Source organism: Xiphophorus couchianus, chromosome 21 (genome assembly GCF_001444195.1).
Source record: "Xiphophorus couchianus chromosome 21, X_couchianus-1.0, whole genome shotgun sequence".
NCBI lineage: Eukaryota > Metazoa > Chordata > Actinopteri > Cyprinodontiformes > Poeciliidae > Xiphophorus > Xiphophorus couchianus.
The window spans coordinates 5,117,149-5,236,472 of record NC_040248.1 but is presented as its reverse complement, the minus strand read 5'-3'; the positions used below and the strand labels follow the sequence as shown (position 1 = coordinate 5,236,472).

Here is a 119,324-nt window from a genome sequence, read left to right as displayed (position 1 = left end):
ATCTTTATTTGTCCGTCATTTCCATCGACAGAAGGAACTGACGTTCAGTCAGACGAAATCTTCAGCAAATCCTGACGAAGGTTGCTGAAGGATTTGTCCTTGAAGTGTTTCGTCCGAACAAAGATGACCTTCGCCACCGATGTGGAAACATTTCTAATAAAATTAAAGTTTAACAAGGCATTTCAAAGAGGTTTTAATAATGGGAAACAGTGCAATGAATTAATACACACAACAATCGAACATTTTGACTTGTGAGAAATAAAAATGGTGGATTTGCAAAATTGGTCAGCTGGATGTCAGCAAATACTGCGACACAACAGTTTAAAAGAACATAACAGGGAATAGCCCTGCGACAGACTGGCGACCTGTCCAGGGTGTACCCCGCCTCTCGCCCGGAACGTAGCTGGAGATGGGCACCAGCAACCCTCCCGACCCCATTAGGGACAAGGGTGACCAGAAAATGGATGGATGGATGGATAACAGGGAATAGAGAAAAGTGAACAGATTGAGAAACATAACCCAAAAAATATAAACGTATCTATAATGACTAAATTCAACTTTAATGCACTGCTGCTGACTCCAAACGCAACAAAATATATTTAAAGCTGCAGTAACATTTATATAAAATATGTTTTTTACATATTTGCTAAAACTGTAACCATGTTGTGACAGATAACCTGTGAAAAGATCGATCGCCTCCACCTCTTCTCTCAGCTATCATTACTATTTCCAACCAAAAATAATCAGAGCCGCAGCAAGGAGGCGGGTCTTAGCGCTGTCCATCATCTTTATGTACTTGCTGCTAAACGTGGAGAAACAATCCAGCATTACAGGAAAACAGTTGATCCACTGCCATATGTTGCCACACTGGAGCCATAATCCTCTGTTTGGAAAGAAAATTACTCGACAACAACTCTGAGTGTCAAACTGCGGACAGAACACAATAAAAATAATAATAAAAAAAACATTAACAAGTGCCTCGTTTGGATCGACTCCTTTCTTCCCATTGGATGATGGTTGTTTAAGCACAGACAACTTCCGGTAAGCTTCATAGCGCATTAAAATACGTTAGCGATTGGTTAAAATTTAAAACTTGAACAGAGCCCACGCGTTCAAAAAACAATCGCTTCCCTTCCCTTCATCCGTCCAGAACGTCCAGATGAAGGGAAGCGTAGAACAAGGAGCTGGTTTTTACCTCACTAGCAACACATTAGCATTGCAACCAATCCTCCTGTTGATCTCTCACTCCATTTTCCCTCAACTGTGAACAAGACCCAGAGACACATAAAATCCTCCATTTGGGGCAGGACTAGAGATAAACCGATTACAGTTTTCTGGCCGATTGGCGATTACCATCTTTAAAAAGCCTGACCTGCCAATTCTGATTTTGGTTGACACCAATTTTTTTTTTGTCTGAAATGTCACTAAATATAGCAAGAAAGTCGCTGAGTTGGTAACAGTGGGGTGACGATTGTTTATTGAAAACGTGCAGAAGAGGCCAGTGGCTGATTTTTAGACCATTGCTGAGGTAGGTCTGTGATTGGCTTCACAGATAAGCACTGGCCAATCACAGACCTCCCAACATTAAGGAAATTGGTGCACCAATTGGCTCTGACCCAGAGAAGCACGCTACCTTTTTTCTGATTCAGCGCCATAGTTTAGGATTTTTAGGTGCCGATTTTCATTCTGCAGAAAACATGCTAAAGCTAACTCCATTCACTCAGCTGTTTCAAGAGGAGTTAAAAATTTTAAAATTGAGACATAGGTAAAGAAATTCAATTTCACCTCAGTTGTAGCCACAGTTATCATCTGTGACTCATTTCTGTTTAAACTCTTTTTTGCATTGAGTTGTCATCGATTGACTCAAGTTTTTGCTTTGTAACCTAATTTAATTATCATTCAATTAAAAGGTCAGTGTGCCAGAAAGGATTTATATAGCAACTAAACCTTTGATTTAAAATAAACCCCCTTCTTTTATTCCCCATGGCAAGAAAAGAAACAACTGACTGACGCCCTGCAGGGAGTTTTAAAACATGTCATGTTTGTTGAAATCATCCAGTAAATGGCGGTAAGCTCTTCCCTCAAAGCTCGGATGCTTTTGCCTCGAAAGCCCTTTTTTTAAGCCCGACTCACTTCAAACTACAGGAGACATTTTTCTCTACAATCAGATGGAAATGCTTTTAGTCTTCCATTTTCCCGTCTCTCAGCCCACCAGACCTACACCGGAGTACGAGCACATAACCTTCAATCAAAGGTTTTCTGAATAATTCTGAACAAGCAAGAGTTGGACAGACGCTGTGGATTTTTACGCTCTTTCTTTGTCTCTTTTGTCCTCCGCCAGGAGGCTCGTTTGGCTGCGAACGGCTGGGATGGATAAGCATCAGTATCCATTTATCCACATCATTACACGCATGAACCAACGGGGCAGCTGACTGCAACAGTTTGGTCTCCAATCTTCAGCTTAAGACACTTTGGCTCCTGGGAAGAGGAGCCATGTGATTACCGAGTCAGACAGAGATGGAGTGCAGCTTGGCAGGGGAAATTATCTGGAGAGTTTCCTGTACTGAAAATGTATCCTTGAAAGGATTTAACAACACAAATAGTTCATGGTTTAGATCCATATTGCAGCTATAGCCTGTTGTGAATGCTCAGTCTAGTTAGCATTGCCTCCGATAACTGCAGATAAAAGATTTTTCTGGAACAACTTGTTCCTCCGCCATTAGCACATTTAGCAGCGAGTACATGAGTATGACTTACAGCACTAAGACCCACCTCCTGGCTCTGATTGGTTGATCTGTCATGACATGGTGACAGTTTTAACATGTTTAAAAAAACATTCTGTATAAAAATGACATACTGTAACTTTAATGACATAATGTGTCATTTGTGATGTAATTGCACAATATTTACATAGAAGCACATCACTTATTTTTCATTAACCTTTATTTAAACCCTTCTCACCTTCATGTCCAATTGAAAACTCCTGACGCCATAAACTGCAAAAACTTTTCATCACTGACTCCATTTAAGAATTAGACTTTGCTTTGTGCTTTGTTTTGATTATTGATTCTATGTTGCTTTGTGTTTCTGTGTTTGTAATGATGTAAAGCACTTTGAAATGTCTTGCTGCTGAAATGTGCTATACAAATAAAATTTGATTGATTGATTGATTAGACAAAGTCTCAACAAAATAAAATTTAACTATAACAAAACCCCCAAAACTAATACAACCCTGATCTGAACAATAATGTATGGTGAAAACGCAAGATTAAAAAAATATGTATAGATTAAAATAATGTCTGAACATTTTTAACAGTTTTCCATCTTGTCTGGGTTGTTTATGTTTATTATTGACACTCCACAACAGGAAGAATCTGATAAGCGCCATGCAGCAGGTGAATAAATCCAGAAAGCTCTCAAAAAATCTGTCTCCTCCACCTGAAGGAAGGAACACAACCAGGCGAGGAACATTAACGCGATGCCAATCAATAACAGCAGGCGCCCCGAGCCATTCCTCCACATGTCTCTGCAATCTGAGGTTATTGAAGCTCAGAGGACGTCAACAGACAAACTTTCATAAGTGTAAGGTTGCAAGATTGACCTCAAAGACAAGTGATCAATCTCTCATCCATAACAAAGAATAATAATTACTTTAAGACCTGGTGTGAGGCTGCAAACTAACGAGAAGAGGTGGAGTTTTAAAAAGAATAAGAATGACAAATCCTGGTTTCATAGCTGGAAATGAGCTCAAAATGTCAACAGTTCTGGACTCCATTTTGTGGTGTCATGTCATGATGTATGTGTTGTATTAAACCTCTAGACACATATTGTGTAAAAGAATTGCACACATACTTTGTTTTATTTGACCGACAGCAGGAACAAAGAGGTTTTCACTTCTCATGTAATCATTCTTCAAGGGGATGTATTATTCAAAATTCACATTTTGCATGTTTTGTATTTCCATTTGGGTTTCTGCTGCCTCTGAAAACACCACAAATGCTTAAAAACTCCCAGTAGGATTTTGGTAATAAGTTCATGTTTTTTGGTGTTTGGAAAACGACCTGTCTCAAAAACTTCCAGAATATTATATTTATATATAATAACTACTTTATTATTTATTTGTTTATCTTTTATTTGTGTATTAGGTTTCTTAATCTGGGACCTGAGTTCAAACAAGCAAAGGTGGTACGACAATAAAAAAATCCTTGAATTCTTAAATGTTAGAAATCTGCTCCGTTACCTAGCAACCCCAACAAGTTCCACCATGTTACTTAGCAACCCCCGCTGAGTTTCAGCATATTTGGTAAGCTGGTTTTACCACTTTGCACACCATACAATGGCTGTTGGAAAAAATGACAGGTTATTGTTAACGGGAACCTATTTTGCACATTTTCGTACTTCCATTTGGGTTTCAACTGTCTTTAAAAACAGCCCAATTACTTAAGAAAAATCTAATAAATAAAACTAATTTTTAAAAAAACACCAGGCTATTTTAAGGCAATAAGTGAAGGTTTTTCAGGTTTTCTGTTCCAGAACCTCCAGATTGTTCGACAAACTCTGCACCATTACCTCGTAACCAAGCTGAACTCCAGCAGGTTTGATCAGCTGATTTTATCTCAATGTACAATGGCTGCTGTTAAAGACAAGTGTTTTGTTGTTGGCTTACCATCCAGAAACCACTTGCTGCATTCTTGTTGGTTGTGCAGGAGGCGCTACTTATGTTTTTCAAAAATGTAAGATTGCATAGTTGCGCATCTGTTTGCAGCGATTTTCACATGCGAGTGAAACTAGAACAGCTCATTGTGAAAGTACCAAGTTAAAATCTCTTTATCTAAGAATAATTTTGTGCAAAAAATGTAACGAATATGTTTTGTTTAGGCCATTGGCATATCCTAACCCGTTTAAGAAGACATCATAGGTCACCCTTAATAATAAAAATAATTTAAAATGTAATGTATTTAACTATTTAAAACTATATTTTGTGTATTTTTAAAAATAAAAACAGGACAATTGGTGGGACTTGAAACCATTAAAGGACCATTAAAGCTCACTTGCTGAGCAGATTGGATCATTTTAGCAGCTGTAGTGAACAGTGTTGTGAACGAACGAGTCATCTTCGTGGACTTTCTCCTGGTTTCCGGCGCTTGGCCCACTTCGGTCAATCCCATTAGTAACACAGTGTTAAATGTTTCACCTCTGTCTTTTAAATTTGTCTCATGAATGTCTGCTACTCTCTTGTACCAAACATATTTTTCTGTGTACCATGGACAGACACAGCACTCTGAAATCTCACTTAATCTGATCTGATTAGAGTGACTGAAACGAAGAAGCAATTAGATAATTACATAAGTACACAAAAAAGAAAGAAAGAAAGACAGAGAGACACAACGAGGAAGCAGAAGGGGCGAGAAATAAAGAGAGTGAAAACGACTCATCCTTGAAGTAAAAATCGATTGTGAGGAAAATGTGTGTTTCCCTGCAGAGAAGTGAAAGGACAGCAGGACAGAAAGGCTGGTACAGGGACTCTGAATAAAATAAAAACAACAGCTAAAAGCAATAATATGGTCACTAATATAAACTAGTTACAGCCAGACTCCAACCAGAATTTATTAAGATTAATGAAAATAAAACATGTTGCATCTGTGAAGAAAAAAAAGTGTCTCTTGTTTACATTTACACGATTGATATCTTATATTTGCCCAACAGTCGCAGAACCCACTAACCATTATTTGTAGAACTACTGTAAAAATATAAATTGTTTTTCCATTTAGTTAGAATTATTAAATGTTTTTGTTAAGAGTAAAGATTTTGCCTGTAATGTCTCTTTCCCTTCTAATAAAAATATTAAATAAAAAAAACAGAATTATTAAACGTTATATTAAATATACATATATTTATCGTGTTAACGTTGTGCTCTTGGGGATCCCTAGTGGTGTGGAGGCCCTAAGCAGTCGGTTAACTGCTTATATTCCTTGGGCCGGCTCTGCTTTTGTTTGTCTTTTAATCATGAAGAGAAGACCAATACTAAATAAAAAATTGCCACTGCCAAATGCGGTGGAAATTTCAATATTTAGTATTTCAATATTCACCCTTCATTCAACCCTAGGGAGGATTTTGTCCCAAAGCTGGACATCCAGACAATTGTCTTTCTCTGGCCCACGGTCCACAAAGGGTTGTGTTCCAGTACCATGACTTTAACAGAATCCCGACTATGTAACAAAATGTTTAATAGATAAAATGTGTGGTTTCCTCACAGAGTATTTGCCATGTCAGCTACAAGTCTGACTTTGGAGATTCAACACCTTATTAAACAGACACAATTTTGTGTTTGCAGACCACTGCTAAGCAGGACATGATAGACGATTTGTGTTAAATAATTCAGAAATCATTTCTGGAGCCTAAAAAAATGCCTGTGATCAACGTTTTTTCTTTTTTGCATTGTTGTGAAAGCGAAGAAATTCACACTTTATTCAAAGTCACATTGACCAACACTCTGGCTTTCCTTCAGCATGCTAGCTGTGGTGCAGTCTGCTGCTAAATAGTGCAATTATTCATGTTTCTAACTGAACTTATCAGAGTGTGTGCACTTTGTGCCTCTCGCTCATTAGTGCCCCCGGTCAGGCATGGCTGCCAGAGTGTGTTTGGTCAGTGCTGGCAGGGGCACAAACAAAATGGTGGAAATGTTTGCCCTCAGATTTTTCTGGCTCTACGTTCAAAAACCAGAAGCGAATTACCCTTACAATCAATGAAGGGGATGACACGGCTTTAGGTTCAGATCTGCCTCAGCGAAGCCTTTGGGTACATTTGGGTCCAACTCCAACTGGATCGGACACAAAGGCAGAAAACAGATGGGAGACGGAGCGAAGAGTTTCACTCCGGCTTTCACATGAGAGCAAATTATGTTTGTAAAACTCTTGAAAGAAAATATAAGTAACAGAAACTCTGTCCAAGGTAGAATGTATTAATTAGTTTCTTGTTTTTTAATGAAAGCAACTTCTGATGTCGGCGGTGGGACTGTTGGACGAGTCTGCAGGATAAAATGTTAATTTATCTGAAACAAACCCAGCTTTGGAAAGGATTCATTTGATTATCCTGCAGTGTCCTGAGATAGAAGAAAAAACAAAGCAATCTGACAAAGCGTAAATTGAGGTGAAAGTTAGCATCACATTGAACTCAACTAAAAAACAACTCAGAGATAGGACTGGAAATGGATCCCGGCAATAAAGCTTGTTGTGAAATAAAAAACAAACAAACAAGTGGCGACTTTTTTGCACTGGGTCTAATTATACCCTCATGAATTTGTGTTAAGTACTGTAAAAAGTATTTTATTTTGTCTGTATTTGCTTGTTAAATGTTTAAATGTAACATAGCCCATATAAAATGCATGTTTTAAACAACAATTTTCTCCGCCAACGTTGTCCAACCTGGTCTTACATAAAAAAAGTTTGCTATTGATTTAATTTGGCAATTGGTTTTTTTATAACATGGAGGAATTTTGACCAACTCTTCTTGGCAGAATTGTTTTAATTCAGCCATATTAAAGTTTTTCTAAGGATGAACGGCCTGATTAAGGTGATGTGCAGCATCTCAAGCAAATTTAAGTCTACATATTGACTTAAATTTGCAGGAATTACAGAAGATCAAACTAATTTGGATTGGAAAAAAGGAATTAAATAAAATAATCTTTATTTTTACTGTCCAAAACACCTCAGCAGCTCCAATTAACTAGTGCAGTTTATTTATCATTGAAGCTCCTGAGAGCCATTGAGTCGTTGACTGAGTTCGTCATCACCTGTCTTTGTCTTTGTGAAGCTTTCACAGAAAACAGTCTGAATCTCTCATTCTTACATTTAACCTTTCTTATAGATGCTAAAACATTTGAAAGACAAATTTGTTCTTAACAGGGTTGTTGTAAACTATCGAATAAAAAAATAAAATAGGTACATTCTGACATTAAAGCTGCAGTATGTAATGGTTGCTTTTACATATTTGTTGAAACTGTCACTTATTTTGATAGTAAGACAAATAATCTGTGAAAAAATGAAGTTCCTCCGCCTTCTTCTAGTGCTAAATAGAAGCAACCAATCAGAGCAAGGAGGTGGGTCTTAGCGTTGTCAATCATGCCAGTGTCAGCAAAAGTTGTTGATTTCAATGCTTCACGCCAGTTAGTTTAACGATGCATATTGGTTCCCTGAAAGACAATGAAAACCTGTCAAAATCTATATTGTGCTAATAGTAAGTCACGACGCTAAATAATAAAAAAATCTAACGAAGCTTCATGCAGTTTTAATACAACACTAGTTCTTCATTTAAAGCGAAGTGGAAGGACTCTAAAAGTCACTTTTGGCATGTTTGTGACTGAAGGAAAAAGTTTGTGCGTGTGTGAGAGGGTGACAAAGTGCTTACCGATGTAACCGAGAAATCCAGACAGCATCCAGGGATCACAGCAAGCCTCCAGGCCTCAGAGTTCTGCAGCTGCAACCAATCTGAGCAGCAGGTGTGATTGACTGAATGGGACACTGTGTGTGTGTGTGGTGAGGGAAAAAGGAGGCTGAATCCCACCGGAGCAGAGACAAGACTTCCATTAGAAACCCGAGTCCCGTTTAGCAGCTGACCTGAGGTCCAAAGTCCAGAAAATGTTTGAAAAGAAACAGCGAAGGATTGACCAACATGAACTCCTCCAATCGCTCTGTAAGATTTCTGCTACAATAAAAAAGTAGTTAAAAGCAACTAAATCTGATTGTTTTGATTAAATAACTCAACAGTAAAAAGAAGAGCTTCAGAAAAAATAACGATGACCAAAAATGTTTTAAAGGTCCTGATAATATGTGGAGGAAGTTTGTGTCAGATCTGTTCTAATCCTAATTTTACAAAAAGAACATCACACCTACAGTCAAACACGACAGTGGAAGTGTGATGATATGGAGCTGTTTGATGCTAGCTAGCTTCTTTTTCGCTAGCTAGCATTAGTTAGCTAGTTTTGTTCCTACCTCCGTTCCCACTGCAAGAACCAAAATCAATAGTTCCGGTTAAAATAGCTGCCAATATACCTTTGCTAGCTAGCGTAAGTACATTAGCTAGCATATACCTAGCATCCTTTGCTATGCTAATTAGCAAAAGTATATTAGCTAATTAGCGATATTAATATCACAAAATAAAGACCACATAAAATATATGAGATTAAATAATCCTATCGCCACAAACGTTAAGATGTGTGATTAAACAATTTAAGGTCAACTTGCCTTTTTAAAAATAAATTTAAGACATTTTAAGACGCGCGGACACCCTGATTTTTTACATCATGGAAATCAGGAATCCATTCCAAATATTTCACTTAATTTTATTAAATCTGCATGTAAAACACAAAAACCCTGTGTTTTTAATGAGATGTTTAATTTAATAATAATAATAAAAAAGAAAACATACATTACAAGCTTTGTTTTCATTTGCCGTTTCCAAACTTCTTTCAATCTGCCTTTTACAAACCATTTAGCACAAGAGCTTTCTCCGAAGCTGCTTCTGAGACATTAATATAAAACAAATAAAATAAGGTTTCATAAAATCCAGTGTTTCTGCAACAACAAACAGTTTGGCATTGATATGATTTGCTGTACAGCTCCGGTTAGCTTCACATTAAATATCCACCTCTGATATCAGCAGCAGCAGTTTAATACATAGTTCCCATACGCTTACTAGGCAGGCGCAATGCACAGAGGATCAATGGCGTCGAGACCAACAAAGAGAAAATATGTGGACACTCTTAACCAATGTGAAATAAATATAAACAAATCGCTGCTGTCGGGATCGACGCGTATAAAACGGAGAAGGAAAATATGCCAGAGGATGTGGACAAGCTGATCTCATATTATTACTGTGTGAACGTGAAGAGTGCATACAAAATGGAAGATGTTATCCATGGACGCATAAAGTCAACATTTGACCGGATTTGTAAAGGATGTACGAACTCTTCAGGTGAATAATACGGAAGACGCTTAGGGCCACCGAAAACAGAAAAAAAATTCTGACTTTAACGTCAGAATTCTTAGATTAAAGTCAGAATTCTTAGATTAAAGTCAGAATTCTGACTTTAAAGTTAGAATTCTTAGATTAAAGTCAGAATTCTGACTTTAAAGTTAGAATTCTTAGATTAAAGTCAGAATTCTTAGATTAAAGTCAGAATTCTGACTTTAAAGTTAGAATTCTTAGATTAAAGTCAGAATTCTGACTTTAAAGTTAGAATTCTTAGATTAAAGTCAGAATTCTGACTTTAAAGTTAGAATTCTTAGATTAAAGTCAGAATTCTTAGATTAAAGTCAGAATTCTGACTTTAAAGTTAGAATTCTTAGATTAAAGTCAGAATTCTGACTTTAAAGTTAGAATTCTTAGATTAAAGTCAGAATTCTTAGATTAAAGTCAGAATTCTGACTTTAAAGTTAGAATTCTTAGATTAAAGTTAGAATTCTTAGATTAAAGTCAGAATTCTTAGATTAAAGTCAGAATTCTGACTTTAAAGTTAGAATTCTTAGATTAAAGTCAGAATTCTGACTTTAAAGTTAGAATTCTTAGATTAAAGTCAGAATTCTTAGATTAAAGTTAGAATTCTTAGATTAAAGTCAGAATTCTGACTTTAAAGTTAGAATTCTTAGATTAAAGTCAGAATTCTGACTTTAAAGTTAGAATTCTTAGATTAAAGTCAGAATTCTGACTTTAAAGTTAGAATTCTTAGATTAAAGTCAGAATTCTTAGATTAAAGTTAGAATTCTTAGATTAAAGTCAGAATTCTGACTTTAAAGTTAGAATTCTTAGATTAAAGTCAGAATTCTGACTTTAAAGTTAGAATTCTTAGATTAAAGTCAGAATTCTTAGATTAAAGTCAGAATTCTTAGATTAAAGTCAGAATTCTGACTTTAAAGTTAGAATTCTTAGATTAAAGTCAGAATTCTGACTTTAAAGTTAGAATTCTTAGATTAAAGTCAGAATTCTGACTTTAAAGTTAGAATTCTTAGATTAAAGTCAGAATTCTTAGATTAAAGTCAGAATTCTGACTTTAAAGTTAGAATTCTTAGATTAAAGTCAGAATTCTGACTTTAAAGTTAGAATTCTTAGATTAAAGTCAGAATTCTTAGATTAAAGTCAGAATTCTGACTTTAAAGTTAGAATTCTTAGATTAAAGTTAGAATTCTTAGATTAAAGTCAGAATTCTTAGATTAAAGTCAGAATTCTGACTTTAAAGTTAGAATTCTTAGATTAAAGTCAGAATTCTGACTTTAAAGTTAGAATTCTTAGATTAAAGTCAGAATTCTTAGATTAAAGTTAGAATTCTTAGATTAAAGTCAGAATTCTGACTTTAAAGTTAGAATTCTTAGATTAAAGTCAGAATTCTGACTTTAAAGTTAGAATTCTTAGATTAAAGTCAGAATTCTGACTTTAAAGTTAGAATTCTTAGATTAAAGTCAGAATTCTTAGATTAAAGTTAGAATTCTTAGATTAAAGTCAGAATTCTGACTTTAAAGTTAGAATTCTTAGATTAAAGTCAGAATTCTTAGATTAAAGTTAGAATTCTTAGATTAAAGTCAGAATTCTGACTTTAAAGTTAGAATTCTGAGATTAAAGTCAGAATTCTTAGATTAAAGTTAGAATTCTTAGATTAAAGTCAGAATTCTGACTTTAAAGTTAGAATTCTGAGATTAAAGTCAGAATTCTTAGATTAAAGTCAGAATTCTGACTTTAAAGTTAGAATTCTGAGATTAAAGTCAGAATTCTTTTTTTTTTTTTTTTCGGTGGCCCTAATCCTCTTCTGTAGAATAATAAGGTTCTGGTGACCAGCAGAGTAAGTACATAAAGTAACAAACACGCACTCTAAAAGTCCGTCTTAGCCAGCAGATAAAAGCTACATTAGCTAAGCTAATTTTACTATTTCGGCAATAAATATCAGTTATTTTATCTTGGAATCACACGGAGGTGAGCAGAGTACTGTAAGATGTAACGTTGTTTATAAGTTAGACAGGAACGAAGCCAGAGCTAGTTTTAAGCTTGTGGTTTGCTTGTTGTTGTCATGGCAACTCCATAGCAACTGCCTGACAAAATGGCTGTCTGTTACAAAATCACATGGGACCTATGTATTAATTACATAGAAAGCTCTTCAGCTCATGTCTTCGTTACAGTAGCGTCATAACAATAAATAATACCCTGTATTCATCTGTCTGAGAAGAAGATAAACAAAACGGCAACAATCAGGCACCTTTCTCCCACTAATGGACCCAACAAAGACCTTCTTTATGAGCCACTAATCAATAGGTGGCTTTTATGTGTCATCAGAGCACAAAAGCAGTCGTGTTCCTGTAAAAACATCTGACATACAGAATAAAAGTTAAACAGAAACTCCACAGGAAACAAACGTTGAATGTAGAATACCAGATATGCAATAAGTTACATCAGTCTGACCAGCAGCTCACATGAAACCAGGTTATTTACAACATTATCTGTACATTTAAGCATAAATACATCGCCTCAGGATTTACATGGCATCACTAAAGAGGAGGAGGCATTCTGCTGCAGCCACCGACAAACTCTGCAAACTAAAACTAAGAACCCAGCAAGCTGTTCGGTCAGCTGAGAATGAGCATGCATGTAGAGCCTTACAGTGCATCACAAAGGGTCGGTGAGCATCAGCCTTCAAGGCTGGACAGAGTTTCTCACTTATTACCTTGTTTAAAGGTGGAAAGTATTCACACCTCTTTGTATTTTCTACTGTTTTAGTTGCAGATCTATTATAAAAAGCCATTAAAGCTGCAATATGTAACTTTTTGTTTTTTTTAAAAACTTTATATATTTGTTAAAACTGTCAGTATGCTATGATAGTTTGGCATGACAAATAATTTATGAAAAATTGAACTACTCTGCCTTCTCCTTAGAAAGGCAGTGCTAACTAGACACAACCAATCAGAGAAAGGAGGCGGGTCTTAGCGCTGCCAATCACCCTCAGGCTAGTTAGCATAGTCACTGATAGCAGATAAACAGTTTTTCTGTAACTGTAAGTTGTTTCTTCGCCATTAGCACATTTAGTAGTTGATTGACAGCGGTAAATCCCTCCTCCTGGCTCTGATTGGTTGTTATGTTGACAACCAGTTTTAACAAATATGTAAAAGACATATTTTATTAAAGTTACATACTACAGCTTTTATGACAAAGTAAAGTCATTGTCACATTTGTGCAAAACAAACACATTTAAGTAAGAAAAATATCATCATTACTGTAAAGGATTTGCTTAAAACGTGACATTTTCTTGGTCAATATACTACATCATGAGTTCACATATTGTTTCCTGATGCAGTGTCCAAGAGAGCGCTGAAAATAAGGATTTGTTAAATATGATCATCATAATTTCACATTTTACCAATATTATCACCATCTTGTTATTTTGTCCAATCAGGCTGCAGTAATTTAAACATAATAGCTACTAAAGCATCCAAACTGGTTGCTGTGACACTGAACATTGAGCTGTAGTGAATCTGATTTCCATTGATCCTCCTTCAGATGCTTCTGCAACTTGATTGGAGTCCATCTGCAGACTGAACTTAATTTAGGACTTCTCTAAATAAAGTATCCTGGATTGTGTCAAAGCACAACTTTAAGGTAAGAGAGACAGGTCTGCACTTGAGACTAAAGGCAAGACAATGAACAGAAGGTCAAAACCGAAGGTAACAAAGAAGTGGCTTCTGTGAACAAACCTGGGCTTAAATCCAGCTGGAAAAATGAACAAAATATTACAATCTATAGCAGATGGTAGAAAAAACCCCCAAAATGGGTGTGAATACTTTCTGCTGGTGCTGTAAACCTAATCAATAAGATCCAGTGAAACCATTAGCCTTCAGAAGATAGCCAGCAGCCCACCTAGATGGACTTTGTGGTAAAATGTGGGAACTTCTAAAGGCCGTGATCTTCTGGAGCGGCAAGTCGTCCGGGCGCCTCGGTGTCACCGGATCAGGAGCCGTCAGCGTCTGATTGGCCCTCAGGTCAACTTCCTGTTCACACACAAAGCGCTTTGTTTAGTCCCGATCGCTTCTGAACTCACAGGTTATCAATATGTTGATTTCAGTCGTATTAGGCAGAGATGGGTAGAGAATACAACAATTATACTCAAGTAAGAGTAGTATTACTTCAACATATTTCTACTCAAGTAAAGCACCAAGCAGCTACCAAGAAATTACTCAAGTAAGAGAAAAAAAAGTATTTAGTAAAATGTTTACTCAAGTACTGAACAAATGATCAATCATTTAATGTTTAAAAATAACATAATCAGATGGACCAAAATATATCGTTAAGTGGAAATTTTGATATTCTAAACACCAAAATGACAATAACTCATATAAGTAAGAGAAAAATAACCAAATCAGCCAAAAATAAAATGTTTCCAAATCAGTTTCTTTCAAAATAAAACTATGAAACTTTAACAAAAACTGCAGGTGTGTGTCTGGTGAAGTTTTGTTTAAAACATGTTTGTTTTTCATTCAGTCGGTAGAAAATCCAGAATTTTATTCGAGAAGGAGTAAAAATACAACGTAGTAAAAATAAACTTAAAATAAATACAATAAAAAGCTACTTAAGGAAGTAAATGTAACTACCAGTAGTTACACTGTCATTTTTATCCATAAAATACCAACATTTCCACTTACCTTTATATTTTGTTTTATCTGATTATGTAATTTTTAAATATTAAAGAGTAATTTCTTAGACTTTTTACTTTCACTTGAGTAAAAATATGTTGAAGTTGTGCTATTCTAACTTGGCTACAATTTTTGGGAACTCTGCCCTTCTCTTCAGTGACAAAATCTTCTAAGTGAACAGAACCCAGTGATGATGATGGAAGGAAATGTATTTATTGGTTCTCTCCTCATCTTTTCTTGAATCACCTGTTGCAGTGCGGTCCGTATGCGTCCAGCATGACGGTGCTGGCCTGCTCCAGGTCCCACTGGTGGCACTGCAGCAGCTCCTCACACTCGGTTCTCGACCTCAAACCCAAACGAAACAGCTGCTCCACCTGCAGCGCAGAGGGTGGAGGAATTTAACACGAGTAGGAACAGTTAATCTGAAATGAACAAGTAGGAACAGTTCCTCTGAAATGAACAAGTAGGAACAGTTCATCTGAATTTAACAAGTGGGAACAGTTCCTCTCAATTTAACACGTAGGAACAGTTCCTCTCAATTTAACAAGTGGGAACAGTTAATCTGAATTTAACAAGTGGGAACAGTTAATCTGAAATTAACAAGTAGGAACAGTTCCTCTCAATTTAACAAGTAGGAACAGTTCCTCTCAATTTAACAAGTAGGAACAGTTCCTCTCAATTTAACAAGTGGGAACAGTTCCTCTCAATTTAACAAGTGGGAACAGTTCCTCTCAATTTAACATGTAGGAACAAGTCATCTGAAATTAACAAGTAGGAACAGTTCCTCTCAATTTAACAAGTGGGAACAGTTAATCTGAATCTAACAAGTGGGAACAGTTAATCTGAATTTAACAAGTGGGAACAGTTAATCTGAATCTAACAAGTAGGAACAGTTCATCTGAATTTAACAAGTGGGAACAGTTAATCTGAAATTAACAAGTAGGAACAGTTCCTCTCAATTTAACAAGTGGGAACAGTTCCTCTCAATTTAACAAGTGGGAACAGTTCCTCTCAATTTAACATGTAGGAACAATTCATCTGAAATTAACAAGTAGGAACAGTTCCTCTCAATTTAACAAGTGGGAACAGTTAATCTGAATCTAACAAGTAGGAACAGTTCATCTGAATTTAACAAGTGGGAACAGTTAATCTGAATCTAACAAGTGGGAACAGTTAATCTGAATCTAACAAGTGGGAACAGTTAATCTGAATTTAACAAGTAGGAACAGTTAATCTGAATTTAACAAGTAGGAACAGTTAATCTGAATTTAACAAGTAGGAACAGTTAATCTGAATCTAACAAGTGGGAACAGTTAATCTGAATTTAACAAGTGGGAACAGTTAATCTGAAATTAACAAGTAGGAACAGTTCCTCTCAATTTAACAAGTGGGAACAGTTCCTCTCAATTTAACAAGTGGGAACAGTTAATCTGAATTTAACAAGTGGGAACAGTTAATCTGAATTTAACAAGTAGGAACAGTTAATCTGAATTTAACAAGTGGGAACAGTTAATCTGAATCTAGCAAGTGGGAACAGTTAATCTGAATCTAGCAAGTGGGAACAGTTAATCTGAATTTAACAAGTAGGAACAGTTAATCTGAATTTAACAAGTAGGAACAGTTAATCTGAATTTAACAAGTGGGAACAGTTAATCTGAAATTAACAAGTAGGAACAGTTCCTCTCAATTTAACAAGTGGGAACAGTTAATCTGAATTTAACAAGTGGGAACAGTTAATCTGAATTTAACAAGTGGGAACAGTTAATCTGAATCTAACAAGTGGGAACAGTTAATCTGAATTTAACAAGTGGGAACAGTTAATCTGAAATTAACAAGTGGGAACAGTTAATCTGAATTTAACAAGTAGGAACAGTTAATCTGAATTTAACAAGTGGGAACAGTTAATCTGAAATTAACAAGTAGGAACAGTTCCTCTCAATTTAACAAGTGGGAACAGTTAATCTGAATTTAACAAGTGGGAACAGTTAATCTGAATTTAACAAGCGGGAACAGTTAATCTGAATCTAACAAGTGGGAACAGTTAATCTGAATTTAACAAGTGGGAACAGTTAATCTGAATTTAACAAGTGGGAACAGTTAATCTGAAATTAACAAGTGGGAACAGTTAATCTGAATTTAACAAGTGGGAACAGTTAATCTGAATCTAACAAGTGGGAACAGTTAATCTGAATTTAACAAGTGGGAACAGTTCCTCTCAATTTAACAAGTGGGAACAGTTAATCTGAATTTAACAAGTGGGAACAGTTAATCTGAATTTAACAAGTAGGAACAGTTCATCTGAATTTAACAAGTGGGAACAGTTAATCTGAATTTAACAAGTGGGAACAGTTAATCTGAAATTAACAAGTAGGAACAGTTCATCTGAATTTAACAAGTGGGAACAGTTAATCTGAATCTAACAAGTGGGAACAGTTAATCTGAATCTAACAAGTGGGAACAGTTCCTCTCAATTTAACATGTAGGAACAGTTCATCTGAAATTAACAAGTAGGAACAGTTCCTCTGAATTTAACAAGTGGGAACAGTTCCTCTCAATTTAACAAGTGGGAACAGTTAATCTGAATCTAACAAGTGGGAACAGTTCCTCTCAATTTAACAAGTGGGAACAGTTAATCTGAATCTAACAAGTGGGAACATATCCTCTCAATTTAACATGTAGGAACAGTTAATCTGAATCTAACAAGTGGGAACATTTCCTCTCAATTTAACATGTAGGAACAGTTAATCTGAATCTAACAAGTGGGAACAGTTCCTCTCAATTTAACATGTAGGAACAGTTAATCTGAATCTAACAAGTGGGAACAGTTCCTCTCAATTTAACATGTAGGAACAGTTAATCTGAATCTAACAAGTGGGAACAGTTCCCTCCTAGCTTTGATTACCTAGCAACAACCTGCTGAGCAACTGGTGCAGCAGCAGCTGTGTATAGTTCTTCTTCATAACTGATTTAAAATTTAAAAAACACGATTGAGTGAAAACTGTGAATAAAACGTGAAAGGTCAGACCACCAGTTTGGTAGTATAAGATATTTAAAGCAAAACACTAATTGAGGATTATCAATATTGACTGATATGAATGAAATGCTTATGTCATGATGAGTTTTTCAAGTATTTCATTGAGAGAGGAAGATCTCCAACTTGTTTTGGTTTCATGTTTTAAAATGAGCTGCTGGAACAGTTCGGAGGAACATCAGCAGCATTTCTGATTTATGAGCCACTTAAAGGGAACTAGTTTGGGATGACACCTAACGTGGCAGACAGTCCCCAAGGAGCTGCAGGAAGGAGGAGCGGAGAGGTGTCAACGCTAACCGAGCCTCAATATTCAGGCAGACGCTGTGTGAAGTTTAACAGAATAATAACAACTAGACTTTGTTGTTAATCTTCTTTATCAGTGCAGTATGCTAACATTTATACCTTTATAGTGTGCAGATGTTTGTGTTTTATAACATAAAAACTCTTTCAGCTGAGAAACAAAAATATTTGGGAGTTAAAAATATGAACAATAAAGAGCTTTAACCTAATATTTCAGCACTCTTTAATAGCAGTCTATCTGGCTGCATCTTGTCATGGCAATATTTGCCACTCCAGTTGAAATAATAAAAAAAAATATTCATTTTTTATTATTTCAGTCTTTCCAGGATTTCACAATAGTTTTTGTAATTTTTTCCCATCAAAATCACAAATTTTGATGGGAAAAAATGTCACCTTTAGTTACTGACCATATCGATCACGGACTGTAACTTGGCATCAAGTAAAGATGAGGCAGCAGTGTGGAGGAAGTAAGAAATATTGCCACCTGCAGGTGGGAGTTAGTGTCAGTCCAGTGTTTTTCCACCAACAAAAATTAGCAATAAACACAAAATAATGCATTTCTATGAAAAAGAAATGCAGGAATTGGTTGGTTTTGCATTAATTCCCGCAAACTGCGAAAAACTGGAGGGACAGTTTCTTTGGGAGAAAAGACTTTTGTTCCCTTTTTATGCAAAACAAAAACAGAAAGCAGATGAATAAATGTACCTTTAAGAAATTAACAGCCTGAGGAACGCTCCAGTTGTGGCTCTGCAGAGCAGCTTTACATTCCTCCGTCGTAACGCCATGAACGGCTCCTTGGACCTGCAAACAGCATCAGTGACAGGAAGTGACACAGAAGTTGCGAAACACTGCAAAAACACAAAATCTTACCAAGATTAATTCTGATTTCTAGTGCAAATATTTTAGTAGACTTGAAATAAGATAAAACTAACTTACAAATAACTTTTCAAGATATAAGAGCTTGTTTTAAATAAATAATTCCTTAATATAGATGAAAAAGTTACACTGATAATCTCTATCAAATGTCTTGTTATAAGTGAAAGAATCTTCCACTGGAACTTAAACTTTTTCATGAATTATTTACTTACTTATTTACAAGCTAATATTTCTTGCTAAAAAGTTACTTCTAAGTTAGTCTTCTCTTATTTCAAGTGAACTAAAATATTTTTACTAAAAACTAAATGAAAAATACTTCAAGTACTAGTTCCATTGCCAAATAAGTTACTTATAACATAGAAAAAAGTGTTTTGTTATAGTTGAAATAATCTGCCAGTGAAACTAGTATTTTTTCATCAATATGAAGGATTTATTAACTTAAAATAAGCTCATATATCATGTTGAAAAGACACTTAGGTCAGTTTTGTCTTAATTCAAGTATTCCAAGATATTTGCACCAGAAACTGAACCGAAAATACTTTGTGTTTTTGCAGTGAACATGAACACTTTTCCCTTTTATAGGCCAGGTGCCAAAAAGTATTTAGAATAAATAGATTTGCTATATAAATATTCAACAAACATTGCTAATACAAAGAAGGGAAAACATCAGTAATCATTTCAGTGTTATTGATAATTATTAATTGGTACAATGAATTAAGCTGCAACCTATTTTAAATGAGCCCACAGCACTTTGAGGTTTCCCTCCAATCACGGGAAGTGATGATTAATGATTTTCTGCTTTAAGGCTAAAATGTTCTGCAGAAATCAGGTCACATCTGCTGCTTTGTGAACATAGAGTTTTGATAATTAAAACTCGGTTGACAAATGTTTGTAACTTTAATAAACGAGGTCATGCTGTAAAATTACTGATTTCAGATTTCCTCGCCTGCAGCAAACGTTGGCATTTGTGGGATCGTCACACATTTCAAGAGAGAGGAGAATGTGAGCTCACCTGTGTGATGCTCTGCTCCTGTTGCATGCTGGGAGCTGCGGTCCCGCCGTTGTTGTTGTTGTAGGAGGAGTTTGGTTTCGCTTCGCCCGGTTGCTGCTGCATCATGGGTTTGACTGCCGCCATGTTGGCCGCGCCGTATCTGGTCAGAAAAAACAAAAACCAGGAGCTCAGAATAATAATGAGTCAGATGACAACTGGACGGAGGGATGGATGGATGGATGGATGGATGGATGGATGGATGGATGGATGGATGGATGGATGGATGGATGGATGGATAGATGGATGGATGGATGAAATGAACTCTGATCAGGTGAGTTTGAACGAACCGCTCCAGGAAGGCTGGTCTCTCCGGCAGCGGGTTGGGGGCGGAGCTCTGAGGGCTGTCCATCATGGTGGACAGGCCCCGCCCCTCTCTGAAGGCGAGCGGCTCCAGCAACGCGGTGGAGGAGTAAGATGAGGCCGCCGGCCTGGAGGTGGAGGAGGAGCTGGAGGACAGCAGGGGGCCGAGGAGCCCCACCGCCCGCCGCGGTGACACCAAGAGCGGCGGCGGTGGCAGCACCACGAGCGTGGAGGACAGAGCCGGCGCCAGCGGGAGCGGGGAGGAGGAGCGGGAGCCCGGCTGGGAGAAAGCGTGGTCTCTGGGTGGGATCTGAGGCGGAGCGTTGTCCTCGTCTCCCAGGGAGATGGAGCTGGAGCGCGCCCCCTGCTGGGCGCCGCGGGTGGCGTAGCTCTGTTTGGAGGGGCGTAAGGGGGGCACGGGGTTTCGGGGGGGCAGCACGGGCAGGTCCTCGAAGCAGGAAGTGATGGAGGTGGAAGAGGAGGAGGGGGAGGGCGGAGGAAGGTAGATTTGTCTGTGGGCGCCGAACGGAGCCAGAGGCATCGGGGTGGGGGAGGAGGGGAGTGAACGACCGGTTGCCATGGGAACCTGGAGCTTGACCATCACCTGTAAGTAGACAAAAGCAAGAAGAAGGGGCAGTGTAGAAAAATAATCATGCAGATGGAAATTATCAATCTTATTTAAATTTATCATGCAATTAACTGATCTTCTGGTTTAGCCGTGTGTTCAATAATCTACTGTTGATCAAGGAGTTTCCAGTGGTTGCAGATCTACCTCTCTCTGCAGCTCCTGGAAGAGGTCGGCAGACTGCGACTCGCTCCTTCCCGCCATACTGGACACAGGGGGGCCCAGGGTTTCTTCAGGCGGCCCCTTGTTGATGGAGCGCACCTCCTGATCCTCTGATTGGTCGTCAAAGTCTGCAGTGACCTCGTCATAGGCTGGCTGGGGCAGAGGCCAGTCCAGGATGGACGGCGTGTCCTGAGGGGGGAAACGGGATAATTAAAACAGTCAAGAGTCAGAGAAAGAGAAAATGACACAAATCAACATGTGATGACCTCATCTGAAACAGTCTTAGTTTACAATAAGATGCTAACTTCTGATATGCAAAGAAAAGGCATTGGTAAAAACACAAAGGGAGCCAAATACCAGCAACAGAAAGGTTGCTAGAGACAGCAAAGCTGGGCAAACACACCTGTGCCTGCATTGATTAAAACAGGATTTCTGCAGGTTTCGCCAACACAAATGTGAGACGTCTTCCGACCTTTTTAAGACTGTTATGAAAGGAAATTAAGACCTGTATCGCCAGAAGAATGTACAAATTTCATCCAGCCAGCTGGCGAACAATTTGCACTTATCACAGGACAGAGAAGCTAACTTTTGTGTCCAATATTACTAGATAACTAAATACATTTTGGTGTCTATCATCGGTAACTGCAAATTAACGACAGTTGGCTGGAAGAAGATTGTACATTTCTTGCTAGCTTTTTGTGTCTATCATTGGTTAGCTAGCTAGCTAGCTAGCAAGGGCATGTTAGCAGTGAGTTAGCATTCAGGCTATTGCAGGTGAATCATTTATTATTTAAGTACAATTGTTTAATTTAATTGTTTATATGAAATTATAAACAATGAAATTGTTTATATATAATTATAATTTCATTGTAAACAATGCAGATGAATAGTCATGTATTCCTCTGCTTGATGTGTGATGGATGTGGATTGTTTGTTCAGACTTTTATTATTGCTACAGTCACTGGGCAAGAGTAGGGTGAAATATCAAATACCAGCTCCAAGATTTTCTTTTTTTTTAATTTAAGAAAAAAATGCATTTTTGGTTTGATTTTTTTCCATTCTGATTCTGATCTCCAACTTTAAGCTTGCTTCACATTTTCACCATGTTCTTTAGTCCAGATCTCTAACAGCAGACTGAAGCTCCAGGCTTGAATTTCTGTCGATATCTGAAGCATGAGGGGTACGCAGTCGATCGATGAGCACCAATCATCATTACGCTGCACCCGCCTCAGTGCATCCAAGAGGAAAAGTTATGAATCACGTCTCCAAGCTAAAGGTCATCCCACCTGTTTGGAGAACAGTGAAACTGATGATGATCACTGCTTGTTTGAGCCTTCAGCTGTGATTTTATTAGTGTTCTTGGTTGTGGAAGGTCTCTAATGCGTCTTTAGGCCCACTGTGGGTAACTGGTGTTACCTTGCTTTCACAGTGGGAATGAGTTAAGTTGAAAGGTCAGAGGCTAAAGCCTTCAGATTAGATAGGAGCCTCTCCACTAATTGCTAGCTTGGCTCCACTGGGGGATTTAGGTTTGCCGCTAATGGATAAACAAATCATCTTAACTTCCAACCTCAGCTCAATGAGGCGTAGAACATTGCTTTTCACAAATTCAGTTCCATGACCCACAGTGCGGACAATGAGCTTTGGGAGTTAATTAAAACCTGACATTTGACCACAGCGAGTTGTAGAGCAAAGGCAACGTAGCTGATATGGCAGACAGAGCTAATGCTCATGTTAACTATTGCAAAAACAAAAAGCAGATGCTCCCGGGGCGTGCCGTGGTAGCGTAGCGGTTAGCGCGACCCGTATTTGGAGGCCTTGAGTCCTCGACGCGGCCGTCGCGGGTTCGACTCCCGGACCCGACGATACTTGCCGCATGTCTTCCTCCTTCCCCATTTCCTGTCAGTCTACTGTAATATAAGGGACAAAAGACCCCCTGGAGGGGTAAAAAAAAAAAAAAAAAGCAGACGCTCCCGAGTCATTTTTACAACTTCATGTCAAGCTTCATGTATTTTCTCAGGCTGGATGAAAGTCTCAAGTCTCTAAAAGCAATAAACATTTTCCCATCAAATCCATGACCTCTACTTTATCTCTAACCCTCTATCGCTTATGTTTGTTCTCAGTCTTTATATATATATATGAATATACAGTATATATATAGCATTATAAAGAAAACGAATCTTCAGAAGCTGAAATTCCTAGACGCAATGATACCTGACATACTATTGGTTGGAATTTACAAAGCAGCCAATCAGACGCCATTCATTCTACTTGGCGCTGATTGGCTGAACCCCAAAGAATGGAAATAAAGAACACTGTGGCTGTTAGCTTCTGCTGCTATTAACCGCATCAAATCGGGGTTTTCACGGCGTGTATTAACGTACATTAAGCTGTATTTGGTGTTTGAAACTATTAATATAAGCGGCTACAAGCGTTTTTTCACAGGGAGTCTCACGTGTTTGTGGATTTTAGAAATTCAAACCACTGTTTTGTCATCATCTTACAGAAGATATCAGTACTGCTAAAAAAATAAAATAAAATAAATCTTCCAAAGCTGTGTATCCTCTTCAAATCATTCAGCTAAAATGCATCCCTCTTTGTGGATGTCTAATCATCTGTTGTGATGCAGAAGTATCTTCAGGCCTGAAACTAAATGGATGTATCCAAACAGAAAACACAAACTTTGTCTGAAAGGATGGTAACTGAAAGATCGAGCAAACAAAGCCAGATTTTCCGTGACTTGGCACAGTCTGTATGCGGCTCCTCTGAGAATTTATGTTTTACAGCCTTCTGCACAACAAGAATGCAAACAAATAAAAACATCTGAACTTGCTTCGTGAAGATTTGGCAGAACAAAAGCACAGAAAATAGAAAAATTAAGAGAGGTAGCTGTAATTACAAGTTTGTGTTGTCATGGTTTGGAGGCCACCATGGCTTTACTTGATGCTCGTTCAACTAAAGAACGAGTAGTATGCTTGTGGTCGTTCATACTACTAATGAAACAGCAATGAGACTTTTGTGTGAAGGGGTTACGTCCCCAAAGCGAATCGCATGTGAATTGTTGGAAATAATAATACATGGACCAGTTTATGGATTGATTTTAAAGAGCCAGTATTATGTATTTCCAGACAGATAGTGCCATTTTAGATAAGATAAGATAAGATTTATTTGTCATTGTCATCAACAGATTACAACGAGATTGAGATTTGCTTGACTCGAGTTAAGATGCAGGTTATGTGTATATACATAATATACAACGATAAAGAAATGAATAGTACAAAATGAGAAATAAATAGACATCAGAAGATGGTTGCAGTGCCTGGAGGTGTCGCAACAGAATTTACATTTATAACAAAGTGGTGTCAAGAGCAGAAGTTCTTATGCCTTTGAATTTAGTGTCATGATTACCATCGGGTAAAAACTGTTTACAGTACCATAAAGTAACTGTTAACTTAAGCAGTTAAAAAAATGCTGTATACATATCAAATATGACTTAATAAATTTTACTTTGTAATTTAACACTTTAAATTTGGCCCCTCTGTGTCTTTCCTGCTCTTTCTGAAACTCTTCCTTCAGGAAGTCATCACAACATGGCTCCTCTATTAAGCCTTTAACAAAGTTTTTACCAGGTCATCTCAAAGTTTTAGTTTGAGATGACCTGGTAAACATGATGAGATGATGAAAGGTCATCATCTCTGATGACTTATGGAAACCTTTTATTAATATCCTTAAAATGATAGTGGCACAAACAAAAAATCTTGCTGCACAAACGTAGCACAAATGTTTGACACCAATTTTGTTCGATTTGAAGAAGGTAGGGCGACAAACTTCACTCAGGCATATGGAAATAGTAGATCGGATTTTTGTTTGGGTGAAAATATTGTAATTGGATGTTCAGACTGTGGTGAAAAAGTCACACAAGAAGATTGCTTGTTCAATCTGACCCAATCAGAATCTACCTTCAAAGTGTCTTCATCCGGTTGGTGCGTCTCTGTGAGCGGCGAGGGCGTAGTCGAGCTGAAGCTGTCGTCCGTGAAGTCGATGAGCGACACCTCGCTTTTGGCCGATCGCACGCCGCCGCTGCTGCCCTCCCAAGGCCGCAGCTTCAGACCGAGAGACGCGCCCAGCTTCTTCAGCCCAGACGATGTGCTGAAGTCGTCCTCTTCATCGTAGTCGTCCATCACGGAGTCGTACAGCGGCTCTGGGAGCACACGGAAACACCACGGTCAAGCTGGAAATGTGGGATCTTGGGTTGCAAAAGAGGAAAACTTACTTTTGAGCAGAACTGCCGGCTTTGGTGGACGAGGAGGAGGCTTCTCTGTTAAATACAGTTTGCGAGACTTTACCAGAAGTTTTAGATCTAACATCATCACAGTCAAATCAAATAAAAACAAGTTACTCTTTGCACGGTTGGGTAGTTTGGTTGGTCTTGCAGTTCCAGAATCAAATCCCAAGATATCTGGAGGGTCCATCGGGTTCCCCAAATACAAACTGAGGAAGAACAAATTTAGTCCAGATTATAAAAGCTGCAGGACAAAATTAAATCAAATGTCTAAGTATATATGATACACAATCTTCTGCTGTGAGACCCAATCTAGACTTAAATGCCTTAACATCAACTTCTGAAACAGCAGTGGGCTCTGCTGCCCTCCAGTGAAGAGCTGTGGTAACTGCACTATAAAAACAGTTCTGATCAGAAGTTTCTATAAGCTCATCACAGCTGTGAATCTCACTTTAATGTAGTCCAAAAGTCTGAATTTATTGTATATTTCCTCCATTTTTCCTTTATTTCCTTAATTTTGACCCTCTGGAGGAAGGGTCAAAATTATACATACAACTACATACATTAATTCAGCTACATCATCTCCACTTTTTCTGTTGTGTTTCAACGTATAACAATCCCCAAAACACTTCAAAACTTGTTTTGGAGTTGATAAAGAAGGTTAACATCCAACTTTTTGAAGTGCACCTGTTGAAATTTGCAAACCATGTTTTACTGTAGAGCTACTTAACCTATTGGATCTCAACTCTCCTCGAAAAACCAGATGGTTTGGTAAGATATTCAAGAATAGGGTTTATGCAGGTTTCACCAACTCAAATTAAGACTTTTTAAGACCAGTATGAATAAAATTTAAGAGCTGCTACATGACAAAGATATACAAAAAAAAATGCAGGGACCAAAACTGTGAAATTCTGGGGTCTTTTTGTGGGTCTTGGCAGCAGCTTTGGCATATGGCTCATTAGCTAGCTAGCTAGAAAAATGTTTCATTTAAACTCCTAAATGCTACACTTACATTGAAAATAATCAGTTAATAATCAGTCAGTTTAGCTGGTGTTCACCTGTCAATGCGGTCTGCGTGTCCCCAGCTCCTGTGAGGGTCCGTGTCTCCGTGTCCGGTGTGGATGAAGGAGTGTTTCAGCGGCCGGCTGATGTCCTGGGCGGACAAGCCGGCCACGGAGGTCACGACATGCCGAGGAAACTGACCGACACGCAGTGTCCGCCGGTTCTGCCCGCGCCACCAGTAATGCTCCGCCCTGAAGACACGGCGACAAGGAAGGTGAAAAACTAATTTCTGCTTTTATTTCCTTTGAAAACTTTTGACCCATCAGAAGAGTTGAAGGCCAGTATGAGTTTGGTTTCTTCTTTTCAGATCAATGTAATTAAAACAGCACATAAAACAGGGTTTTCCTAAAATGTAAGACTTTTTAAGACCATTTAAAAAGTCTTTAAGACTGCATTACATCAGAAATGTACAAAAGAAACAGTGTTAATCCCCAAAATGCCAGTCTTTTTGCACAGAATCAATGCAGCATTGTAACAAAGACTTTTTAAGAACATCATCCAGCCAACTGGTGATAAATTTGCATTTAAACAATGATAGACACAAAAAAGCAAGGTTGCTAGCTAACTAGCTCACCTTTTAGCTTGATAGCTTATTCCCCACTGCAGGAACCAGAACCAATGGTTCCTGCTAATATAGCTATCAATATAATTTGGCTAGTTAGCAGGGGAAAATTGGCTGCTAGCCAGCAGTAGCCTGAACTGCCTCAAATCACAGAGCACAATGAAGAAGCAACTCAAGCGCCCTGTGAGAAAAAAAGACTATATAAAATACACAAGATTAAACAGTAATGCCACTACAACATTTAAGACTTACAATTAAGATATTTAAGCAAAAGCTATCTTTTTAAAAAAAAATAATAATAATGTAAGACTTTTTAATACCTTGATGTTAAGATACACAAATTTAAGACGTTTTAAGGATGTAAAAGTTTCAGCCATCTCAAACTACTTCTGCTGGTGAGCCACACTGACCTTCCCTCAATGATCGTAATGACGTCATTCATTTGAATTTGGAGTTTTTCTTCTTCCTCGAAGTCCTGGAGGGCCCTCATGTCTGTAGGCAACGTCTGATCAAACACAAACACAGAAGTAGAGGCACTTTTAGACGCAGCCTTAACAGATCCTCTTGTGAAAAATATCACACTTACAGTGTTTCAACATCAAATGCATTGTGTTACTGCTGTAACACTCTTCAGAATGGAAGTTAATACTGAAAGAAGAAGCATGTTAGCTGTTTTTATCATCACTGAAGTGATCAAAGTGAATCAAAATGTAGACATTTTTCCTTTCAATAATTTTGACAGTTTCACACAACTGCTACTTAATTTTGAATTATCTTTTTTTTATTGAAAAATCTAATTTTTTTTAACAAAAACCTTCTCACTTCACAAAGAAGAAAACAATCTATGTTCGTGTCATCTTTGGTTCAGAATGGGCTAAAATTGGTACCAACAAGTCAGATGATCTAAAATCATCCATAAAAATGTCTGATTGGTGCACCTCTGCTTTTAAACCCATTATTCTATGTATACATGAGATAAACGAGGTGAAGCTGAGTGACCTCGAACAGAAAGTCTCTGAGAGCGATGAAGGTGGGTCGGTCGTCAGGTTTGGGGCTCCAGCACTGCAGCATGACGTTGTAGATGTCTTGAGGACAGTCGTCAGGTTTACACAGCCTCTCAGCCTCAACATCAACCTTGTGGAGGATCTGCAGATGGGAATTAATTTCTCAGAAACACCAAAACAAATCCATTAATTTTCCTCTTAAAGGGGACCTTTTATGCATTGTGGAACAGGTTATGGTAAGCCTAAACAAAACATGTTCATTATGTTTTATGCACAAAATCATTCCTAGATAACAGTCTGTTCAGTCCTGCCTTTCAGATTGAGCAGTTTTAGGGCCTCTGTCACTTCAAATCCAAATAATCTGCTGAACAACCCCCAACTAAATGTTTATACAGTCACATGAAAATGGCTGCAAATAATTAGGTAATGGCACAGTTCCCATTGAATGTGACTTAATTCAGAAGGTTTTGAAATGGCTAATTTTCCAGACACCAAAATACATGAACTTATTGCCAAAAGACGGCTGGCAGGTTTACCTAATCTGTTTTTAGAAGCAGTTGAGACCCAAGTACAAAATGTCTCCTTTAAGGTTTTATTGTGTAGAGTGAATAGACGTACCTGGCTCCCATTGAGCCCGAGCCACGGCTCCTGTCCATGGCTGAACATCTCCCACAGGGTGACTCCAAACATCCAGGTATCAGACGCGTGAGAGAAAGTGCGACACTTCAGAGACTCTGGAGCACACCTGGACAGAAACAGAAACAAAGATGTAGAGCTGGCACATCTTTGTGCCAGCTCTACATCTTTGTAGAATCTCAATAAAGAAAATGAGGAGTGGCCTGCTTTTCTCACCAAGGAAAAGGGATTTTGTGGCCTTCCTCCATGATGTATTGATCAGTGTGAGTAGGTAGCGCTCTCATCAGGCCAAAGTCTCCAATCTTCACCGTTTCGTTGGTGGACAGCAGGACGTTGCGGGCGGCCAGGTCTCTGTGGAGGAATCGCCTCTGCTCCAGGTAAGCCATTCCACTTGCCACCTGTACAAATACACACAATGACAGACATTGAAGGTCTTATATAAAAAGAGTCTGTACCTTTAAAAAACAGAAACTGACCTGTACGGCGTAGTTACACAGAATCAAGATGAGGATGTGACCCTGACGCTTTCTGAGGCGATCCAGCAGGGATCCCAGAGGCGCCAACTCAGTCACCTAGAGCCAACGAAACATGATCAGGACGAAGTCAAAGTATTCATACATTCTTATCACGGTGCAAATCAGCGCCTAAATCCATTTTAGAATCAATTGAACATTGATGTTTGCAGACACTCTAGTCAGTCCAACTCAACTTGAGCATAGGTTGGACTGGTGCAAAGCTGGTAGAGGCATACAATAAATCGAATACCTGCACTGGTGAGAACAGGGAATGGTGGTTCTAAAAAGTATCGACTCAGAAGGGCTGAAAACTACAGTGGCCCAGAGGGGCCATCAAAATGCAATAGCCACATCAAAAGGTATGGAAAATATCTTAGATCAACTTCTGTTTTGGGGTAAAATAGCTTTTGTTTTTGCATTGTGATTTTTTTGTTGAGTTTTAGGTCTCATTGTGTCGTGGTTTTGGCAGTTGCTTCATAGCTTTTGTTGCGTCGTAACATTTATTGTTGTGTTGTGGCTTTCATTGTTGTGTTGCAGTTTGTGTTGTTGAGCTTTGGTTCTTGTTGTGCTGTGGCTTTTGTTTTTGTGTTGTGGTTTTTGTTGTTGAGTTTTGGGTCTCATTATTTTGTGGAGAACCATAGAATACAAAAATAAATTATCCAAGTTTTTGTTAAAAGAAGAGAAAGAGTGCCATTTTCTTTCCAATAATACTTTGTGTTGGTCTATTACAGAAAATACCAATGAAATACATTAAATTAAATCTGGAAAGGCTATTAGGTAATGGAAACTTTTTCAAGGCGCCACATTTATGAACACATAATAAAGTGCTATGAATGAAATTAGATAACGACCCATGAGCTCCTGTTGGACAGCCTGAGGTAATCCTGAGAATAGCTATTCCAAACAGTTTTTGAATAAGACTCCTAATGTGAGCTGAAAAAGAGAAAAAACGCTCAGGAATTACCATCTTCATGGGCTGCGTTAGGACGACTCCATAGAGACTGATGAGGTTCTGGTGGCTCAGTGAGTGCATGGCGTTCACCTCTCTGATGAAGTCATCCAAACCGTCTGAGTCCAGCACGCCGGCCTTCAGACACTTCACTGCCACGGACAGCTGAGGAAACCAAAAGCTGCAGTCATTTTCTAAAACTGTGTAAATACCCTGGAGAGAAACGTTTGTCTCACCACTCTGCCGTTTGGTGCGGTCCACTCTCCTCGCCGCACGACTCCAAATGTGCCGTCTCCGAGTCGCTCAAACAGTTGCATCTCCGACTCTTTGATGAGGCAGGTGAGCAAGTCTCCAGGCTCGCTGCTGGCTGCAGGTGGGACCGACAATGCACCCTGCTGGGGGTCGGCGTCTGACCGCTTCACTGGAAACACCTGTAGATAATCGATCAATAACAACCATTTACGGCTTACTGGTTATTAACTATGACAAACAGAAGGCAAACTGATCAATCACTTACCATGTCTGGGTAATCAACAACTTCAATAAGTGACGGCAACTGAATATTAACTGTTAATATATAATAGAAACAGACTTAACTACCACTTAGTAATAACTAACAAATAGCTATCACCTCTTAATATTAACTGAGTAATAAATATCACTAAGTAATGCTAACTTACTATTAACTATTATACAGTAATAGTTACTGACTACTTGTCTCTAAGTAATAACTAAAATAGCTGTTACCTATTAATATTAACTGACTATGAACTATCACTTAGTTATGGTAACTGACTGATAAGTAATGGTAACTCACTATTAACTCCTATTAACTAATGGTAATTTACTATTAATAATCATTAAGTGATGGTAACTCACTATTGACTATCACTTAGTAATGGTAACTGATTAACGCAGTAATAGTAACTGACTAATAACTATTATTAATTAATGGTAAAGGACAAATAACTATCATTTAATGTTGTTATTTATGTATGTATGTATGTATGTATGTATGTATGTATGTATGTATGTATGTATGTATGTATGTATGTATGTATGTATGTATGTATGTACATTTCATTGAGTTACCCTGATGAGACGTTTTGCTTGATTGTCACATTCATATTTTAGACTCCTTGTTTTATAAATTTACTGTCATAAATCTGGAGAAAACTGCTCAAGATTATACACAATGCATCAAAAACTTTTAACCAGCACTTAATATAGCTAATTTTAAATGTTTATTAGGATATATATGCTTTCCCCCCAAGCATTAGTGTATTGCTAGGTCTTCTCATTAGTCAGAGTTGTATTTAATGCACCTTGCTCATCCAGGACTTGCGTTTATAAAGGGCTTTTCTTCTCTTGACCGCCTCCCAAAGCCGCCTCTGACCTGATCCAACAAAACAAAGCAAATAATAACAACAAACACCATCGACTGTATTTACAACTGAGGATTATTTGATGACCATTCAGGACGTCACACACGTAAAGGCATAAAAAAATCCAATCAGTGGCTCTCACCGGGCCGCCCCATGCCGATCTTCTCCAGATCTTCATTCTTGACGTAGTCGAAGTGGGAAAGTCGCGTGACGTTGAGTTCATCCCGGATCCGCAGGAAGTACTGCTGCAGCTGCACGTCAGTCAGCAGCTCCAGCAGCCACTCTGTGCCCTCTTCACTCTGCATCTGCACACACACATTTTATCTGTTTAACACACTGGCTGTACTGGATGCCATTTAGCCGTAACCTACATGTCTGAACAGATCTGTCATCAGGTTTAATGTTAAATACACTCTGTGTATTTATAATAGCTTGCTTGGGAAATGTTTTAATTTAGTTTACAATTACTGCATTGATTTCCAGAATATATTCCTATTAATTATTAAATACGAAGGAAAAACATCTGAAATGGAATCCAACTTTGAACAACTCACCCTGATAAAAGAGCTTCTAAAAAATTACAATATCATCAAAAACTTTATTTATTTTAATAGTTTAGCTTAAAAATGTATTCATTACATACAAAGTACTTACATTTTAAGAGTTTAATTTATGATGTTGATGATTAGGAATGAGTCTCGTTGATTGGACAATTACTAGTAAAGAACTTAATATCTGAGGAAGCCTCAGATATTAAACCGAATTGACTTAAAATGTTGCTTTTCTTTAAACACAAACATAAATTACAAATTTATTTGATAAATTTGCACGAATAAAGCTCATTTAAATCCACCAGTAGCTTCATAAGCTTGGTCAAACATATACAAATATAAACTGCTACAAACCTTTTTTCAAATGGTTCAGAAAGTTCAATTAGGAATCCCAAATACAGTTAGGGCCAGAAATATTTGGACAGTGACACAAGTTTTGTTATTTTAGCTGTTTACAAAAACATGTTCGGAAATACAATTATATATATAATATGGGCTGAAAGTGCACACTCCCAGCTGCAATATGAGAGTTTCCACATCCAAATTGGAGAAAGGGTTTAGGAATCATAGCTCTGTAATGCATAGCCTCCTCTTTTTCAAGGGACCAAAAGTAATTGGACAATGGACTCTAAGGGCTGTAATTAACTCAGAAGGTGTCTCCCTCGTTAACCTGTAATCAATTAAGTAGTTAAAAGGTCTGGGGTTGATTCCAGGTGTGTGGTTTTGCATTTGGAAGCTGTTGCTATGACCAGACAACATGCGGTCAAAGGAACTCTCAATTGAGGTGAAGCAGAACATCCTGAGGCTGAAAAAAAAGAAAAAATCCATCAGAGAGATAGCAGACATGCTTGGAGTAGCAAAATCAACAGTCGGGTACATTCTGAGAAAAAAGGAATTCACTGGTGAGCTTGGGAACTCAAAAAGGCCTGGGCGTCCACGGAAGACAACCGTGGTGGATGATCGCCGCATACTTTCTTTGGTGAAGAAGAACCCGTTCACAACATCAACTGAAGTCCAGAACACTCTCAGGGAAGTAGGTGTATCTGTCTCTAAGTCAACAGTAAAGAGAAGACTCCATGAAAGTAAATACAAAGGGTTCACATCTAGATGCAAACCATTCATCAATTCCAAAAATAGATAGGCCAGAGTTAAATTTGCCGAAAAACACCTCAAGAAGCCAGCCCAGTTCTGGAAAAGTATTCTATGGACAGATGAGACAAAGATCAACCTGTACCAGAATGATGGGAAGAAAAAAGTTTGGAGAAGAAAGGGAACGGCACATGATCCAAAGCACACCACATCCTCTGTAAAACATGGTGGAGGCAACGTGATGGCATGGGCATGCATGGCTTTCAATGGCACTGGGTCACTTGTGTTTATTGATGACATAACAGCAGACAAGAGTAGCCGGATGAATTCTGAAGTGTACCGGGATATACTTTCAGCCCAGATTCAGCCAAATGCTGCAAAGTTGATCGGACGGCGCTTCACAGTACAGATGGACAATGACCCCAAGCATACAGCCAAAGCTACCCAGGAGTTCATGAGTGCAAAAAAGTGGAACATTCTGCAATGGCCAAGTCAATCACCAGATCTTAACCCAATTGAGCATGCATTTCACTTGCTCAAATCCAGACTTCGGACGGAAAGACCCACAAACAAGCAAGACCTGAAGGCTGCGGCTGTAAAGGCCTGGCAAAGCATTAAGAAGGAGGAAACCCAGCGTTTGGTGATGTCCATGGGTTCCAGACTTAAGGCAGTGATTGCCTCCAAAGGATTCGCAACAAAATATTGAAATAAAACTATTTTGTTTGGGTTCTGTTTATTTGTCCAATTACTTTTGAGCTCCTAAAATGTGGAGTGTTTGTAAAGAAATGTGTACAATTCATACATTTTCTATCAGATATTTTTGTTCAACCCTTTAAATTAAACGTTACAATCTGCACTTGAATGCTATTGTAGAGGTTTCATTTCAAATCCAATGCGGTGGCATGCAGAGCCCAACTCGCGAAAATTGTGTTACTGTCCAAATATTTCTGGCCCTAACTGTATATAAACAAATAAAATTAATTATGGAGTCTCTGTAAACAAAATTGTCCTTCAAAATAAAGGACTTGTTGAGACCAAAACACCAAACTGAAGACTTTCGTCATCCAGTTTTTGGTAGAAAAAGAGAGAAAAATTATAGTATATCATGTGATTAATTGCTTATTGCAACAGCCTTACTAGTTACCACAAACTCTTAACTGCTTTGGTAAACTTTTTTACCCTTAACAATTGAAAACCTCATTTTGGATTCTTTGGTATTTAAATGTATCAAACTTTCCAGTTATGTTGTTCTATGACAAAATATAAAAATAAAATCTTGAGGTCTGGAAAGTTTAAAAGATATTAACAGGTTTGCACTGCGAAGCATGAATTTATCTCCCGTAATTCAGCTGTAATCAGGAGAAACAAAAACATTCTGGCTACATTAACGCATAAATGATGTAATGAGAGAAATGCTGCAGATCCACCCACAGCGTCAGACTTTCTTTTTACCATTTGTCCCCCGATTCTTCTGCTCCTCTCCTCCTCGTCCTCGCCCTCCCCCTCCGCTCGGGCGTAGGGGAGTCGCTGGTACATGTAGCTCTCCCCCATGCTGGAGCCGCTCCTCTCCTCCTGTTCTTGTGCTATTCAAAGGAAGCTCTGCTTTTAGTCCAACGCGCTAATCTCCTCTCATCTCCGTGACCTCCTTGCGTTCAACCGATGCGACACACACACACACTCCTCTGGTTGTATCACCTAAAGCGATCTCTGGATCCTCCCTCCTGCTGCTCTTTTCGCTCCCTGCTGACTCACGGCTGCCTGCGGCATCGGACACCTCCACGCTTCCCCTTTCTCCCTCTCTCTTCCTCTCTCTCTCCGGCGTTTCCTCCTGTCCATCTGCTCCTGGCTCAGCAGCCGATCTCCGCCGTCTGATGGTGCTAAATAATTCAGCTGCTCTCATCAGAGAGAGGATGGAGAGAGATGCGGAGACGGTTCCCAGCATGCATTAGAAAGACGATGCACAAAAGAGCAGCCGCTCTGATGGATGAATTGAGGATTTCCACTGATTTAATCAGAGAAAACTCCATTTTGAAAAACCCCTGGCTGAGGTTTGAACCCAGAACTGGATAAATGATCCAGAAGTTATCGTGATAAACGATTATATTGATGTTTTTGAGACCATTTTCAAGTGATATATATTGGTAATAATGGCATAATAATGCAAGGACACGTTCTCAAAGATCAATAAACTTTAAATTCTAATTAACAATTAACTGGAAGACATTTTAAATATGCAAAATAAATAAATAACTGAAACAAGAAATAAAATTAATTATGAAGTTTCTGTAAACAAAACTTTTCTTCAAAATAAAGAACTAGTTGAGAGTAAAAGCACCAGATTTAAGACTTTTATTATCCAGTTTCTGGTAGAGAGAAAAACAATAAATCAGAAAAAATTGAAATTATTGAGCTCTTTTTAATTCATCAAGACTTTCTTTTGCAGGGCAACAGTGCTACCAACTGATATCTTCCCAGTAAAATACCAGTTTCTGCCACCTTATTTTATTGTAAAACTGTTCACCTATGTTTGCCAGTTATTAATCAATCAATCAAGTTTATTTTTGTAGCACATTTCAGCAACAAGGCAGTTCAAAGAGCTTTACATCACAAAAACAAAATGTCACAAAAATACAGTCACTGATTTGAGAACAAAAATTATCAAAAACATCAGTACACATCAGATATGTTGGTCAATGTTGCATTAATTTGCATTAAAATACCCTGAAAGTGATTAATAGAATTTACATGTCTTTGGATGTGACAATTTAATACCAAATTTAACCGAAAAAAATAAAAATAAAAAAATTGGTTAATAAAAAATGTAAATTTTGTGCTTTTTCATTTGTCTGCATCTTTTTTTTTAGATGCCTAATGTTTCAAAAGTGAATTAGCATCAACTACCCGGGTTGGTGAAACAGATTTATGAATTGTGATCCAAGGGGCCCCAAAAGAAATCACTCTGAGGGTGCTGAATGGCCCCTGCACCGCACTTTGAACACCCCTAATGTCAACAGTGGGACAGTGAATGTGCTACTGTATCCTGCAAGATTCTGCTGAAGATTAAAGCAAAAAATAAATAAATAAAATGTGGAGTGGATGTTAAAGTGGGCTGTTGCCAATAGCAACAAGGCTAAACGGTGCATCAAATCCGTCCATATCGATGTTTGCTCGTCTGAAAGGAATGAGCTCAAAATGTGAGTCGTGTTTTATGGAGGGCAGAGCTCTAAATATAACAGAGCTAAATTTAGCTGCAGCTGGCCTGGAATCAGCGTGAAGATGCTTCAGATTCAGATTCAGATTCAGATTCAGACGGTTTAAAAATGAGGAGAGGAAGTAAAAACACACCAAGATGCTCTAATGGCAACACCTGATACAGGTACAGCTCAAAAAATAAGAAATTTGTTTTTTTTAACTCATTTCAGAGAGTGAAACTCACAAGGAAGCAAAATACTCCCATAAATTTGCAGTGTGGTGGCGTAGTGGTTAGCGCGACCCATATTTGGAGGCCTTGAGTCCTCGACGCGGCCGTTGTGGGTTCGACTCCCGGACCCGACGATATTTGCCGCATGTCTTTCCCCATTTCCTGTCAGCCCACTGTCATTTAAGGGACACTAGAGCCCACAAAAAAAACCTCCTGGAGGGGTAAAAAAATAATAAAAAATTTGCAGTATGAGTCAATAATAAGATTTGGGACCTATAATTCACATTTTCACATGTTTCCCTTCATGTTTTATCATTTTAATACCAAACAAAGCCCATCGCAGTGGCCTTTTTGTCATTTTTCTCCTCTTAAATTCCTCATATAACTGCAAAGTCTATCAGGTTTTTAAAAGTTGTCTTACTTTATATTTTTTATTAGAACATTGTTAGATTATTTGATTGGCAAAATATATAAAGGCATAAATGTACAATTCTGGTTTAAATATATTTTTGTTTTGCCTTATACAGTATTTTACAAATTACCCTAAAAATACCCTTAAAATTTCTATTTTAACCCTTAAAATTAGTGTTGTATAATAACAAAGTAAAAACACTTCACTACTTTACTTAAGTATATTTTGGAGTACTTCATACTTTCCTCGAGTATGAAAATTTTTGATGACTTTCACTTTTACTTCACTATATTTCCGAACTTAATTGTGTACTTTTACTCCGATGCATTTTCAATGTGTGGTTTAGTTACTCGTTACAAAAAAGCGAGAGAGAGAAACAAAGTGTTTTGACCCCACCTACTGATTAGCAAGTAGCAAGTAGGCTACCGAACAAAGTCGGTAGCCTACTTGCCTGGGCTTGTTCATCACCACCAATAGGATACACCTGTTTCGCTTCTCCCATTAAACACAAAGCAAGTCTCGCAATCAGCCGCAGCCACATGGAGGAGGAGACGGAGACCACAACGACTGCAACTACGTCGGACACGGCTCCAGCTGAACCACCAGCTGGTGATGAGAGCCCATGGCCTTATTTAAACACAATATACTCTTTCGTGGGTGTTAAAGATTCGTCGTACCGCATGCAGTGTATGTTATTCCTGCACGAAGATGTGGAAATTCTATCTTACAAAAACTCCCCGTCCAACTTGAAGAAACACATCGAGGTAACGTCTTATGAAATGGTTATAATCCTCCTGTTTCAGTAACTATAGCTTGGTCACTAGACACTACTGTATTGTGAAACGTTGACCATAAATGAACTTTGTTTGGCATTGTTTCAGTTCCACACGTGGTGTATTTAGCTTAGGCCTAATGTTGACTGTAGCAGGCTACCTAGACTCCTCTGTTCAAGGGGGGACAGAAGCCATAGCGATAGCAATTTAGACTCAATTTAACGAATATAGGAAAGGCACGCAAGTTCAAAACCAGGTTTACAAAAAAGGTCTCCCTCTTCAGATGCCAAATAAGCTGCATTTCCCTCCCAATTCTTTTTTTCTTTTGCATAATGACCAGTTGTGTGCACCTATAGTTTGTGAAGTAGAGTAATTGTAACAGCTTTTTTTCTTCATGTTGGCCGCATTTTCTGTACTATTTATTTTTCTCATTTTCAGCACTGACCTTACTTGAAGGGAAAACTTAAGGCTTACAAAAACTTTGTATTTTCTGTCCTGGAGGGTTTACTAAGAAGCTGGTTCAGTTGTAAAGCAGGTTAAGTTAACCTTGTTGTATAGGTAAAGCACCTAATTTTCTTAACTAAATGATGCCTGCAGGTATATCTATTAGCAGGTTTAATTTTGCCTGCACTTGGTTGGGTACATTATTTTAAGTGTATTTGACAAGTTTACCAAAATATAAAAAATGTCATTCAAACTGCATTTGCTTTGTTTTACTTTTTACTTGTACTTTTCATTACATTACTTGAGTACATCCATTTTTACAGTAATTTCCATACTTAAGTACAAGAAGTTTCAGATACTTTAAGACTTTAACTCAAGTAACATTTCAGTCAGTGACTTCGACTTTTACCAAAGTCATATTTTGGAGAGGTACCTATACTTTTACTTGACTCTGAGATTTCAGTACTTTATACAACACTACTTAAAATACTTGAATACGTGCAATAGTACAATATTTTACCAGCTTTTCTTTAAATCAATAAATTATATACCATCCAAAGTAAGGCTTTTTCCATGAAAACCACAACAATAAAATCTATATTTGACACACTTGCCGCCTGTAATGTTCAGTTTCTCCACCAGGGGGATAAAACAGGTATAATTCAACACACCAGATTAAATTCTGTTAATAATATAAAAATATGTGTATTAGAAATATTATTTGGTTTTAGATCGCTGATCTTACCCTGCAGGAGTCTTTTTGGTGATAAGCTGCAGTCAGGAGTGACTTAATTAACCCGACGTCACCTGAAGAAAGCCATGGGTGGAGGGGTGCCACATCTGCAAGAAAGAAGCAACAAATTTCAGATATTGCAAAATCTCAACGTTCAATTTGCTTCTATGGAGCAACACAATAACTCTGAGCTGTAGCAACACCAAAAGAGCTCCATTACAGAGTCAAGACAAGAATAAATTCTTATTTTATTCAATATAGCAGAGGAGAAAACCTCCAAAATACAGTTTCATAATGCAGCAACGCCTTCAGTACCTGGACACTGGAAGTCATTTTCTTTTTTTTTTTGTTGCTTATTTAATTTTACAACAATCAAATAATAGTATATTATCTCATCTTCTAATTCATTAGAGTTAATAAATTCTTATTTAACGTTAATTGAATAAATTACTGTCCATGGTGGACGATAAAAACTTCAGAAATATACAAGAGCTCCTCACTGTTAGGTGGATTTATGTTGAGGATTGAAATGGGAAAACACCTTTTTTCATTTATATCAAATGAATAATTAGTGAACAAATATATACATTAAACTTCCATATAGTAGATAAAATATATATACGATAAATCATGATTGTCTCTAGAACCAAATAATTCCTCTACTTTTTGTCAGACAGTTGTTACCTCAGTTGTCCTCTGTGCTGTAGGAGAAACGGATGGATGGATGGATGGATGGATGGATGGATAAACTGATGGGTGGATGGATTGATGAATGGATAAACCAATATATTGGTGGATAGACGGACGGATGGATGAATGGACAAACCGATGGACGGATGGATGGATGGACCAACTGATGGATGGATGGTTGGATGGACCAACTGATGGATAGATGGTTGGATGGACAAACCAATGGATGGATGATGGATGGATACACCAATGGATTGGTGGATAGACGGATGGATGGATCAGTCAAAGCAATGAGTAAATGGATGGACAGAAGAATGAATGAATGGATATATAGTGGATGGATGAATGCTCAAATACAGAAGGATGGATGGACAAGCAAACGGATGGATGGACAGATGGTGACTAAATGATCCGGTCCACAGTAAGGTGTCTTAATTCTTACTATGAGCTGAATGATGTGTTCAGGTGTTCGGTAAAATCTGTACCAGTTTGGTCTTATTAGAAAACAGACCTCAGACTTATTAATATCAATTAATATGTTGTTTATGGTTTATAACAAGAAGTGCTGCTTAATGACAGATTGGTTTTCCAATTTTAAAGAAACAGATTACTGTTTAGTTAAAGTAGCATAACTTGTATCTGTCACAAACTTGTAAACAGAGGAGACTTCAACTGATCCTCGGTCAGTCTTAAGCTGATTACCATTCCGTCACGTTCAGTTGGCTCCAGCTCCTCAGCTTCAGTTCAGTTTGTTCAGGCGACATTTTACGTTATTAGCTTTTATTGGCATCATCCACTTTATAAATTACCAGCTTATATCACAGCAACATGTAGCAAAAACAAACCCCAGCGCACAGACCTGAGAGGATGGAGCCTTGTGGGATGAAGCCGAGGCTCTCCACCGGTCAGTCCCCCTCCCTCCTCCTCTGCTCCGGGTCGCACCGCACCCCGGCGGGAAGCCGGAGCGGGTTTACTTTGATTCGGTTAAATTCGGGCTTTAGCTCCGTCTGTTCTCTGCCTCCCGGTATTCCTTAACGGTCCGCCGTGATTTGAGCGTCACGTTGCGTAAGAAAGGAACGTCAAGACGTTACGGCGCTGTTAGGGTTCGGACAGCTCGTGACCCCCCGCTTAGGCGATGCGTCACAGAGTCCGCCATATTGTGAGTGGCAACTTTATGTTGAAAGAGTTTACATGAAGCGGGAAAAGTATGCAGGGAAACTGAGTTTGTTCAATAATAACAGGTTTACATTTTAAAAAATTTGATTGATCACCTGAATTACCCAAAATGGCATAATTACAAATAAAAGCGGAGATATCAGCACACATAAAATGCATCACTTATTAAAAAAAGGCAAACTTTACAAAATGAAAAATAAAAGTAAAATATAGAAATAGTAATTTTGATCCACCAAAAAAATAAGGTTCTCCAAACCAAATCAAAATAATAAATTTCAAAAATTAGAATTTTGTAAAACAAACATGTTAATTTCCCTCTGAAATTGTAAAGAGCAACTTAATTTAATTAAACTAACATTAGTTTTGCTACTTTCTTTCCAAATATGAAAGTTTATAATATGATCAATAGCTTCGCTCATGTGCAAAACCTGAAATTTGTATTTGAATAAGACATAATGCATAATGAATTAAAAAAATAGATAAATCGTTCACCAGTAATGACAAAGTGATAAAAGAAAAACTAAATTCTTCACATTTGACTAAAATTAAGAGGATATTGGACATTACTCATGCTCCAGTTTAGCTTGAACCATTCTCCTGATCAGAGGAGTTTTAATGAATTTTTATTAGTTTAAAAACTCCATGTACAATGATTGTTGCAACACAACCTGTATATGCCTTACTGGAGCAATTTATGCGTTGGTTATATTTTAAAAAAGCAGACAACAGGGGTAAGTGATGCTTAGCCAAAGAGTTTATTAAATTTGTATGCTGAATTTAGAAACCACATTACAGATTTCACATTTGATATTGTACAAGCCATCAATTTGAAGAGGTTTAGACACAGTATACTGAATTAAAATGAACTTTTGAGACATTCCTTTGTTTATTTAAACAGATTTAACAACCAGGTCGACCATTTATGGAAATAAATTCATGATAGCAAGATCTGAAACAAGTTTAGGTAACAGTATGCATGCAGAGGTTTGATTCATTGAATAATTCTTATGTCGCTTGTGAATTGTTTTTAAGCAGCAATATATTTGGTGCTAGTGAGGCTTACAGTATTTTAGACACTAATGATAATAACATACAGTAAATCTAAAACAGGCCGTGAACTGCTGAACTGGATTATCTAGAAGGGAGAGGCGAGGAATTGTTTTAAAAACAACTTTTCAAGATGAGGACCATTGAATAGCTAATCCATCTAAAACAAACTTATTCTCAGAATTTTACAATTTCATTCTTGTAGTTTTAAAACTTTATTATCCTAATTTCACAACTCTATACAAGTGATTTTATGATTTTATTCTCGTAAGTTTACGACTATATTCTCAATTTTCTGACTCTTGTAATTTTATGACTTTAGTAGAAGTAAAAGTTGTAAAATTATAATTTATGAAGAATTTTAAATTTTATTGTAAAATTTTACAATAAAATTTTTTACAACTTTGTTCTAGTACTTTTACAATTTTATTCTCATAAGTTTACGATTTTATTCTCAATTTTCTGACTTCATTCTTGTTATTTTACGACTTTAATCTTGTAATTTTACAATTTTATTCTCACAATTTTACAATTTTATTCCGGTAATTTTATAACTTTATACTTGTAATTTTACAACTTTATTCTCACATTATTCTGATTTTATTCTTGAGTTTTATTGAGTCATATTGAGTTTTTCTACTGATTTTTCAATGTTATTCTTGCAGTTTTATTTATTTTCTAACATTTCATCTTAGAGTGGCCCTAATCCTCTGTCGTATGTTTGCAATATGATATTGAAAACATTCTTATTATAATTTATTGTGCTGCTCAAGTCAAAATGCACTAAATGTTGACAACTATAAATTTGTCTCTCCCAGTAAGGTTTATCCAGTGTTAAACCACTTTATAAATCTAAACAGGAAAAAACTATAGCTGCACAGAAACTACATAGGTCCAGAAGCCTGTTTTTAACACACACCAAAAATCCGACCAATAAACCCAACAAATGAATATTTCAAGTATAAAACTCTGGGAAACACTGTCCCCGATAAGCTGTTCCACCCTTAAAGTGAAATATGAGAGTCACTGCTCCCGATAAATACACACAAACCCAAAAAATATACAGAAAATGGTAGACAAAAGCTACCGTCACTAGTCGGCATTATGGGAGACTCTGCTCCCGATAATGGATTTTAATTATGGAAGGCACTGCTCCCGATAACGCCATGATGCTAATTCGTGCTCCAACGCACACCGTGCAACCTAAACGGCTTTTTAGCAAATTATGGAACCAATTAGAGCCTTAAGGTTGCACAGAATCATTTTACCAAATATTGACTTTAAGTAATTAGAGTAGGGGTGTCCAAAGTGCGGCTCGGGGGGCCATTTGTGGTCCTTGGAGTGATTTTGTGTGGCCCCCAACTGCAATTAAAAAATTATACAAATTTGGCCCAGAGATGGGAGTTTTAATTTTCATATAAATGATTACCGGTACCTTTTTACATCCAAAGACTTTTCCTGAAAAGCCAAATTTGCTTCACCTAAATTAGATTTTATTTTTTTGATAAACTTGGCTAAGAAGGAAGTGAATTTAATTCTGTCATTATTACAGAAAATAAAATTATTCAATCAATCAAGTCTAGACAAAACTGAAAACAGCAAATATCAGGGTAACCGAAGAGAAAAATAAGGAGTAAATTTCCGCCAAAAAATTCAGAAATGTTGAGATTATTCTCACAAAATTTTCTACAAAAAACTAGAAAATTTCAGTGTTTCAAATGTTGAATTTTTTTTATTATTTTGCTGAGAAAATTTCCACGTTTTTTCTAGAAGATTTCTGAGATTAATCAATACATTTCTGAAGTTTTTGGTGGAAATTTACTTCGCCTTTTATTAATTTTTATTATTTACGACGGCCCTTTTACGCTGTCATAAAAATCCTTTACAAGTTTAGAAACTACAATAAATACAACAAAATAATAAAAATAAATAAATTGGGCTACTTTATTTGCTTGGGTTTTTTGGACTTTTGAGTCGACAATTTTGACCCACGAGACAAAAACTTTGGACACCCCTGAATTGCTCAAATCCAGAAAAACCAATTGGAAATTTGGTGCGATTTTCTATATTTTGTTTCTCCCAGCAGATATTGAACACTTGGAGTTCAAACGGGAGACGTGTGAGCCAGGAAAGTGAAATCCCAGCGTTATCCGATGCTCCGTTTCGTCAGCAACAGTTAGGGAGTCATTGTAGTAGCAGATGCTGCTGTGGCTTTCGACAGTATAACCGTCATAATTATGGAAGGCACTGCTTCCGATAATACTGTATAAAAAGACAAACAATAAATATAGTGGGCACTGCCACTGATAAATATCAAACAAGAACTAAAAGTATAAATAAAGTTTCAGTGCTTTGAGGAGGTGATTTGTTTAAGGTTCACAGTTGGTTTTTCTTCTAGATTTTGTGACTCACTTGTGCTTCAGGTATTTAAATGTTGGAGCACTATAATTAACCTTCAAGCAGCTTCACACACGCTCACACACAGATTTCCTGTTTCCTGCTTCAGATGTCGTCGTCAATGTCCCAGACGTTGGCAGCCATGGCGTTGGCGCATCCCTGCAGGTTCCAGGTGGCCAGAGCCAGATGGAGGCGGAGCTTCTCCAGATCCTGGGCTTCAGCGATGGCCGCCAAGGTGTGTGGGCCGCGGCCCAGCAGCAGGTGGCGGAACGGGGCCTCAACGACGGAGACGTACGGAGACAGGAGGGAGTGCTCAACCTGAGAGAGGAAAGACAGAAAGAGGTTTGGTTTTATCAACAATTCAATTCAATTCAATTCTGAAATACCTTATTTATCCTAAAAGGGAAAATAAACGTCGTAACAAAATCTTACCAAGTAATTTTGGTCTAGTTTCTGGTGCACATAACTTATTACACTTGATAGAAGACAAAGTAACTTAAAAGTAACTTTACAGCGAGATACATGAGCTTGTTTTAAGTAAATAATTCCTTAATTTTGATGAAAAATGCTAGTTTTACTGCCAGATTGTTATAACGTGGGAAAAATGTCATAAGTGAAATAATCTGCTAATGGAACTAGAACTTTTTCATCAATATTAATGAATTATTTATTTAAAGCAAGCCTCTATATCTTGCTGTAAAGTTACTTTTGAGTTAGTTTGTCTCATTTCAAGTTTAGTAATATTTGTACTAGAAACTAGACCAAAAATACTTGGTAAGATTTTGTGTTTTTGCAGTGAAAAGTGAGAAGGATCTATGAAAGCAGCGGCTCTGAAGAGGCCTCTGACCAACAGTCGTATGGCAAAATGTGTTCCCATTACAAATGTGCGCAAAACTTTATTTATATTCAATGTTTGTGTCAAAAACACAATCTTGCCATTACGATGTTTCAATTGTAATGGCAAAAAAATGGAAGATAGAGGGTTAGGAAAACATCTGGCCACAGCTGTGGTTTGGTTTACAGCAAGTGAATTACACAGCAAAACACAGTTGGACCAGAGAGGGGAGAAGAAATACAAAATCAGAACAAGAGTTTCTACTTCTGCAAAACGTTCTCATTACTTAAATAAAAATTTTTTATTTATTTATTTTTTTCCATTTTTTTCTCCAGAGTTTTTGCGGCGCTAGTGGCTCGTATTTTTGCGACAGTAGGCAGACAGGAAAGAGGGGGAAGAGAGGGGGAAAGACATGCGGCAAAGGTTGTTGGGACCGGGAGTCGAACCCACGACATCCGCGTCGAGGACTAAGGCCTCCAAACGTGGGGCGCGCTAACCCCCTGCGCCACCACAGCACGCCCCCTCATTACTTAAATAAACCGTAACGAGTAATCACCGTCCATTACGATCTGCAGCGATCTCACCTTCATGATCCTGTCGTTCAGGATTCGACAGGATTCCTCATCCGTCAAGTCCGTGTTGGCGATGGCGCCGGCAATGGCGTCGGCCGCTCGTCTGTACGAGCCGCGGGCGCGATTCAGCCAGTTGGGACTGACGTCCTTCAGCTGACCGGACTGGAAGGAAGAAAACACAGCATGAACACTTTTAGGGAATATATCTAGATCACAAGTGTCGAATTATGAACGTCCAGAAAGGGCCGATTGAGGCACAATGTACGTATAAAACTACCTGTTAACAAACTGTTATAATTCATCTGCGCTTGATTAGCACTCCTTAAAACATAACAGTTTTAACATCTTTTCACATTGATGTAATTCGTCCCTATGGATCCCCTGCATGTTATTGTTTATATCTGGAATTTTCAGGCATGCGCATAACACTGGAGGGCAAAAAGACGATTCTTACACGTGCCATCCAAAGCCGCGCTGCAGCCGTAGAACAATCCCGTTAACAAAACAAAACCTGAAGACGTAGGTATGATTTTTTCAGTGCAGTGTGTCACAGCAAAGGGAAAAATAACGCAGAAAAAACGTTAAAGAATCACTAAAAAACACTTTTTTTCGCTCTTTGGCAGACTCGTTGCCATAGCAACTGACAACAACACTACTTCGTTTTTCAGGATTTTATACAAATAAAATACTCAAACGCTTCCCACACAAAGAACCGAATATTCTATTCGTCACAGTTTTATGTTTTTAGGCTTGATGTTTATTTTCTGATAAGTGATAGCTTAGATACTGTTGCTGTTAGCTAAGCTAACACTGCGGTAATAGATTAGCTACTGTTGCTGTTAGCTAAGCTAACACTGCGGCGGTCGATTAGCTAATCTGAACCCCTGCTCTACTGATGATCTGTCAGCACTAGCATGTTTTTTTGTGTAAATGAATTGAAAAACACCAAATTACACATCACATCTACGAGATGTTATGGATGCTAAAGTCAAGCTAGCATAACCGAACTACTGACCTTGTTGCCTAGTTGTCATTGTGTAGTGAACCACTGTGTCCCTTTTTCTTTTATATATCAGGCGTACATTTAAGATTTAGCGAGTTATTTGGCAACTTAACAGCTAGAAGCAATGCTAGTCATCGTTAGCGAGCAGGTTTTTGCCCTCCAGCAGCGAGATGGGGGATCTTACGTCACGCTGCAGGGCATCCATACTACTGAAAACTGATTTGATTTGACTGATAAAATAATATTTAAACACATCTTACAAACAAATCTTAAAGTTCAATTTATGAGACCATTTATAGTCCAGTGGACCACATAAATAGTTCTGTTGGGTCAGATTTGGCCCATGGACCTTGAGTTTGACACCTGTGTAATATGATAATACTCTGGTGATAAAGTAAGTAAAAAAGTAAGTAAAAAAAATTAAAAATCTTAGCCTGGCTCTAATATTCTGTTGTAAAGTTTTCCTGAAGTCAAAGACCAAAGAAACAGAAGCTGTAACAAACGCTTGTGAAACAAGATGGCTGCCGCCGAGGACGCAGATTTTCCAAAAATGAAGTCGTTAAAAACAAAATATTCAATTAATCAATAAAATCAGTGTATCACCCAGCCCTAATCTTGACTACTCCACTTAATTCTATAAAAAAATGCATCCTAAATGTGAATCAGGTGGAAAAGGTCCGAACCTGAGTGAGCTGGTTGACCCGTTTGTAGACCTGGACCACAGCTTTGGTGATGGGGCCGTAGTATCTGCTCACATCCAGACCCAGCAGGTGGTCATGGACCAGACGCAGCGTCATCAGGCCAGCAAACTGTGCCGCCGTGGCCGTGACGTTGCTGGTGCGTTGGCTCGTTCGGTAGTTCAGGTGGTCCATGTTGTCCAGGCCGGTGCCATAGTAAGGGTACGACTCGGACTTTAAACAGAACCACAACAAAGCCATATTTAGGACCGCAACTTTAACACATTAAGAAGTTACAACAGCCCAGTTGGGGATCAATACAATAAAATACTTTCATTTAGCCAATATTTAAAACAATAAGACATCTTGCATATTATTTCCAGGTACTGATCCCATTAACCTTTCTGATTGTTGTTGTAACTCATCTTAATTCAAATTCTACAATAACTCTTTGAAGAATTTGAATTAACATTTAATTTCCCTTTTGGTATCAATAAAGTAAATGTAATTAATTACATGTTTGCGTTGTTTCTGCCATTTGCTAGATATTTATAACAACTAAAATTGACACTTGCATTATAATTTGGAAGGACATTTAAGCATATGTAATTTATTTCATGACTGAAAAACTCTATTATTTAATGACAAATGTTATTAGTAGAGCTGCATCTTCAGATTAATTTAGTACCTGATTATTCTGCTAATTAATTGATTAATCTGATATGAAAATGGATGCATTTTGCAGATTTTTAATTTAACCACTTATGCCTATTTAATATTAAAAATACACAAAAAATTAAAAAAATGTAAGTCATTTTATAAATTAAAAATTAACATTTTATTGCCTAAAATGCAATAACAGCATTCCTTCAGTGAACAACTTGATCATTTACAGTGCAGGGCTGATCTGTTGATTATTTTTTGGGTTAACTGATTAATAATTGGATGAAAAATGTGATTGATAGGAGATTTTTAAAACTGACAGTTAACTTGTTCTGGGTAGAATATATTTACAAACAAAGTTTTTTTTATCTTAATTGCAAAATGTATATGCTTTTTTTTTACAGTTTTTGCTTTATTACTGCTTTGAGTATGTAGTTCTTTCAGCAAATTTATCACGAGTAATCTGATTAATCTGATTTCACCCCAAACTATTAACTGAAACCTTTCAGAATAAAAAAAATATTTATGTTTTAAGAGTAAAACTTACATTTGATTGGATGAAGTGGAAACACATAGAGGGAATTCCAGCAAAAGCCAGGAAAGGATAAGCAGGATCTTCCATCGACATCGTCCTCAGTCTGCAAGCAGGACAAATACTTTTTCAAAAATACGTTTTTTTCTACGGTAGCGTTGCATTTGGCTTAAAAAAACTCAATATAAGACTGATTGTTGAGTTAAATTGTGGGATTATTACACTACAAAAACACAAAGTCGTAAGTATTTTTGTCTAGATTCATTTACAAATATATTAGTACACTTGAAATAAGAAAAAACTAACTTAAAAGAAACTTTTCAGCAAGAAATAGGAGCTTATTTGAAGTAAATAATTCCTTAATATTAATGGAAAAAGTTCTACTTCCATTGACAGATTATTTCACTTCTAAAACATTTTTCCCATGTTATAAATTAAATAATCTGCCAATGGAGCTAGTACTTTTCTCATTGATATTAAGGAATTATTAACTTAAATCAAGCTGCTACATATTGCTGAAAAGTAAATTGTAAATTAGTTTTGTCTTATTTAAAGTGTAGTAAGATATTTTCACTAGAAACAAGACAAAATACTTGGTAATATTTTGTGTTTTTGCAGTGTAATCCCAAATGTGTACAGCATGAAACTAGTAGTTATGCTTTAAAATGGATTAATTCAAATGTATCCATTTTAATTATTGTTATTTTGGTTGTTTCGAACAACAACCTCAGTTTTGTATTGTTCTGAGAAAATCTCCTTCTCCACCTTAATTTGAACTAATCAGCTCTGAAGTGGTTCTGCAGGTAAAAGGTAAAAAAGCCTTAAAATAAAAACATCTTCCAAAAGAAAAAATAATCATTTCAACAATAATCACAAGTACTGTCACTAACAATTCCTACCAAATTAAACAAAAAATAAATAAATAACAATTGGATGAAAACAAGAAGCCCAAGGTGTATTTTTAAACTTTATTTAGGTAAAATTAGCAAAAATTCGCTTGAATAACAGCAGAAGCAAAATAGGAACGATTCTCTGGTTGTACATTTACCGCCTACTCTTTCTCCCAAATAACATACAAATAACATTGATTATTTGTTTTTACAGAAGAATAACCACAAGTTATGTAACTTTGATTCATGGTGTTCTTCCATGTATTTAGTTTTTGTTAGATTTTTGGGGAATTATCTAGTTGGTTATTTGTTATTTTATAGATAAATACCTCTGTTTGTTAGTCTGCAATGTGTGTTTTATGTGCACTAAATGGTGAATAAAAAAAAATCTCACTTCATTTGAAGAAATAAAAACATTTTCAGGGGATCTCCTACTTACACTCTGGACTCCCAGTTATTTCCTCCCATCGCCTGGTAAATTGAGACAGATTTTCTAGGCATGTTCACCTGCAAGAAACAGACAAATGTCACAATAAATCAAATATTCACATGATTAATTAAAATGAGCTTGACTATTTCCATTTGGACAACAATTAAAAAGACACTTCCCTTTAATACCATTATAAAGCCGCCATTTTGAAAAATACTGCAAACATTTGAGTAAAAAATCCTTGTTTATTGATTTGGCTTCGCTATTTAAAATATTTACCAGTTCCATTACAAGCTATTCTTTAGAAATTGAAGGTTTTTTTTTTTTAAATCTTTGGGAGGGTGTACTAATATGCCATTATTATTATTAGCTGAAAAATGGTCTTAAAATGTCAATATTATTATTTATCTCAATAATTTATCGGCCAGCAGTTTCAGTTAGTTTGCGGTTCATCATAAAGTTGTGTTTTACCTCCTTCATCGTGCTCTCAATGAGGCTGTACAGCAGCGGACTTGCAGAGGCGATGAACCTTTCTTGACCTGTTAGACGTAAGCTTCATCAGTTTTAGCTACTTTTTCCAACATGTTTTGGTTTTTACAGTGCGTACCCATGACTACTCCATCCAGGTTGATGTATGTAAAGACACTTCGGTCAAGAGAGGACATGTAACCCTAAAAACAACAAAACAAAACAACTTATTTAAGCATTTTTCTCCCAAAGCAGAAAGTTCAGTTTAAACATGTAGTTCATACCTCCAGCCACTCGGTGGCGCCAACACTTCCAAACTCTCCAGCGCTCCAGCTTGCAAATATTATGCTTCTTCTCGGCCTGAAATCATCTAAAACGGGGAAAATTTTTAAAGTTTTAAACCAGCAAAAGAGCTTAAACTTTTCAATCTCAACATTCAGTTTTTCTTTATATAAAAGCATATAAAGCTTTTATGATGAAGAAAGAATAAGGCTCCTACATATTTTTTAGATAAAAATGTCATACTTTTCCAGATATTTAACAGAATCTTTTGTTTTGTTTGTAAATCAAAATTGAGGACATAAAGTTTCCCACACCAAATTCAGATTCTTAAGTCAATATTTGGTTTGTATAAAAATACTTTTTTTTTTAAATATATAAATTTCAGTTTGAAGAGACAAAAAAAATTATCTTAAGTACTAAAAATGTTCTTTGAAATAGGATTTGTATACAAAGTGGAAAATGATGGGCTCACTCACAGTAATCTGCTAATACATAGCTAATTTTTCACTTAGCTCTTTAGCATTTTGGCTAACTTTAAAATCCATTAGCTTCCCTTACATACATTTTTTTGGATGAATTCTAAACCGCTAATTTAATTGGCTTTTTTGTAAACATTTAGTTAAATAAAATGCAACATTTGTACTGAAGTTTTGGTTACTGACTTAAGAATCCTTAAAGTAGTTTATAGTTTATATTCATGCTCTTATTTTGAAATAGGTGAAGACTGTTTAAGCTTCCGTTTCCTCTCCTCATGTTTTCTCTTTCTTTCCCACCCAGTAACTTTATTTCAAATTTACAGGAGCAAAATAAAACATGGATAGTAAAGAACAAGACATAAACACATACAATATCTAAGGGAATTTAATTCCTTTAGAGTTAGCCAACTTCTTAGCTAGCAGTGCCCACAACAGTAAGAGGCCATTCATGGCAAACAACAGACTGAACTTTTAAATCCCTGCGCAGAGTGCCAGTTTAATAGGTATCCAAGATGGTTTAAGTTTGGGGTGACATCTTCACCAATTTCACTGCAAAAAAACAAACAATGTCTTACCAAGTACTTCTGTTCCAGTTTCCAATGCAAATTTGCTAATACACTTGAAATAAGTAAAACTAAATTACAAGCGCCTTTTCGGCAAGAAATAACTCAATAATTTCTTAATATTGATGAAAAAGTTCCATTGGCAGACAAATTCACTTACAACAAAATATTTTTACCTTGTTATAAGTAAAATAATCTGCCAATTGAACTTGTACTTTCTCATCAATATGAATAAATTATTGACTAAAAATAAGTTCCTACATCTTGCTGAAAGGCTATCTATAAGTCAGTTCTGTCTTGTTTCAAGTGTATTAATATATTGGCACTAGGAACTAGACCAAAATAAGATTTTGTGTTTTTGCAGACTGGCTGCTGCCTATCGTTTGTTTTTCCTGTTTCTTACATTCAGAAATAGAAGTAAATCATAGTAAATGTAAAATGAGCAAGAAAAACATGATATTTACAATTAGACTTCTTACCTTTTTTCACCATCTCTTGGAAGGCCTTGGCCAGTTCGATCAGCACCGAGGTGCCAACAGTGGCCTTGGTGTAACCTCTCCCCCAGGCGTCCCTCTGAGCTCCCAGCACAACATAACGATCTGAATATTCAAATTAAAACTTAGCTCAGCACCCTTACATTTAATAACTAAGATCACGAAACAACAGAAAAAACCTACCAGGATCAGTAAATCCTTTGATCACGCCGAACACATTGTGGATCTCCTTATTGACCAACACGTTGTTCACCTCCACAGTGATGTTCTGGCTGCCACCCAGCTTGTAAACCACAGACTTTAGCTCACCTTTGAAGTCACTGTTTGTATCTACTTCAGGGCCTCCAATTTTCCTGAGAACGACGAACAGAAAAGTTAATTTTATGTTTTCAAATTAAGGGGTTTTAATGATTTATTGAAATTGCTCTTTTTTCAGTAGCATGATTATGCTGAAACTGACAAAACTGGGTGCATAATTTTGTATTTATTGTGGATTTTCCATTTTGCACACTCATAATTATGCAAATAAACTCAAATATATTAATACATCCTCTAACTCCTCCACCTGCTTTGTGAAACTTCTGAAAAAGTACAGTACTTGAAAGGCCTTTATCTATCCAAATGTGATTCTTTCAACATTTAAATCAGTTTTAGAAAGTGTGAATCTATATATTAGGGATGCAAACAATTAATCAACTTAAAATTAATTGTGGATTAATGGTTTATTAGATTAAAATCGGTTCCAATCTATTAGCAACGTCCGCTTAGACTTTCTTTTAATGTTGTAGTTTGGCCGCCATCCAGCAGAGGGCGCCGCTGGTCATCCTTAAGTGGAGCCGTTCAGAAACAAAATGGCGGAGCTCCCTCGTAACGGGAAAGACAAGTAGTTCATACAGAGTCCGTTGTGGGATATAAAAATCACTTTATACGGCTCTGTTATGAAATATAAACACTCCACAAGTTTCACCTTAAGAGCGTCATGGCGAAGCAGCGTCAACCTCTCATTTAAAGACGGTTGATGTGACACGAAAGCGAGGATTTAATGACAAAAGACATGGCGCCAATAAGCACGATTGATTTTCAAGACTGGTGAGTTAAAGCACTTTATAGAGCAAAGTTTTAACATTCCTTCAAGAGCAACCACAGACAACAAAATATCTCTGTTCAAGGGGTATTAAGTATTTTACATATTTTATTCTTTTCATCTTTTAATTTTCTATTTAACAACCTAAAAAGTTCCTGTTTTGTTATATTTGATCAATATTTCCGAGTTTAACTATGTGAAAAACCACAATTTTTTGTTTGGTCCGTCAGTATTTGTTACAACAAACACAAAACAATGTTAAAATTGAACGTTTTTTGAAATACTATGAAAAATGTAGCCTTTTATGTTATGGTAAGGAGAAAATCCAGGTTTTTGATTCAATTCAGAGATTTGTAGATTAATCTCAAAAATGTATTACAAAAAAAAAAACAAGAATTTGAGTTTGAAAAGTTGAAAATGTGCTAAAAATTTAGAAATTTGAGGTTAATCTAAAAAATAAAAAAATTCTACAATAAACGGACATTTTCTGAGCTTGAAAAGTCAAAATTTCTGACTTTTGAAGCTCAAAATTTTCAAAAGTTAATTTTTTTTAAACTTTTGAAACTCAGAAATTTTTAAATTTTTTTAAAAATAAAATTTCTGAGATTTCAGAATTTTACTTTTCTTCCTCCTCTCTATCTACAATGGCCCTAATACGTCATGTTTAGATTCACTCATTAATTTATAACTTGCATCTGTTTTCGGAATCCACAATGAAATTCAGACTTGAGCACCCAATTATTGATTTTAAGAATAACTTAAATCGTGCAGTACAACCTCCACCCTGAAACAAAAACGGTTCAGCTACATCCGTCATGCAGTATGGTTAAGTTGCTAACTTTAGAAGAGTTGTAGCCGAGCTGGCAGTGATGGTCTGGGCCGGGATGTTTGGGAGGCCAGCTGACTCCATTGGGGCAAACAGGGTATGGTTGAAGGATGGGAATCCAGGGGTGTATGGGTCCCCAGAACCAAGATGGACCTGGAATCGAAAGATGAATGAATAGGAAACCTTTTTTTTTGGTTTCCTGCTGGGTGAAGACCCTTTGCAGGGTGGCGAAAGAGGTACTTGGTGGAGGGCAAAAAGCTGCTCACCGATAATGACTGCCATTCGTTTTACCTGTTGAGTTGTTTTAAATGTATGCGTGATGTATAAAAGTAAAAGGGATGCAGTGCATTGCTACTAATATCAACACTAAAACTAATAGATGAGGTCAGAAAAAAGTTTTAATTAAGAAAAAAATAGCGAGGGAGAGGAAAGTAGTTCAGTTGTACTAGCGCAGGGGTCCCCAAAGTTGGTCCTCGAGGACCGGCATCCTGCATGTTTTAGTTCTCTCCCTGGTGGTACCGACAGCCTTTACAGCAAGTCAATGTTCTTCTTAGGCCTCTAACGAGCCATCATTTGATCCAGGTGCGTTAAACCAGGGAGAGAATTAAAACATGCAGGATGCCGGTCCTCGAGGACCGACTTTGGGGATCCCTGTACTAGCTTGACTTTGATAACCATAACATGTAGATGTGATGTGGAGTTCTGTGTGTTTCGGTTCAGTTGCAATATAAAAAAGACGATGCACATACCAACTCTCTGACAGATCATCAGTAGAGCAAGTGTTTAAATTAGCTAATCAACTACCGCTGTTAGATTAGCTAATAGCAGTGGTAGCTAATCTACTACAGTAATCACTTAATAATCGCAAATAAACATAAAGCTTAAAAACTAGGGATCGATCTGCACACCTCTACTAAAAACATAATACTGTAACAGACTGAATGTTCTGTTCTTTGTGTGGGAAATGCTTGAGTGTTTTTTTGGGGTGCTGAATCCTGATACATTAGTGGCGTTGTTGTCAGTCAGTTGCTATGGCAACGAGTCACATAGCCGACACAGAGAACAGAAAAAATGAATCCCACCAGTGATTTTTCTGTTTTCGGTTTTTCTGCGTTATTTTTCCCTTTGCTGTGGCGCACTGCACTAAATTAATAATCCCTACATCTCTAGGTTTAATTTTGTTGACAAGATTGTTTTACTGCGGCTACGGAAAGAATAGTCTTTTTGCCCTCCAGCGGTGTGCCTAAAATTTCCAGATGTAAACAATAATGTGCAAAGAATCTATATTTGACTTTGTTTTGAACTGACATGTCCGTAGAGTTCAGTGTCTGTGGCAAGTTTGTAATCTGCAGTATCAAGGTAGATCAGAACAGCATGGGCTCCCATCTTGGCGCCGTTGTCCACCTGAAACAAAAACAGATTCACTTCCTGATCAAACAACTTTCTTTTCAATATTTTCTCTTGCTCGTAGAAAAAGTCAACAATAGTGAATCTAAAGCAATATATATATATATATATATATATATATATATATATACTGTATATACAGTGTATATATATATACAGTATATATATACCTATATATACTGTATATACAGTATATATAGGTATATACCTTATATATATAAATAGTGAGAGATGTATAGATCTGTATATATAGATCTACAGAGATATATCTAGATATAACTATATCTATCTATCAGTAGGTATATATATCTATATAGATATATAAATAGCGAGATGTATATATAGATCTACAAACTGACTCAAACTGTAAATGAAAATAAAATAATTTAGTCTTTTTATTTCTTTAACATACAGAGATTGACAGTAGACTTTTCTATGGTTGAATTTTTGCATTTGTGGTTTTCCGTATATGCTGCGGTATAAATTGACTTAAGCCACTTATCCATTATTATTTTTCAACACACTCCTCTGGTAAGCTAGCTGTAGCGTCGCACTTTGAGCTAACGTAACAAATAACGGTTGTTTACGTATATCGTGGACCACTAGGGGGCGCCCGTGGACCACCACAGTTTGAGAAAGACTGATCTACACATACCTGTTGTGCAAAAGGGATTTTTCCGGCTCGCAGCAGCAGGACGGCGCCTTTAAGGTCAACTTTCCCCTGAACAAAGTCCAGATCCTTCTGACGGCCGTAGTTCCCGTACACCAGCCGGCCCTGCAGGGGTCAGGAGAAAATGAAGCTTCGATCGCAGCAGAACCGCTGCATCTTATGGTTCCGAAAGAAAACTCTGAGCCGGCTAAGAATCAGAAACTGCAGGTTAAAGATTTAAATACTGGAGACTGGAAAGATGTGGTTGCTTATCAACAAGCAAACCTATCTGTAGTTTTTTCCAATAATGTAATTCAATAGCTTTTATTTTATGAAAACAAAGCCATTTATTTATTCGTTTTCATTGGGTGTAACCTGAAATAGATCAAATATTAATTTTATTTAAGTAAATTCTGAATACAAAAATTCTTTATGATGACAAAAAGTTTGCATTTAATTGCTTTTTTTTCTTATAATTTATAGGATTTTTAAAAGTTTGTAAAAGGGGTTTAAATTGGGGAAGCAGTCAATTTCGGCTACTTTTTCTTCACTGTTAATTTATTTAATTAATTCAAATGCATTTATTTTTATATTTCTGGTTATTCAAACTAAAAGGGATTTTTGTTATTATTCCATTGTAATTAGGTTTTGTCTAATTAAAAAATCATAAATTTTCAATTTTTTTATTCATAACGATGCCAATATTGCAATAAGACAAAAACAAATATTTACATATAGTATTATAATTAGTTTTCTCTATATTTATGTAATATTTTTAGGATTGTTTTCCATGTCTGTGCTTTTTTTTTTTTTTTTTTTTACAGTTTTTTACTTAAATACAATGACTTTGGTACATGTTTAAATTTATTTATTGTTTCATTTTTATTTTTATCATATTATAAACTCTACTTACATGCATCTGTGCATCAACATTTAAAAAGCTATTGTATGACAGAAAAAATATCAACGCATTAAATGTTATCCTATGTTATTATTACTATTTATTTATAAGATAAAATAGATTATAATTGGGTTTCACAGAAGATGAAGTAAAAATATTTCCCAAATTTCAAACAAACCCATAAATTAACCCAAAAGAGAAGTTCTTTGGTGATTCAATGCAGAAGTGAATCAGTGAAATAAACAGACTTACTGTAAGGATTTAATGCAGGTGAGGTTTACTGGAAAAGAAGCCTAAACAGTCTAATAATATCCAAAGCTGTTCTGTAACAGTTTAAGTGTCAATAAGCTAACGGTCTGGTTGAGATTAATGCCAAGTCTAAACCGATTTAACACGTTTAAACCTGTAATACGGCCTAAGGCGTCAGAAGACTGGGAATCCTTCAGAATGGTCCTGAGAAGTTGAGAGGTTAAAGGTCACGTCCTAATAACTCACCTCAACTCTGTCCAGTTTGCTGTAGGCCAAATATCCCACAGGCTTGATGATGTCCGAACCAAAGTGAACAGTGTTTGGGTTCTGGCTGTAAAAGCAGCAGGTGAAGCTATCAGTGGGTTGTTCACTTATAAAATAAAATTTACACACAACTACATTGCAGCAACTTATTAAGACCACAATATAAGTGTTTCATCTCAGTCGATATCGATAATTATTCATTCGTGTTTTTGTTTTAAATGTCTGAAATACTACTAACCTAGTGGCATGACCTCCTTTTTTATCAACAGTTTTCACTCCATGCTGTAGTTTTTTATTTTTAAGCTGTTATGAAGCACAGAGGGGGGATCTGAAACTGCTGCTGCCTCAGTTACTTAGCAGGTCGTTGCTAGGCAACCACAGATTGGTGGAACTTGAAACTGCTTCTGACCCAGCAGATTGTTGCTAGGCAACCAAAGAATGAGCGAGTTAGTTGAATCCACCACCGTTTCTTAGCTGTCTGTGAGAGGTTGAGCAGATAAAGTCGTTCTGGATCGGAGTTCAGTGAATATTCTATATACTAAATATTCTATATTTATTGATTTATTGTTCACTTTCCTATAAATCGCTCTATAAAAGCGACATCCTGTCGGATTGATACGTTTCTTTTGTAAACCAGAGAAATCGTAATGTCACCGACGTGTCGGGTGTCTGCAGCTGAACGTAATAGATGTCTGTCCACGGCGTCATCCCCAACGTCTTGAACGTATTGAAGATCCTGTTCGCCAGACCCATGTCTTCCTCACTTCCTGCCGAGCGGCTCTTCAGATCAAAATCCCTGCAGAGCAAAAGGGAGGCATTTGATTTATTTATTTTTCCCGCTTGGAAAAAAATATTTACTTTGTGGATTCTCCAACCTTTAGCCCTTCATGCGGCATAAAACTTTCACAAACACAAAGTTGAAATCTAGATATAGTCTTCTATTTATGTTTTGTCTTTTTTTAAAAAGTCTCCAAATTAATACACAGCTGTAAATATTATTATTCTTTTAGGGGAAAATAAAACTGTACTTCTGCAGGCCAATGTAAATAAACTGGTACGATTGTTTTAATTATCGATTAATCGGGTCAAAACATTGTCAGAAATTATACAAATTTTTCATTCAACCATTTAAGATATTTTTATATTATACTAGAAGTACATTAAATACTTTATTAATTCAATTCCTTTTTTAAATAAGAAAATAAACACTAAGTAATATAGCCTATTAGCTAAAGCTATGCTATTTGAGTTTTGGGTAAAACATATTTACAGACAAATGATCTTGATATTGATATCTTGACAAATGATATTGGGTTTAATTACTGATCTGAATAAGTTGTCCATAAGTTATGGACAGCAAATGAGTCCATACACCAGTTAATGATTAATTGATTACTACATTAGTTGAAAATTAATTGTTTCAGCCCTAAAACTGTAAAAAAACAAAAAAAATCAGATTTACAAAGTCAACATTAAATCTGCTCCCTTCGACTTTAATAAACCACCTATTGATTCAACTAGTCTGACTCCCAGTGGTTACATGGTGAGCTGTGTTCTCAGATTAAGAGTCAGAATAATTAAATCTGACGCCGAGCGCTTCTACAACCTACTTTAGAGTCTTTTTGAAAGCTTCGCTGCTGAGTTTGCTCGTTAGGAGTTGAGAGACGTCCTTCCAGGACAGAGTCGGCGAAGGTTTTCCTGGATCCATCCCGCCGATTTTATCCGTCGAACTCGGTCCGCAGTCAGACTCAACCTTAGGTTTATGATGACTGATGAAACCAACCAGGTAGCCTGAAGGAGACACATATGATGATATCCTTACGCCTCAGACAGTGTGAAATACCATCAAATATGGGAATAAGGACCTAAATAACAGATTTTATGCAATAAAAATGATGTACTGACAATATGAGGTATATAAATTAGGGATGCAATTAACGATTATTTTAGTAATCTATTATTCTATGTTGGTGATTAATTGAGTAATCGGAAAAAAATGGCACTTTCTGCTGATTTTTTTACTTAACCACTTCCGTGTATAAGATAAATTTAAGTGGTTTACAAAATAAACCACTTAAGTTGGTAATAATAATATTGTATATTCTTAATATACAATATTAAACATATCAAAAAATGTAAGTAAATAAAATAATACATTTTCTAAATAAGAAAATAAACATTTTATTGCCTAAAATGCAACAACATAGCATACCTTTAGAGTACGCTTTATCATTTGTTGCTAAAATAAATGCTAAAAAAATACATAGAGGCTTAAATAATCCCTTTCTAATTCACTTACAAATTATCAAAACATCATATAGTTGAGATGTTGACTATTTTAAATTTAACCAGTGAATAATTGGACAGGAAAAAGGTGCATAAAAGTTTTTTTTGTTTGTTTTTTATACTACAGTTAACGATTAATCGATTACTAAATTGGCTGATAATTATTTGGATAATGAATTCATTATGAGAAATTGTTTCAGCCCTACTTCAGTACAATTTTAAAATACTTTATTTGTAACAAAGGGAAATTAAATGTTTTAACTCATATTAATTCAATTTCTTCAAATATAAATACCATCTGACCTCTTTTGGTCAGATGAGGAATTTCAATGTAGAAAACATATTACAGCGTCAAACATCACGTTAAAAAAATGAGAAACCGTAACGAACCGCCAAGAAACACCATCAGGATTCCCAGGATTATGAACGCCACGGTCCGACTGCTGTGATGCAGCGGCGCCGGCCTAAAGCTCGGCGACCCGGGCGCCTCCGCCGCCGTGTCGCCATCTGCAGCGTAGTCGGACAGGTTGACCTCGGCGTGCCTCTCGCCGTTCTCCGACGGCTGCAGCGTGAACCTGCTGTACCTCTCGCTGTTCATCTAGAGACGCACAATAAGGGCAGAAAGCCTTGATTTTTTTTGAAACAGTGTAGCTAGTGTGGTGTGAAAAGTTGCTAAATATAGCAACAAAGTTGCCTCTTAACTCCGTCCACTTTGGTGGAATTTGTCTGGGTGGAAGTTATGCCTTTACTATAGTTACACTTTAAGTTAAAGAGAAATTATCCTAAAATGACAGAAAATACAAAATACTGAATCTTACCAAGTGTTTTTGTCTAGTTTCTAATTCAAATATCCTATTATACTTGAAAAAAGATAAAACTAACTTAAAAGTAATGTTCAACAAGATGTTTAACCTTGTTTTATGTCAATAATTAATGAACTCCGGGTTAAAAATTCAAAAGAGTTTGAAGGCAGGAAACATTAATCTTTAAGAAGAAATGTTTCCTGTTTGAATTGGAAAAATCTGCCAGTGGAACGACTGTTTGTATCTGCATTCAAGAATTATTGACTCAAAGCAAGCTCACATATCTTGTACTTTTAATTTAGTGTATTTATTTATTTGCACTAGAAACTAGACAAAAATACTTGGTAAAATGTGTTTTTGCAGTGTGAGTTTTGTTCTTTAACACTCACCATCCTCTGAAACTGCGCCCTTATCTTGTCCATTGCTGCTGCTGTTTTTATGGAGAGAAATATAAAGAGGTAACGAGGTTATAATCTCACATTCAATTCAATTACATGATCCCTTTTTATCCGAAAGGAAAATTAAATTTAATGATAATACTATGGGCAGGAAGGCCCTACTGCTAATCAGCTGCTTGAAGTTGTAAAAGCAGCAGGGCTGGACAATATGGCTGAAAAACTTATCACCACGTAAGTGTTTAATATCAGTCGATATCGATAATTATTGATTAGTTTTTTTGTTTTAAATAGCTGACATATTTCACCAAACAGGAGAGAAAAAGACGGAAAGAAACACCAGTAAGCGTTGAGGATGTGAGGAGAGTCACGTATGCTTTTGTTTTTCCACAGAGGGAGGGGAAAGTTTTCTGTGTAAACCTCCTGAGGTCAGGGTGGATCAGAATACACGGTTTAAAAGAATGTTTGTGAATGAAACACTGTGTTCCTTATGTAACGGATTATGGTCAAGTCTAGCTTTTTACTCGCTTTTCTGTAACTAATTATGCCATTTCGACTGAATAATATCAGATAACTGCACACAAAAAAACACTTCAGCTTCAACAGTCAACAAAATCTCAAATTTGTTTAAATAACTTAAATCACATATGTACTTCTGTGAGCCTCAACTACATAGACAAGGTGGAATTATTTTGTCAATAACTGAGGAATATAATGTTAGCTTTGGGGATGTTAGCATAAAGCTTTACCAAAACTGTGCATTTGTTTTTCCTTTCTTTTTTTGCAAAGACCTTTGTGGATCTGAATAAAACAAAACTACTGCTTTATTTATTTATTTAAAAAAAAGAAACTGTATGACAAGTCAGTTAAAAGAAACACTCATTTATAAAACGTTTGTAAAACTATCAAGAGCCACATAACTTTATATTTTGGTCTGGTTGATTTTTGAATATTAAATGTGTGATATTTTGGCCAGTCGCTCATTACTTAAGTCGCCTTTTTACCAATTTTTTTTTACTCTTAAGTAATTTCTTGGATTGCTTTTACTTTTACTTGAGTAAAAATACTTGAGTACAATTTTGGGGTACTCTGCCCACCTCTGGCTCTACCTGAAAACCAGTAATTCATCTAAATTTTTAAGAAAGTCTAACTGCTCCCTTTAAAACGTCCTTGGGTGGAACGGCTAACATACCTAAGATTGCAGAATAAATAGTTCCTTCCTGTCTGAACAGAAGGAGGAAATAGTAAGAAAAAATAAATCTACCAAACTGGAAGTTGCAACAACTAAACACAGAACTTTCTTCTTCTTCTTCTTTTTAATAAATAAAAGTTGGCCACCTAAAAAAAATTGCAGCGACAAACCTGGTTTATATAGTTAAAACAAAATAAAGAGGGAATCTAAATAACAGAAGGTGGAGCAATACAGCAATGCATCTTGTCTTTATCAATTATTTTACAACTAGAGAGAAATATTAAGGATTCGGTTGAAGTTTCCTGGGAATATTACGTAAAAAAATAGCAGATTTGTACAAAACGAGGAAATATGCTCATTTATTAGCATGTAATAGTTTTAACTGAAACCTGAATGAGAACAAACTGTCTCTGGCTGCATCAGATGACTCACTTCAGCGGTGATTCAATTACTACAAACCATGACTGGTTGGTTTATTTGCAGGACAAATATAATTATTAATGTTCCACAAGCAAAGACAGGCCGTGTTTTTAACTTCTGTGTTTTTAACGTTAAAGTAAAAAGCTGAAGGATGTGGGAAGCTAATTCAAATTTTAGGCCGAATATTGGTGAATATTGTAGAGGAGTCATTATTAATATCAAATATATACATTGTCGTGACTTTGACAGGAGTTACGTAAAGCGCAGTGCGCCTAAAATATATCCGAGGCTGCAATAAATTAATAAAATCAATATATAAAAAAGATAATATAGTGTAGCTCACCTTGAAGTCGCTCTAGAGATGCTTGAATGAAGGATATTTAAACACAAACGAAACAATTACTCCGCTGCAGGGGTAGCGAAGTCACGCCCCGGAAGTTCTTCGTCTTTGCTTTTTTTTTTTTTATTTTACTGACGGTTGGTGCAATACGGCCACCAACCGGTGAGAAGTGTAAATCAGAACGCTTACGTTAAAAAAACAAACAAACAAAAAAAAACTAAAATCAGAAGTTAAAAACGAGGCTTTTAGTTTTTTCTCCACATTTATGTTTTATTACACCAACTTTTTATTTTATGCACAAATTAATACAGTTAATTAGATTTTTTTTACTCATTGTGAAGTGTTATAACAATGAAAGGCCTAAATTTAACTGTAATAAACCTGCTGGTAGCAGACAGAATACATTTGTGCTCAGCTTTAAGAGGATTGTATGAATTTAAAGAGAGTCTGTATGAAATACCATAAAATTTACAAGTGGTGTTACTCAAACTAATTAATATACAGTATGTACATTTGAAATAAGGAAAACTAACTTACAAGTAACATTTCAGCAAGAAATAGGAATTTGTTTTAAGTAAATAATTACTTAATATCGACGAAAAACAAGTTACATTGGCAGATGATTTCACTTACAAGAAGACATTTTCCCCATATTATACGTAAAATAATTTACCGCTAAAATTAAAACTTTCTCATCAATATTAAGAAAACAAGCTCCTAAAAGTTACTTGTAATTTAGTTTTGTCTTATTTCAATTATACTAAAATATTTGCCTTAGAAAGTAGACAAAATTACTTGGTAAGATTTTGTGTTTTTGCAGTGAAAATCATTTATAAATTTCCCTCTACCACACAATTTTGCCAGTATATGTAAAATATGTCAACATTTTTGTTCCTAACATGAAAACGTTTAGGGTGCAAAAACAATATTTGCATTTCAGTCTTTATTCTTGATACAGAATACAAATATTTGTTAATATAGAAATTACTGTACAGCAAAGACCTATTAACTTAATGTTTTTATTTTTATTTCAAATGAAATATCTTAGAACAACTCGTTGCAAATATGTGCCTCACATTAGTAGAAGTAGAAAAGAAAAGAAAATTATTTTTTGTGTCAATGGGAACAAATGGCAGATAACCAAGAAGACAAGCTTAAAGAAATAACATTTCCTGCAGTGCAGTAGCTGCTTTTGATAATGGCGAATTGGGCAGATGCCCAGGGCGGCGTCTTCTCTAGGGCAGCATGAGCAGGTTTCTAATTATATCTGTAAATTTAAAAAAACGTAATTATTTTATGAAGGGTAGGACTTTTTATACAAGTTGTGGAAATTAATTTGTTTTTTTTTAAGTTTTTTTTTTAATTTAGTCTTTTTTCTTATTAAAAAAGACTAAATTAAACTGTAGTACACATAATTAAATAACTGTTTAACAAACGTTGCAATTTATTAAACAGTATTAATTTTCTACAGTATTTTTGTATTTTTATTGCATACTTTCAGCTGTGTTTATAACATTCTTCGCTCTTCCACATTTTTATATAAATAATATATAATAAGCAATATTTATATAAATAAAATATAAAAGAAGTCTTGAGCGTGTCTGGTTAAATAATGTCATCATGGTGGAGCAAAATTTTATGTTTCTATATATAAAAACATATTTTATTTTTGTATATATGCATAATATAAAATTAACTTACTCATTCTTATGTGTATTTAATTTCATATGATTGACTTGATATTAACCTAAGAAATATTTGAAATCTCCTTGCCTTTTTAAATTTACTTTAAAAAATTACTTTACTGAGAGAAATAAATTTACCTGCATTAAGGAATTTTGGCCTCATTAAAACTAATAAATATATATTTAATATAAATTGACACAGTTTAACTGTTACAGTGCCCTTTTAATTGGTCAGAAGCTTTTAAAAAGGAAAAACTCTGTGTTTGTGTATGTTCATCAGCTTTCTGGCAACATATTGCAACAAAATATTAAAAATAATGATTGAAAGATCATTCAGGAAGAAAACTATAAAAATGTACAAACACCCTTTAAAAGCGTTGCAACTAAAGCCTCATTTTCTCTATAAAAATCATTTCTTTGTTCACTTCAAGGTCAGGCAATCACCTTGATTACCTGATTGTTCCATCTAATCAGGAACAAATCAATGGCTTTTCTGACTGGGCAGCAGTTTCTCTTATCGTCTTGGAGCGGCTGATAAAAAAACTTTAGATCTTCCATCTTTTTGTCCTTTCCTCCATCATTTATCGTGAACTTTCTGCCGCCGCCAGCAGATTCTCCATCCTGAAAGACGAACAGAACAGCTGAGCGTTTGGAAAAACTACAGAAAACTGAATTATACGAGCAGACAAAATGTTTCCCGTGTTACAAACCAATCAAATGGTTTGAAAAATGTTTTCCCCCCCATTCCTGATTTCAGATGTTTTTCACACTTCCATTGTTTTCAATTTAAACTTTAGTCAAAAATACCACAAGTGAACACAAAATGAAAGCTTTTATTTTTAAAGGAGAACTAGCAGGTATTTAGCTTTTCATAAAGCAAACTTAATTTGTTTTATTCACATCATTTCATAATGTACCATTTACCTAATTGTAGATAATTCTTAATTTAAATTATGTATTGAAAGTGAATGAATTATAAAATTAAATCCATTCTTATTGTAATTTTAACTTAATTCAGTAAATGATGAAAATTGGGCTTAATTAGGAAAAGTGAAATAGAAAAGTTTTACATGAACAGTTTTAATGTAAGCAGTGTAGGTGGTAGAAAAAGAGGTGGAATTAAATTAACTTGCATTGTTTCTCCATTTTGAAGCTTATTATTACTAATATTTTTCTTAATAAGTAATGATAATTATTATAATTACTATTATAATAAAAAAATATATAATTATAACTATTGGTTTTATAATAGATGTTATTTGATGGTAATAATATTATTAATGATGATATTTAACTTTGTGCTGCTTTTTTTGGTTTATTTATTCGTTTATTTATATTTTTATTGTACATTACATGTTCTATATTAAGTTTGTCAACAGAAGTCTAAAAAATATTTATTTATTTATTATATTTCTTATGAATGTATTTGAGGGTGAGAAGGGGGAGAAAAGGCATCTTGACTTGTTAAACTAAACATTTCAGGCTACCTTGTAAAAACAATAAAACAATAAGCATTTTCAAATGTTTTGTTTTTTTTAGAATATAATCTCCTTCTTGGCCTTAAATAATGCGTAATAAACAGTTATTAACCACTTATTAAGTGTTTATAGCTGAATGGCTCTATGAACTATTTATTAGCTTTCTATAAGGAGAGGCTTATTGTGAAGTGGATTTCTAATTATATTTTCATAATTTGATTTGTGAGTAAGTTGTTAACATCACATAGACTTTTACATGTTCAGAGTTGGACAGCAAGTCTCATTTAATCAGTTACATTACTTGAGTATTTTTTCTGCGCTGTACTTTTTACTTTTACTTGAGTAACTTTTAATTTATTTATTTTGAAGTACACAAAACTTCAACAGATACGCAACTCCACTTTTTTTATTAAAGTTTTATATTGGAATCAAGTGATTTATAAAAATGTTTTTGTCTGATTTTATTACTTTATAATGAGGTTTATATGAATTATTTTCTTTATGAGCTTTAAAGTACCAACGATGTCCACATAACTTTACGTTTTGTTCCGTTTGATGATGTAACTTTAAAATATTAAATGACAGTCACTCAGCTTTTTTACTAAATACATTTTTACTCTTAGTGGAGTAAATTCTTGGATACTCTGCCGTCCGGTGAACACTTCAGGGATTTCCTGCTGCTCAACACGGTTTGTGTCACCGCCATCTGTTTGGGGCGGATGACGCACAGCTCTGCGTCACGCCTCCCTCCCTGCCTCACACCGCATTTATGAAAATGAAAATTTCACACACGGGAGCTGCACTTTACGAGGCGTCATTGAAGGCAACAAATAAGAACAAGCGAGCGAGAGAAAGGGGGTTTGCTCATCAGCGCCTTTTCCGTTTTCTGACGGCTCGTTGTTCCTCCTCCTTCTGCCGTGTCACTGGACTAAAAAAAAAGAAAAAAAAAAAGAGGAAGGAATATGGTTTGGTGCGACGCTCCTCCCGTTTAGTAGCGGATCTCTGCAAACACGGACAGGAGGCTGTCGGTCCGGGTAAAAGCCGCCTCCAACACCTGAGACTATCGCCCACAGTCCTGCAGGAAAGCAGCCAGCACACCGCGACTCATAAATGGGTGAGCCGCGGCGCATTTTTACATTTTATAATAATAATAATAATTATTATTTTAGTTGTTTCTGTTTTTTACGAGCCTCCTGCCTCCTCTGCGCATCTGGATGGGACAGGACTCAACGTCGGCTCCAGATTCGCGCAGGGTTCCGTCTTTTCCATGCATGCACATTTATTTATTTTATTATTTCTTATTCACTACTGACGCTTTTTTCATGCATGATTAGAAAGCCACGCGTGGGAGAGCATGCGTCTTCTTTTTTTAGAGGAAAGGAAATCCTTCTGATGAGTTGCAGATGTTGACACGTTTACATCCACTCTGTCCGTGAGCCTATTGTGTGTCACAGTGTTTCACGGTCCAGCTCAGTGCCTGTGTGCACGTTAAAGGCCTTTGCTGTTTTCATCCACGCCAGCGTTTTTTCCCACGGGCAGCGCGCTGATGTTAACGGAGCATGACTGTAACTGGCTGCAGATAAGGTGGCCGAGAAATCAATAACGCGATGCTATGTAAAATAGGCTCATTGTCTGATCTGACTTCTCCTTTTGTTAGCATATTTTGAAAATCCAAATGATCTCCAAGAAACACTAACAAACCATTTTAAGTGCATTGTTCCTGTTGATGCCTTGAACAATGCACCTCAGGCTCAAACTTATTTTTGAGTTACTTATGTGCCAAGTATAACTGTGAAAGCTGCCAACCACCCATCAACCTAAATCCCCAAAGTGCCCATTTCATGGTTTATTAGGAATTCATTAAATAGGTACTAAACTGCTGAAATTACCATTACTTTATTTACTTAATAAGGAATATTAAAGAGGCTAGTGGATTAAGAATATTCTTGAATCTCCCATTACAGACTTTTATTAGCTCTGTAGATTATAACTCAACAGAATCTTGACGCTGTAAAAACTAACACTAATGTAGAGTTTCGCCTTTTTCATATGCAGATGTGCTACGGATATGTTTTCAGTAGAAATATTGGTATAGTAGTAATTATGTAGCTACAAACAGACAGGAAATTGTTGCTACTGATGTACTGGTTAGCATTAGCATAGTAGCCTTGCTGGGAGCTCTTAGAAGTTAGAAAAGTAGAGCATCCATGAACCACTGCCTTAAAAAAAGATATTAACATGTTTGTTTTACATTTATTAACTAGAAGAGTATAAAATCCAGCCTGGCTATAACCAAACCTCACATACTTGCTAGGGTCAGCAGAGCAGCACAGCTTGCAGCTACCAGAAGCTAGAAAAGTGTTGTGTAGTTTAGTATATTTATGCACCTCTCCAGTGAAAGTAAGACTTGACATCTCGGAATGTTTATCGTCAGTTATTGATTATAAGTGTATAAAAATAACAATATGGCTGCACCAAACCTCAAATACAAGCTGGAGTTCGCATAGCTGCAAAGCTAAAAGCTACTAAAAGTTAGAAAAGTACTACGTCCATGAACCACTGCCTTAAGAAAAGATATTAGCATGTTTGTTTTACATTTATTTATTACAAGAGTATAAAAAAACTATATGGCTATAACCAAACCTCACATACTAGCTAGTGTAAGTATAGCTGCACAGCTAGCAGCTACCGGAAGCTAGAAAATTGTTGTGTAGTTTAGTACATTTATTCATCTCTCCTATGAAAGTACAACTTGAAATCTTGGAATGTTTATTATCAGTTATTGATTATAAGAGTATAAAAATAACAATATGGCTGCACCAAACCTTACATACTAGCTAGTGTTAGCTTAGCTGCAAAGCTAAAAGCTACCAGACGTTAGAAACATGTTTTATAGTTTAGTACGTCCAGGAGCCACTCACATGTAAATAAGACTTGAAATGTGGGAATGTTTATCATCAATGTAATGATTAGAAGAGGATAAAAATAATCATATGGCTATAACCGAACCTCATATGCTAGCTAGTGTTAGCATAGTAAACACATCAGAAGCATATCCTCAAAAGTAAAACATTGACTTATGAAATGTTTATCATTCTGTAACTGATGATGCAATTACAGGAATATAAATAACACTAAAAATTAAATTTTACATACAAGCTAGGGTTAGCATAGCAGTGGAGCTAACTGAGACATGAAGAGAGGTATGTTTTAAAATCTAATGATAATTTCCTCAAAAGTAAGACATTGCTTATGCTTATTTTCTGTTCATTAGGTATATAAAAATATAGATGACTCAGCTGAAATGCAACATTTCATGTTGTTGTTTTTGTTCATAAGCTAGTGTTAGCAATGCTGCACAGTTAGCTGCTATATGCCTATTTCACTATACTGTCTCATCACCTCAAATGTAAGACATTAACCTATATGGATGTTTATTATCCATTTATTAATCAGAAGAGCATAACAATGTAAATAACATACCTGGAACTAAACCTTCACTTGTTCTTCTTTTTTATGGACACTACAATATTTCACTGCTGTAAAGCTAGCTACTAGAGGAAGCTAGAAAAATGGCCGTTTATCCACCCACCCCATTAGCTAGAATCTATAATGAAAGACACTGAGTAATCGCATTGATCTTCTTATTTATTAAAGCAGGAACAAACCATACCTGAAACCGAATCTCCCCTTTCTGTTCTCATTTATATACATGCTAACATTAGCACTGACGCACAGTTAGCTCCTGCCAGATGATTAGCAGTTTAAAACTTTCATGAGTCGTTACCTTGACAGTAATACTTTGATTTGTGAAATGTTTTTATCTGTGGATTGAGTAGAGGAGTTTAGGCTACAAATAAAAATACATCTCACACTGAATCTCTATTTTCTGTTTTTGTTACAGCCAAATATTGTGCTGTAGTACAACTAGCTAATGCAAGAAGTTAAGAGAGTAGCAACTCATGGGAAGTCACTATGCTGTTAGTTGACCTGTTTATTGTTTCTTTTTAATCAATGGGGATCAATTTGACAGTGGATTAAGTCGTTTTTACATTGATTTTATTAAATATATTACACATATTATTGAGGATTAATGGCATCGTAGTAAATGTTTCTGTCAGTAAATGATATGCTGTCTACTGGTTTTCTGCCAAGGCGATGAAGAATTAAAATGATTGAGATTTCTATTAATATTTAGGCAGACTGTTAATCGCTGTCATTCACTGTACAGCTCCATAAAATGTGAATAATTATTTTACTATAATTAAGAACTCCACTTTGTACTTATGTCTTGTATATTTTAACAAGCTCTCCCACCAGAAGTTGTTTAATTCAGATAATAACATGCATATTTAATCTGAAATTAAACAGAGAAATAGGAAAACTCAATAAATGGAAACAATGAGAGTAATAACACTGTTGAGTATTGTGATGGTGATGAAAATAATAAATTTTCTTCTTATTTTCTGTCACTTTGAGGAGCCACTGCTCTCCTTGGCGTTTAGCTTCTTGGTTACAAAGATCTACATCAGATTTGGACATAAAAGACATTGAAAGTGCATTGAAGTGGCAAAATATATAACTGGAAAGCAAAGTTTGAATATGTGACACCTAAAATATTATCTTGCTTACAATGATGCCAACAGAAAACCATGCAACCAATGAAAGTTTGCAGTCGTACCGGCCCAAATGTGACTACGTTATGCACTAATTATGTTGTTTTCTTACAATAAAATCTTCCTCTGATTGGGTGCAACTTTAATAGGATACATAAATGTCTAATATATACAGCTGAAACAAGATATTTATAAAAAAAATATGATATAAAAACTCAACAATTTCTCTTTCAAATCAAACTGAACGTACTCTGTGTTAGGAGTAGCAAATTTGTTTAACTTCACTGAATGTCAGATTTTTATATTATAAAGTTTCTTTAGCGTTACAGTTAGGTAGAATTGTCTTTTAAATTGTTCAAACTGAGTCAAACATTTTGGGTATTGCTCCATTGGTGTCTCAGTAGTTGGTTGAACTTTGACCCATTGGCACGTCCTTTCTCATATCCGCTCCAGAACATTGGCTTTGTTGCTGTTAATTGGGAAAACCCAAACTTTAGTATTTCCTCATAGTGTTCTTTCCTCATGATGTAACCCCTTTCCCAAACCACAATGCTGCCACCACCGTACACCAAAATGTGGGTGTTGTTCTCTGGCTTCCTGTTCTTTCCTCCTAATGTACCAATGGTCACATTGGTCAAACAAACAAAAGTTTTTGTCCCTCAGTGAATTATAGATGGTGTAATCTGGCTTCTGGATTGTGTATGGGACTGATGGCTTCTTCCTCACCAAATGGCATTTCAGCCCACATTCGGACTGAACTGGATAATTATTCTCTTTTACCAAAGTGTCTTCAGAAGGTCTTTTCCATTGGTTCTGGTCCATTTCCTTCCCGAGCCGTACAATGTTGATATTTAACTGGTCAATGGGGCGAATTCAGGCATTTCAGATGGAACCCAAATATGAACCAAAGCTATTCACAACTCTTTTCCCGATATCTTTACTGATTTTACATTTCCGAAGAAATGGTGTGCTTGAGATATTGTTTTAAAATACATCCATGGGTTTGTTTCCATTCCAAGACATGATCGTCTGGGATTTCTTGAATAGTCTAAAGACGTAGAGCTCTGTAAAAAGTTAAGAACCCACTGCACTGAACCTCCTGGTTATTCCACCAAATATTGATTTCTGAACTCTTCCTGAATTCAAACATTAGTATTGTTGTTTCTGAATGAATATGAACTTGTTTTCTTTGCATTATTTGCGTCTTTTTTTTGTTATTTTGACAATTTCTCATTTTCTGAAAATAAATACAAAAGTTTTGCTTGGAATTTCGGAGACATGTTGTCAGTAGTTCATAGAATAAAAGCACAATGTTCATTTTACTCAAATACATATATATAAAAATTAAAATCAAAGAAACTGATCATTTTAAGTGGTCTTAACTTTTTGCAGAGCTGTAGTAATCATTGAAGAAGTTGTACAAAATCTCTCTTTTTATTTCTGATAGAAATATCGTTGATGATCCTAAGATTACCTAAACCAGAGAATATTTCCTGGTTTAATGTGAGATGTTGCATGTCTTTTTTGAACAGATTTGAACTGTGAAAGTGGTAACAGTCTGTACAGTAGGATTGATGTTTTAAATTTTATTGTTGGATGTCGTAAATGTGAAAAGTCTTCACTCTGTTGTGACACATCCGGTATCTTTTTGACTTCCCCCGTTCAGATCTTTTGCTCTTAACGCCACAGTGAAAACGACTCAACCCAACAGTCGCTGCACATCAAAAAAATCCAGCTTAATTACCTAAAGAGTCCATTAAATCTCTCACCTAGATTAAAATAAAACATGCTCCTCCAAAACTGGCAGTTAAAATTAAAATTAAATTGATTCAGGCATCACGAAGAACTTGTTTGATTGAGTCCCAGAAGTTTGAAACATTTATAAAACACCCTTGACATGGATTTTAAAATGTAGAACTAATGAATTGAACAGTTCCTACTTTCTGGGGAAGCAATGATGTTGATTTTATGTTTATGCAAACTGGATCCAGTTTGAGTTGTATAGCTGGTTCAAATCCATGTATCAGACTTGGGTTTGGTGCAATTTTCGGTTTGTAATCACTTAATTAAAAAAAGTAAGTCTTTTGTTGTTCTTCAGAAGTCTCCTTTAGTTAGTTTTTGAATTAAACTCAAAATTGAATTTGTCAGTTTCATGTTGTGTCACATTTTGAAATTTCCTGTTGTAGCAAACGTATGTCTTCACATTTATCTCTATTCTCTGTGTTTTTAGCAGCAAAGTGAACAAAAGAACTAAAGGAATAAGTAATTAAGTTGCTCCATTTTGCACATTATTTGAGGATCTGCTATATTTTCAGGCTGGATTCACATTCAAATTGCTCTAGTTGCAAAAGGCGCAACCTAATTTTTATGTCGTTTTGCTGTCTTTGTTGCTTTAATGAATGTGAAAATGAAACACTAAAATGGCGTGTGTGCTCCGTCTCCGTGAGCAAAAAGGATGAATTATGATTTTCTAGGACATCCTTTGGTTGTTTTCTGAAAAAATAATCAGCGTACATTTTTGGCAATCTCCACATAACAAACAATAATCTTTGTGAATTTCACATATTTGGCTCTGACTGCATTTTAGCAGAAATACATAAATATGGGTGCGTTTTCTAAAAAAAATGCATTCATAACGTCTCATCTAGTTGCATTAAAAACTGCTTTGGTGTTGAGAATAGTAGTGATGGTGCCATTTATTTTTTAACTTAACATGTGGGCAAACTGGTTTGGAAAATAAGATGCACTGAAACGTTGGTAAAACAAAACTCGACCGCTTGTTTTCCTTCATGTTTTTATTAAAAAGGACAAAGCTGTGTTTTAGGCAGTCATTGAGTAAAATACAGAAAGAAAACTATTATTTCTCTTGCTTTTAATAAATTTTAAGAGGATGCAAGTTGGATTGTATTGATGCACTTGGAGAGTTTATAGGTTTATTGTGGCATCTTTCACAAACAAGGTGCAAGAAAAGACAAAATACTCTCCGTTTGGTTTGTGCAAACCTTCATGTTTTATTTTTTTGGCAAACTCTTCCCATTTATATCCTGAATTGAGTCTCTCTGTTGGTTTTTATTCTTATATCTGGTTGAATTATGTTTTCCTTTCCTCGTGTGAAGCTGAAAAACACTCCCTGCCAGCATTGCTCTCACCGCCTACTCTTCAAAGTTATTCTTTCTTTGAGCGGCTGACACCAAGACTTTCCACTAATAGCGGTACGATATTACAGACAGACAATGCGAGCTGTAACAGACTCGGCCGCAGGATTCACTGAACAGCAGAATGGTGAGCGGAGAATGGTTGGAATTTTCCCTTTTTGCCAAAGCATTGTGATCCAATCCACAGTTGGAGCTGGAGTGGGTGGCTTTGGCTCCCAGTGGGCTCTTGTCCAGAGTGAATGTTTTACAGACACAAACACACAGCTGCTCTTGACATCACCAATGACAGAGGCGCTGAAACTCACCAAGAACTAAACACAGGTTCGATGTAAACCACTGAAATGTCATCACGGCTCGGCATATATCTCTCTATCTCTCTGTGAATCGTTTCCCCATTATCTAAACTAGCTGCAGCTGTTCAGAAGACACTGCAGGCTTCATTGCAGATTCCTCTCTAAATCTCTTTCTTGACCACTTGAGTGGGAGTTATGTTTTGTCTGCAGACTTGCAGATATTCAGTCTCCAGTCTTCTCAAGGCCTCGGGTCTTTTTAACTCTTGCAGAAGTAAATGCTACCACCAAAATGAGTTTGAACTGTTTACATTTTAACAGCTTGGTCTAATTTACATCATAATTTGATATTGAAATATATTTTGCTTTGGTCTAACAATGAAGCAACAAAACAATCTTGATCTGACAGTGTTTGTGTCTTAAATCCATCTAGACTCAGTTTCCTGACAAGGCCAACTCTGGTGTTTTAATCTGAAGCCAAAATCGAAATAATATCAGACTTATCGTCCTTTATAAGTCTGAAAGTAACAAAAAAATCAATCAATCCAGTTTGTTTGTCTGGAAAGTCCCGTTTGTTTTGGGAGGTGTGAAAAGGCATACTCTGTTGCACCTAAAAAAAGTTTTGGGTTGGTTGAAGTGAACTCTGGTGCAGTTCGAATGCATATGTGAACGCTAAGCGTACCAGAAACTGCTCCAAAAGCAGGAAGTAGACTACAACACAGGGCACTCTGGGTAAATACAACCAAAACAAACTTCTCTTCTTACATCACTCCATTTTTGTTTGCATTTCATAAAAAAGGAAGTTGCCCTGATGTCTTCTTTGTGTTGTTGTTTTCTGTTTTTCTTAGTGCAGTGCCCCCATAGGAGAGGAGGGGAACATGTTTTTAAACAGTTTGGTTTGTTTGAGAAAATAATTGTGAAAATAAACCGCAGCAGCTGAAAATGTAACAAATGTTGTAATCTTGGTCACCGATCGTACCGAGTCTATTGGAATATCAGGTGTTAAAACATTCTAAGTAAAAAAAAAAAAAACGTTTTTCATGTTTGTCGATACAGGTGTGGGAAATAGTTCACAGTTTTTACTTTGACCCACTTTTCTTTAAACATTGCTGTTGTTCACTGATGTTTGGAAAGGCTTTGATTCAGATCAAAAAGTTGCATAAAACCGTCTCTTGAGAACTTGAGTTGAATGCTAATGAACTAGACAATCGTAACACTTTTATTCTTTTATTTTTCTGTTGTTTCATTGCATATTTGCAGCTGGGTTTGTAATTTTTATCCTGCTGATGAAGGCCCATATTCTGTGGTGGCAACAAGTCATCACCCTTCCGACAATTCAGATAGGACTTGTTGTTTGTCTGAGCGTATTTGACATTTGGTCAAATACACTTAGACAACTTGTTGTTGATTATACTTAGAAATGAGGACATTTCCTTTCGTCTAAGCTCTATGAAATTGTGGTTGAAGCGTAAGAGGTGTAAGTGCACTCACAAATACATGTCTATTATTTTCCCTGTGTATTAAATGTTTAGCCAAATCTGACTATGATGTCTTTGGACAGGATAAACAAAATTTTTAAGCCTAAATAAAGACAAGAATCAGACAATCAAAAAGCAAACTGGGCTGATATTAATATCCGATGTTTGTTTCCATCTTGTTGCCATTTCAGGAGGACAAAGCTTCTCCATGTGTTTTAATATGAGCTTGATAGTTAACTTTTTGATGATTAATAGTTCTTGAAGAGCAATTTTGTTCACAGAGACTTCATAATCCATTATATATATGATTTTGCTTGTGTGTGGTTTTTATTTCAGTTCATTCTTTTGAATATTTTAAATGTCTTCCAGTTTTAGTGGTTCCCTTTTAAATCCCATCATGGTTGGACTTCCCAGTATTTCACTGATTTATTTAATCAGGTACACCCATCATGGCTTCCATGATGGGTGTACCTTCACATGGCTTACATGGTGCCAAATAACTCAAAATATTTAGATTTGCTTGCATTAGTTTCGTTTCCATTAGCCATAAAATTGGGCAAATCCAAATAATGAAAATGAATTTGCTTAATGGAAAGAAATCTCACATTTTTCGATGAAACGTTTTTGCTCTGGGATGAGGTGGTTTTTCAGCTGTATTGAACTGGTTATATTTAGTAAAACTGCAATGGAAACGCTTGTTTTTCACATCACACAAGTCACATAATCAATAGCCAGATGATACTACTGGCAGAAATGCAGAAAAAGACATCAGGAAGTAGTGAGAAGATGATGTTTCTAGGTGGTTTTTTTAATAATGTGCAGCATTAAGCAGTTCACAAAAATTTTAGTGTAATTCCAACATGTTCAATCCATCGCTCTTCTTGAAATTTGCCAACCACAATTTCCCCAAAATGCCACATAAGTAGCTGCTCCCAAAAATAATAATATGAATATATGTCATGTAACTGTTTACATCTGTCGCTGTCATGATTTTAAATGACTTATTGTGTCAACAAGCTTATTCTCACATAATTTTAATTTAATTTTCTATTGAATGGAAGCACTGCAATTGCAAAATGGTGTTTTGTTTTTTGTTACACCAGAAGAATATCGACAAAGATTTGAGCACATTTGTAATGGAGACACAGCTTGTGATGCTGGAGTGAATTTCTGCCAAAAAATTTTACTATTGTTGTGCGTCAACAGCTGCTTTAACATTTACTATATAAATATATACTATATACAATCTCACATTTCTACGATAAATTTGCTTAATGGAAACACGGCAATTTTGAAAACACAAAAAGTTTTTGGTGCTACGATGAAGTAGCGTTTGGCCGTATTGAAATTGGTTTAATTTGCAAAATTTGTAATGGAAATTTTTTTTACGCATCACACGAGTCATGTGAACAACAACAGGATGTTGCCACTGGCGGAAACCACAAAGAAGAAAACAGGAAGTAGTTGGTTTTGTATAATTTATCACGTGAGCACATTTATTCATGTGTGATTTTAACAGAGTTGGGCTGTAACTACTTACAATTGCACAATTAGTTGAGTAACTTCTTTGAAAAAATGTACTTTTAGGAGTAATTTTACTATTTTGTCCTCTTCACTTTTTATTATGAAGTATTTCCACTCTTACTTGAGTAAAATTTCTACCCACTGAATGAAAAACAAACACGTCTTAACCCCAAATTCACTAGGCACAGACACACACCTCCAGTTTTTGTTAAAGTTTCATAAGTTTTTTATTGAAAGAAACTGATTTGGAAAAATTTTCTTTTTCCTGATTTTGTTATTTTTTTGTTACTTATTTGAATTATTTTCATTTTCGTCCTTAAAATACAGACATTTCCATTTAACTTTATATTTCGGCCCATCTGATTATGTAATTTTTAAATATTAAATGACTGCTAATTTGATAAGTACTTGAGTAGACTTTTTACCAAATACCTTTTACTTTTACTTGAATAAAAATATGTTGAAGTACTCTTACTTGAGTACAAATTTTGAGTACTTTGCTCATCTCTGGATGTTAATTGAATTTCTTATTAAGTGGAAACACCACAGTTGCAAAATTGTGTTTTTTCAACATTAGTGGAACATCAATAACATCTTGCAGATGTTTGTAATGGAAACGCAGCTTCTGGCTGGTTGTTTGCTCTGCTGAACTCATCCACCTCTGCATGGCTTCATTAACTTTGTGTTCCTGTCACTTTTTGCCCTCAGTGACGAGCAGAACCCCCTCAGACGCCGTCATCTCCTTTCTGGTGTATTTGATGCTAACAGACGTGTTGGTTCGGTTCTCTCCTGCTGTGCTGCTTTAACTGTACCGTAATACAGTCTGCAAGAGAACTGTCACAAGCTATAAATTCACACTTCTCCTTCTACTTCCACTCACAGGCTTGTTGCCACTTCCTCTCTCTTTCACACACAAACTACCAGCAGTGACAGAAAACGGTTTCTGAGCCACTCCACTATCACATCTGCGACTAATCCCCGTAGTTATCTGCAGCCAGAATCAGATCCTTCCCATCTGACCAGCACGGCTGACTCCTTTGTGTGTCTGATACTGGTATCTAGTGAAAGCCTTCCTCCTCCTCGTCTTCCTCCCCCCCGCCTGTGATGTACCCTCTCAGGAATGCCCTGACCTCCAAGCTGCTTTCACATCGTGTGGTTACTTATGCTTTCTGTCGTCATTCAGTGGCTTAGACACAGTGTGAAGACATTTAGGTGGAGGAAGCTACTGTGTTAGCTAGCCCTTTGTTGTTACCATGGTTACCCAACTCCAGAATGCCCCTCCCATTATGGCTGATGTTTAAACAGGGATCAATCCTCGTTATAAAGAAACATTTCCTCCATGTTTTTTATTGTAAACGCAGCTGCAGAGGGAGGTTATTATGCAAAAGATTTCATATTTTGTCACATTACAACCAAAAACATGAATATATTTTAATGTAATTTAATGTGAAAGAAAAAGTTTTTCTCACGTTTGTAATGAAACGCGGATAGTGACGTGTTCACAAAGGCCCGTTGGCTTGTCTTTGTCACAGCTAAATCGTGTAACTGTAGTTTCACTCGGGATGCATGATATTATCAGCTTAAATAACAAATAAATGTCAAAAAACTCACCGATACAAGTGGTAAATTGATGTATTGATGCACGGCTGATGTGCTTTTCACTTGTTACTTGTGAAAAAGTTGAGTTTAGGTTGGTGAATATTTACAAATTTGCACCGTTTGAGTGTTATTGTCTCAAAGAGAGCAGATGTCATGAATACATTTGACATTAAACGCAATAAGTTAAGAGTTGCATCATTTTCAGCCTCCTTCTTACCATTTTCATTCGGTAACAAACTAAATTGACACAGATAATGCAGTATTTTAATTCCACAGTAGAGAAAGCCATATAGTTTCAGTAAGAAGGTATAGGAAAATAATATTGGTATCAGTTATCGGGTTTTAGATTTTACAGTTGTACATCCATTATTTTCACATTTATTGGTATTTATTGACAAACAGTGGGGAAAATAGTAAAACTATCAGTCATGACAATAAGGACAGTTTTGGGGTGTTTTAAACATAATTAGCTGCAACTTATGGTGACAAATTCTTATCAAGATAAGAAATTTATCACTCTAAATGATAAATGATTCAATAGTCTAACCCACCTAATGCTTGAACTCGAAGCCTAGCGTAATCGTTGTCTTGTGAATCTCACAAAAATTCAAAAAATGCTCCATGAAGCGACATAATTCAAAACATTAAGTGTTAAATCCCAGGAAATTCTTGGATGAATGCTGTTTATGTCAAATTAAATATATTTCTGGTTCTTGAAAACAAAAGCTGCATTGAACAGAGCGACTTCGCTTATTGCATTAACCATCTGTGGTGAAAATGGAAGGTGACTTTTGTACGTCTGTTTTTGTGGTTAGAGGTGCCAGGCGCAGATACGTGACTGTACAGGCGGATATTTGTTTTAAAATGCTACTACAAACTTATATTTAGAAAGTCTTGAGTTTCTGAAGGTAACACAAATATATCAAATCAGATTTAGTTTAATTCAACACTGTTTTTTTTGTCGTAAATGTTAAGATTATGAAGTAAAAACAATGAAACCAACATGCAGATATTTGACACAAGCGACTCAAACAAAGGAAAAGATAATCAGTGATTAAAATATAATGTTGAAATACAGACATGTTAACATCCTAACCAAAACAAAAAATAAAATAAAAGGTTTGTATTTAGCAAACTTCAAGCATTTTCAAGATAAGTTTTCATTTATTTCCAGCACCACTTTGGAGATAAAAACAATATATGACAATATTTATTACTGATATTAATAAGCAGTGATTGAGTAAATTAAAATTAAACCAAAAACTTATATAAAATCATTTTGGTAAACATTACTGACCTAAAATAAGAGTTTGGTCTGATTTAAATCTAAGAAAATGTGCATGCCTTTTTATTAGGTGTATAAAAATCTCTGGTTTCCACTGAAATAAACACTTTGCAATTGGGGCTTTTAATTAAACATTAGATTGCACCTTATTACAAAACTGTGCTGTTTGGATTTAAAACACTTTCCAAACCTCATTCAAATTCAACTATTTTCAAGGATTTTATTCAGAATTTTGTAGGATAGCTGTAAAAAAGTATATTTCTCTCTTGGCCTTGTTTTACTTAGATAAATTAGGCCTATTTGTATTGTTTTGGTTCTGATTTAGGGTTGTAGCAACAGCTGCTTAGCACATGAAAAGCTTGGCGGTCTTCTGGTTTTCTCTTCCTGTTGAACTTGGAGAGTTGAAAAAACATTTCTAGGATGACTATTTACCGTATATGAAAGTTGTTCATCTGTTGCTCTGGGATTATCCTCTCAAAGTCTGAAAATAACCGTTTTCCACTCTTTTTTTCTTCCTATATCTTATTTTCACCTCTTGCTAATGACAAATTATCAAATAAATCTTACATAAAAGTTCATAAAATGATCTCGCAGTTGGTTAATTTTATTTTATTTTTCTTGGCGGAGAAGTCTGTAACACTGTTGAAATTAAATTAGCTCTGTTTAGCTGGATCAGGGATCCTGAAATCCAGATCTGAAGGGCTCTGCTTCAACACACCTGAGTCAAATATTCATTAACAGTACTCTGGAGACCTTGACTGCAAACTGAGGAGGCAATCCAGACACCAGATTCACCCCGGAGCTAGATGCTAGCAGCAATTAGCACCCACTGTAACAGAGAAGAAGCTAGCATCGGTTTGTGGCTACATGGCTAATTTATATGGGTTTTTTTAAAATATAAAACTAAAGCAAAACTCGACAAAGAATTTATATAAGACACAAATATTAAGAATCAAACTTTATTTGTGTGCTGCTAAATAATGGTGAGTTTTAACGTTATGCTAGCAGCAGCTAGCATCAATTAGCAACTACTTGTGGCTACTTTATGTGTTTAATTTTTTTGCAACTTGAGCAAACTTCAACAAAAAATGTGTCATGGACAGATATTTCAGTAATAACCTTTTTTGGTGGAAGTTTAAAATGGGCAGTTTGCAGCTACATTTGGAAAATTGGTGTTTTTTTTATTTTCTTACTGCATCAAAACTTAACACGAAATTAATTTACATTTTAAATATTTTCTTTTGCTTTAAGATAAGCATCAACAAGCCTCAACTAGCAGCTTTTTGAATCCATTTATAGGTGTTTTAAGCTTATTTAAGTCCAAATAAAATAGTTTGTGGTTGAAGTAAAAGAGTTTTTAGATGAAATGTGACAAAATATTTAAAAGCTGAAGGATGCTAATACTTTCCCAAGGCAAATGAAGATTTGTATGGTATAACTTAATTTCACTTAACTCGTATTTTAAGCAATGTTTTGGTTGCAGTTCACAAACAAACTTGCTATTGTTATCTGGATGTAACAAGTGAAACAATAGCTGCTCAGTGTGGCTAATGCATCTGTAACCTTTTTATTTAAGTTAATAATAACCTCTTTAAACATTTCAGTATCATATTAGTTGCTTATCTTCCCAGTTTTATCACCACGTCTTCTTATGTGCAGCTTTAAGGTTAGTGTTTACCAAGGGAAGATAAAGAAATTGAGCTTCTTATCTCTGTCTTCAACTGCTAATGTCACACAGACAATGTTAAATGTGTTCACCACTTAGTGAACTTTGTTGTATGCATTTGTGACAAACACAGGTGCACTCAGCGAGTGGTTTGTGTTGAGAGAAACAAAGCGTTGAAAGATAAAGAGAAGAAGAAATCAAACACGCCATCTATGGATAAATGATTCTGGTTTTGAAATGTTGAGCACTTTATTTACATTAATCATCTCTGCTTCTTTGGGTTGCTAAAGCTAACTGTAAATATAATTTTATTCACGTGATTTGAGCGTGTTCCTCTTTCATTTCCAGTTGAAATATTAAATAAAGCATCTGTAATGACATGCTAAACTCCTGTGGTTCTGTAAAAACGTGGTTTTATCTGCGTCTTTTGATCCTTTTCCACCTGCGACTTTCTGTGTGCGCAGTGGAGGCCGTGGTGGAGTTCGACTATGAAGCTCAGCAGGACGATGAGTTGACCCTGACGGTGGGCGACATCATCAAGAACATACGGCGGGACGATGGCGGCTGGTGGGAGGGCGAGCTGGGCGGACGCAGGGGGTTCTTCCCCGATAACTTTGTCAGGGTGAGTAATCACAAAGGAAACCCGCACTTCCTCAACTACGGTGTGTGTCTTTTCTTTTCTCACCCTTCTTCTTCAGTGTGCTAATACTAACTCTCATCACCACCAGCTGCAGATCAAATGTACAGTTTGGTGTTTGTTTGTGTGTCTATTGGTGTCTCAGTGTAGTGGAATGCCCTTTTCGCAACTCTTAGGTCTTAATGTATAAATTGAGATGCATTTGAAAGATTAGCATAGAAAAATATTAAAGGGGTCCTCTTGTTGAAAATTCTCATTTTGCACGTTTTTGTACTTCCATTTGGGTCTCATCGGTTTCTAAAAACAGTCCAACCGCCTACAAAAACCACCCAGCTGGTTTTTTTTTAGCAATAAGTTCATGTTTTTTGGTGTCTGGAAAATGAGCCGTTTCAAAAACCTCTGGACTGTGAAGTTGCATTTCACAGGTTCCACTGCGGTGCCTAGCAACTCCAGCCTTGTTACCTAGCAACCCAAGCAGAATTCCAGCACTTTTGGTAAGCTGCAATGGCTGCTGGGAAAACGAGGGTTGGCTTTGCTGATGCTTTTCAAAGATGTACGGTTGAATTATTGCATATATTGCTTAAATGTGCTGCTGGCCAGCAGCAGCTTATCTGGATTTAAAGTGGCAAGATGCAATAAAACAGCTCATTCTGAAAGAAAATTTAAATATTCCGAACTGACCAGAATAAAATCTCATTAATTAAGAATGATTTTATGCATAAAAAATGTAATGAACATGTTTTGTATAACCCATAGATCAACCATAACCTGCTGAAGGAAGCAAATCCAAATGAGAATCTTTGGCAAGACTTTAATTTTCTTTATTCATACATGCTCTCTGTCTTAAATGACCAAACTTGAAGACTTTTGCGAAAAAGAATGATTTTGTCACACATTCGATGTGCAAACCCTGATATTCTACGCTGTATTATCTGGTAAAACTTTTCAGATTTTTCACTTCAGGTTTAATTGTACTTAAATATGTGTAAGTTTATAAAAAAATCAAATGCTTTTGCAACCCAATGTTTGTTTTCTCTCTTCTCCTTTGGGTGACGCACAGTTTTCTAGCTAAATGATTCATGCAAATAAGCAGCGATAAGTAGAAAACCCAGTAAAAACGGTTAGCCACAGTGTTCATATCCTGCTGGCAGAGAATAATTTCAGGACTTATTTGAATCTTATTATGGAAGCAGCTGCATTTATTACATATTCTAAAGTAAGTTAAAGTCAAACAGATATTTTTACCCTTTACAAATTTCTCTGACGTCTTCAGAATATCAGTTTGGAGAATTAGGAAGTGGGAAAAGCCACAAACCAAGCCATTGCTTCTCCTGAATAGCTGGCATTTTGGAACAGTTCTTTGTTCTTCTGGAGTTTTTTCCCCCGCATAGTTTATTTTTGAACCAGTTATAGCCTTCGTCATCATTTTCTCAACCTAAATGTAATCTGTTTAAAAACACTTTATTGCTTCATAAAATCCTGTTTCTGGTCACCAACAAGCCTGGATGCCAAATACGAGCTTTAGAACCGTGGGAATGACTTAAAAGAGGAAAAACAAATATTTCAAAACGTGATGCATTAGAATGAGTCAGAATCATCAGATAAAGGCTTTTACGTAAAGTCACTACGAACAAAATAAGATTTAGAAATGCAGTTTATGAAATACTAAAGGAACATGGCGTGAGAATGACCAAATATGGTGAAACTAGTGTTAATTTTCAGTAACATTTCTTCATTTCTGGTCATCAAACTAAGTAATTTATAGTTTGATTTTTAATCGGATAACATCACTTTTATTTTAACAAAGAGCACTCTGACCGTTCCTAGTAATACACTGCAAAAACACAAAATCTTACCAAGTATTTTGGGTTTAGTTTCTAGTGCAAATATCTTATTACACTTGAAATGAGACAAATTAACTTACAAGTAACTTTTTAGTAAGACATAAGGGCTTGTTTTGAGTTAATAATTCCTCAATATTGATGAAAATGTACTAGTCATATTGGCAGATTATTTAACTTATAACAGGACATTTTCCCATGTTATAAGTTAATTTAACTTACAATAGGACAAGTAGATTTTCATCAATATTGAGGAATTATTAACTCAAAACAAGCCCTTATATCTTACTAAAAAGTTACTTGTAAGTTAATTTGTCTCATTTCAAGTGTAATAAGATATTTGCACTAGAAAGTAGACAATTTTATTTATGTATTTATTTTTTTTGCAGTGTTGGGTTTATCCAGTAAACTAACTGACTCAGTTTGTGTAATGCATTGAAGTAATTTTAGTTATTTAGTTTACCAACTTTCACTGTGACCTTTTCACTTCCATCTCTGTAGTTTGGTGATGATTCCTTTGTTCATAAGTTGGTGTCTAAAATGCAAACTGCTGCTGTGCTGGAGGAAGGATAAAGCACGAACTTAGGGAATGTCCGTCCATTATGATGTCAGGACTCCTCTGGGATCCTAAAACGTTGATTTCCACTTTCACTTTGCAGACATTGTTGTAGTTTAAGCACCTAAACTAGTTACTTTAAATGTATATTTTATTATTTTCACAACTTTTCATTTTTTCTTAGACAAGAACATTTTCCAAACGGGTAGTTGTAGCTGTAATGGTTCACCACTTCAACCAAAAACAGAAAAGCAGATTTAAACATTCAGATAACCTTCATGGCCTCATATTGGGAACCTTTTAAAGGTAAATTTGATGCAGCAGAAACTGAATTATTTTCTTTTTAATCCACTCTTATGTCGCCCATATGACGCTCAAAACTTCAGTAGCAGATCCATGTGAGTTCAGATTACTGCAGCTTTCAGCTGTCAGGCTTAAGCAAGAAAAAGGAGCTGCAGAGGTTTTGCCTCCTGTTTTTCTTCTTAACTTGTTTAGAGACTTTAAGCAGAATCTCTATGGTGAGTGAAGAAACTGTTTATATGTTAATGTACACAGTTTCTTCAGCTTAAGAAGCAACATGTGGCAGTTTAGTTTACATCCACAGATATTTGTAATTCTCCACTAGGGAGGTATTTTATGGGAAACCTATTACGCAGAATTAACATTTTGCTTGTTTTTGTACTTCCTTTCTGGTTTCTACTGCTTCTAAAAACAGCCCAAGTGCTAAAAACACCAACTGAGATGTTTTTTGGCAATAAGTTAATGTTCTTAGGTGTCTGGAAAATTAGCCATTTCAAAAACCTCCAGTTTAAATCACATTGTGCAGGGTCTAAAGCAGCGCATTCTGAAAGGAACTCAAACTAAGCAGAACTGATCAGACTAAATTCTCAATTTCTCAGAATGATTATGTGCAAAAAACTTAATAAATATGCTTTGTATAACCCATAGTCCGAACCGGGTCAAGGAAGCGTAATAGGTCACCTTGGAAATTTATCACTTAGAGATAGTTGTTTCCTTCTTAAAAGAAATGTGGATTTGTTAAGTACGAAGGTTTGTTAGTTGGTTTGTAGTGATACAAACCAACAGAAAACTGTCTTAAGAGGAGAAGTTGAAAAATACCACAAGCCAAATGCACCAGACACCTCTGTACAGATCCCCACTTTGGTCAGGGTGTTTGCTGCATTTGTGCTGACTGTACGTCGCCAGACAATGGCTGACGAAGCCTGTATGAAGAATTTGAGTTTGTGTTTGTATGTGTGAGTGAGAGAAAGGAAGAGCGAGGCACTGAGTAATGCAGCAACACCAGACCGGACTGTCATGAGACTCCAGTTAGCGCCAATCAGCGGCAGTCAGCTTCGCCGTGCGGCTGATGAATGTGTGTTTCTGCTGGATCTGCACATGAACACACAGGTCAGAGAAGAGGCACAAAGTAAGAGTATGCAAATCCACCACTGTCACACAAACAGCAGAGGCATAAAGCTGAACAGCGTTAACGCTGATAGATAACGGTGTTTGCTTCTAAATACGGAAGAGACGGAGATCATCTGACTGTGGACTTTCAGCTAATTCATTTAGCACAGAAATAGTTTTAGATTTTCTGAGACCACAATCTTCTGTTTTGACATGCCAAAAACTGATGTTTTGTTTTTTTTTTTACAGAAACTACAAGCCTTATCTTAAAACCACAAAAGTGTATGCACACTTCTGCCAAATATTTCTTGTTGCTAACATTATTTTTTACTGCGTAGTTTTTACAGCAGCTCATGTGCTTTTAAGAGAACAAGCAGCTCAGATTGGGGTGACTTTCTTTTCTTTTCCAAAACACTTTGGAAGTGATTTTTTGATTGCACAAAAAGCACATAGCCTTGAAAAATGAGGTGCTTTTTTATAAATTGGAATGTAATCAAGTTAATTTTAAAAAATGTATTATAAAAATAATTAATGAGACTTCAAAATTAGGGCAGGGTAGGCCTTAAAGTTTAAAGTCTCCGGATTAAAGTTGCTGGACGTCCAGTGTGAATTCACTAAATATCCAGAGTTAGATTTTTCTTTCTGGCCTTTCTTCTTGTTCTCAGCAGAGGCGCTTCTAGTTGCAGAGAGTGTTGTCAGTTTTTTAATGTCTTCTGACTTTAAGTTAATCCACCTGAATGTGCTGTTGGTGGTTTCAGCTAAAAAAAAACAACAACCCACAACCTAATCTGCTTTCCATTTGCAGCCTGAAATAGAAATCTGATTTTTTTTTTGATCTGATCTTCCTGTTGATTTTTTTTTTTTTATCTCAGTCTGGTTCTTTTTGGGGGGGTTTCTCAAACAAATTTTCAATAACTTTAAATAAAGAGTGAGTGTGTGTGCAAACCTGTTAGTGTCTAATATTTCATCTCAGAACTTCTCTAAATTAGAACATTTTGAAACTTGCATGTCATGCAGCTCTAAAGGTTAAACAGAAGCAGCGCCAAAGTGGCTCCACTCATACTTACATTGTTGGATGTTTTAAAATGTATTTAGAAACTGTTAAATTGACAAAATATGAGGAAGAGTCCTGATTGCTCAACAAATACTTAAAAATAGATGATGATTAAAATTGCATTGATGGACAAGAATGTTAGTGTAACTTGAACTAAATGTGTTTATTTATAATAATATGAAAAATATTTTTATTTTTCCTGTTAGGCAGATAATTAAGTAGAGATTGTTACAGTGGTAAAACCAGCTGACCAAACATTATGGAGCTTTGCTTGGGTTGCTAGGTAACGGGCTGGGCTCGGCTGGGGTTGCTAGGTAACAGAGCAGCGCCCGCAGGATGTGACTGAGCAATCGGGAGGTTGTTGAAACGGCTCATTTTCCAGACACTAAGCGCTTTGGCTGTTTTTAGAAGTAGTAGAAACTCAAATGGAAGTACAAAAATGTGCAAGATGCATATTTTACATTATAAAACTATACACTGACAACACAAAACGAAAATTCAAAATAAAAAACTGAAGGGCTAGAACATGTTGGAGAAAACGGAACAAGCCAGAAGGCAGAGAATCTGATGGAAATAATGGGCTTTTAACAACTGAGAGTTGGGATTAATAAACACTTAGATGAATTAAACCAATAAATAAACTTAGAATCTCAACACACAGCAGTGAAGTGGTACGGAATTCCCTTTGTGACAACAATGAACAACCCAAAGTAATTCAAATGCAGAATTAAGTGAGAACCAAAAAAGGAAAGGGCATCAGCTTATAACAGAAAAACATGGGGAGTATATGTTCACACAGGACCAGTTTGATTTGGATGTTCTTTTTTTCCAACCCTATTTAGTCCACTTTAATCAAACTCGAGTTTGTTTGTCTAGAAAGTCTGATTTGTCTTGGGAGGTGAGAATGCACAATTTAATTTTGATGCAGACCAAAAAAGCAAACTCTGATCTGCCTAAAAACACTAAGTTTTGGTTTGGTAGTAGTGAACTCTGATGCAGTGTGAATTCATATGTGAATGCCAAGCAAACCAGATACCGCTCCAAAAGCAGGAATTGAAAGACAACACAAGGCATTCTGGGTAAATACAACTAAAACAAACATAAGATTCTAGCGCTAACAGGAGAAATGTCTTTTTGGTCTTTTACCAGAGAAAAAAGAGAAATCCTACAACTGTTTAAATCTGGTGCCACTCCATTTTTGTTTACATTTCATGAAGAAGAAAGTTGCCCTCAATTCTTCTTCAGAGGTTTTTATGTCAATTCCTTCAGTGGTTCTTGGAGCAGCGCCACCACAGGCGAGGAGGGGAAAAGGTTTTTCAAATTGTTTGGTTTGTTTGACACAGCGCACTATGAAAGCTGAAAATGTAGCAAATGCTTCAATTTTGGTCACCAATCAAACCGAGTCTACCAGCTCTCAGGTGTTAAAACTCCCTTAATGAATAAAATAATATTTAAAAGCTGCTTTTTTTGTCTGATGTTAAATTATCTTGATGTCCTGAAGGAAATCAGTAACAGGGCAAGTATTTTCTAGCTATACGTTTCCCAGATCTTGTTTTTTTTGTTGATGTATGCTGACTAGTATTTAAATCCTGGAAAGTTTAATGTTTCGGTGTCCTGTTTTGCAGTACAGACACAAGGTCTGGTTGTAAGGGAAACACAAAGCAATGCTGACCATTCAGAGGGCATGATTTCTATTAGGCTTTCAAAGATACAAACACACACACTGACCCTAACACAACAGTGTACATAATGCAGGTGTTTCCTGTTCAGATACGGTGAATCACATTCTCTTCCTCCCCTTTTTTCTGCTGGGTTTCCTTTAACCCACGGCTACCTCCACATCCCTGCAGCAGGAATGGCAGCTATGGAGGAATCTGCCACAAAGGCTTCGAACAGAGGTGGAATCAGCTAAAAAAAATGAATTATTCACACACCAACGAGCTCTTTGATTTTATTCTTTATTCATATTTAATCTCTTCTTAAGAAGAAAACGCCAAGTAAACACTGCCTCGCTCATATCCGCTCATAAAACAGAGGAAGCTGTAGACTAACAAATGGCTGCTGTTGTTTGCGTGGGCTGCCCGGTGTTTCTCCATCTCAGGAGGGAGTTATTTTCAGCTGTCTGTCTGTGACTGTAAGTTTCTGAATTAATCTGAGCCTGTTGTTGCAATGGCTGCTGGCAGAACCGTACATTGATTCTGTGCTGTATTAGCCTGCTTAACAAGCTGTAATGAGATTCAAGGCTGCCATTTTAATTTGACCTCTGTGGTCAAAAGATTACTTCATGACATTTTGCAGTCTTGTCTCAGATCTTTCTTATTGCACAACTAGAAAGAAGAAGAAGAAAAAAACTAACCTTCCCAGAGTGGATGCGGTCACGGTAAATGTTGAGGCAATGCGGTCTTCCTTCTGTTGGATGTTCGCTGAACTGAGTCATCAACTACTGAACCTCATGTTCCTCAGTTTGAGGTCACTATGGATGAAAGCAAATCCTAAATACAATCTAGTTTACTTTCTTTCTTCCTTTTTATTTGGATCCCATTAGCTTTTGTTCCTTCCATCTTTCTGGGGTTCAACATCAACAACAAAAACAACATAAAACAAGTTTAAAATTAAAGTAACTACATAAACAGATGCAAAATAGAGGCTGTAGATCAAAAATTAATTATACTATAATGAAAAAAGGACATTTAATTATATCAAGGAACACATTTACAGAAAACATTTACAATCAGTATAACATAATATAATATAAGATTAAGAAAAATCATTCAGTGTCGTTTTTGCTGTAAATACCTTCTTAAAGCTTTGTATCTCCAATAAGGGTGGACAGTGTTCTCTACATAAGCGTTTCATGTCAGTTGATAACCATAATTGTCAATATTGATAACTACTGATTAATTTTACTTAACTAACAGAAATGCTGCCAAACTAGTGGCTTTACCTGTTCTGTTTCATCAACAGTTTTTACTCCACAAAGTTGTTTTTTTAAGCAGTTATGAGGCACAGTGGTGAAACCTAAAACTGCTGCTGCGCAAGTTACTCAAGTTGTTGCTAGGTAACCAAAGCGTGAGTGAGTTGCTAGGTAACCATACAGTGAGTGAGTTAGTAGCTTCCAGAATGTTGTTCCGTATAACGCCGGCATCTTGAAAGAATTTGTATAAACTTTTCATACATGTAACTTTGACTGCATGTCTATTTTGATAATCATGTACATTTACTGCTAAGAAATAATTTAGAGTGTATAAACTTTGGTTGTTTTAAAGTTATGTTTCTTATGAGTAATATTTAAAAAATAAATTCAACCTTTGACCAGGGTAATTTAATATGCTGGCATTACTACTGAAATCACACCTAAGTGCAAACCGAGCTGCTTTATTTTGAACTATTTGTAGTTCCTGTATCATACGTACTGAGGCCCATGACCATACTGACAAACAGAAATCTGAGACAAACAAGATGGTAGGTTTTGCACAGTGCAGTGTGAAAGCAAACCGCACCAGCTAAAAATGTAACAAATGTTTAAATCTGGGCCTCCAATTGAAACAAGTCTATCGCCCTTTGGTTGTAACAAGAGCTTTTTTCAAAATCAGAAGTTTATAAGCTGGCTAGCATATTTACCACTAGCTAACAGACTTATTTCTTATTAATTTTCATAAATATCTAATGGGATCTTTAGAAATTATTGTATGTAGGTGTGGATTTGTTTAGAAAGAAGTCTATCGATTTGTCCAAGATATTTCTTCTTCTCCTTACTTTTTAATCTTCCACTTCCTGCTGGAAGAGGAGCACGTCAGCCATATGTCAGATTTTAATTGCCGTCTTCACTGTGGGAAGCTGGAGTTTCTTCTCCACAGACTGCAAATTATTTTGTTTGTAGTTTCAACAAAAAGAGCGAATTTTCTACAAAACAAACCCCAACGTCGTCATCATTTTCCAAATGCCTGTCAGCCTCGACAACTCCTCTGTGTGTTATTGAAGAAGCATGTTGTCATGTTAATATTTTTGGATCTGAGGAGCTCATTAGGGCTTTAATGCCACACCATGAGATTCACAACCCGACGTGTGCATTCGGTGAGTCAGTCAACCCGCTCCCGTCTGCTTCACTGAGCCGCGCTCGCCACAGGCCAGAGCTTACGAAACAGTGTCATGATGAATGTGGTGGGAAGATGTGAACCATCATGTCTGTTTTTCCTTCAGCCATGTGTTTGAAGGTTTCTGTGTCTCCCCTGTTTGATGTCTCGTCTTCTGTCGCGCTGTTTTAGGCCGCTTGCCTTCCTCTGGGCTTTAATCAGTTTCTCATGTCGTCTTGTGATTCCTTGCAACACAGAGAGGAAAGAACTGCAGTTTTGATGATAGCTTCCCTGAATTAATAAGCCGCTTTTTAGATAAACACTTCGTTTTTCAAGCTCCAACTCTTGGGCTATGTTCGCACAGCAGGCGTGTGCGACACACATCCGCTTTTTTCCCCCAAATGCGACTTCTGTCTGGATTTTTCACCGCAGTCTAAACGGCCAAATTCCGATCTTTCAACCCGAAAAAAAATAAATAAATCCAATCCATATTTGGTACTAAATATCCTAAAAGGATAGACCTACTGGTCTAAAAAACCGGTTAGAGCTGCACTTAGGTTGCTAGGTGACGGGCTGGGCTTGGCTGGCGTTGCTAGGCAACGGACTGGACTTCACTGGGGTTAGTTACTAAGTGAAGGGTCAGTGCCTGCTGATTTGTGACGTTACATTCTGGACATTTTTGAAACGGCTTGTTTTCAAGACACCAAAAAATATTAACTTATTGCCAAAAAACAATTTTTATCTCGAAAACACATTGATTATTGGGAGAATTTATCGTCCAGCAAAATTTGCTATCGTGAAAGCTCATGTATCATTTTATCCGGCTTTTATGTCATTGATTTGTGACGTTACATTCACGTACATTCAGAATTATGACGTGCGTTGCGGTAAATCAGGACGCAAACAATGGCTGAACACATTAGCTTCCTTCATGATTTCATGATCTTGTGATGATACTGTCAGCTCCAATTTGTAAATGAACTTTAAAATCGATTTTTGAATGGCTCCATCCATTATTACTCCTGTAATCATATTTACCTTTTGTGTGACGTTTATGTTCTTCTTCTGCGCATGTGGGTCACTTTAGGGTCATAAACCGTTCACACAGAAGTCTCATTACGGTCGGGTTTAATTAGTAGAATGAATGACCAAAAGAAACCTGACTTAAGCAAAAAATCTGAATTGAGCGTCAAGACCTGCTGCACTCAATAAGTTTCCTCCTCTGTTTTCCTTCACAGGAGTTAAAGAAAGATGGGAAGAGAGATGGAGGACAGGCGGGGATGATTAAGTCTGAACTCTCCAACGGCAGGGCCAGCCCGGTGTCGGACACCAGCGTGCGACCTGGAAAGAAAGGTGCACAGCCATCATTAGGTAGCCTGACATGTGCCGGCTCACACTTTGATCCTATTAGCGTAACGAAGGATTTGGGTCAAGGGTTGCTCACCGCTCTGCTGCTGACAAGAACACAGATACTGCAGGAAGCAAAGAGGGGTTGGAAAATACAACGAAAGACGACGTGTCCAGTTACTTCACAATGCGGATGAACCCAACATACAAGCTGATTGGGATTAACAAAACACATTTTGTTTGATTGCGTCAAACAAAATGATATGGAGTTATATCCATCCATTTATTCATCCATCCATCCATTTATTCATCAATATATCCATCCATCCGTTTAGTCATCGATCCATCCGTCCATCCATCCGTTCATCCATCCTTCCGTCTGTCCGTCATCCATCCATCTATCTACCCATTTATTCATCCATACATTCGTCTTTGAGCCTGTATCATTCATCCATCCATGTGTTCATCCGTCCATCCACCCTTTCTCCATCCGTCCGCCCATCTACCTGTTCATCCATCCATCCATCCATCCATCCACAGGCACAACGACTATAAATAGGTGTATAAACAATTTTTAAATGCTGCATTATGGCGGCAAAGTCTCACACATAGTGACAATAAGTAAAAGAAGACAATTATGAATATAAATAAAGGACAATTAACTGCACTGGTAGGTTTACTCTGTCATTAAATAGCAATTGTCGTTATATAGTTTAAACATTAAACTGTACGCTGATTAAAATCAATAAAAACAATTCCTTTTAAATCTTTGGTGATAAACATTCTGCTCATATTGTGCATAACTGCTGATGCTTTTCACTTAAACAATAGTGACACCATGTGGTTAAGTAGAGGAACTGCAGGGTCAGGTTTGCATGCCCTCCCTGATGTGAAATGAGTCGAGTAATAATGAGACTAATGGATGAAAGGCAAACAACCACGAGGCTATGAAGAAGTGTAATGGGGTCAGTTAAGTTCGGACAGAGAAGTCAGAGAGTCAGATGTCTAATTAAGGTTTTTATTTTATTTCTTATTAGTTTATTACTGTGTTTGATGCAGGAGAGCAAATCCGTAAGCGAAGATGTAAGGCTTCCTTCAGCTACGCACCTCAGCATGAAGACGAACTGGAGCTGAAAGTTGGAGATGTCATCGAGATCATCGCAGAGGTGAGTTTTTTTTAAAGATTTAAACAACAAAAGAGATTGAAAATTTCAGAAATATAAAAACATAAAAAGGATCCCACACCCTTATGGCACCCATGTCAAAGACATATTTTGTAAATCTAATCAGAATTAACATTTTAGTGGATTTTCTTCACCCTTTTGCTGCCTCTTTACCTTCAATTTACTTGCGTTCTTGAAAGGCGACTAAATTCTCGCTTTAACTAATTCTTTTTCCTAAATCTAAACATAAAAATGCAGTTGAGAATGGCATACTTTCTGATCAAAACAGCAGACAGTGCTTAAATCATCATCAAAAAATCCCAACATCCTGGCTCTGTCTAAACAAGGAAGTTAATTCAATAATAAAACTGTACAGATATATTTCAGTTTCTACTAGGGTTGCATAAAACAAGATCCACTGCACTAAATTGCCAATAGATGTGTGTTATTGAACTGGTTTAATGTGAAGTCTCCCACTTTTGTGAAGAAGGAAGTTGCGTTGGTCTTCTTCAGAGGTTTTCATGTCGTTTCTTTCAGTGGTTCTTGGTGCAGCGCCACCACAGGCGAGGAGGGGAACAGCTCATTTTTCAATCAGTTCGGATTCGTTGACAGTGCTGTTATTTAGAGCCGTTTCAGTCAAAATTAAATAAATTAACCAGTTCATAAATAAGTAAACATATACATTTATTTATTTATTTATTTATTTATTTATTCTTTCTTTGGTATCTTTTGCCAAGTATTTATTACCCAATTGACAAAGATATGATCACAATACAATACTTTTTGAAATCTGCATCTAAGAATGAACCAAAGTATGAAAAAAACTAAAACTACTACAACTAATACAAACTAAACAATATTTAACTAATGACCACTAAGAAAAACTAGCAAACACACTCTAAAAATTAATTAAAACAAACCGAATTAGACAAAAAAAAAAGGTTACAACAAAATAATACTAAACTGTAATTAACTATTATTGATAAACCTAAAATCTGTTTCTGTTTAGAGTTGAACGCCTCATGTCGGGTTTTGTTGTTGGGTTTCTCTGGTGTTTAGGTGGAGGAGGGATGGTGGGAAGGGACTCTTAATGGGAAGATTGGAATGTTTCCCTCCAATTTCACCAAAGAGATCCTGTCAGATTCGGACGCTCCCTCCCTGGAAACTCCCAACTCGCAGGAGGAGATCCGCCACAGCCGCACCAGTGAGTCTTAAGAAAACACATTTTCCAAGTCTCCTTCATTAAGGCAGCAGCCTTTGAAGCTTAAACGGTTTGATAATTTTGTATTTTGTCTCTGTGTGTCCAGGTAAAGACAGCCCCGGCAGTGAAAGCGATGGAGGAGACAGTCGGTCAGAATCAGGGTCAGAAATCCAACCTAAGAAGGTAAAAAGTCAATTATTTTTTTAAAGTCAAAAACACAAATAAACCCAGAAAACACCAGACTGGCTACAGTGGATTATTCTGTGGAATGTAGCTCCAATTTATTTGTGCAAAGTTATTTTAATTTGGGATTATTTCTTACCATGTATTAAAAATATTCAAAAGAAAATGCAGCTTGGGAAATTAAGCTACCAAGCCACAATGCTAGTTGATGCGCTATTGGCTGGAATTCGCACAACAGCCAATCCAGAAGCACCATTTATTTTTCTTTGAAACCAGTTGGCCTTAGCATCAAGCTAAAGGGAGACTGTGGATGTTAGCTTCTCCAATAGCACGAAAGCGGTTTCCATTTTTAAAAAAACTTTAGTTTTTTCTTGTACTAAGATGGTTGACTGTCTTTCCATAACATAAAAGAGAAAAATTTTCATAATATGCCGAATTTAAAACAAGAATCACATCATTACACCGTGTTCCAAATTATTATGCAAATTGGATTTAAGTGTCATAAAGATAAAAATGTTGTTGTGCTATTAAATTTATAGATATTATTGTGTGTCAGGGCTCTTTAAATCACTATAATAATTTCAGAGAGCTGGGCTGATTAGTTTGTCTGGTGAGCTCAATTAAAGGAAATCTACTTAAGAAGGATGTTCTACATTATTAAGCAGGCCACAGGTTTCAAGCAATATGGGAAAGAGAAAGGATCTCTGCTGACGAAAATCATCAGATAGTGTAGTGCCGTATGACAAAATATGAAAACATTAGATATTTAACAAAAACTGAAGCATCATCGTACTGTGAAGAGATTTGTGTCTGATTCAGAACAAAGATGGTTTGTACAGATGAAGGCATAATGAGGAAGGTTTCTGTTAGACAAATTCATTGGATTAAGACAGCAGCTGTTAAAATGCCCTTACAAAGCAGCAAACAGTTATTTGAAGCTGCTGGTGCCTCTGAAACCTCAAGGTGGAGGATCCTCCAGAGGCTTGAGGTACATGAAGCTACTATTCAGCCCCTAACCAGAGCTCACAAGCAGAAACGGTCGCAGTGGGCCCAGCCGGACATGAAGATTAATTTTCAAACAGACTTGTTCACTGATGACTGCTGTGCAACCCTGGATGGTCCAGATGGATGCAGTAATGGATTGGTGGTGAGTGGCCACCACATCCCAAAACGGCTGTGACGCAAGGAGGTGGTGGAGTCATGCTGTGGGCCGAAATCATGGGGAGAGAATCATTGGTCGGCCCCTTTCAGAGTCCCTGAATGTGTGAAAATGACCTCAGCAAAGTATATGGACTTTCTGACTGATCACTTTCTTTCATGCTTCAAAAAGAAGAGCCGTAACTTTTTTTTGCCCTAGCAAAAATCATCTTCATGCATGACAATGCACCATCTCGTGCTGCAAGGAATACCACTGTGTCACTGGCTGCTATGGGCATTAAAGGGGAGAAACTGATGGTGTGGTCACCATCCTCCTCTGACCTCTGACCTTAACCCTATTGAGAACCTTTGGAGTTTCCTCAAGCAGAAGATCTGAGGGTGGGATGCAGTTCATATCAAAACAGAAGCTCTGGGAAGGTTTTCTGACATCCTGCAAAGAAATTCAAGCAGAAACTTTCCACAAACTCACAAGTTCAATGGATGCAAGAATTGTGCTGTGATATCGAAGAAGGTCCTATGTTAACATGTAACTCTGTCTGTTAAGATGTTTTTGATTGAAATAGCTTTTGATTTTAGTACATGTGACCACTTAATGCTGCACATTCAAAGAATGACCGTTTGCAGTTCTTTATAATCCATAAAATGTTTAGAAAATCTGCTGTTCATAATAATGTGGAACAGTGCATTTTGAGTTTTTTATTTTAAAAAAATACTGTTCTCATGGGGAGCTTTGTTCAGTAAAATTTGATCTATACTGTAATAGTTCATGACTTGAAAATTATACTGACCGTCATTTGCATTGACCGTTTAAGAAAATCTGAGCAAATATCACTTGCATAATAATTTGGAACGCGGTGTAAATTTACATTTTTTTGTGTCAGCTGAATCAAATACTGACTGTATAAACTGAAAATTGTGGTTTTCTCACATTATTAAGCTTAGATATATTTATTAAACATAAACAGGAACCTATATAATATATAAATATAAACATAAATATTCTTTTCCATAAATATATTTACAATAAGAGTCTTTGAAACCGGTGAAAAGAACAAAAATAATTTTGGAGCATTTAACCAATATGAAGATTTTTCTCATCTTTTGAGCAGTGGGAGGTGAGAAGGAACCGTTTCTCCACCAGATAATCTATTTTAGTTAAACTTTTTATTACTATTTCATATTTTCTGTTTGTAAAAATCAAAATCACACTGCAAAAACACAAAATCTTACTCATTATTTTTATTTTTAATCTAGTTTCTTGTGAAGATATCTTATTAAACTCGAAATAAGACAAAACTAACTTTACAGCAAGATGTATGACCTTGTTTTACATGCGTAATTTCTTAATTTCTTTTTTTTTAAGTATTTGTTCCACTGTCAGATTATTTCACTTATAAGACGGGGAAAATGTCTAGCTAAAAGTTCAATAATCTGCCAGTTAAACTAGTACTTTTAAGGAATTATTGTTTTATAACAAGCTCATATATCCTGCTCGTTTTGTCTTATTTCAAGTGTACTAAAATATTTGGAGTAGAAACTAGAGCAAAACTACTTGGTAAGAAGTTCTGGTTTTGCAATGTAACTAAAGACCACTGTCCTTCAGAAGTTGCCTAATTTTGCCATTTATCATTAAAAATAACCACTTTTTGCTGTTTTAGGAGCAGAATTGATTATTTTTCTTGCATTTTTTTGCAGATTCAGGGGATTGGCTTCGGTAACATCTTCAAAGACCAGCCCATCAAGCTCCGGCCGCGCTCCGTGGATCTGGATTCAGAAAAGGTAAGCCGCATCGTTACGGATTTCCCTCCCCTCACAGAATGTCCTATTGAATCACCTTCACTTCCTGAAACGTCATCATCTAAAACTGTGAACATCCCTATTAAATAAATATACTTAGCACACATTAAAAATGCATTTTTTACAACATAAGCTCTTTAAAACACAGGTTTTGTTCTTTTTTTTGTAAGAAAGTCTTACATTTAGCTCCTCCCAATTCTCTGTTTCAGTTTCACAGCACAGGAAGTGGTTTTATGTTAACACACACACACACACACACACACACACACACACACTCACAGACATCCTGCAGGGATTTGACAAGCAAAGCAGAAGTGAGAACTCTGCAGCGCACACTTAGAGCGAAGGAGAGAGAGAGCGGAGGGGAAATAATACGGCTTTTCAGTCTGCTCTACATGCTCACATGTTCTGCTGCTGCCTCTGCGCTGATGCAGCAAAGCTCCGACTTAAACCGAACCAGAACCGACGGTAGGCTCCGGCTTTTTCTGCCTCTTCTCCTCCGTCTTTCTTCTCTTTCCTCATCTTTCTTTTTAAAATTTACTCCACTTCTCAATGCTTCTATTGGATCTTCTTTGTTTTAAAACAAAGAGATTGGAAGTTGGTGACATCGCATTCCTTATCCGCTGAAGGTTGTGTAAATATTTTTGATTGAAAACGAGAAAACAAGAAATACTAAATAAGCAACCATTCTGTATAGAAAAATAACAAAAAATACAAGATAGAACAAAGATAACCTAAAAATAGAGTTAATATAATTGTTAAGTTAAAATATTAAGGACTAAAATGAGGATTTTGAATGTTTTTTGCAGCTTTATTGCACTAAAAAATAATCTTTTGCTTGTGTATGTGTGTCGCTTGACCTCATTCACACATAAACTAACACAAAGGCCTCGTTTTTTCACTAGTAATAAAACAAACCAGATTAGATCTGCTGCTTATTTAGCAGTTTGTTCATCCAAAATTCATAAAACAGATTAAAAAGTTGATATATTTACAGTTTGGGTGAAAGGAGCATCATCTTCCTGAAAGAATAGCTGTTTTTTGCTAAAAGTGCAATGCTAACTCACAAAATCTAGTATTTTTGGTCTAGTTTCTAGTGCAAACATCTTATTACACTTTAAATAAGACAAACTAACTTAAAAGTAACTATTCAGGAAAATATACAGGATTGTGTTGAGTAAGTAATTCCTTAATATTGATGAAAAAGCTCTAGTTCATTTGGCAGATTATTTAACATTTAACAAGATATTTTTAAGTTAATTTATTTGCCACTAGAACTAGATCTTTTTCATTAATATTAAGGAATTATTCACTTCACACAAGCCTCTATGTATTGCTGAAAAATGTTTTTTAACTAATTTTGTCTCATTTAAAGCGCATTAAGATATTTGCACTAGAAACTAAACCAAAAATACTTGGTAGGATTTTGTATTTTTGCAAAAATATTTTTTAGGAAGATGATTTTCATACAATTAAGTGAACAGAAGCGAAGCAAAAACTCTTAAACCTTTTCAAAGGAATGATCCCTAGAAGCTGTTGCTGGTCATCAGAGCTTCCTGTGGTTCCTGTGGAGCAGTTTGTGTGTCTGAAGGATGTTTGCGCGCCTTTCCCGCTGAGTGGGTTATTTTACGGTGAGTCGAGTCTTTCTGCTTCCTAATGAGGCGACTGGGAGGTCGGGGAGCGGCTCCATCCGGCTGAGTCACTCTGTGGAGCAGATCTGGAAGGTCAGCTGACCCTGATGTTTGAGATCAGGCTGCACACTCCTTAGACGGCAAATGCCACCAACATTAAGTGCTCTAGAATGGACCATGAATGCATCATAATCAGCATTTTTCGTTGTTTTTTAAAAGTAGACGAAGAATGTGAAACAAAACTTAAAAAACAAAACAAAACAGGAAGTGAGTATTTGTCATCTGGATCCAGTTGACACAGAAGGACAAAGACTGTTTTCATGATTAAAAAGTGATTTATTAAAGCTGCAGTATTAGGCCATTTGCAATTAGCAATAAATTCATTAAGTAATCGCAAATTAAAATGAGCTCAATAATTTCCACTGGCATGATTTATTGTTTTTAGCTTTTTTTCTCTCTCTCTACCAAAAACTGGATGATAAAGTTCAGTTTGGTTTTTTTGGTCTCAACTAGCTTTTTTTGGAAGAACATTTTTGTTTAGAGAGACTTTATAATAAATGATATTTGTTGTTTTGTTTGTATTGTTTATTTATTTTGGATATTTAAAATGTCTTTCAGTTCCAGCTTTAAATTTTGATTGAAATTTAAAGTTTATTGATTTTTGAGTACATGTTCTTGCATTACTATCATATTACTTGAAAATTGTCTCAAAGCAACAATATTATCGTGTATCGCAATAACTAATGAGGCAATTAATCGTTTATTTTGTTTTATTTGTTGAAGCTGTCACCATGTCGTGGCAATTTATCATGAGACTTTTTTGAGGTGTTTCATGTCGTTTCCTTCAGTGGTTCTTGGTGCAGCGCCCCCACAGGCGAGGAGGGGAACAGGTTTTCCTAAGAGTTTGGTTTGAACTACAGCAGCTGGAGATGTAACAAATGTCACAGTTTTGGTTCCAAACTGAACCAAATCTACTGGACCGTCGGTTGTGAAAACATCCTGACTGTAGACGGACTTATTGAGTCAGAATAACAATTTGATTCCATTACTGTCGTTTAACTAAGTCATAAATGAAACATAGCCTGGTCATGTGGAAAAAAGGGAGACTTGCGGAGTCACTGCATGACTCAGATGATCAGGCTCTTACAGTGACACGGTTGCTTAGAGGAATGTGTTGGTGCATGACTGTTCACACCAGTCACAATGCTGGTCAGAACTGGAGCAGAAGCTGCGATATCTGAATGTTGTCAAGCAGTGTTTTGTATCACACCTTTTGCGTGACAAGCATGTCTCCAATCTACCACCGTCAGACAACCAGATTAATTTTCACTTTATAAACACAGATTTCAGCTGGAGTCTATGATATTTTGTCTTTCGGTGAACATTATGTTGTGAATTGATGCTTCATTTCAACAACTCTCAGCCTCATTCTGGCCTGCTTTGCACTCGCTTCTTCTTTCATGTATTTTTTCATATTTCTCGATGTTTGCTACACTTTTAAATAAAAAAAACTGCATAAAAATTGTGACTTATGCAATGTAATTTGTGCACTTTCTCACCAGAGTGCTTTATTTTGATAGATATTCGCCTATTGTGTCTTAAAGTGGAACAGATAGAAAATCAGTAGTCATTTTAAATTATATTGGGATATACATTTAAATTGAATTACTATAAGAAGTAATAAAATATAAAATGTTGTTTCTGATAAAGGGAAAAAGTACAGAGACCCTCTCGTCTGACTCAAAAGGGAAGTTGACTCAAACTCTGCAAGGTGCAAACTGCTGTGGCAACAGAACCAAATGCAAAACATCAACCCTCCACCATTTAACTCCACAAATAGCATGAAGTGTTTGTGTTTATTTTCTCCAAACGTCTTCATTTTGTTTTCATCCCTACATGGATATCACTTCCAGAGATCTGGTAGGTTATCCAAATGCAGCTTAATTTATGCCAGCATCTTATTTTCAGAGCGAAGAGGCTTTCTCATTGTAATTCTTCTGAATGTGACCTACTTTGCATACTACAATTGTCTATCTTAGGCGACATTGTGAGCTACAGACATAAAGGAAAGGTTAAGAGTACTTTCCATGTGTTTGAAGGAAGACTGGAAACTTGCATGATTTTACACAAAAGCAGGAAAAAGAGACATTTAACCAGGACGTGTTTTGCAAATTCACGTTTTTTTTATACTTCCATTTGGTTTTCTACTGGTTCTAAAAACAGCTTAAGTGCTTAAAAAGTTTTGTAGCAACTAGTTAATGTTGCTACAAAACAACATTGTAGCAACATTGCTAATGTTTCCTGAGTTTTGAGTCACAGTCGACAAGTTTTGTTCCTCAGCTAGCAACTCCAGCTAACCCCAGCCCATTACCTAGCAACATCAGCCAGCCCAGCTAGCCCTGTTACCTAGCAATCCAAGCTGAGTTCCAGCAGGTTTGGTCAGCTGGTTTTATCCCCTGTATGCGCTTTTGTATGGCTGCTAGAGTGTTTTGTTGTTGCTACATTCTTGTTGGTTGTGCTGGAGGCTCTTCTGTTTTTCCTAGATGTTCGGTCGTATGGACCCCATGCAGCGTGACGTCACACCAAAAGACTGCTCAATATAACACGCAAAATCTTAAATGTACAACACTATGACAACTAAATAACAAGGTCAGAAAAAAGTTTTAATTGAGAAATAAAATAGTGAGGGAGAGGGAAGTAGCTCAGTTATGCTAGCTAGCTTGACTTTGACAACATTAGCATGTAGATGTGATGTGGAATTCGGTGTGTTTCAGTTCAGTTATAAGAAAATAAAAAAGGCGACCTACACACCAACTCTGACAGATCATCAGTAGAGCAGGTGTTTAAATTAGCTAATCAACCACCGCTGCGTTAGCTTAGCTAATAGCAACGGTAGCTAATCTACCACAGCGATTCCTTGTTAATAATCGCAAAATAAACATCAAGCCTAAAAATGTAATACTATAACGGACTGAATGTTTGTTCGGGGAAATGTTTGCTTGTTTTTTGGTGTTGAATCCTGATACATTAGTGCCTTTGTTGTCATTTGCTATGGCAACGGGTCCGAGGGTAGCGTAGCCGACACAGAGAATGAGGAAAAAAAGTGGTTTTGAGTTGTTCAACAATGTTTCTGTTTTGTTTTTCCATTTGCTGTGATGCATAAACTAAATTAATAACACTTGCATCTCCAGATTTTGTTTGGCTAACGTGATTGTTCTGCAGCAGCAGCGCGGCTACGAATGGAAAGGAAAACAATCTGAAATGTCATATTACCCTGTTGTTTGTGTCGGGGGTGTGGCCAGCAGCAGCTTATTTGGATTTAAAGTGACAGGAGGCCCTAAAACAACTTGAAAAATCAGACCTGAGCTTAAATTTGTGCAAGAAAATGTAATGAACATGTTTTGTATTGCCTATATACGATCTATTATGCTAACTTGTTTAGCATAATAGATCGCCTTTAATGCAACCTAACCTCAAAGGTTGATCAGTTCCTTCTCTGACTCCGTTAAATAAGCATTTTTGAGGAATCTTTTTGAGTCTTAGAACCTTTCATTCCAGGCTAGAAGACGTCATGGCTAAAGAATTACTGAAGGTTTAAGCTTGCAAGCTTCAAAACTGCTGTTTCCTGATGTGTAAAGGTTTACAAATTTCTAAACATCAGCCTCTCATTGCACCATCACCCTCAAGAATCTGTACCTCAAGCCACTTCTGCTTTGTGGGAACTAAGTTACAAACACTTTACTCTAAACTTCTTGCTTTAAGAAAGCAAAATGCAGGATGTCTTTCCTGCTGCAGCAGTAAAAGACGTTCCACCTGCTGAGAGCCGTGTCCTACTTTAACTCCTCTGCTGTCAGATCCTCTACCTGCTGCCACTGCCAAGGACGAACACAATCTGCAGCGTATCGTTTACGCTGCAGAGGAAGCGATTGGCTGCAACCTGCTGTCACGCTGCCAAGGTGACCCAACCCAAACATCAAACTGTCAGATGTCTAGTCCAGAATCTGTCACAATAATCCTGTTTTTACCAGCAGACAATAATATGTACAAAAGAAACGCTGAGTTCCTGTAAATCAAGGCTAAAAACCCAATTATAACATAACAACCGGAACATTGATCAATATGTGTATTGATGATTTTGATGGTATTGTGAGAAAATGTAATGTTTATTGCTGTTTCTTAATTGGTAACTGTATTGTTCTTTTGGTGTAAAGCACTTTGAGCTTTCTTGACGTAACTCGACAGAAAATGAAGGACCAGATGGAAATGAAGAGGAAAGGATTTTATTTCCACACGTCTTTTTTATTCCTAGTAGTCTGAAAGTTCATCCGTCCGTCCATCCAGCTGTTCATCCATCTTTTCCATCCATTTTTTATCCATCCAACTAACATCCATTCGCTCCACGTTTTCCATGTTTCCATCCATCCATCCATCCTGGTCTCCGTTTATCTCCTTTGTTTTAAGTTTTGCCATCACTTTGTTCAAACACTTCAGTTTCCAAAAGTCTTTTTATTTTTTAAGCTTTATTTACATCATCATTTATGACACCTCTTTTCCATATACTTTGTCGTCTGTTCTTGATCTTAACTTTAATTTATCTACGATTTGCCTTCTTCTGTTTAGAGGAAATAACTGACTAAAAACATCTATAGATGTTTGCTAACAAGACTTAAAGCATTTTCAGAATAAAAGCCTATGAACCAGTGAGAAGTGTAAAGATTTTACTGGTGACAAAATTAATGTTTAACTGGGCCATCCCACTCATCCCACCTGGCCTTGAAAAGTCTCCCCCATCGATCCTGCGCCGGCGTTTCGGCTGCTATCAGTATGCGACAGCTGGATGTTGACTCCTCTCTGCTGCAGTGACGCCTCACAGCTCGCACCTCCACATGCGTCTCATTAGGGTGGGAATGAGGAAGAGGAGGGAGAGAGGGAGGGAGTGTTGAAGGGAGAGGTCGGGCAGAACAGAGGCGTGTGTGTGTTCAGACAGACTGCGTGCTGTGAATGTGTGTGTTTTCCTGGGGAAGAGCCACCCTGGTTCCACAAACACCACCGAGGGATCCACTCCAGCTGGGGAACAACGGCGGCTTTAACGCTCTTCGTCAGCAAGTCAACCGCTTGGTTTCTGCGTTGAATCTATTCATAGGATGCAAGGGTGTTCATGGGAGAAACAAAATATATTTAGGTACGTTTTAATATTTATATCTTTTAATGAAGTGTGGAGGATCTGGTTGGAAGATTGAGTGAAAACAAACACATTGAGGATCTGGAAACTTCTGCTTTATTAGAAACATCAGATATTAGTTTGATGCACATTATATGAGTTGATTAATAAATTAGTTGATCTGTAAAAATCCCAAGAACTTGATGAAAGAAGGGAGATCTACAGAACTGAAATGTATCTGATGGGTTTTTCTGCAATGCGGGGAAGAAAAACACCCGTTTTTTTCACTATGGCCATTCATTTGTTCACCATCATGTCAATGCTAACTTCAACTTATTGTTTTTAATTTGCTAAGTGTGAAATATTGCACTACATATGTGCTGCTGTGCGCCATGTTGTTAAATTTGTGTAAATTGTGAAGCACATTGGTCAACTTTTGTTGTTTTTAAACATTCTATAGAAATAAATCTGTCATTAGCATGCTAATTAATTAGCTTTAGTTGTCTTGGAAAGATAGTATTTTGTTTTTAGCATTGACATATACCGCCTTAATACATTGATGTTTGATTGTTGAACATCTACTTCAGTCCTTTTCTGTACAAATAATTCCAGTCTTAACTGAGGTTAAATAGCTAACGTTAGCATAAGCATTGTTGCTGATAACCATTTGCTAGCTTTGAAATGCCAAATTATTTTAAATTTAGCATCCTAACGACAGCATTGTTGTTCTTAATCACTTGCAAAATCTGAAATTCCTTTCTATATGAACTCAACTCTCAAACTAAGGGTTTCGTAAATAAAAGACGAAACCCTTCGTTTTTGTTAAGCAAAAAACTATAAATATATTTTATACAAGTATAAAATATTGACTCTTTTGTAGTTATAAAAGTACCAATATTTTAAGATTTTAAAAAGTAATTATCTTAAAGTAGATTTTGTTAAACATTTGTTGTATCTGACATTCAATAATTTTGTGCTCATTACTTATTTCATTGCTGTCTTTCAAAGAACCTGTAGCTACACTCGAGCTAATTAATTAGCCTGCTAACATTAGCACTGGCATTATTGAATACTTAGTGAATCTGAAATGTCATATTTTTATGCAAATCACTTTAAATAGATTTATTTTTAATTAGCTACTTAGAAAAGAAGTACTATACTGTCTTTTTGTTAGCCAAATAAAGTCGTGCTACTTTGCAAAATGTTGTATGCTAATATGAACCTTAATGTTGTTACTCATAGTCTAAAGTGCTATATTTAAATTAATTTAACTGATATTCTGTTGATCGGGTTATGCTTCAGTTATACAAAATTTTCTATCCATTTATTGATCAGGTAATCCAAATCAACAGACTGTCCGTACACTGTATGCTTTTCACATGTTGATGTTAGCATTATTTCTTTCTGCTGTAGATGCATCCTTAATTACAAATGATCAAGCGTTCACTAAAAGAATGCTATGTTCTTGAATTTTATATAATAAAATGTTGCATTTAACAAAGGAGTTGAATTATTTATTTTATTTATAAAGGTACAAATGAAAAATGTGCAGAATGTGCTAATTTCTTATCTGATTAATCATCAGAATAATTGATAGAATAATCAACAACCACAATAATTGTTAGAATGCAGCCCTACTGGTACATTTAATTAATGATTTCATGATGTATTTATTTACTCAGGTACAGATTTAGAATTACTTTTGCTGGTGAGGAGAAATGGACTCTGTCTATTTTTGCCGAATCACTGATGCCTTGTTTGCGCAACACAACACTAACAACACATTCTGCAGACTGGGTACTGCAACAAGCACAGGAAGTCTCAAACCACTTCAGCCTGTTGTGTTTGTGTTTGTTGGAAACTAACAGACATAACACAGAACTCTTTCTGTTCCTCAGGTCAACGAAGGGAAAGGAGTGAGTGTAGCAGCTGAAACCATGAAGACCGAACCTGACGGCAAAGCTAAAGGTGAGAACTTCCTGTTACAAGAAACTATTCTCCTAAATTTCTCAAACTTGGCTCATATCAAATCCTTTTAACTTTTAATACAGTTCCTTATCGCTTCCTTTATTTGTAGTGCAGGTTTCCTTTCATTCTAATAGACTATTGTGTCTTATCGTCATCATTTCTAACGTTGGTGTTTTGCTTGTGGAAAGGACCGGCATTCTAGATTTTTAATGTGGATAGCAAAGCATTGTATAAGAAAAGAAAAACAGGAACAGCATCAAATCTAGCTATAGAAATGTCTCATGGAAATTATTTGAGTGAACTATTAAAGGGGAAGTAGTGCGCAAAATTTTTATTTTGAACATTTTATATTTCCATTTGAGTCTCAGCTGCTTCTAAAACAGCACAAGCACCTAACTAGAGCCAACAAACAGTTTTTTGGCAGTAAGTAAATGTTTTTTGGTATATGGAATAATCCGGAATGCAATGTTGCAAACCAGCAGGCACTGACCGTTACCTAGCAACCCCAACGGAACTCTGCCTATCGCCTAGCAACCCAGGTGTAGTTCCAGCACATTTGCTCTTCTGGTGTTACCACAGTACAAAGGGCGCTGGAGAAGACGAGTGAATCTTTCAGGATGTGCAACTTTCTAACACGATTCCAGAGGATTTATTATTTACTAACTATTGATTTATTTGTGCTTGTTTTCATTGGCTGCCAGTGCGGGAGCAATGTAAGGTCCTTTTCCCATATGAAGCACAAAATGAAGACGAGCTGACGCTGAAAGACGGGGACATCATCAATATTATCACAAAGGTGAGGGCAGCTTATGTGTTCACAGTTGGAGGTAGGATTGGGTGATATGGACTTTTGTTACAATATAAGTGCCACAACAATTATGGCCCCACAAACACAAATACTGCTCTTGAAAAACATATGCTTCTTTAAGACACTACACTGCAAAAACAGGAAATATTACAAGGTATTTTTGGTGTAGTTTCCGTTGCAAATATCAAAGTACACTTAAATAAAACAAAAGTAACTTCTATGTAACTTTTCAGCAGTATAGGAGCTTGTTTTAAGTCAACAATTTCTTAATATTGATGAACAAATACTAGTTCCACTGGCAGATTATTTCACTTATAACAAAACAGTTTTCCCATATAATAAGTGAAACAATTTGTCAGTTGAACAAGTCCTTTTTTGTATCAATATAAAAAAAATACTGACTTAAAATAACCTATGTCTTGCTGAAAAGTTACTTGTAAGGTACTTTTATCTTATTTCAAGTGTACTAAGATATTTGCACTAGACGTTACACCAAAAATACTTGGTAAAATTTTGTGTTTTTTCAGTGCAGTGTCATTGAAAAGTGTGATTTGCATCATTATACTGCACACAGTAACTGTTTTCAATCATATTTTCAAATGTATTGGTATTTATTGATGCTTTCATTGAACAAACATTGGAGAAAACGGTAAACGATAAGGATAGTTTTGGGATTTTTCAAACATTGTTAATTGGAATTCATCTTGACAATGATAAATCTAAATTCTTATCATGGCAAGAAGTTTCACGGTAAACGATACGATAAATGCCCGCTCCGGGTTGTCAATAATTATAATAATATTTTCTTTTACAGGAATGTGCCGATGCAGGTTGGTGGATGGGGGAGATCGGTGGAAGGCAAGGTGTTTTCCCAGATAACTTCGTCAAACTGCTTGAAGTTGAGAAAGAGGTGATTCTGACATTTATTTCAAAAACAAAGCAGCAAAAATGCTTATCTCTAAACTTACCCACTTTAAATCTGTGTCTCCAGAGACCAAAGAAACCGCCGCCGCCCAGTGCTCCATCAGCCAAACACGCCACAGGTTAATATCTCAGTTTTGCTTTTATCTGTTAATTGTTTGGTTGAAGTCAAAACTGTAAACTTTAACCTGTAGAGAAAAAATCAGAAGCGAAGAAGATTCCTCCTGAGCGGCCTGAGCATCTGCCTCAAAGAGACCCGGATCGAGGTAAAACCTGGTCCGCTTTGACCCACGCCGGCCCGCTTTCACTGCAGCTTCCTACTGCTCTCTCAAACTTCCTACTGACCTCTTTCAAATCAAGCTGAGACAAATTTATCCGATAAAACTTCCCTTCCAGCTTGTTTCCTCCGTCCTGGTGCAGAGTGACAGAGCTCTGATTGAGAAAACTAATCAGCATCTGTCTGCGCTCAACAGGAAGCTGCAGGCTCTGTGGTTTGATGCTTGCCGAACTCTGGTACCGTCATTACTGCTGGTGCTAGACAGATGCTTCCACTTTTCACCACAATGTTGCTGCCATATAGAATAATTCTGCAAAATTCTTAAATGCACCAACAATTTCTTAAATTACATTCACGCTGCAAAAGACAGAAATCTTACCAAGTAGTTTTGGCACAATTTCTTCTGCAAAAATCTTAGTAAAGTTGAAACGAAACAAAAATAACTCACAAGTAACTTTTCAGCAAGATATAAGAGCTTGTTTTAAGTTATAATTGATTAAATAATCTAGTAGTGAAACTAGTATGTTTTCACTCAATATTAAGGAATTATAACTTAAAATAAGTTCTTATAGCTTGCAGAAAAGTTACTTATGGATTATTTTTGTCTTATTTCAAGTTTATTAAGATATTTACTCTATAAATTAAACAAAAATACTTGGTAAGAGTTTATGGTGCTGTAAATGAAATAATCTGAAATAATAATTTGTTTGCTTTTATGATTTGTAATTTGGCAAAACTACAAATCCCACAAATCAAGTAATCATTAACTTCAGCTTTTCTTGCAAAACTGCGAAACAAAACTACTTTTTAAACTGGTTAACTGTATGATAGGCAAATAAAATTCAAATATTCTTGTTAGATTATTTGTTACTTGCTTCTTCATAGAAAAGTGTACATTTAACAAACACTTCCTTAAAAACGGAGGTTTCAACATTAACAGTTAGACTGTTAGGTTATTGTGTCACACTTTGAAGCTGGAAACCTCAGATTAAGCTGACAAATTTATATTTTACTTGCATAAGCTATTATTTAAGTAAAGTTATTAACGCAATTAACGCTAATGTTTATGAATAACTTACAACAGCCTTGAAAAGGTCTTTAAACTGTTAAATTTAACAAAAACTTGGAAAAGACCTTGAAAAGAAAACAAAGCAGTCACTTTTATTTGATTTTCATCTTCAGTACAAATTAAAAAATAAAAAAAGCAAAACCATAAGTTAATAAAGATAGAAATATAGATTAAAAACAGTTGTATAGTTGTTGTTTTTTTTTTTTTTAAACCCACTTCACTTTACGCTATCGTGCTCAAATAGAAGCACTGAACAGAAAGAGGAAGCAGTCAAAGTCCAAAGATAAACTGTTAAAGATTGTCAGGGAACTATTAACATTGTCTTTTAATAAATCTTCTAAAAATTAAACAAGTCTGATGTTAAACACACCAAGAATACAGTAGCTTTCCCTTCGCAGTGCAACTCGGAGTCAGTTTCTCACTGGTAGAAATGATAAAAATATATCTTTATAAAGACAAAAACTGAATTAAATGTTTTTAAGAATGTTATGTCTTGCAGAATCAAAATCATGGAAGTGAACTCTTGATTATTTGTGACATAACTTTCACATAGTAATCATTGTATATCACTAAGGCTCCAAGCTGAGGAAAAGCGCACACATCTCCATATTGCGCCAAAGTTCAGAAGCTCTGGTTGCTAGGATACTAGAGAAAGTTATGGGTTCTTTTCAGGCTGCATCTGCAGCGATAAATAAAGCTTTCAGGTTTTCAAAGTTAGAACTCCAGTGTTTTTAGTAAGCAGGCAGGAAGGAGGAGAGGAAATAAAATAAAAGCAGCTGTTTATGGTGGATATAATCAAATTTTACCACTTAAAAAAGAACAGGCTAAGAATCCAGATGTAATTGAATTTCATTTGTTCCTACTCCTTCTGACAGCACTTACTGAACTAGCCTGATGAAGTAATGTGCCAGGCTAGATTATTGAACAAGATGTTCACTCTTAGTGCCGAGTACACCTCGTTCTGCACAGAAATCCCTTCCAAATGCATCGCCTCATGCATCAGAAACTTGCGGTATTTCCTCCTCCACAGCTGAAACTGATGCAGAAGCATCCTACAGGTAAATTAAGCATAAGACATTTTACAGATTGTGTCAGATGTAGCACCAGTGGGAAGTACTGTGGTTGAATTACTGTAAAAGAGAATCATAACAGGGGAAAATGTATTTGAAACACTGTGGTTACATTCACTTTAATAAGGTGTGAAAATTAAGTCAGTTTTTCTTTTTGATGATTGGATGGTCATGGAGCACAGCAACGAGAAGGTAATCAGATTAGCAATTTCTGTATTTAAAAAGGATAGAGGATAGAAATTAGCATTTTGGAAATCCTAATGGAATTTAGTCCATAAAATAATCTCACGTATGCTGGAAATTATTACCCTTTCTTCCAATCCAGTTGAATTATTCTACTGGGTTTTATAAATTTGAAACTCTTGAGGGTCCTACTTTTCTATAACCATGAATTCAAAATGTCTGCTCATCCTTAAAAAGTCTTAAATTCTTGAATCTAAAATTAAGATCTTAAAATATCTTAAATTCAATTAAAAATGGTAAGTTGGCCTTAAGTAGGTCTTAGAGTTTCTGGTGGCAGGCCCATTTAATCTCGTATATTCTACCTAGTCTTTTTTTCTTCTGGAACTTCTCTGTCTGGCAAATGTTTCTTCATTTTTTTCTGTAACTCAAGGCGGTTAAGGCTACTGCTAACTAGCTGCTAATGTATTCTTGCTAGCTACCAAAGTATATTAGCAGCTATGTTAGCAGGAACAGTTGAATCTGGTTACTGCAGTGGAAACGGAAGCTATCCAGCTAGCTAAAAACAGCAAGTTTGCTAAAAAGAAAAAGAAAGCTAGCTAGCTAAAACAAAAGCATAATAACTAGCTGGGTAGGTAGCTTTTCTGTGTCTTTCCTGGTTTATAATGATGCTAAATTTTTTATGTGAAAAAAGTGAGACACTAAAGGGGTTTTTATCTGTTTATTTTGTACATTTCTGCTGTGATACACATTAGATTTCATTCAAAATGGTCTTAAAATGTCTTTAAAAGTATTTAATTTGAGCTGGCGCAATCTGCAAAAACTTATATGAGAAATCTGATTAAAGATCCACGTCTGGGATCGGCTAACTAAGCTGTATTAGAACGGATATCTTGGTTTGTGTTTGGACTGATAACATCTCAGAACATCTGCTGCTCCCACCTTGTTCCCTTTTCTTAATCCTCACTGCAAGAACACAAACTGCTAGTTTGTGTTCTTGTTTCTACTGCAAATATTTTTCTACACTTGATATGACAAAACTAACTTACAAATAACGTTTCAGCAAGATTTAAAAGCTTGTTTTAAGTCAATAATTAGTTAAAATTGATGAAAGAGTTCTTATTCCATTCTCAGATTATTTCACTTATAACATGACATTTCTCCCCTGTTTTAAGTGAAAGAATCTGCCAAGAATATTAAGGAATTACTTAAAACAAGCTCCTATATCTGACAGAAAAGTTACTTATAAGTTAATTTTGTCCTATTTCAAGTGTATCAACATGTTTGCACTAGAAATTTGACTGAAAATACTTTTTGTGTTTTTGCAGTGAGCTGTTTTCTGTTGCTGTTTTGCCTTTTACTCCTGCAGCTTCTGGCATCTTTTTTACCTTTTCACTTTTTTTTAATTCACCTTCAAAGGTCAACTTTGAAAGGTCAAGTTCCAGTATTTACATTCTATTCACTTGATGGCGATTGCTTATCTTTAGCCTGTATAATTTCTCGTGTGTTTAGGTGAAGAGATGAAGGTTGGAGAAATTGTTAAGCCCTCCCTCCCAGCTCACCTTCCCAAGAAACCCCTCCCCCCAAAGTCAAGCTCTTCCTCTTCCTCCCATCCCCCACGGCGTCCAGAGAGGCCGCCTACATTAGCGTCAGTACACACACACACAGAACCAACAGAACCAGAAATGACCCCTGACCTTCTTGAGCCTAATGCTGTCGTTTGGTTTACCTGCTCAGGTGTGAAAGCCCCAAGTCTGAGGGCGGGGCTTCAACACCAGATTCTGCCCCTGACAGGTCACAGGCCACCGGTGAGTCTGACTGGCTGGACCATGGACGACTCACTCCGTCTCTCTCACCTCTGCCTGAACTGAATTTTACCAAAATTTTGTCTTTTAATGCAGAAAACGGGACATTTGACCAAGGGTTTGCACAATAATGCAAAAATATACACAACTCAAATTAATTATGATTACCTTTTGCAACAATATCTTAATAGAATAACCAAATATAATTTTATTAATAATTGAAAAGTATACAAACACATGTGATGTATAAATTAGAAATAATTCAGGGTTTCCCCAGAAAACTTGCTAAGCCTGTGGTTGGGTCATTCATCCAGCGGACCGTCGTGTTTTGACAGTAAATTTGAAAATATCACTTGATAGTTATGCATTATTGGAAGACTGGAAGATTAATACCTAAACACCAACTGTAAAGTATAACTATAAATTAAAAGGTAATCGTAAAAAGAAAACTAAAATAAACAAACGATGCTAAGCCTGATGGGAGCACAAGTAAAGCCTGGTGGCCCGCCAGGCTTATAATGCACTTTGGGAAGCCGTGTAATTTATACATCAAATAATAATTTTAAATATTAATTTGATGATGTTATGAGTGACATAAGTGGCATTAAAGCTTCAGTTTGTAACTTTTTTTTTACATATTTGTTAAAATTGTCACCATGTTGTGACAGTAAACTATGAAATAGATAAAATGTAAAAAAAAAAAATCAAGCTTCTTTGCCTTCTCCCAGTGTAAACTAGAAACAACCAATCAGAACCAAAATACTAGTTTCACTGCCAGGAGAGTCAATCACTTTCCTCATCCCCCCTCATTCTCTGCTACGCTGCAACTAACATAGCCTGTCCTGAATGCTAATGCTAGTTAGCATGGCCACCGATGATGGTGTATAAACGGTTTTCCTGTAAGTGTAAGTCATTTCTCGGCCATTAGCACATTTAGCAGCGTGTACATGAGGGTGATTAACAGCGCTAAGATCCTCCTCCTGGCTCTGATTTGTTCATTTCTTCAGAGGTCAGTAGCAGCTCAGGAGAGCGATGGAGGAAATCTTTTCACAAATTATCTCACAACAAACTGTCACAATTTGATGGCTTTTTTAACAAATGTGTAAAATAGATATTTAAAAAAATAAAATAAAATTTACATACTGCAGCTTTAACAAGAAAACGCATCATGAAAAACTCAATTAGCTAAATCTCAACTTAGTGATTACCACACAATTTATAGATATGAGAAGTGAGTTGGAGTAAATAAAGTCAATTCTTGTTTATGTCTAAACACAATTTTATTAAATAAAACATGAATTTGTTGACTAAGACAATATCTTTCTCTTACTGTATGTATATCACTGCATACATTTGCCTATATATGTATGTTTTTTTGTTTTTTTAGTCCTGTTTTACCTACTAAGGGCTACAGTATGCCTCATTTTCTTCCATTATATGACTTGAAATAAATTGATAACTGACTAGCTAATGAACTAAGTTGACCCCAGACCCCGAATGTGTGTTTCTGTGTTCAGATCTCGACCTAGACGCGGTCGTCTCCTCGACAGAGAAGCTGAGCCACCCGACGGCGTCGCGGCCGAGAATCACAGACCGCCGGCCTCGTTCCCAGATCATCACACCTGTGAGTGTGGAGGAAACCTCCTGCCCCATTCATAAAACCACAGCCTGAGGTTTCTGTTAGACAACCTGCGCAGGCATGAAACGCCTCTCCGAAACTAAAACACACAACAGCTATTTCCAGTTACCTCTGTCACTACATTTATCGGCAATAAATCAGAATTCAGCTCCAGTTTAGACCAGAGGTGACAGAGAAACAAAAAAATTGACTCATGAGTAGCACTATGCGACAGAAAAAAGAAAAATAAATTAATAAAATAAATTACATTTCAAGGATAAAGTCATGATATTACAAACGTAGACTGGTTTGACAATAAATTCAAAATATTATGAGAATAAAGTCAAAATAATATCAGAATGAAATAGTAATATGAGAATAAAGTCATATTATTACAAGTATAAACTGGTATATCAGAGTCAAAGTAATATTAGAATAAAGTTGAAATAAGAGAATAAAGTCTAAATAATATGTGATTAAAGTCATAATACCTGTAATATGGTAAAATGTGGTTATAAGTGAAATAATCTCAGTGAAACTAGTACTTTGATTGTTAAAGAATAATTGATTTTAAACAAGCTCCTCTAGGCTGCTGAAAAGTTACCTGTAAGTTAGTTTTGTCGTATTTCATGTGTCATGATATTCTAAATAGACTGGATTAAAAGGTTTGGTAAGATTATGTGTTTTTGTTGGATTATTGATTGTTTCTGTAGATTTTCAGCTGCTGTTATTTTCTTTGGTAGTCGTCTCTGTCCAGCATAGAGCTGGAGTCTCCCACAGTGGAGGACAGGAAGGACAGAAGGAAAGACGACCAGGAGTCCATCCCTGTAAAGAAAGGAGTCCCAGTCATCCCAGTGAGACCACTGCGCCTCCTCTTGGTTTTTTTGTTCTTCACTTGACCAGCAGATGGCGCCAAACCATCAATTTTCCTTTCAAAAGTTTATATTTTCCTCCAGTAATATTCTCTACGGAGGCCCTGAAGTGCAAATACCAACAAATTACTAAACACAACTACAAATGGAAAAGCATATTAAAAAAAATGTTTGTTGTGCTACATTATAACACAACTAATGTGTTTTCTCAATTTGTAGTTTTCCCCTAAAAAAACTCATTCTTACCAAGTGATTCTGGTCTGGTTTCTAGTGTAGATGTCTTACTATACTTGAAATAAGACAAAATTAACTTCTCAGCAAGATATAGGAGCTTGTTTTCATTCATATTAATTACTTAATATTAATGAAAAATAACTAGTTCCACTGGCAGATTATTTCACTTGTAACAAGAAATTTTTCCCTCGTTATAAGTGAAATAATCTGCTAATAAAACTAGTTATTTTTCATCAATGTTAAGAAATTATTGATCTAAAATAAACTCATATCTTTCTGAAAAGTTACTTGGAAGTTAGTTTTGAGTAATTTCAAGTACACCAAGATATTTACACTAGAAACTAGACCAGAATCACTTGGTAAGATTTTGTGTTTTTACAGTGTGCTTAGTTAATGTTGTGTTTTCTTTATTTTTAGTAGTGCTTTATTAATGCTGTGTTATTTTCTAAATTTGCAGCTTTGTTTAGTTATGTTGTTGTGTTTTCTTAATTTAATGTTAATTATGTGTTTTTTAGTTAGTTAACACCATTATGTTTTCTTAATTTCTAGTTTTGCTTTGTTCATGTATTTTCTTAATTAGTAGTTTCGCTTAATTAATGCTTAGTGCTTAGTTAAGGTTTTTGTGTTTTTGAATTTGTGTTTAGTGATTTGTTGAAGTGGTTTCTACTTCAGGGCCACCGTAGTTCTCTTCTATCAAGGGATGCTAAAATATTTAAATCATCTTTTTTCTTTTTTTTTTCACAGGTACATGACGTTAAAGCCCCGTTACCCAAACCCTCCATCCTGCCCCCGCCTAACTCCTGCCACCGCTCTATGTCCCCGTCCTCCTCCTCGGGTCTGACCCCGTCCCCGGAGCTCCGGCAGTCGCCGCTCACGCCGACGCCGCAGACACTGGAGGAACTCAGGAACCAACTGAGAGACTTGAGAGCCTCCATAGAGATGCTGAAGCACCAGCACAGGTGAGGCTGCCTGTTGGGCCTCTGTTTGTCTGTTTTTCTGTCATGGAAGTGAAGCAAATCAAACTGTTACTGTGATGCGTTTCAGGCAGGAAATGAAGCAGCTAGCCAACGCTTTGGATGAGGAGAAGAAGATACGTATTAGTTTACAGGTGAGACAGTAAATCAGAATTTTTAACTTGACCTAATGCGTATTCAGAGTTCATACCTTTTGAACTTTTTCACATTTCAAAGTATCAACACAAAGTTGAGCATAATTATGAAGAGAATTAATTAAGCACAGATTTAAATGTTTTTTTAGAAATAAAGATCTGAAAAGTGAGGCCTGTGTTTAGGTTTGGACTTTGACTGGACCTTTCTAACATGAACACAGCATGATATCTGTCCATCAGGGTGTTAGCTTCCCCACTATAGCCTTTTTCTTGCAGGCCACAAGACTCAGTTTGGGTCTCATCTCATTCTACATCGCGAAAACACAAATTTTTACAAAGTATTTTTGTCTAGTTTCTGGTGCAAATGTCTTAGTTTTGTCTTAGTTTAAATGTACTAACTTACAAGTAACTTTTAAGCAAGATATACATGATTGTTTTAAGTCAATTCTTTATTATTGATGAAAGAAGTACTAGTTCCAAATTATATTTGAAATAATTTGGCAGTAGAACTACACTTTTTCATCAATATTAAGGAAATATAATCTGCTAGTTTTCTCTTATTTCAAGCGTACCAAGATATTTGCACTAGAAACGGGACCAAAAATACTTGGTATGATTTTTTTTTTTTTGAAGTATAGCAAACTCTTCAGTTTATTTTATTTTATTTTTATAAATTTATTTATAAAATTTTAATGTATCTGTTTATTTTTGGGGTTTTTTGGCTGGATGGAGATAGCTAGCACTCTAGCACCTTGCATATGTCATCTTCCCAGAATGCATTGTAGCGTAAACAATATGGCAACATCCATGTAATAACATTTTATTTACATTAATGAAAACTTGAAAAGGTTACAGTATTTTTACTGTGTTGGTTTTACAAATGAAATGTGTGTTTTTTAATATTTCCTTTGTCTGTAAAAAATTTTTTTATAATGTGTATTACTTTTCTCATGAATTGAGAGGAAGTTTTGCTTTTTCCGACATTTCAATGAAGTGCACAATAGAAGAACATTTTTGGTTTCGTTCTACTTCACAATAATGGATTGCTTGTAGTTTTACCAAGGGAATAAGTTAAAGAGTTGTGAAACTTTTTCCAAGAACTGCGTCAGTGTCAAACCTTTAAATTTTGCGAACAATGTGCAATATTAACTAGCATCCTGGCTTTATTTCACAGGTGGAAGTAGAGCACATAAAGAAGAGCCTGTCCAAATGAGGACTGAAGAATCAATTTCTCATCGCATCTGAGGCCACATTTAAAAAAAAAGAAAAAGATTAACTTTCTCACTGTTGGTTTTGACACTTCCGCCAAAACTAAGTTTGTGCCAAATGATCGCCACCATTACTGACGGTTCAGCACCACGGATTCAGCCACATTTCCTCCCCTCTGAGCCGCCTCATCCTGCGTTTACTTCTTTCTTTTTTACCTTCTGTTAAAGAGGCTTCTCTGTTTGGTTTACTGCTATCTTCGCTGTGCCACCGGTACAAGGACGCCCCTGGAGCCGCGGCTGCCTGGTACTGTTTTAAGTTTCCCAGAGTGAAGGAAACTTCAGCCTCTGTAGCCTGGTCTGACCAGAAGACCTCTGTGCAGTTCTGCGTCCACTTTGCGGCCTTCACCTCCTGTCTGTGTGTACGGGTGTGCCTGTGTGTGTGTGTGTTTGTATGTTTGTTTTCATGCGATGTGAGGACCTGATGTAGTGAGGTTCAAAGTGGGGACATTTTTAGAACCTATATTTCCAATTAATCAAAAATAAAATTCTGAGCACTTAAACTAGTTTAAACCATAAGATTAACTTTTTGTGCCATAAGTAAGTTTGTTTACTTTTTATTGTTTAAATCTGCATGAAAGAGGGACCAATGACAGCACAATGTAATTTTCTAAGCATTCAAAATCTATTAACATTAACAGGATACAGAATTAATATTTTAGATTTTTTTATGAGCCTATAAAGTAGGCTATGATTTATAACAATTAAAAACACACACCAAAGCACATTAAATTCCTCTAAAAGTTACTGAGTAAAGAAGACATCAGTTCGTACAATACTTTAGTTTACTTTTTGCCTTACTGTGATATTTTGTGAACTTTTGCTTTATGTTTAATTGCCCTTTACACAGTCTGGCTGATTGTTAGAACAAATATTCATCCTGGACATTCATTATGCTAAAAGGAAATTTTTCTTCTGCATCAGGTTAGCAGTCTGAATGCAATACTGCCTGAAATTTAGAGGTTATGAAAAGACAGCAGACCAAGCAGCCTTGTCTTGAAACAAAAAAGCACTTATATGTTGTCTCTTCTTCTAATCCACACAGGGTCAAAAGCATACAAATAGGTCAAAATATATACATAGAATCCCGTTTTTCTTTTTTCTTCTTTTTTGGCAGAATTGGTAGTTATTTGAAGTTGTTGAACCAGCATAGTTCATGTATTTTGAATACATTTTGTTAGGGTGTGTATCCATTCCAGTGTGTTGGTGGTTCTTGCCCAGGTGGACCAATCCACTGCATCCAGGTTTCAGATAACTAGCTTTAGATCTTAGCTGAAATTTAAAGGAGACCTTTTATGCAAAAT

The 119,324-nt window shown here is 36.3% G+C and overlaps 3 protein-coding genes and 1 long non-coding RNA gene across 8 annotated transcripts; 1 reads left to right on the top strand and 3 right to left on the bottom strand.

Annotated features, from left to right (window-relative positions):
• Positions 1-13,148: 13,148 nt before the first annotated feature.
• tnk2a (tyrosine kinase, non-receptor, 2a) lies at positions 13,149-40,586 on the bottom strand. 3 transcript variants are annotated; one of them, XR_003593940.1, is made up of 23 exons: positions 40,376-40,586; positions 38,839-38,933; positions 34,496-34,933; positions 31,546-31,708; positions 31,344-31,414; positions 30,255-30,449; positions 30,034-30,183; positions 29,031-29,126; positions 28,771-28,952; positions 28,537-28,663; positions 27,914-28,060; positions 27,325-27,419; positions 26,349-26,543; positions 25,408-25,499; positions 25,282-25,326; positions 24,968-25,209; positions 20,997-21,200; positions 20,212-20,828; positions 19,886-20,024; positions 18,703-18,798; positions 14,913-15,040; positions 13,696-14,024; positions 13,149-13,662 (listed from the first exon to the last, which is right to left on the bottom strand). XR_003593940.1 is itself a non-coding variant. In XM_028005600.1 (22 exons), the coding sequence occupies exons 3-22, from the start codon at positions 34,592-34,594 to the stop codon at positions 14,012-14,014; spliced, it is 3,096 nt and encodes a 1,031-aa protein (XP_027861401.1). In that variant the 5' UTR covers positions 34,595-34,933; positions 38,839-38,933; positions 40,376-40,586; the 3' UTR covers positions 13,149-14,011. The 3 variants fall into 3 exon arrangements, 2 of the variants coding, with proteins under 2 accessions (XP_027861401.1, XP_027861402.1); XM_028005600.1 differs by having other exon boundaries at positions 13,149-14,024; XM_028005601.1 differs by lacking the exon at positions 34,496-34,933 and having other exon boundaries at positions 13,149-14,024.
• Positions 40,587-41,424: 838 nt separating this feature from the next.
• Positions 41,425-62,956, bottom strand: tfr1b (transferrin receptor 1b). 2 transcript variants are annotated; one of them, XM_028005445.1, is made up of 19 exons: positions 62,841-62,956; positions 60,880-60,920; positions 60,078-60,285; positions 59,012-59,192; positions 58,060-58,197; positions 57,384-57,468; positions 55,994-56,113; positions 55,240-55,335; positions 53,945-54,084; positions 52,205-52,374; positions 52,007-52,126; positions 50,491-50,576; positions 50,346-50,409; positions 50,210-50,277; positions 49,748-49,815; positions 48,434-48,524; positions 47,230-47,457; positions 45,556-45,705; positions 41,425-44,454 (listed from the first exon to the last, which is right to left on the bottom strand). In XM_028005445.1, exons 2-19 carry the CDS (start codon positions 60,910-60,912, stop codon positions 44,242-44,244), a joined length of 2,259 nt encoding a protein of 752 aa, XP_027861246.1. In that variant the 5' UTR covers positions 60,913-60,920; positions 62,841-62,956; the 3' UTR covers positions 41,425-44,241. The 2 variants fall into 2 exon arrangements, with proteins under 2 accessions (XP_027861246.1, XP_027861247.1); XM_028005446.1 differs by lacking the exon at positions 60,880-60,920 and having other exon boundaries at positions 44,242-44,454; positions 62,841-62,942.
• A 3,909-nt stretch (positions 62,957-66,865) lies between these two features.
• On the top strand, positions 66,866-118,008 carry sh3kbp1 (SH3-domain kinase binding protein 1). 2 transcript variants are annotated; one of them, XM_028004928.1, is made up of 19 exons: positions 66,870-67,114; positions 82,078-82,235; positions 92,423-92,537; positions 93,591-93,697; positions 94,754-94,898; positions 95,002-95,078; positions 97,932-98,015; positions 106,724-106,793; positions 107,495-107,589; positions 108,416-108,511; positions 108,593-108,644; positions 108,717-108,788; positions 112,631-112,766; positions 112,856-112,926; positions 114,441-114,547; positions 115,285-115,395; positions 116,392-116,606; positions 116,692-116,755; positions 117,930-118,008. In XM_028004928.1, exons 1-19 carry the CDS (start codon positions 67,111-67,113, stop codon positions 117,966-117,968), a joined length of 1,818 nt encoding a protein of 605 aa, XP_027860729.1. In that variant the 5' UTR covers positions 66,870-67,110; the 3' UTR covers positions 117,969-118,008. The 2 variants fall into 2 exon arrangements, with proteins under 2 accessions (XP_027860730.1, XP_027860729.1); XM_028004929.1 differs by lacking the exon at positions 108,717-108,788 and having other exon boundaries at positions 66,866-67,114.
• Positions 85,552-90,154, bottom strand: LOC114136722 (uncharacterized). Its single transcript, XR_003593865.1, has 3 exons — positions 90,056-90,154; positions 89,468-89,584; positions 85,552-86,039 (listed from the first exon to the last, which is right to left on the bottom strand). It is a non-coding gene; the product is annotated as an uncharacterized LOC114136722 (long non-coding RNA).
• Positions 118,009-119,324: the final 1,316 nt, after the last annotated feature.

What these genes read in the sequence shown, in the direction of transcription:
- tnk2a (XM_028005600.1), bottom strand. Translation starts at nt 34,594, where the DNA reads ATGGGGGAGAGCTACATGTACCAGCGACTCCCCTACGCCCGAGCGGAG. An exon ending in TGTGTAACTACGCCGTACAG is followed by an intron (nt 28,953 to 29,030) that starts GTCAGTTTCTGT and finishes GTATTTGTACAG; the next exon opens with GTGGCAAGTGGAATGGCTTA. An exon ending in GCCGGCAGTTCTGCTCAAAA is followed by an intron (nt 25,210 to 25,281) that starts GTAAGTTTTCCT and finishes GTGTGCTCCCAG; the next exon opens with AGCCGCTGTACGACTCCGTG.
- tfr1b (XM_028005445.1), bottom strand. Translation starts at nt 60,912, where the DNA reads ATGGACAAGATAAGGGCGCAGTTTCAGAGGATG. An exon ending in CCTGATGGTGTTTCTTGGCG is followed by an intron (nt 59,193 to 60,077) that starts GTTCGTTACGGT and finishes TGTCTCCTTCAG; the next exon opens with GCTACCTGGTTGGTTTCATC. An exon ending in TCGGCTACAACTCTTCTAAA is followed by an intron (nt 52,375 to 53,944) that starts GTTAGCAACTTA and finishes CGTCGTTCTCAG; the next exon opens with GAAAATTGGAGGCCCTGAAG.
- sh3kbp1 (XM_028004928.1), top strand. An exon ending in TCATCGAGATCATCGCAGAG is followed by an intron (nt 93,698 to 94,753) that starts GTGAGTTTTTTT and finishes TCTGGTGTTTAG; the next exon opens with GTGGAGGAGGGATGGTGGGA. An exon ending in ACCTGACGGCAAAGCTAAAG is followed by an intron (nt 106,794 to 107,494) that starts GTGAGAACTTCC and finishes ATTGGCTGCCAG; the next exon opens with TGCGGGAGCAATGTAAGGTC.